Source organism: Bidens hawaiensis, unplaced genomic scaffold (assembly GCF_021521415.1).
Source record: "Bidens hawaiensis isolate Kalapana, Puna unplaced genomic scaffold, B.hawaiensis_p1.1 tig00004199_1, whole genome shotgun sequence".
NCBI classification, from domain to species: Eukaryota; Viridiplantae; Streptophyta; class Magnoliopsida; order Asterales; family Asteraceae; genus Bidens; species Bidens hawaiensis.
Genome location: NW_027491250.1, coordinates 1,521,633 through 1,665,811, shown reverse-complemented (window position 1 = coordinate 1,665,811; position 144,179 = coordinate 1,521,633). Strand labels below are relative to the sequence as shown.

At 38.6% G+C, this 144,179-nt stretch overlaps 1 pseudogene; it reads left to right on the top strand.

Moving 5' to 3' along the window:
- The first annotated feature begins 41,639 nt into the window (after window positions 1-41,639).
- LOC143625727 (small nucleolar RNA R71) lies at window positions 41,640-41,740 on the top strand (annotated as a pseudogene).
- Window positions 41,741-144,179: the final 102,439 nt, after the last annotated feature.

Here is a 144,179-nt window from a genome sequence, read left to right as displayed (position 1 = left end):
AGGCGTTGGTGAAGATGGTAAAGGACATGCAGATGAAGAGCAAGTTGTGTGAAATCTGCAGAGGGAGGCATGATACCATTCAGTGCCCAGTCAGTTCGCAGGAGGAGGCCGTAGACTTCGTAGGAAATCCAAACCGAAATCCAAATTCTTTCAATTCGTATAATTCGGGATGGAAGGGAAATCAAAACTCCAACTGGAGGAGCGGCAACCAGTCCGGTTTTCAGCAGCGTCAGAGCCTATTTCAGGATGCCGGTGAGGGAGCGAGCATTGGGGAGAAGAAGCCCACTTTGGAGGAGATGATGGCGCAACAAACACAGATGCTGTCACAGCTTATGTCACGAGAGGATTCCCGACACAAGGAGACGCAGGAGAAGCTTCGAGAGCACGAGCAGTTCATGAGGAATCAGGGAGCGTCGATTCAAAGTCTTGAGCGTCAGTTGGGAGAGATAGCGAGTAGGTTGAACGAGAGGCCGCAGGGTTCACTACCAAGTAACACCGAGCAGAACCCAAAGGGATTCGCTAAAGCTGTGACAACGAGGAGCGGTGCAGGGGCACGAGGGGAGCCCGGGATTCAGCAGAGAGGAGTAGTCGAGGAGCCTACAGTAGTTGTAGAGGAGCAGGTGGATGAGGAGATTCAGATGGAGTCTCCACCGGCCCAGGTGAATCGGAGAAGCAGCCCAGGGAGTTCAGCATAAGCCGAGAGATAGCAGCTACCGAGTGAGCCGCCGAGAGTCTACAAGCCCAGAGTACCATACCCCAGAAGACTCCGCCGAGACAGAGATGAGGAGCTTCACCTTAACATTCCTTTCCTTGAGGCACTGACTCAGATGCCTAAACACGCGAAATTCCTCAAGGATATCCTTTCGAATAAGGAGAAGCTTGCTGAGGTCGCTTCCATCCCATTGAGTGCTAGCTGTTCTGCTGTCTTACAACAGAAATTACCGGAAAAGATGGCCGATCCAGGGAGTTTCATGATTCCCTGCATCTTGAGTGATGATACGGTTATTCATGCGCTAGCCGATCTCGGTGCCAGCATTAATCTCATGCCGTATTCTGTGTATCGCAAGCTGGGTCTAGGCGAACCGAGGCCTACCAGGATGAGTATCCAGCTTGCTGATCGTTCTGTGAAATACCCTCAAGGGGTGGTCGAGAACATGCTGGTTCGTGTTGACAAGTTCATCTTCCCGGTGGACTTTGTCATTCTGGACATGAACGACGATGATAGCGTACCGCTTATTTTAGGCCGACCATTCCTTGCCACTGCACAGGCGTTGATTGACGTCTGCGAGGGTAAGTTGATTTTGAGAGTTGGGGATGAGAACGTCACCTTTGAAGTTCGACAATCACTGAAACACCCCAAGTCTGCTGATGACTCCCTGTACTTTATTGATACCATCATGGAGCATGTTGGTGAGTTTTTTAGTGAGATCTGTGGAGGATCTTCCTCCAACACTCAGATTCTCGATAGGGACATTCCGGAGATTGAGATGGTTGCCATGACCGACCAGTCAACCGAAGATGACGCCGAGTCATATCACCCTGAGTCTGAAGTGTCTGCTGAGATCGTACGTGACGATCCGATGGACCGACCTTCTGTCGAGAGCCCACCTCCTTCCTTAAAGCTTAAATTGTTACCTGCCCATCTGGAGTACGCGTTTTTGGATGAAGAGAGGAAGTTGCCGGTTATTGTCGCATCTGCTTTGACGGAGGACGAGAGAAAAAGATTGTTGAGGGTGCTTCGAGAGCACAAGGAGGCCATTGCATGGAAGATTATCGACAGCAAGGGTATCAACCCTTCATTTTGCACGCATAAAATCCTCATGGAGGATAATTATAGGACTGTCGTTCAGCCTCAGCGGCGGCTTAATCCGATGATGCAGGAGGTCGTGAAGAAGGAGATCATCAAACTCCTTGATGCGGGGATCATTTTCCCCATTTCCGATAGTTCATGGGTTAGTCCAGTCCAAGTGGTTCCCAAAAAGGGTGGCATGACTGTCGTCACCAATGAGAGGAACGAGCTCATTCCCACTAGGACTGTGACCGGTTGGAGAGTCTGCATCGACTACCGCAGACTGAATGCTGCCACGAGGAAAGACCACTTTCCTCTACCCTTCATTGATCAGATGTTGGAGCGTTTGGCAGGTCAGCAGTACTACTGCTTCTTAGATGGTTTCTCCGAGTACTTTCAGATTCCTATTGCTCCCGATGACCAGGAGAAAACCACGTTTACCTGCCCGTACGGTACATTTGCCTATCGACGTATGCCGTTCGAACTGTGTAACGCTCCAGCCACATTTCAGAGGTGCATGGTGGCTATATTTCATGACATGATCGAAGACTCTATGGAGGTGTTCATGGACGATTTTTCTGTGTTTGGGAGTTCTTTCGATCAGTGTCTCTCTAACCTTGAGAGGATGTTGGCCCGATGCATTGACACCAACCTAGTTCTTAACTGGGAGAAATGTCACTTCATGGTACGCGAGGGCATCGTTTTGGGGCATCGTATTTCGAGTGCGGGGATAGAGGTCGACCGAGCGAAGGTCGATACCATCTCTAATCTTCCCCCGCCCACTTCCGTGAGACCCATCCGGAGTTTTCTGGGTCATGCTGGGTTCTATCGCCGGTTCATTAAAGATTTTTCTAAGATTGCGAGACCCATGACCAAACTCTTGGAGAAGGATGCCCCATTCGTGTTTTCTGAGCAGTGTATCGAGGCGTTTGATCTTTTAAAAGACAAACTCGTTAACGCCCCGATCATGATTGCTCCCGACTGGTCGCTTCCCTTTGAGTTGATGTGTGATGCTAGCGATTTCGCAGTCGGAGCGGTTCTTGGACAGCGGAAGGATAAACACTTCCATCCGATTTACTATGCGAGCCGGACCCTGAATGGTGCACAGGAGAGTTACACCACCACCGAGAAAGAGCTTTTAGCTGTGGTGTTTGCATTCGACAAATTCAGGTCCTATCTTGTTCTGTCCAAGACGATTGTGTACACGGATCATTCTGCCATTCGTTATCTCTTTAGCAAACAGGATGCTAAACCACGCCCTATCCGATGGATCCTGTTGCTTCAAGAGTTTGATATTGAAATCCGTGATAAGAAGGGGGCCGAGAATGTGGCGGCCGATCATCTTTCGCGTCTTGAGGGAGCTGATTTAGGAGAGCCGGGGGTCAGGATTAATGACCACTTTCCGACAGAGAGTCTTATGTTTGTTTCGGCTCAGGATGAGGGTTTCCTATGGTTCGCCGACTTTACGAACTATCTTGCTGACGGGTACTACCAGAAGATGTCTTACCAGCAAAAGAAGAAATTCTTTGCTGATGTCAAGTTTTACCTGTGGGACGACCCGTATCTTTTTCGTATAGGTGCTGACAAGTTGATCAGGAGGTGTGTTGACGTTAAGGAGGGATGGCAGATTCTGAGCCATTGCCATGTTGGACCGACAGGAGGTCACCACGGTGCGAGTTTGATGGCAAAGAAGGTGTTTGATTGTGGATTCTATTGGCCTTCGATTTTTAGGGATGCGCACGCGTTTGTGAGGAGTTGTGATCGTTGCCAGCGGGTCGGCAACATTTCTTCGCGAAATGAAATGCCCCAGAATGCTATTCAGGTTTGTGAGGTTTTTGATGTGTGGGGAATTGATTTCATGGGACCGTTTCCATCTTCGCGTGGGAACAAGTATATACTCATGGCGGTTGATTATGTGTCGAAGTGGGTTGAGGCCAAGGCCTTACCCACTAATGATGCCCGAGTTGTACTACGTTTTCTCAAGAGCCTTTTTGCTCGTTTCGGTGTCCCGAAGGCGTTGATCAGTGATAGAGGAACTCACTTCTACAATGTGCAGATGGAGAAGGCGTTGCATCGCTATGGGGTCACCCATCGGCTTGCAACCGCCTACCACCCACAGGCTAGTGGGCAGGTAGAATTGAGTAACGAAGGGATCAAACGTATTCTTGAGAAAACGGTTGGTTCGAATCGTCGGGATTGGTTCGACAAGTTGGATGACGCGTTGTGGGCCTTCCGTACAACATACAAAACTCCGACCGGTTCCACACCGTTTCGGATGATTTATGGGAAGGCCTGCCACCTGCCTGTCGAGTTGGAGCACCGTGCTTTTTGGGTCCTACAGAGGGTCAACTTCGATATGTCTGCCGCAGAGAGCACTCGTTTCCACCAGTTGCACGAGTTAGAGGAGCTGAGAGATCACGCTTACGCGCAGTCATTTAGGTATAAGGAGCGAACGATAGGAAGTTGAAAGGTAGCAAGCAGTTCAAATGTGGGGATTTGGTTTTATTGTATAACTCCCGGTTGAGGTTATTCCCGGGAAAGTTGAGATCCCGATGGTCGGGACCGTTCACGGTCACTGAGGTCTTCCCGTACGGCACTGTTGAAATAGAGGATAAAGGTGGGAAGTTTAAGGTGAACGGTCATAGATTGAAGCACTACATAAGAGAGCCGGTGACTGATCAGACGGTCGAGGTATTCTACCTTGACGCGCTCTCCGAGACTTAGACGCGATGGATGCACACTCGGGAGACTGCCCGAGTTGTAGAGTTTGTATTTATGTATTTGTGTGATGCTATATGTGTTCTTTGTTTTTTTCTATTTCACGTTGTTCCAAGATGAAACCGCTCGTACTCAATCTCCATTCGAGTCGGTCGATTTAAGGAGTATCCTATTTATATATATATAAAAAAAAAACTATTTTTATTTCTTTAGTTTTTGTTTTCCGTATTGTATGCCGCTACATGCGAGCGATTTTGAGTTTTGCAGATTATATTATGCGCATGGTAGCTATGGTGGCGTTTTGGAACAGGTTCTCCCGAGGTTGCGGCCGCGAATGAAATGTTATACGGTCGTTTGGACAATACTTAGCTGTTAAAGATTCTGCACACAAACCATGGGAGTAACCCGTTCTTTGTTTTAGTCTTGTATACTTTATCTTTATTTTCTGTTTTATTTTTATTTTATTTTATTTCTTTTCCTTATACTCATCGAGGACGATTTCGTTCTAAGTGTGGGGATGGGGGTTTATTTTACTTAGTTGTAAGAAAATTTAAAAAAAAAGAAATAAAAAAATAAAAATAAAAATAAATAAATAAATAAATAAAATAAAATTTTGAAAATTTTTTTTTTTAAAAAAAATAGTCCCTTGAAATTTGTTTTCTCTACGTTAAACAGGAGATGATATTATTACCGAGTAGTGTTTGTTTCATAACTTCTTGGTGTTTTCATAATATATATATATATATATATATATATATATATATATATATATATATATATAATAAATAAGAATAGCGCCCATTAAACCCGCACGTAATGTATGGTAACCGAACGGTTTAGACTCAGTAATCGTGTGTCGGTAGGCTCAGCATTTAAGAATGAAAGGGCGGTTTGGTTGTTGACCTAATTGAACTCCTTAAATGGCCTGACTATAGTGGAAAACATCATAGGGGTTTTGTTTGTTTAACTAAGCTCCTGACAGAACTGGAATGAAAAGCCGGGTCATACTCAAGCCTCGAGTCGTATGATCGTCTGTATATTATAATCTTTTGTATATGTGTCTATTCCTGTGAAGTTCCGTACTTTATTGTTCGGTGGCGCAGACCTGAACGTTGATGCTAGCAGAAGACAGTTTTGCTCGGCCCTCTGTTGCGCGGTGGCGCAGATCTGAGCCTGATGCATTTATGTAGTTTCGTTCAACATGGTATAAAAAAAATGCAAAAAAGCCAAAGGCAGAAAAAAATTATTTTAAATCAAAACCACCATGAAGGAAACTATTGTCGGTCGATCTTGACCAAGCTAGAGTTTATAGGATTGTATTTGAGTCGAAATGTTTTAATCATGTGGCAAAAGGTTTAAGTCAAGTTGGGGTGGCTCGGCCCGGTAAAACCATAATGGAATTGGTGAAGTGGCAGCAAGGCTTTTAGGTGTGGGTTCCACTTAGTCATACAAATTAATAGAATCGTCACACCTTATTTGCCTCGGTAAGTATTAGGGGCATGGGTTTAAAGTGGACAGCAATACCGGCAATCGACCTGATCTAGCTTATTAGGTGAAAGGTGGAAGAAATATTTGGATAACGGGTCACTTGTTATAATATTTTAAAAAGAAAAAAAAATATTAATAATAATAGAAAATAAATAAAACCAAGAGTTGTCGGTTGAACTCGGATATGATCCTGTGTAGTAATCTTTTTCAGGGACGAAAAAGTCTTAAGTGTGGGGATATTTGATGTGTTGTAAAACACTCGTATTTTCCGCACGTTTTATCTACGTATTATATTATATTTTATATGTTTTAACTCGTTTTAGATAGGTTTTACATAAATTTATTAATCTTTTAGGTTTGGGGTAAAAGAAAGGAAGAAACCAGGACTTTTCGAGCATTCTACGAGCATTTTACGCATACGTTTCCAAGTAAACAACTCAAGGCCCAACCCGTATGCATCATGGAAGCCCAAGACCATATTATATTATATTATATAAAAAAATAAAAACCCTAGGGCTGTGAACAGGTTCCGATCGGCAGCAGGAGGAAAGAAAGAAAAAGAGAAAAAGTTTTTTGGAGCTAGGGTTTGATCGTGTAGCGGCTAGGGAAGGAAGAAGACACAAGAACCAAGCCTCGGGAAGGTTTTTCATCAGTTGTAGCAGCCAAGAACAGCCCGGAATTCATTCATATCCTTACATCTTTTTCATTGTTCATATACTTTGATTTAATTGTTCAATTGATTAGTAGTTTTGCAATTACTTGGGATATTGACTTGTTATTGATTAGTATTGGTTATTGAATGTTTGAATTGATGTTAAAGATGAGTTTAATGATGCTTTTATTTAATGTTCATGGCTGTCCAAAGATGATTATTGGCTAAACTTGTTAGTTCTACCTAGGAATGATGATTCTTGTTAGTGTTTGATGAGCATTTTGGATTGTTTAATTGATAGACTTGAATTGCTATTGTAAAGTTTGATTTAGACATGAAATAGGTTGTGTTTAAGGGCTGGAAATTTTGGTGATTCATTGCATAAACCTCGTGTGTTGATTGATTAGTTTTGTGTTGATTGATCGGTGCATTGTTTGATTCTAGACTTTGTGTTTAGGGTTTGTATGCGGTAGGAACAACCGTAGGGTTTTGTTGCGTGATTAATTGGATTAAGTACAGCGGTTAAACACCTTCCTTGAGACCGAGAGGTGATAGGAAGTTAGGGTTGTCTCATTGCCTTTGCATGCTAGAATAAGGATTGCGCGAGAGCGAGTTCGTTTCTCGTCAGGTTTAGGAATTTTGAGCGACTAGTTGATCTATTTTGGTTTAAGTTGAATTGTTCCTCTATCCTTGGTTGTGTAGTATTCATTACCATTAGGGTCGAGTGTTGGTGAGACCGAGAGGTGATCCTTCATTAGAACACGTTAGCAATTGTTTCCCGGTTTGGTCGTTTAGCCGATTTTGAGTAGTTAGGGTTTTTTGTGTGAGACCGAGAGGTAATCCAGTGAGCCCGAGCGATCCTTAATCGTGTCATCTTTAGGGACCGGTGTCTAGATATCATTCAATCCTTTAGCTTGTTAGGCCTACAATTTGATTCAGACCTAGGTAAATGTTTTTCTCCATTCCTAAGTTAACACATTTTGTTTCCCGTTAAGTTTTCTATTTTTGGTAAGTTTTGTTTGTCAGTCTAGTTAGTTCAGTTAAGTATTTAAAAATCAAAAATCAATATAATTATTATTCTAAGGTAGGTCTTGTCTAGGGTTAGTGATCTTTAGCGTTCTGACGTGTCCACGTGTTCGATACTCGGACTTCCTAAGTCTATACTACTTGCGATCGGTACACTTGCCGGTTGTGTGTGGTTTTAGGATTTTCGTTTTAATATTAAAGCTTAGTTGTGAGGGTCATATTTATAGGGTTATTAGACACACATCAGGAGCTAAGACCCACGATTTTCTTTTTTTTTTAGCCAATTCTAAGCCTTAGAACTTCAATTCAAGGTATGTACTACGATTCCCCAAGTCTTTTACATGTTAATTGATCCTTATATTGGGCGTATTGATCAAAAAACGTCTTGTTGTAGGCTAACCGGGTGGTTGGTGCTTCGTCAATCGAGTCGGCGGTGCCCGAATTTTCATTTAAATGTTAAAGTGAGAGTTGTAAAAAGGAACCGTCAACCCTATCAATTCGGGTGACATAATTATGATGAATGAAAAGGTTTAAAATGGGAATTTGGTCCATTTGGGGCTGATTCGTTTAACAAATGGTTTTAAGGTTTATTACGTGCATATTCGACTCGATTTGATTAGCCTTGGGCTAAGTTGTTGGGCCTTGGGCAAAGTGTTGGGCCTTGGGCAAAGTGTTGGGCCTTGGGCCAAGTTGTTGGGCCTTGGGCCAAGTGTTGGGCCTTAGGCCAAGTTGTTGGGCCTTGGGCCAAAGCGTTGGGCTTGAACGGCCCATTTGACAAGAGTGTTCTTACGGTCTAGTTTAGTAACGCGTTGGGTATAATTTACAGGCCCTTGCTTGTGATTGTGCACTTGGGCTAGTATGCACACCTAATTGTTTTCTTACTTGAAGAAATGTTTTAAACGATTTTATATAGGCTTGCTAGTATATGGTAGGCCTTGGGATGTTAAATATATATATATATATACATTATTTCTTGGCCTATATTTGGCGATGTTGTAGTCGTTTCGACTACTGATGTTGTGTATGCCTACTTTGTGTTTGCATGCACTGATGTTACGTGTTTGAGTTGTACGTTTGCTCGACCCTGATGTTATACGTGGATGTTATATATATATATACTGTTATATATATAGGGATGTAATTGAAAGGATGTTTACATATACATTTTGTATATGTATGTGTGAGAATGTTTAGCTTTCGGTAATGATGATTTGATGGATGCTCCATTTTACTTTTTAAACTTTTGGTATAACTATAATAATTATTACTACTGATATTATTTATTTAAAACTTGAACTCACTCAGCTCAAGCTGACTTTGTGTGCATGTTAGTGAGAGTTTCAGGTTAGGAAGAGGATGCCTTATCACTTGGACGTGCACGGAGTTACTTGGACGGTGAAGGGCATATTGGAATCAAGAATGATTTATGAACATTTTCTTTCAAAGGACTTATAAAAGTTATATTTAATTTGGTTTTGGGCAAAATTCCTGGGTTTCGGGAACTTGTTTCATTTTTCATGTTTTCCGCTAAATTGACACTCTGATATGTTCGTTTTAATGGAAGAAACCGTTTTCAAGTTTAATTATTTTCTTAAGTGTTTTGTATGAATACCAATTGTTAGGTTCCCGGGGTTCGGGTCCTTACAAGTTGGTATCAGAGCCATGGTTCGAGGGATCCGAGCATCCCCGAATGCTTGGACTCGAACTGTAAGAAAAGAGACCAGTATGCCCACCGCGAGTAGCTACACGCCAAGAGGTAACTTTAAATTATTAGTCATTCCTTTAAATTTAAAAGTTTCCAGTATGTGATTAACTGTCTAAGTGTTAGATAGAAGGCTAACGAGGTTAGGGGCAGGGGGTGCTTAGGACGGGCGGGTAAAGTAAACGAGTAATTACACTTGATCAACGTCATTAGCAGTTCACCATTACCTTACATGTTCTAAATGCCACCTGTACTTAATCGTGTTAAAATTCTGTCTTTGTAGGGATAAGTTATGGTTAATACTCGAGCAGCAAAGAGAGGTGGTCCTAGTGTTCGCGGCCGTGGGCGTAAGTCACGTGCCGAAGCCGAGAGTGATATTCCTACTCCCTAGCAGGAAACCCCGATTCATGAGGAAGGGGATAACCCCGCCTTAGATCCTGCTATGCGCACGACTATCGCGGATGAGGTATACCAGGTGCTCCATAGCGCCGTACCCGAGATCGTTGCTGAGGCCGTTATGGCCATGGAGGAGTCGCTGGTTGGTAAAGGTTCGGATAAGGAAAGGAAGAGTAAGGAGGTGCAGGTGGAAGAGGAAGAGGAAGTGTATGTGCCGAGTGGGGATGAAGATGAGGTGCAGACTATTAGTGTATCTACTCGGGGTTGCTCGTATGGTGACTTTAAGAAGTGTGCCCCCCTTCTTTCGATGGTACTAAAGATGCATTGGCAGCACTTCAGTGGGTGAGAGAGAGAGAGAGAGAGAGAGACGGGGGCAGTTCTGAGGGTTAGTTAGTGCAAAGGGGATGACATGGTGACTTATGCTACTGCCTCGTTTCGTTCCGAGGCACTATGTTGGTGGGATAACTTGGCGCAAGCTATGGGTGATCGTTCGATTAGGAGGATGACGTGGGATATGTTGAAGAAATTGGTTCTCGATCAGTTTTATCCTCCGCATGAATTGGATAAGATAGAACAGGAATTCTTGACCTTGGAGGCTGGTACTGTGTCGCATCGGGAGTATACCACCAAGTTTAACAAGATGGCTCGTTTATGTCCCGATTTGGTTACTCCCGAAACCAAGAGGATTAAAAAGTACGTGAAAAGGCTTCCAGTGGATATTCGTAGGGGATTGTTGACTACCGACATGAACTCTTTTCACTCGGTGGTCACTCTAGCAGGTACACTGTATGATCAGAGGGAGAAGTTACCACCGCCCGAGAATAGGAAGGCATGGAACTCAAATTCGTACGGTAAGCGGCCCGAGGGAAGCAATTTTAATCCATCGGAGAAAAGGGTAAAGACTGAGACTTCTGAGTTTAAAAGGGGTGCGACGTTCGATAATTGCAAGAAGTGAGGGAAGCCGCACAAGTGGGAATGTAGGATTGGGTCTGGCACTTGTTTTCGTTGTGATAAGGCAAGACACCCCCATTTCGAGTGTCCGACATTGACCTGTTTCCGCTGTAAGGGTTCGGGTCACTTGGCATCAAACTGTCCTTCCAGTAAGACGAGGGGGGGGGGGGGGGTCCGGGCAGGGGACTTCTTCCGGGGGGAAGATGGATGAGAAGCTGAAGGCCAGGGCGGCCTTCAACATCTCCAAGAAGAAAGCGAAGGAGGATGCGGATGTCGTTTCAGGTATTTTTCCTTATTTAGCTTTCATCCCACCATTATAAATTCTTATTCCTTTGAAATCGTATGTGTTGATCATGTAGGTACCTTTCTACTTGACGAATTACAGGTGTCAGTCTTATTTGATTCGGGCACCAATAGAAGTTTTGTGTCTAACGCTTTCTGTTCCTTGTTGAATAAATCACCCGAGCACGTAGTCGATGTGTTTGAGGTTGAGGTCGCCGTAGGAAAATCCGTGTCCGTGTCTAGGGCTATTCAGGGTTGTTCCATCGAGTTGTCTGGGTATAGATTTCCGGTGCGGTTGTATTTGATGCCGCTTGGCTGTTTCGATGTGGTGCTCGGGATGGATTGGCTCGCGAATGTTGATGCGCAGATCATTTGTGGTCAGAAACTCGTTCGTCTAAGGGCCCCGGATGGGACTCAAATCACGGTCTTCGGTAATCAGAATGTTGCGACGCCACATATTATATCCATGCTTAAGGCGGGAAAGTTGATGCAGCGGGGGTGCGGGGCGTATCTGGCGTATGCCATAAATGTAAATACCGAGGTGGCTACCGTCGGTGATGTTCCTATTGTTCGGGATTTCCCGGATGTATTTCCAGATGATTTGTCAGATGTGCCGCCGGAACGCGAGGTCGAGTTCCAGATAGACCTTGTACCGGGCGCCAAACCCGTTGCCCGAGCTCCCTACCGCCTAGCGCAGAATGAAATGAAGGAGCTTATGGCTTAGTTGGAAGACTTGCTCGATAAGGGATTTATTCGACCGAGCATCTCACCTTGGGGTGCCCCGGTCCTGTTCGTTAAAAAGAAGGACGGTAGCATGCGGATGTGCATTGACTATCATGAATTAAACAAGCTCACTGTTAAAAATCGGTACCCTCTCCCAATGATCGACGATTTATTTGATCAGCTCCAAGGAGCTAGTTGGTTCTCGAAGATCGACCTTAGGTCCGGGTATTATCAGTTAAAGATTCGGGAGGAAGATATTCCTAAGACTGCCTTTCGCACTTGTTATGGACATTATGAATTTCTGGTGATCTCTTTCGGTTTGACCAACGCACTGGCTGCGTTCATGGATCTTATGAACCTGGTGTGTAGACTGATGCTCGATCGTTCGGTTATTGTGTTCATCGACGACATTCTTGTGTACTCTAAAAGTGAATCCGATCACGCCGGTCATCTCAGGGAAGTGTTGGAAGCTCTGCGGAAGAACAAACTGTATGCGAAATTTTCTAAGTGTTCCTTCTGGTTGCGTGAGGTTCAATTCTTGGGTCATGTCATTAACCCGAGTGGTATTCTGGTTGACCCTGCAAAGGTGGAAGCTGTGAATGAATGGGAGTCTCCTAAGTCTCCAACTGAAATCCGTAGTTTTCTGGGTTTGGCGGGGTATTACCGCCGCTTTATTCCCGATTTTTCAAAAATTGCTTCTTCACTGACCAGGCTGACTAAAAAGAGTGTTAAGTTCGTTTGGGGTACAGAACAGGATGAGGCTTTTCTCGAATTGAAGAACCGATTAACGCATGCCCCGATCTTAGCTTTACCTGATGGCACCGATGATTTGGTAGTGTATTCTGATGCTTCTTATGAGGGGCTTGGGTGTGTTGTGATGCAGCGAGGTCGAGTCATCGCTTATGCCTCATGGCAGTTGAAGCCTCATGAGGCGAATTATCCTACCCATGATTTGGAGCTGGCAGCGGTGGTGTTTTCGCTTAAGTTGTGGAGACATTATTTTTACGGTGTTCCTTGCGTTATGTTGGGACTTATATTTTAGACCGACGCATCGAATTATTATTATTATGGGTGAAATTAATTAATATTTTTGGTCTCAACCAACGGTGGATGGCTTAAAGACCAAGACATGCTAGACTAGCATAAATAGATGTATTTGTTAATTGTTCTAGCATGAGTGTATTGTGTATTGTGTGAGATCTAGGGTTTGTCTCTTTGAGAGAGCCGCCGCCTCCAGGATGAGCTCTCCTGGAGGTGGCTGATCTGTATTGTATGTATGTGTGTATGTATGAGTGATTTGTAATGACAATATTTTGGTTAATAAAATCATACTGCCATCTCTTTATCTTTGTGAATCGATTGCATATGTTTGTTCATCCAGTCTATTGTTCATTGTAATCGATTCAGGCTCTCTCCCGAACACCACTCATCCGTCCAAAACCCCCTTTTCAAGAGCGAATACGATTCGATCCTTGCTCAGATCCGAGCTCCACCGATAATAACGATCATTATTCACGCTTCTGCACCAGGGCTCGGTTCTTGTGGTATCAGAGCTTGAGTAAGCTCACTGAAGACCACGGGACTGAAGGTTTGTGAGGAAAAGTGAAGATTAACTGTGCATTGCTATTGATAACATCAGATCTGATAAAATGGAAGATCAAGAAGTTTCAACCAATAAGATTCCAAGATTACTTGGACAAGAGAACTTCATAAAGTGGAAGGTGTTGTTTGAGGCTGCTGTGAACTACAACGATCTAGAACTTTGGATGGCTATTACTGAAGGGAATTACACTCCTTCAGCCGCTCTAAATAACAGTGCTGCGGTAGATCTAAGAATGAAAAAGAGGGATGACAAAGCACTGTCCATGCTGAAGTTGGGACTTTCATAGGAGATTCTAACCACTGTAAATCATCATAAGAATGCTAAGGATATGTATGATGCAGTGATTGAAATGTTTGAAGGTAATACTGAGTTAAGAGACATAAAGAAAGATCGACTGAAGCAGCAGTTGGACAGGTTCAAGTTTATGGAAGGAGAAAGTCTAAAGTCAGTGTTACAAAGGTTCATGACCATTGTAAATGAAATAAGGACCACTGAATTGCAGATTTCCGACTTTGAGCTTAACAAGAAGCTTTTATCATCTCTATCTGGGGAATGATATACTGCAAGCAAGTTCATAAAGGAAAAGGCAAGTTTTCCTACCTTCAAACTAGATGATGTGATTGCCTTCCTCAAGGCTGCTGAACATGAAACGATAGAGAATCACATGATTCGAGAGGACAAGCCAAGCTTCCAAATGAACAATGCACTTGTGGCACCCATGGGCAACCTCTATCTCAAGAATCAACAGCCTATTGTTGAGGAACCATCAGATGCACACTCCTCATGTAACAATCAGTCAAGATTCAATGTGCAACTGATTGAAGATGACCATCCATCTACTGGAAATGGTCAATCAAATTTTGCATATCACAAGCAGACTCAAGGAACAGACTATCAGGCCTTGTTCTCAATGTTCACTGAGTCTTATCATGCCTTTGTGGCCAAGAATATGATAAACACAATCATCGTGCAAGAAGACTTAGAACAAATTGATGCTGATGATTTAGAAGATATGGACATCAAATGGAAAGCGGCCATGTTGGCAATAAGAAGTAAAAGGTTGTATAACAGAACTGGCAGAAGTAGTTTCAATGGACCAAATGAAAGAATTGGATTTGACAAATCCAAGGCCATCTGTTATAACTGTCAACAACCTGGACACTTTGCAAGAGAGTGCAACATGCCAAGACAGTTTGGAAATCAACTCAATCAAAGTCAGTTCTATCAGAATCAGAATCAGAACTTTCTGCAGCAAAGGACTCAAATGCCCAATCAAAATCCCTATCAAAATCAGAATAGAACCCAGCAACAAACATTTCAACCTCAGAGAACTAATCAAATGCAGGTTCATACAAATCAAAGCAGACCATCTCAAAATGGTGTGAACCAGCAAAGAGATCAAGGGAATGTGGTCGTTGCAAGGGTGGCTCAGGATGGAGAGTTTGACTGGAGTAATCATGCTGCTGAGATGGAAAGAGCAAATGTTGCATTCATGGCCAAAATTAATGAGAAGACTGAATCTTCAAACACTCAGGTACATTCTGATACTTCTATTTCTGATCTTCTTGCTAAAATTGAAGAATTAAATCAGGAGGTTGGAAAATGGAAAACTGAATATGGTAGGAAGAATGTCTTTCTAAATGTGTATGCTGAAAGTGAGGCTACATATGAAAGTCAAATCAAAGGTTTGGAGGATGATTGCATGGTAGCATATCAAGCTCAATTCAGAATGAGAATTGAGATAGAGGGACTGAAGAAGATGTTTGCTGAAGAGAAACTCAAGAATGCTGATTTGTTGATTGAAATTGAGTTTTTAAAAAACCTAGTCTCTACTGGAAACATTGTTGGGCATGTTGAAAAGATGACTGAAGAAGAGAAGTACAAGAAGGTTCCACCCCCAATCTGTGATACTTACCCATTGAAAGTTGATAAAGAGAGCAGAAATGAATATCTCAAACAGTTCAAAAATGTGTTTGATGATAAGCCAGAATTTATCAAGCAATATGATGATCTGATGGTAGATCAGAATGGAGAATTTGTAATGAAAAAGGCTGACAAGCAAGAAACTGTGGTGGATGAACAACTTCAAGGAGAGAAAAAGAAGTGGAGTGAATACTCCAGTGAAGAAAGCAATTGTAGCTGTGGAAGCTCTCAGTCATCAAAGAGGAAGAAGAAGAAAGGAGCAAAGAAGAAGAAAGGTGACAAAATTCCTCTTCTGCCACCTATGATATCAAAGGTGAGAGAGCATCATGAGAAAATAAGAAAAGAGCATGTTCCATTTGATATATGTGCTAGATCACCACCAGCCACCAAGAAGAGAACAGAAACACAAAGCAAATTCTCTTATGATCAAAGTCGTCCACCTATCTACCCAGTTTTCTCTAATCATGAATTATTTGATGTGGGTGATGTGGACTATGCTCCAAGAAGAAGATGTTCAAAAGAACAAGAGGAAAGTTCTTCACAATTGCCATCTAAGCTGAATAAGATTGTTTTTGTTAAAGAAAAATGTTCCCAACCAATTGATCTCAGCAAGCCAATCAAGATTGACTTTTCCAACACTTTGTACTCAAAAACATCTTTAAGGTTTGATTTCCCTAAACCAAGTGACAAGATCAAGGACAAGAAACTTCTTGAGGATTTCGGAAACTTTGCTAAAGTGTTCTGCACAAAATGTGATGCATATGGGCATCACACTGACTCTTGCTGGATTCTTGAGGATAGTTTTGAAATTCCAGATGTGGTTAGTGGCTATGATATGAAATGCTACAAAGAAATGTATGAGAGATACTTGAAGGGAATAAAAAATCCATTTGAAGAGAAGAACTATTAGTCTGTGTTGGACCAAAGACTCAAAGCAAATTTGAAGCTTAAAAAAGATGATAGAATCCTGAAAACAACGGACAAGAACAGAAGATATCCAAATGAAGAAAAGACTAAGAAGAGATTAGGTGTTCTTAATGGTGATGAGAAGTTTCTGTTAAAACAAGGATTTGAACCAAGAGGATTTCAGTGGAAAGTAAAGAAGGAAGTAGAAGGTGGGATGGATAAGGTGATGGAGGAAGTTGATGGAAGCTTTACAGTGTCTGCAGTGCACATTGGATCAGAATTAGACACTGATGATGAGTGTGAAGTTGTGTATGAAGATCCACCACCAGTTCCAATTCCAACTTCTGATACATCCTCCACTTTCTCTGAATTACAAACTGATGGAGTTTGTAACTCAGAATCAAACTGATTTCTTTTGTGTGTGTGCAGGATCAGTCCATGAGCATAAATGATTTATGGTATTTGGACAGTGGATGTTCAAGGCATATGACATGTGACAAGTCTGCATTAATAGATTATGTGAAGAAGTATGAGGGACCAGTTGCATTTGGGAGTGATGAAAATGGAGGAAAAATTGTTGGCTAGGGAACACTCACGAATGGCAAAGTATCCTTTGAGAATGTTTTACATGTTGAAGGACTACAGTACAATCTGCTGAGCATTTCTCAAGTTTGTGACAAAGGATATAAGGTTGCCTTTAATGATGAACATTGCCTGATTTTGAAGCCTGAGTTTGTGATACCAACAGAAATGATTATGATGATGGCTCCAAGAAATGGCAATCTCTATGAACTGAGAATGAATACTGCAACTTCAAGAGGTGGTTCATGCTTTGTATCAAAGGCAACTGAGAATGAATCTGTTTTATGGCATAGGAAGATGTGTCATGTAAATTTGAAGAACATGAACAAGCTAGTGAAAGGTGAACATATTGTTGGTTTTCCCACAAGGGAGTTCAAGCTGGAAGATAAATGCACATCTTGCCTTAAAGGAAAACAACACAAATCTTCACACAAGAGCAAACTGCTGAACACAATTGATGAGGTTTTGGAACTACTTCACATAGACTTATTTGGTCCAGTGAGTGTTCCAAGTGTTGAAAAGAAGAGATACTGCCTAGTAATAACTGATGATTTTTCAAGGTTTACCTGGGTCTTTTTCATTGGAAGCAAGGATGAGACTCCAGAGTTACTCAAGGCTTATGTTTTGAAGATGGAAAATCAACTTGAGAAGAGAGTGAAAGTGATTAGAAGTGATAATGGGTTAGAATTCAAGAATGAGACTATGAGTGAATTCTGCACGTCTAAGGGTATTTTCCAGCAGTATAGTGCTCCTAGAACCCCTGAACAAAATGGTGTTGTAGAAAGAAGAAATAGAACTTTAATTGAAGCTGCAAGGACCATGATTGCTGATGCCAACATGCCTGTTACTTTATGTGCAGAACAGGGTTCTACTCAACAAGGCTCAAAACAAGACACCATATGAAATTCTCTACAAGAGAAAGCCTTATGTGAAGTTCTTGAAGCCTTTTGGATGCAAATGCTCACTCTTGAACACAAAGGATTACTTGAATAAATTCCAGTCCAAATCACTGGAATGTTTCTTTGTGGGCTACTCATCTCACTCAAAAGCTTATAGAGTTTATGTGAAAGAGCACATGGTGGTGATTGAATCGTCTGACATTATCTTCAATGAAAACCAGTTCAACAATACTGATGATCCTAAATGGTTATTTGATCTTGAGAAAATGATCAAATCATTTAAAATCTACAATGAAGACATGGATGATAGTATGTACAGACCCAGCTTTGAAGAAAAAGGAAAAGCAAAGCGAGTTGATCTGGACAAACTATGGACCTCAGTTGCATCTGAAGCAAATAGATTTACCTTTGGAGGTACTATCCAAGGAGAAGATGATCTAGAGAGAGTTGGACAAGAGGCTGAAGTTGAAATCTCAAATGAAGGTCCAAGTGTTATTGAAAGTGAACTCATTCAAAGTCAACAACATTCTCAAACTGAAGAAATGTATCAGTTATAATCCCTGTTTGACTCATTGCAGCTAGGAGGAAATGAGGCATCTACATCAGAACTCAATCTTGTTCAAACTTCTACTGAGACTCAAGTCACATCTAAAGATGAATCTGTTGAGTTAAATTTGTCAAATCTAGAAGCAGAAGTGTGTGTACCTCTAGTTGTACAAAGTACCTCAAATGAAATAAATCATCATACAGAGAACATTATTGGAGATCTACATGAAAGAGTTACCAGAAGTGCATTTGAAAAAGCAAATATCTGCCTGTATGCCTGTTTCCTATCCCAAGTTGAACCAAAGAACATCAATCAAGCTTTGAAGGACAATAGCTGGGTGGAAGCTATGTAGGAGGAATTAGCTCAATTCAGAGACTTACATGTGTGGGACTTGGTGCACAAGCCCAGAGGAAGGTATGCAATTGGTACAAAATGGGTCTTCAGAAACAAGAAGGATGAAAGGGGGATAGTGATAAAGAACAAAGCTAGATTGGTAGCTCTAGGATGTTTACAAGAAGAAGGAGTAGATTTTGAAGAGGTATTTGCTCTTGTTGCAAGACTAGAGGCTATTAGGATTTTTCTGGCATATGCAGCATAAATGAACATTAAAGTCTATCACATTGATGTAAAATCTGCATTTCTGAATGGAAAGATAGATGAAGAAGTGTATGTCACTCAACCTCCTGGATTTGAAGTTCCAATTCATCCAAATAAATTCTACAAGCTCAGCAAGGCATTGTATGGATTACATCAGGCACCAAGAGCCTGGTATGATGAGCTGTCTAACCATCTGTTAGAACATGGTTTCTGTAGAGGAGCCATAGACAAGACTTTTTTTTACAAAAGGAGAGGAAAGGATTTGCTGCTGCTGCAAGTATATGTGGATGATATCATTTTTGGGTCAACAAATGAACAAATGTGCAAAGAATTTGAGCAAGTAATGAATTCCAAATACCAAATGAGTTCAATGGGAGAAATGAATTTCTTCCTTGGATTGCAAGTGCAACAGAATCCAGATGGAATTTTCAATAATCAATCAAAATATGTTCAAGAGATTCTCACCAAGTTCAAGTGTCAAGACTTCAAGACAGTGTCAACACCAATGGACACACATGAGAAAATGGTACTTGATGAAAAGGGGGAGCCAGTTGATCAGCATGAATATAGGGCCAAGATAGGATCATTGATGTATCTTACAGCATCTAGGCCAGATATTATGTTTGCTATGTATGTTTGTGCAACATTTCAAGCTAATCCAAAGGTGTCACATATGCTAGTAGTGAAAAGAATATTAAGATACTTGAGAGGAAAACCAGACCTGGGAATTTGGTATCCAAAGAACTCTTCCTTTTATTTGATGGCTTACACTGACAGTGATTATGATGGATGCAACATGAGTCGAAAATCAACCTCAGGAGGATGTCAGTTTCTTGGAAACAGATTGGTGTCATGGCAATGCAAGAAGAAAACCACAGTGTCAATCTCTACTACTGAAGCAGAGTACGTTGCTACATCTGCCTGCTGTGCACAGGTTCTGTGGATTCAAAACCAACTGCTGGATTATGGTCTGAATTTCTTACTCACACCTATTTTAATTGATAATACGGCTGCTATGTTCATTGTTAAGAATCCAGTTCAACATTCTAAAACTAAGCACATTGAAATTAGACATCATTTCATTAAGGATTGTTAGGAAAAAGGACTTATAGAAATGAAGAGGGTAGATACATCTGAAATTTGGCTGATTTGTTCACCAAACCTTTAGATAAGACCAGATTTCATTTTCTGTAAAAATTTCTAGGAATGATTAATGGTGATGAAGTATGATTTAGGATGTGTGCTTAAGTGAGGTGCTTACTGATGATCCATGTTTCTCACTATGAATGTTTGCATGATTGATAGTTGTACTAATCTGAATTTTCTGTTTGCCTTCATCATATGTGTGACTGTTCTGGGTGTCATAATCATGTTTGTGAATGTGTGTATGTCGAATTTTTGTTAAATCTGATATTTACAGCTGTTAGTACTTTGATCTGTGCTTGCATGATAAATTTTTATGATTCTAAGTACTTCGAGCATGAATCTGTGCTCGATGTTGTGCTTATTGCTCTTCGAGCACAAGCATAGGCTTCTCAAAGACAATTCAAACTCATTCGAGCACAGATGTCAGTTGCTCAGTTGCTCGAGCACAGACTTGCTTTGGAAAACTTTTCTAAGTATTCCGAGCATGGTTCTGTACTTATGGTGTGTCTATTGTTCTTAGAGCACAAACAAACCATATTTCAAGCACAAATGATATGTTTTGATGTTCGAGCATGGACATGTACTATGGATAACTTTCTAAGTATTCCTAGCACAAGTTTTTTGCACGAACACAATGTACAACTCTGTCGAGCACAAACTCTGTAATGATACATCTTAAGGTTGCTACAGACTTCCGAGTATGCTCGATGGATTTCTATGCATGCTCCACTGTATTGTGTGCTTTGCTGATTGAAATGTGTGATGTGAGTATTATGTGTGTGACACTTGTGAAGTGTCTGCTTGTCAAATGTGACTACCAGACTATACGATTTTCAGAATCTAACCTTAAAAATAACCTATCAAATAAATGATTTTGAAAATGTAACATGTTTTATGATAAGCAACTTTTGGTGATCAAACAAGAGAGATGATAATATTATCCAAGTTCATATTCAGAAATGAATATTGTTATTCAGGTGGAGATTGAATCCAACTAATGTGGGAAATGATAGCATATTGTCTGATCACCTAACTCATGGATCATAGGCTTAAAAGATTTCAGTTCGGTAAACTGACAATTTGTGTAACTTTTTCCCATGAGTGCAGTGATTTTTGTGATACAAATACGATAATCATGCTAAGTTTGATGTGGTGATTCATTTGACAACTAAGGTATGTTTTCTTACACATCTCTCCGAATGATAGGCAGAAAGGCAATTATCCAATCATACACGAGCTTGTTGATGCTTTGGTCTACCAAAAACAGTTTATTAAATTATGAGCAGCAACTAAATATCTATATATAAATATTAAAAGGAAATAAAAAAAAAAAAAAAATAATAAATAAATAAATGATGAAAATCAAAATGAAATATGCTTCAAACTAATTTATGCTAAACAAATACATCTTGACCTAAAGAGACACTAAACGAACTACAAGAGTGGGGCATCCAAATAAGTCCTAAACACTCTGAATGAAAGGCATGTAAGTCTGGATGGCTTGTAAGTCCAACGTTCAACCTTATGGTCTGATAACTAAGTATCTTATTATTCAATAAACTGCTCGAAAAATTAAAATTTTTGACCAACGCATCAGGGGGTCGAAGTCAATTCAGTGTGATTAGGAGAAAGCTAAATAAGCTTTGAGAAGAGATAAGGAACAACTAAAGTCTAAAATGTGACCATTCTAACTCAAGCAACTAATTGAACCTTAAATATATCACAAACGTCATGAGAATCATGCTAAGAATTTACACATACTGTCAGCTTGATGTAAATCATAATAAGGCTGAAAATGAAGTGGTGTAACAGATATTGGACAATCTGATCCCATGTTGAGATCTTTCCAATGAAACGACATAAAATTTTAAACTGGATTTTGATCTCCTGTTCACCTCAAACCCAAGCTTGAGCAAAATGAATGATTTCATTAACTTGTAATCTTAATTCTTGCAATGTTTAAGTGTGATCTTTGTCTAAATTTCTAGGCAAAAGTGTTCTAGGTATTTTTGAGTATGATCTAGGAATTAGATTGTAATTCGAGCTTGTTGTTAATGTGTTTTTGTTATCTTTGATCTACGAGCATGAAGATATACTTAGTTATTTTACTAAGTGTCTTCTAGCATGATTGTGTGACTATGTATTTGGGTCTGCAAGCACAACAACTGAATGATAGGAACCATCTAAGTGTTTCGAGCAAGGTCTGTGCTAGGTGTCTTAGTGAGCATGTGGAGAATATTGTGTTAGAATTTCGAGATAGGGAAAGATGATTCTATTGCTAAGAAATTTTCAAGCACACTAGGGTACCAGTTTCTGTGCTCAAATGCAGGATTAGGAAAGATTTAGTTAAGGTTTTCGAGCACTGTACTTTGAGCCCACAGAAATGCATCTCGAGCATAGGGAACTGATGATATAGTTTTAAGTATACTCGAGCAAGAATTCTGCCATGTCTTTGTGTACAGGGGGAGCAAGATTTTATTTTGGCTGTATACTCGAGCAAGGGTGGTACATGTAAATTTGAAATTAAATGACAACTGTCGTGTGCTAAATGACAAACCAAGGTACTGTACCACCAAATCGTTAGGTATAAAAAGGAGACTTAGAAAGTTTTTCACACATCTTTCTCTAATTAACCCTAGACGAAAACCCTCTAGCTCGTACTATCTTCCGCTTGCTCGCTGTTCTATTATTCGTTAATTTCTCTTTGATTAGCGCTGTTTCGACTTCGGTAAGACATCGCTGTTCGATAATCGTCGCACCGATTTTGAAATTAGGGTTTCCAAAATTGAATAACTTGACTAACTGTTTACTTGTTTTGCAGGTAAGCATATTACTACGGAACAGATTAATTGAAGACGCCATTCATCATCTATTTTTTCTCATATATTAGTTCTGCAACTTTGTGTACTGACAACTCTTCTTATTCTTGCAGAACTGATGGCCTTCAAATTTGAAAAACGGCATAATATGTGTGCTCGGTTGGAGATAGATGATAACAACCGTGAGTTGGAGCCAATTATTAACTTTTTGAGAAACTCCAATCTAAGGGTGGCTTTAACTACCGACCCCACAATATACAGAAATCATATTTCGGATTTTGGGGTTCCGCAACACATGTCAATGACGTCAATGGGGAAAGAATTGAGGCATTGATACTAAATCATGACATTGAGATAACAGAAGCCTCAATCAGAGCTGCACTGAAACTTAATGACAATTTTGAGGATCAACCGTCCTACTCAGCCCCAAGGCTACCAAGAGTTTTTCAAGAGACTATGGGCTATCAGGGAGGTGTTAAGGAAGGACAGTTCCAAAAGGGAAGTTTTCCATTAATCTACAGATTTTTGATTCATCATGTAATCCAGTCCTTATCTCCTCGGAGAGGGACTTGGACCTTGTTGAGCAGAGAGCTTAGGACTCTCACAGTCGCTATTCTTTACCAGCAACCTTTTAATATTTCTAGACTTATTTTTCAAGGGATGATCTTCAATGCAGAGAAGAATGTTACTCAACGTTTTCAGATGTATCCAAGGTTTCTTCAAATCTTAATAAACAGAGCCTTACCAGACATTCAAAGGACAGGGCATATTTTGAAGTTGCAGGACTCAAACATATGAAAACGTATGAAGGATGCTCAGAGTAACTTCATTGAGAATGATGACCTGGATGTACTCCCATGGTTACTCGTACCTGCACTGGGTGCCATTGCTGTACCAAGGACTCCTGGAAACAGTGATGAGGAAGTTGATGATAGTGATGACAATGATAATGAGGATGATGATGGTGCCGATGGAGGAGATGCAATGGTTATTGACAATGCTGCTGATGCACAGGTTGTAATTGGAGAGTCTGTGTATGAAATTGGACAAGAAGCTCATGAGCCAACTGATAATGCTGAGATTCGTTCTTCACCTGTCACAATTGAGCCAACTGAACAAGACATACCTATCCATCACCAAACTGAACCTACTCTCCCAACCCAAATCCCAGAACCATACAAACATCCATCCCCTGAAACCGCAGAATCTGAACGATTCTCTGAACCAGCTCCAAAACCTACTGCTGAAACCCCACAATCAAGTCCAAACCTTTATGATGTTGTTTGTGAAAATGCCAAACTGGAGTTTGAGAACATACTGCTAAGAGAGAAGAATGCCATTTTGGCTGCAAAGAACTCAGCTTTATTGAAAATTCAAACTCTTGAGGGGCAGTCTGAGGTTGAGAAGACCTCAGATGCACCAAAACAGGGGGAGAATCTTGATGTTGAAGAGGAGGTTGGACCATCTGATGCACTGAACATGATCAATAAGATCTATAATGATGAGTCAGAAGTTGAGGGGGAGAAAACTGGAGAAGATGAATCTGAAAAGGAAAAGTTGAAGAGGAAAGAAAAGGGAAAAGGGATTGCCCACACATATGATGACTTACACCCTTTACCCAAGCATGCAGTTCAGTCTAATGATCTATTGTTTAAGGAAGATTTTATTGATAAAGACATGGCTGAAGCTGAATCTGTGAAAACTGCAATTAATCTAATGAATGAAGAGTTGGAGGCCCTTGAAATGGAAGAAAGAGTGGAAGAAGAGGAGGAAATCCCTCAAGAAGTAATAGAAGCTCTGATTGATATGAAAGAGAGGGAATATGAAGAACAGAGGAGATTAAGAGAAGCTGATGAAGCAATCAAGGCTACAATTGATGCACTGAAAGTAAATTTGAATGTTGATCAACAAAAACCTGAACAAAAAAGGCTGTAGAGCCTTTGATCACTGAGCCTGAAAAGCTTGAAGTGAATGAAGATGAACTGGGACTGGGTCCTGTAACAAATGAAGAAGATGAATAGTTGAGGTTTCAGCATTTACAATGGTCAAACTGGTGATAATGAAAGATATAACGCTCATACTGAACAACCCAGAAAAACATCACCCAGACATTGTAAAGGCAACAAAGAAAGCACAACAGGATTACATCAATATGGGCAGAGAAACGGAACTGAAAATGAAAGAACAAAATGACTTAAATGAGCCCATTATTGAAGAAGTTACTGAAAGACCTGTTGACACACACACAGTTGAAACTGAAAATGACGAATCTGAGTCTGTTGATGAAGAAATAATCCTAGAAGAACCAGAGGAAATACAACTCAAAAGAAAACCTTCATCTGAAATTGAGACACCAGAGTCCAAGAGACAAAAGTCAGTAAAGAAGATGGTATACAGGTTGAGGAGAGACAAGCTAGAAGAAAGAAGAAGAGCTCAATCCAAACAAAATGATGAACCAATGATTGAGGCTCTTCATAATCTTGAAGAAATGGTGGACTTGGATGGTGAAAGTGAAGATGAAGAAGAACTGAAGGAAGTTGAAAAGACAAATGAAGATGTTGAATATTTGATCAGTTTGGGTTATGATCCTCTGTATGTTCAAAGACTATCAAAAGAGGACGTGGCAAAAGAAGGTGATGGTTGGAGAGATAGGAAAGTAAAAGGGAAGTTTTGATAAAGGCTGGTCACAAGCCTGCTTTCCTGATCTTACAACCATTTGACAAGATTGATAGTTTGTACAAAAGGGCTCTCATGGAGAATCTATCTGACTATGTGAGAAAGGTGTCTGAAAGGAAGAAAGAGAAAGAAAAAGAATTCAAAGAATCAGACAGTAGCAGGAAAAGGACTCAAAGGAAATAAAAAGATGAAGAAGAATATGAGTCCTTAAAGTCAAAACACAATGATATCAAATTCCTTCAGCTGTATGGCTACAACTACAATTTCGTGATAAATCTCTCTCCTGAAGAACTGAAAAGAAGAATTCAACAAATTAAAGACTCTCACAAAGATCAAGAAAGTCGAGAAAAGTTTGAAAAAGAGCAAGAGTTAAAAATTAGATTACAGAAGGAAAAGGAGGAAAAAGAAAAGAAAGATCAAGAAGCAAAGAGGTGGTTTGAGGACCCTCAAAGGATGGAAATGTTAAAGAAAATTGTGATGGAGAAAGGGATATCAGAAGAACAGTTTCAGAACATGCCTCTTGTGAGCTAACGGAAATATACCACAGAGAGCAGAGGATGTATCTTGAAACACAGAGGAAATTGCAGGAAGACAGAAGGAAGGCAGAACAAGAAGTTCATGCAGAAATGATGAATGCCCTCCACAAAAAGGGAGTAAAAATGTCAAGACTGTTAATGCAATCAGAAGATACAATAAAGAGATGATATGTTGAAGAGGGTCTTGATAAGATTAAGAAAGTTGAAATGGGGAGCTCAGCAGAACCCAGAGGTCAGAGAATGTGAGGCTTGTGCAGCCAAGAAACTTGAATTTCCCCACACATCTCTATTTTGGCAGAAGATCGAAGACCTTAAGGGTTGTGACTGAAGATGAAGCAGAACATCTCATCATGTTCAGAGATGATTTGAGAAATTTACAACAGAACAACTGACCAAGATGGCTGAGCTGACTTTATATGACAATCAAGTAAGGAGTCAACCATTTGGTCAACTGAGGAATGATCTCTCAAAGTTTTTGAAGGAACAAGCTGAAAAGGGATTCCCATTTCTACAGCAGAAGAAGAGAGAGATCAGGAGCCAAGCAGAAAAGGAGAAGAGGAGGATGAGAATCAGTGAAGTTCACATATCTGAGCTTTCCCTCTCTGAATCAAAGAAACAAAGAACTCTAGCAAGCAGCTCTCATCAGAAAAGGAAAACCTTAAAAGAGTGCTTGGCTACGAGAGAAGTGATGAAGGAACCCAACTCAAGAGTGCAACAATTTGGAAGAATCACATACATAACGTACAATCATAATGATGATTCGACCACTTTGAGAAATGAGTCAGGGATACCAATTGCAGTCATAAGGGAGGATGGAGATCTGCATTATATGCATCCACAAGACTTACAAGATTTAATTAGTGCAAGATTTCCAAGTGATGCCTCTGACTCCTCAGAACTTGACATGCTGAAGCAAAGATCTGCATATGTGAAGAAACTAAAAGAAAGGGCTGAAGCCAAGAACAGAGGAAGAAGATAACAGAATGGAGCTAATGGATGATTGATTTTTATTTCTGTTTATCTTTGTATTTTGTTTGAGTTGTAAAAATTTAGTTTTTTTTAATGCTAATGTGGCAGAATTCCAATTATGTAATGAAATGACATGTTATTAAATGATTTATTTAGAAATCTGATACATGTGTTACTCTATGCAGGTATGTTTTGGGGGAGATTGTTGGGTCGGATTTCTTAATAAGGAAGATTGGAATCTTCTCAACCTCCTGAGAAACGGCTAAGTATGGAATACGAGCAAGCCCAGACGATCGAGCATGGTTTTTACTACTTCGAGCAAGGTTTTGAATCTCAAATGCTTGATTCTTCTAAGTGTTGAAGGCTTCGAGCAAGTTACACTTCAACGAGCAAGGGTATTCTTCTATCGAGCATGGATTGCCAATCGAGCAAACGGCTTGATCATACAAGTTCCAACCAAGTGTTACGAGCACAGGATGATCGAGCACATGGGGACGAGCATGGATGCAATAAGAGGATGTTACGTGAATCAAAGCAAAGACTTCGAGCACAGTTCAGTTACCGAGCAAGATTTACATCCGAGCATGATAAAGATTGCTGAGTAAGAAAAGCTGAAGACATCAAGAAGAACGAGCTTGCTCGATGGACTTATTCGAGCAAAGTTTGAACAAGTCAAGAGGAATGAAGCTTACTCGAAGAGAATATGAATTCTCCGAAAGAGAATATATTCTAAGTAAAGTATGCTCGAGGACACTCTCCGAGCACACCTTGTATAAGAAGCTTGCTCGAGCAAGGTATATACCTTGCTCGAGGTCTGAAACACTTGTATTAGATTTATCTTTCATTATGTAATGTCTAGGACGTATACATGGAATGTTAGGGTCTATATATAGACATCCTAGGGTACGACTAGGAGACGGTTTTTTGGCACGCATACTGACAATCTTTGCAGACAAATATCAAAAGCCGCCGTCACACAAAACCCTAGACATTCCATTCACTGTATCATTGACGTATCATTTAATATAGTGAATCTTTGTCGTTGAAATAGTCTTTACCGATTATCATTTATTGTTTTGTGTTTGATAATTCTCCACAAGCTTTCATTCTCAGTCATTAAATATCCTGATTCCGCCGGGATACTCAATCGATCTTTGAGTAATTAAGTCGGTGTGTTCTTGTCAAACATTTGCTAAGGTTGCACCCGAAACACGGTCCTGACACGTTATTTATACCGATCATAAGAGCTTGAAGTATTTCTTCGAGCAAAAGGAATTGAATATGCGACAGCGTCGATGGTTGGAGTTGATTAAGGACTACGATCTGGAGATCATGTACCATCCGGGTAAGGCTAACGTGGTGGCCGACGCGTTAAGCCGGAAGGAGAGACCAAACTCTATTCGTGTGAAATCCTACTAGCTTATTCTCAAACCCGACATTTTGAAACAATAGCCAATGTCCAAAATGAAGCTTTGCAAGTGGAATGGATTATGTCAGAGCGTATTTGGGGTCAGGAAAAGTTGTTGGAAGACGTCGGTGATGGGGTGAAGTATAAGGATGGGCGTTTATGGGTACCGAGGTATGGAGATTTCAGAGGTAAGATTTTAGATGAGGCGCATAAGTCGCGCTATTCCATTCATCCGGACGCGACCAAGATGTACCAAGACATGAAAAAGAATTATTGGTGGCCTGCGATGAAGTTTGAGGTGGCTCAGTATGTAAGTAAGTGTTTGACATGCCTGCAAGTTAAGGCCGAACATCAGAAGCCGTTTGGGAAACTTCAGCCGTTGGAAATACCTGAGTGGAAATGGGAGCATCTTACCATGGATTTTGTGACTAAACTGCCTCGTACTCCTAGGGGTAATTATGACACCATTTGGGTAATCGTGGATAGACTAACCAAGAGCGCTCACTTCTTGCTGATTTGAGAGACTTTTAATTCTGAGCAGCTGGCCGATGTGTTTATTCGTGAGATCGTCTCTAGGCACGGGGTTCCGGTATCTATTGTTTCGGATAGGGATACACGTTTCACCTCCATGTTTTGGAAAAGGTTTCACGAGGAGATGGGCACCAAACTCCTCATCAGTACTGCTTATCACCCGCAGACGGATGGTCAGTCTGAGAGGACCATTCAGACTCTCGAGGATATGTTGCGGGCTTGTGTTATCGACTTTGGTGGTAGTTGGGACCGTCACTTACCGCTGGTAAAGTTCTCGTATAATAACAGTCATCACGCCACGATCGGGATGCCACCGTTTGAGAGTATGGTAGGAGGTGTAGGACTCCAGTCTGTTGGGGTTCCATTGGTCAGAAGCAGTTGGGTAGTTTGGAGGTGGTCGAGGCTACCACTGAGAAACTCGATAAGATTAAAGCATTTATGAAGGCCGCGCAGGATCGTCAGAAGTCTTATGTAGATAAAAGGCGAAGGCCTATTGTGTTTGAGGCGGCGGATCAGGTTATGTTAAAAGTTTCTCCCTGGAAGGGCATTATTCGTGTTCGTAAGAGGGGGAAGCTCAGTCCGAGGTTTATTGGCCCGTTTCGTATATTGGCCCGAGTCGGTGAGGTAGCATATAGGCAGGAATTGCACGAGGAGCTCGCGGGGATTCATCCTACTTTTCACGTGTCCCATCTGAGGAAATGCCTAGCAGATGAAGAGGCCCATGTGCCTCTCGATGATATTGAACTCGATAGTAAGCTGAACTACATTGAGCAACCGTTTGCTATTCTTGACCGTCAGGAGAGGCGTTTGAGGAATAAGGTGGTTAGACAGGTGAAGGTGCAGTGGAAACACCAAAGAGGTTTCGAGGCTACTTGGGAGTCCGAAGACGAGATGATGAAGCATTATCCGCAATTGTTCCTGTCGCATCGGGATTCGGGGACGAATCCCATTATAAGGGGGTGGACTTGTAACGCCCGTTAATTCCAGTTTCAAGAATTAAAGATTGTAGAGTATGTATAATTCTCAGGATTTATCCGACGTTTCTCGGAAGCGTTTACGTCATCCCGGTACGTTAAAGAACCTAACTTTTCCTTCCATTTTGCCTTGCACTTCAATCTGGAGGGACTAGAGTGTAATATGTTATGTTATAACATAAACTAACCCTATCCCCCCCACCATAGCTGCGATCGGCAGGAAGAAGGGAGCCAAGACCCACGATTTTCTTTTTTTGCAGCCAATTCTAAGCCTTAGAACTTCAATTCAAGATATGTACTACGATTCCCCAAGTCTTTTACACGTTAATTGATCCTTATATTGCGCGTATTGATCGAAAAACGTCTTGTTGTAGGCTAACCGGGTGGCTGCCAAATTGAGCTCTTCCAAGGCTGTTTTGAGTGAGGTTTTCACATCAAAATCCCACTAGGTATGACATGTACATCATACTATAATTTCGTGACAAATGGAGGTTTTTAGGTCGGTCAATCGATTTTAGTTCGAAAACTAGGGCTTACCGGGTGTAGGATTGAAAATTGTTGAGTTTGATGCGTTAATTGATCGGATGACCGATCGAATCAGTTTGTACAGCCCTAGGGGGGTTTAAGGGCTGTGGAAAAATTAATTTTTTGATGCTCGGGGCTGTTTTGGTTAGTGCTTCGTCAATCGACTCGGCGGTGCGCGAATTTTCATTTAAATGTTAAAGTGAGAGTTGTAAAAAGGAACCGTCAACCCTATCAACTCGGGTGACATAATTATGACAATGAAAAGGTTTAAAATGGGAATTTGGTCCGCTTGGGGCTGATTCGTTTAACAAATGGCTTTAAGGTTTATTACGTGCGTATTCGACTCGATTTGATTAGCCTTGGGCCAAGTGTTGGGCCTTGGGCTAAGTTGTTGGGCCTTGGGCCAAGTGTTGCGCCTTGGGCCAAGTTGTTGGGCCTTGGGCCAAGTGTTGGGCCTTGGGCCAAAGCGTTGGGCTTGAACGGCCCACTAGACAAGAGTGTTCTTACGGTCTAGTTTAGTAACGCGTTGGGTATAATTTACAGGCCCTTGCTTGTGATTGTGTAGTTAGGGATTTCTTAGCTCGTTGCAGGTGTTCGATTGATTTCAGGTGAGTTCATGATGCCCCCTTTTTACTCTTTTTAAATTTTGGGTTAGCATGCACACCTAAGTGTTTTCTTACTTGAAGAAATGTTTTAAACGATTTTATATAGGCTTGCTAGTATATGGTAGGCCTTGGGATGTTATATATATATATATATATATACACACATTATTGCTTGGCCTATATTTGGCGATGTTGTAATCGTTTCGACTACTGATGTTGTGTATGCCTACTTTGTGTTTGCATGCACTGATGTTACGTGTTTGGGTTGTACGTTTGCTCGACCCTGATGTTATACGTGGATGTTATATATATATACTGTTATATATATAGGGATGTAATTGAAAGGATGTTTACATATACATTTTGTATATGTATGTATGAGAATGTTTAGCTTTCGGTAATGATGATTTGATGGATGCACCCTTTTACTTTTTAAACTTTTGGTATGACTATCATAATTATTACTACTGATATTATTTATTTAAAACTTGAACTCACTCAGATCAAGCTGACTTTGTGTGCATGTTAGTGTGAATTTCAGTTTAGAAAGAGGATGCCTTATCGCTTGGACATGCACGGAGTTACTTGGACGGTGATGGGCATAATAATAATGAAGAATGATTTATGAACATTTTATTTCAAAGGACTTATAAAAGTTATATTTAATTTGGTTTTGGGCAAAATTCCCAGGTTTCGGGAACTTGTTTCATTTTTCGTGTTTTCCGCTAAATTGACACTCTGATATGTTCGTTTTAATGGAAGAAACCGTTTTCAAGTTTAATTATTTTCTTAAGTGTTTTGTATGAATACCAACTGTGGGGTTCCCGGGGTTCGGGGCCTTACATGGTACCGGTCACTTGCTCGGTATTCCCAACCAACCACCAACTTTGTCACATCGAACGACTTATGTTTCTTCCCATCTCCAACATCATTATCTCCAATCACACAAAACCGCATCAACAACGCGATAATCAACCGACAATGTGGGAGAATCTTCCTACTCACATTATTCTGGCTTATCCAAATATTGTTAAGTACTAGATACCGGAACGAAACAACTGGTCCTCCATGCATCAAAGAGTATAGGATCGGGACATCGGGATACCAAACTTCTTGCATATTCCCTCTTCTTGGCATGGTATTGTGCAAACAAATGATGAGCAACATTTTGGCTCAATATTTAAATTCTTCCTCAATAACTTCCCATCATAAGTGCCGGGTAAAAAAAATGCTTCCAACATCATTCTCCAAGTTGGATGCCTGTCTGGTTGATAATACAAGTCATTCAAATCTGGATACACGTAGTTGCTTTGAGGCTTACTGTCAAATCGTGCAATTTGCCTCAATGTTTCAAATAACATAGTGACTTCAATGTTGTTAGCAGTTCCAATAAGCTTCATCCCCGAAGGTTTATTAAACGGACATCTCAAAGTTGCCATCCATTCTTCAATTTCATTGATGAAAAAATACTTCTCGTTTCGATCATAACACTTGAGGGCTACTTCCCAACCCAATGCCTTGAATCGATCAAAAACATCAAACGGACCAAACTCATGTTCCGGGACCACTTTATCACAAATAAATGAGTCGTACTTCTTTGTTAAAGTATTCATTTTCTTGTGAAACAACTTTGGTTGCCATCTCAAATCATGATCTATTAGTGGTCCATGAGTCCAATCCGGTTTAACATACTGCACCTCTTCTTCCCATTCTTGTTGTTGTTCTAACCTCCGTTTTTTTGCTTGTTCAGCAGCAGAGTTGCTAGATGAACCCGCAATCCCTTTTCCTTTATCCTTAGCAGAACGTCCCATCTAAACAATGACAAACATTTACCAAGTTAGTATTCATCTCTATATACATTCCCACACTTGCTTGTTTCTACAGTTGTGAATATATGAAAGTCATAAACCCCTTTTTTTCCACAAAATGTTGACAGCATTTCGGTTAAGCATAGAACATATTCTATTTTCAGCTTTTGTCAAACTATACTTTTCCATACCATATTCACAACCATAGAACATTTTCAAACTAACATCAAACTTCCTCATATTCAACAAGCACGTGTAAGCAATGTACAAACATATAATCTTAAACAATGAATTTTGTAGCAATCGAGTGAGAGAAACATACCTTTAAGCCGAATTAAACACTCTAATCACACTAATCACTAGTCACTTGCAAAACCCACTTGTTGTTCAAAATTTTCGGACCAAAAATGTCCAAAATCGAACCCTAAAAAGTTAAGATTGATGAAAACACAGCAAAGAATGTAATTCCTTGCGAAAATCTTGTAAAGTTAGACCCGAAAATCGTTGATTTTGTTTAAGATTTGAAGAAGTTATGAATTTGGGGATTAGGGTTTGGTAGAGAAGGATGGATAGAGAAGATGATAAGATAAAATGGAAATAAGAAAAAGATAGGTTTTATACAAGTCTTCAATTTCCACATCACCAAACTTACCCACTCTTGTTATAACATAAGGGCCCATCCATTCGCTTTTCAACTTTCCGGGAAAAAGCTTAAGCCGTGAATTATATAACCAAACCTTTTTCCCTTCTTCGAAAACTCGCTTCCTCAACTTGGCATCATGAACCTTTTTTAATTTATCTTTGTATGTCGATGCATACTCATAAGCTTCATCCCTTATCTCTTCCAATTCCGCCAACTTCAACTTTCTCAACCCACCAGCTTCATTGTAATCCATGTTCACTCTTAAGAGTCCACAATGCCCGGTGAGCCAACTCCATAGGCAAATGACATCCTTTCCCATAAACCAACTGGTAAGGAGTCGTTCTTATGGGCGTTTTTTAAGCGGTTCGATACGCCGATAGTGCATCATCCAATTTCACCGACCAATCCTTCCTATCAACCCGCACTGTCTTCATCCATATTTCTTTAATTTGTCGGTTGGATACTTCAACTTGTCCACTTTTTTGCGGGTGATACGGAGTAGGAATTCGATGATTCACATTATACTGACAAGACCCGAGCCCCGGTGCGGAAGCCTGAATAATGGTCGTTATTAACGGTGGAGCTCGGATCTGAGCTAGAATCCAATCATATTCACTCTTGAATGGTATTTTGGACGAATGAGTGGTGTTTAGGAGAGAGCCTGAATTGATTACAATGTACAATAGACTGGATGAACAAATATATGTAATCGAAACACAAATAAAGAAGTGGTAGTATGATTTCATTAGTCAAAAGACTGACATACAAAGCACTCATACATACACACATACATACAATAAAGATCAGCCACCTCCAGGAGAGCTCATCCTTGAGGCGGCGGCTCTCTCTAAGAGATAAAACCCTAGACCTCACACAATACACTCATACTGGACAAATTAACAAATACATCTATTTATACTAGTCTAGCATGACTTGGTCTTCAAGCCATCCACCCTTGGTTGAGACCAAAAATATTAATTATTTTTCACCCATAATAATAAAAATTCGATGCGTCGGTCTAAAATATAAGTCCCAACAATCTCCCCCTTAGACTGATGCCATCGAATTTCTTCCATGATCACCTCAAAAACTCTTTGTCTTTCATTGAAATTCTCCCCCTTACGTTAAGCTTCTCCCGTTGTTCATTTTAGATCATTTTTCCTATATCACATTCGGATACATTTGTATGGGCATATGAATGAGGCTTTGAACTTCAAAGATCAACTTCAAGTAACAAGGTCATCACAAAAAGAAATAAACTCAATGTGATCATCAAATAATCTTCCATTCTTCAAATCTGTTTCTTTCCTTGTAAATCATCTTCAAACCATTCCCTAAATCAAGATAGCATTCAAGTCAACCATAACCCGTTCTTGATTATCAAGTGACTGTTTTCATAGGAGGTTAAACTCTACTGATCATCCGTTCACCATGTTACTAGTGATGACTCTATCTTCTCAACCGTACTAGGAAATCAAAAGACTCACAAACAATGAAACATCTCTAAAGAATCTTGGATTATTGATCTTGATCAACTTTTCCTTAACTTGAGTCTTTTCACTTGATTTGAAGCAAGCAACTTGCAATGAAATTCAAGAATTTTTACTCCCCCAATTTCGTTGCAATTGTGTTTGAAAATGGTGTCTTCAAATCAAGTATGGGTGAAACAACCTTGACCATCCTTATCAAGATTGTTGATTCTGTAATAAACAAAGATAAACAAAACAATATGTTGGTTGACACTCATAAGGGATTAAATCCGTAAGCTTGGTCAACACTTGTTCTTGTAAAGCTCTTTGATGAAGTTTGTGAAAAATTGATAAGTCTTTGATTTCTTTTTGCTTGTTGATGATTGGATGAAATTTACCAAAATACCCCTGGTATATATCTTTCGTAAAGGTCAGCTTGGTCAAACGGTCGACGACACCAAAAATCTCAAGTGTAATTCATTTACGAGCATGGATTCAGTCCACGAGCACACATAAGTCAAAGTCCCTTCACGAGCATACTCAGTTTTTACTCAAGCATGCTTGAAAACACTTGTGTTTTTTTTTGTCTTTCATTGAGCATGCTGGGGAGCTTGCTCGAGGGCTTGCTCAAAAACACTTGTGTTTTTCTTTCATCCAGCATGCTGGAGAGCTTACTCGAGGGCTTGCTCAAAACCTTTCTCGAGAAAACACTTATTTTTCTGTCGTTATTCGATCATGCTTCTGTGTTTACTCGAGCATGCTCGAGACCATGCTCGAAAATACTTAGTCTTGTTCAGTCTGTCATAGAGTATGCTCGAGACCTTTCTCGAAAATACTTCTTTTTTTGTCTTTTCCTGATCATGCTCAAAAGCAAAAATGTGCTCGAAAACACTTGTATTTTTTTTTCTTCTCTTTTCATGGGCATGCTCAGGAACCAAAGTGTGCTCGAAGAAGATTCGCTCAAGTAGAACAAAGTGTGCTTGCCACCAAAAGATATTGTTGAGATAAACAAGGATGTGCTCAGGGTTCATGTGCTCAAATCCAAACTTGATGTGCTCGACCTTGCATGCTCGAGCAATCGATAAGCTACCTTTCGAGTAAACATATCAATGCTCGAACAGCAGAATCATTCCGTTGTGCTCGAAAGACATCAAGAAAGTTCAGGACTTGTCCACTGTGCTCGAGCAATAGATAAGATACCTTTCGGGTAAACATATCGACGCTCGAACAGCAGAAACATTTCCTTGTGATCGTAATACTTCATGACAGTTCAGGACTTGTCCACTGTGCTCGAGCCATAGATAAGATACCTATCGGGTAAACATATCGAAGCTCGAACAGCAGAAACATTTCCTGTTGCTCGTAATACTTCATGACAGTCTTGTCCATTATGCGAGAGCAATAGATAAGATACCTTTCGGGTACGTATATCGATGCTCGAACAACAGAACTTTCTTCTGCATCATCAATCAATGATTTTCATCAAAGAACCTGCTTGAATATTCCCTCTGCATTTTCCATCTGCTGCTACAAACAATGATTAGATTGCTCCTAGTACCTGTTCATTCTTAACTTCTACATATCAGATTGTACCAGCAGCAATGTTCTTCAATATTCCCTTTACTGTTCAAGCAGCACACTCACATCAGAAACAATTACAAGCACATAAAACCCTAATTTTCAGATCAAGAACCAAGCTTCTTCATCTAACATTAATCGTTGTAGCAATATCCCAGTCATCTCGATATCAACCATCTATCTTCAATCTATCTACAGCCGTTACAGATCTGATAATCATCTTCAATAACAGTTTTGCCCCAAAACGAGCTCAAAACACTGTTACATCAGATCTGGACCGATATGACCAAATAAACATGAAATTGATGTTGAATCTCTGAACGAGTCATCAACCCAAACATCAATCCACATAAATTTTACCCAAATCATCAAATAATTGCAAAACCCTAAAAAATTTTTAACAAACTTCATCGGTTTAACGTCCATAGTGGATTCAAGAGTGAGATGAATCAGATTCAGTGGTTAGTCTGAACGATTCGGCAACCCTGCTCTGATACCAACTGTCAATACCCGAGCCTCGGTGCGGAAGCATGAATAATGGACGTTATTAATGGCGTAGCTCGGATCTGAGCTAGGATCGAATCTTATTCACTCTTGAAAGGTGTTTTGGACGGATGAGTGGTGTTTGGGAGAGAGCCTGAATCGATTACAATGAACAATAGACTGGATGAACAAATATATATAATCAAAACACAAATAAAGAAGTGGTAGTATGATTTCATTAGTCAAAAGATTGTCATACAAAGCACTCATACATACACACATACATACAATAAAGATCAGCCACCTCCAGGAGAGCTCATCCTTGAGGCGGCGGCTCTCTCTAAGAGATAAAACCCTAGATTTCACACAATAATACACTCATACTGGACAAATTAACAAATACATCTATTTATACTAGTCTAGCATGACTTGGTCTTCAAGACATCCACCCTTGGTTGAGACAAAAAATATTAATTATTTTTCGCCCATAATAATAATAATTCAATGCGTCGGTCTAAAATATAAGTCCCAGCATATACCGCTTCAACAATTTCTTGAAATTGAAGTTCTTGAAGTGCGTTCCACCATCACTTATAATCACTGCTGGGATTCCAATCTTGCAAATTTATTGGATTGAATAAACTTATATACCACGGCGTGACCATTAGTCCTTGTTGCTACAGCCTCGACCCACTTTGAAACATAATCCACCGCCACCAAAATATATAAATACCCGCATGAATTTGGAAACGGGCCCATAAAGTCAATGCCTCATACATCAAAAATGTCAACCACTAAAATGGGTTGCAAGGCATCTCATACTGTTTTGAAATTCCACCCATCTTTTGACAATTGACACAATGGCGGGCATATTCACTTGCATCTTTAAAAATAGTGGGCTAATAAAACCCACTTGTAAGAACTCGATAACCTGTCTTTTGCCCACTAAAATGACCTCCACAAGCCGATGAATGAGCATGTGCCAAAATCTCTTAAACTTCCGACTCGGGAATGTAACGCCTAATGATTTGGTCGGCACCAATTTTGAACAAGTCGGGTTCATCCCAAATATATTGCTTGACTTGGGATAGAAATTGTTGCCTCCTTTTCTTGGCCCAATGTTTTGGCATCTCACCCGTGGCCTGATACTTAACAAAATGAGCATACCACGGTGTAGTGGAAATGGCTAACAATTGTTCATCTGGAAATCTTTCATTGATTTCATGTGAATCATCAGCCCCTTCCAAAGGAATTCTCGATAAATGATCCGCCACCACATTTTCACACCCCTTCTTCTCTCGGATCTCCAAATCGAACTCTTGTAACAATAAGACCCAATGAATCAAACGGGGTTTTGCATCTTTCTTCTCCATAAGGTAACAAACCGCACTATGATCAGAATAAACCACCACCTTACTTCCCCATATATATGACCGAAATTTATCCAAGGCATACACCACCGCAAGTAATTCTTTTTCGATAGTGGTATAGTTCAATTGTGCCTCGGATAACATTTTGCTTGCATAGTAAATCACCACCGACTTCTAATCAATTTTTTGACCCAAAACTACTCCAATCGTGGTTTCACTTGCATCACACATAATCTCATACGGCTTCGTCCAATCCGGCGGTTGCAAAATTGGTGCTTGCACTGACTTTTCCTTCAAAGCATCAAATGCTTGAAACAATCGCTAGTAAAATCAAATGCGACATCTTTTAGCAACAAATTGCATAAAGATTTAGTAATTACGCTAAAACCTTTAATAAACCACCAGTAAAACCTGGCATGCCCCAAAAACGACCTTACCCCTTTTACGTTTTTCGGTGGTGGTAATGAAGAAATAACCTTAATTTTTGCTTTATCCACCTCCATTCCCCGACTCGAAACTACATGACCCAACACTATACCCTCTTGTACCATGAAATGACTTTTCTCCCAACTTAAATCCAAATTAGTCTCGACACAACGTTTTAAAACTTTTTCCAATTCATCAAGACATCTTTCAAAAGTTGACCCAAAAATAGAAAAGTCATCCATAAATACCTCAAGTGAATCCCCAACCATGTCCGAGAAAATACTCATCATACATCGTTGAAATGTGGCCGGGGCATTACACAATCAAAATGGCATTCGCCTAAAGGCAAAAGTGCCATATGGACATGTGAATGTGGTTTTGTGTTGGTCGTCGGGATGGATAGCAATTTGATTATATCCCGAGTACCCATCCAAAAATCAATAAAATTTTTTACCCAATAATTTTTCAATAATTTGGTCAATAAAAGGTAATGGAAAATGGTCTTTTGAAGTAGCCGCATTTAACTTTCTATAATCAATGCACACTCGCCACCCGGTGACCGGTCGGGTAGCGATTTTTTCACCACTTTCATTTTAATTACCTTGGTGCCGACTTTCTTTGGAACTACCTGTGTTGGACTTACCCAAGCACTGTCTGAAATGGGATAGATAATTCCCGCATCCAACCATTTGATGACTTCATTTTTCACCACCTCTCGCAAATTAGGATTCAACCTTCTTTGAGTTTCCCGAGTAGGCTTTGCCTCATCCGTGGTGATGATTTTGTGCATGACTATAGACGGACTAATACCCTTCACATCGGCTATAGTCCACCCAATCACCGCCTTGTGAGCCTTTAACACTTCCAACAATCCTTCTTCTTGAGCCTCATTCAAGTTAGAGGCAATGATAACCGGCAACGTCTCACCTTCTCCCAAAATGCGTACTTGAGATGACTTGGCAATTCTTTCAATTCCACCTTGGGAGCACAAATCAATGAGGGTTTACTGTCCGAATTGATTTCTGTTGGTAGACTCTCAACCTGATGAGTCCACGGTGGTCTTCCTTCTTGCAATGCCAAGACATCTTGTTTCCTTTCCTCCAACTCCAATGCACAAATTTGAACCTGTTTAGATTCATCACAAACACAAACATCCAACATACATTCCTCATACTCGTGTGGTACACAACCATCTATAATATCTGCCATAAAACATTCTTCACTATCCAATGAATTAGAAACATTAGTGAACACATTTAACCACATTTTCCTATTTCCAAAGGCCATGTCAACAGTTCCAAATCTACAATCAATGATTGCGTGAGCAGTGTTCAAAAATGGACGACCCAAAATAACATTTTGTTGTTGTGTTGGGTCAACCGACGAGTAATCCAAAACCAAAAAGTCAACAGGATAATAAAATTCCTCTACTTTAACAATAACATCCCACACAATCCCCCAAGGAAGTTTGTGAGATAAATCAACCAATACAACTGTGGTCTCAACTCGTTTAAGTGGACCAAAATCGTATTGGTCACACAAACCCCCCGGTAAAATACTCACACCCGCTCCAAGATCCAATAACGCCCGTGACATTTGAAAGTCACCTACTTGAATGTTAATCAAGGGCGCTCTTGGGTCTTGAAGCTTAGGTGGGAGGTCACCCTTAAGAATTGCACTCACTCGCTCAGTTAAGTCAACTCGTTTAGGAACTTTTTGTTGTCTTTTTTGAGTACACAATTCATTTAAAATTTTTGCATATGCGTGTACTTGTTTTATTGCCTCAAGTAAAGGAAGATTAACTTTAACCTGTTTAAATACCTCCCACATCTCCTCCTTTTAAGGACCCTGTTTTAAAATCATGTTTTTCTTACCCGGATCACTCAAAGCCGAAGGAAATGGAATTAGAACCTCTCCCACTTCCTTGCGTTTATCATTTAAAAGTTTATTTTGACCCGAATCTTTGCTTGAAAACATGGATGGTTTAGGGGGTTGAATGGGTGAAGATTGTTCATCCTCACTTTCTACCCCCGTCACATCCTCTACTACACCTTCAACTAATTCCGGTGTAGTATTGATTTTAAATTCCTTACCACTTCTTAAAACACTTACTTGATTAATTGCACATTGTGAGAAGTAGTATAAGTAGGGTTCACCTTGGTGTCGCTTGGGAGTTGACCTGTATTCTTCTTCAAATTGGATACCTCGGTTGCAAGTTGACCCATTTGAGTTGTTAATGATTGGATGGCCTTGTTACGCATTTCATCCTTTTGTATATGAGCTTCATCCAACTGATTCCCCTTCTGCATCTCTTGTTGCATCATCTTTAGTATGTCCATCACTTCATTCTCACTTGATGAACTTTGGCCCGAAGACGCACCTTGATTACCACCCGTTCCTTGAAATTGACTTTGATTTTCTTGGTTGAAGTATTGTTGACGAGGAATAAACGTGGTTTGAGAAGTCCCTTGGAAATTCGGATTGATTTGAGTTGCTTGATTTCCATAAAGGAAATTTGGATGATTTCTCAACCCGGGGTGGTAAGTGTTTGAGTTCATGTTGAAATTCCCATTACCACCCCCTTGACCTTGAAGTGTATTTACCTCTTTAACTTGTGCTTGCCCTACCGTACACACATCAGCCCCGTGACCCAACTCGTTACAATTTGTACAAACATCAATTCTTTGATTAGTAGTTTGTACCCCCACATCTTCCACAGCATGAACTTACGGTCTTCCAATTGCCGGTGTGACCGACATTCGTTCCAAGAATGCCCAATCATCTTGTTCATAACTGGTACCGAATGTACCATTTGTGATTGACATCAAATCCTTTTCATTTTCCGCATTCAACCCTTCATGAAAAGCATTCAACAACTCCCAATGAGCTATACCATGATGAGGACAATTCTTGATCATCATGTTGAACCTCTCCAATTCTTCATGAAACATTTCACCCGATTGTTGTTGGAAAGATCTCAAACTTCGTCTCGCATCATTAGTCTTTTGGGCCATGTAAAACTCTTCCAAAAACTTTTGTTGTATTTCTGCCCAAGTGTAAATCGATGCGGATGGCTATGTGTAAAACCATCTCTTTGCCTTATCCTCCAACGAAAATTGAAATAAAACCAATTTCACCTCACCCGGTGAGAAACCTTGACCCCCGATCGTGTTACAAATAGAGTCATATGCCTCCAAATGAAAATAGGGTTCTTCCGTTGCTAAACCCTTATACTTCGGTAAAATTTGGAGCGCATTGGTTCTCACTTCAAATGTTCTTCCATGGTGGTTTTGAGGAATAACCACCGGAGATGGGTTATTGGTGATGATTGGTCGAAAATGAGCTTCAATTCCACTAACCATTTCCCTTGCATGTCTTCTTGGTACCCCCAATGGTACTCTTGGTTGACCCGTTTGTCGGTAAACGGGCCTTTGTTGCACATTTTGTTGAACTTGCTGTTGGGGATTTTGTTGTTGAAATTGAGGTTGTTGAAATTGTGGTTGTTGTGGAACTTGTTGCAATGGTTGTGGTTGTTGTATTTGATTGACATGTGGTCCACCCCATTGTTGCACTTCTTGTTGTGGTTGAAAGTCAGATCCATAACCAAACTGCCCTTGAATCCTCAACAGATTCCCATCAACCCCGCTTGAATATCCTTCTTCGAACTTTTCATACCCTTCATTGCCATCACCAACCGTGGCCCACCAAACAATTGCGGGCTCGATCTCGGACCCGATGGAATATGAGTTTTGGGTGGGTCTTGGGTAAATGTGTATGGTTGTTGATATGGTGGATTTTGTTGATATTGGAAAGAGGATTGTTGTGGTGAGTTTGATGATTGTCCTTGCATAGGCATGAAAGTGGTCAAGGATGGAAGGTTAGGTGGTGGTTGAAAACTAAACAGGGTTAAAGTCGGTACATTTGTAGAGATTGTGGTAGTAATGGGTTCAGTGGATGATGGGTTTTCAGAATTTATGGGTGGTGGCATTGGCGGTACAGTTTGTTCCAAAGCCATGATTGTGATTTTCAGTTGTTCGAATTTTTGTGCTTGGCGACCCTATAACCTTGTTCTCCCTTTGAAGAATCCTATTCTGACGAAAGGTTCTCTCGATGTCAGGATTAAACGCTAACGGTGAGGTAGACCGAGAGCGTCTTGTATGCATATAACTGTAAGTACCTGCACACTAGCAGAACCCGTGTAAAGCTGGCAGTAACAAGTAAACAAAAACTACCAAAATAACACACGTTGCGCACTACTCCCCGGCAATGGCGCCAAAATTTGACACGAGGTCAAAGACTCACGCAAAAAAAAACCAAATACAACTAATTAGATAGTGGTAAATGAGTGTCAAACACGAAGAGTTTGTGGAATATGTGTTACTGAGTAGCTTACAATTAAACTAATATAAATGTAAATGACAAAAAAGTTAGATTCAGGTTGGTTTGATTTGATTTTATAACCTAAATAAACTAAACGAAAGTTGTAAACAATTGCATAAATGAGCATTCCTCTTAGAGTTCGGTTATTACGCAACTCTTTTGTTTAAGTTCAATAGATAAATCATAATATCTTGATTTCGTGTTAGTGTAATTGTTCGTGATTAATCAAGAACTAAGTACTTGGATTCCTAGATCGCGAGGTTGTTACTTGGTTGATCAATCAATATAATCTTAACCCTAATTTCTTCTACTAAATCTCGATTGTCAACAACACCAAGAACGTATAGAACGAAATTAGGTTAAATGATATGGACAAATTACAAACACTCAAACAAACAACGTGATTATATTAATCTAAACGATTAAATAATCAATCCAAGTGCAAGAACGATAAACATAAAGAGAATTGTAACAACCTTACAACCAAGAGAAATATTGAAAGTTTTAGCCACACATCATTGCAATCATCATACCAAGTTTTAATCCAAAGGAATCCAAGATCGAGATGTTAATCTTCAATTCAAAAGCCTCAAAAACTTGTTCTCCATCCCCAAAATCACCCCAATAATTGTCTCAAAACGGAATAATTTGAAAAGAATCTCAAAAGCCAATTATAACATCAATATGGAGTTGTAACCGCCACCAGCGTGCAGGCCCCACCGTAAGCCACGGTGGCCACCGTAGCTTACGGTGTCTTCAAAAACTTTACGCCAGCTTTGTTCTGTTTACGTAGCTTACGGTGGCTCCAATATCATTCTTCTTTGTTTGACTTGTTGACTACTACCCCCACCAACCCTCAAGTCCTTTGCTCCTCTCCATCATAGTTCACTTGAATCACCTTTTCTCAGAACTTTTACCTACAAACACACGGCATAGTGTAGTAATCCAAATCTGTGAAATTAAACATAAACGCAAACATTTTAACGAGAATTACTACACTTAAGGGTGGTTCTACAATACACCCATCAGTGGACCAGAACATTCTTTTCTTGGTTTATCACATTCTTTGGGAAAGTGGCCAAAGTCCCCACAATTGTAACATTTCACCTTTAGTTTATCAAATCCAACCCTCTTATTCAAAGTAGGTATATCTTTCCCAGTTTGCTGCATGAATCTCTTAACTTTTCTGATAATCATAGCCATATTCCATTTAAGATCCATTAATTCAAGATCATCAGGGTCAATTTGATCATAGTCTTCATCGGTTGACTCACTTGTTGCAATCTTGCTACCAACCAGTTGTTTATATGAAGTCATCAATACACACACAAAAGCAAATTGTTGTTCAGCTTCTTGTCGATTTATTTTTGGTAAAGAACTTGATGCATTGGCAGTTGACTCAGACTTAGTACCTGTTGTCATAAAGCATACAATAGGTGAGTTGTTTACATTAGAGGTCTCATCTTGAGGTTGAGCAAAGAAAGCATTAATTGGAACAGAGCTTGAAGAATTGTTTGCTTGCATTGCTCCCCCATTAATTCAAGAATTGAAGAATTACATTAGAGGTCTCAACTTCACATGGATATGTTTGGTCTAGTGAGTGTTCCAAGTATCAAAAAAAAGAGATACTGGCTAGTGATCACAGATGATTACTCAAGATTTACTTGGATATATTTTATGGGCAGGAAAGATGAAGCCCCAGAATTGATCAGAACCTATGTGTTGAAGTAGGAAAATCAGCTTGAGAGGAAGGTCAAAGTCATTAGAAGTGACAATGGAACAGAATTCAAGAATGGAACAATGGAAGAATTCTGCACTTCTAAGGGGATATTTCAACAATACAGTGCACCTAGAACTCCTGAGCAAAATGGTCTTGCAGAAAGAAGAAACAGAACATTGATTGAAGCTGCAAGGACCATGATTGCTGATTCATCTGCCAGTCACTTTTTGGGCAGAAGTAATAAACACTGCATGTTATGTGCAGAACAGGGTTCTACTAAACAAGACTTAAAACAATACTCCATATGATGTTATCTTCAAAAGAAAGCCCTCTGAGAAGTTCTTAAAGCCTTTTGGATGCAGATGCTCACCATTGAATACAAAGGATTATCTGAACAAATTCCAATCAAAATCTCTGAAATGTTTCTTTGTGGGATACTCATCTCATTCAATCGCTTACAGAGTTTATGTGAAAAATCACATGGTGGTTATTGAGTCTTCAGATATAATATTCAATGAAAACCACTTTAACAATGCTGAAGGTCCCAAATGGCTTTTTGATTTGGAGAAGATGATCAAGTCTTTCAAAATTTATAATGAAGATATGGATGACAGCATGTATAGAACCAGCTTTGAAGACAAAGGAAAACAAAAACAAGTTGATCTGGACAAGCTGTGGTCATCTGTTGCTCCTAGTACAAATGGATTTAACTTTGAGAGAAGCAATCATGAAACTGCTGAAGTTGAGATGCATAGACAAAATACTGCAGTTGAAGTTTCTAATAAAGGTCCAAGTGATGTGGAAAGTGAACCCATTCAAAGTCAACAACCTGTTCAGCCTGGAGTGACAAATCAATTTGAAGACAAGTTTCAGTCTTTGTTTGACTCTCTACAAATTGGGTCAAATGAAGCATCATCATCAGAGATTAACCAAACTCAAGAAGCTGATGAAACTCAAGAGAGAAATGAAAGTGACACTGCTGAGTTAAATATGACCAATCTTGAGACAGAAGTGTCTGCACAACAATTTGTGCAGACTACCTCTGTTGAAAGAAATCACCTTGTAGAGAATATCATAGGAAAATTGCATGAAAGAGTGACAAGAAGTTCTTCTGAATAAGCAAACATCTGCCGGTATGCTTGCTTTCTATCCCAATTTGAACCAAAGAATATTAATCAAGCTTTAAAGGACAACAGCTAGGTAGAAGCTATGTAGGAAAAGTTGGCTCAATTCAGAGACTTACATGTATGGGACTTGGTTGACAAGCCCAGAGGCAAGTATAATATTGGAACAAAATGGGTGTTCAGGAACAAGAAAGATGAAAGGGGGATAGTGATCAAGAACAAAGCAAGATTGGTGGCTCTAGGATGCCTACAAGATGAAGGAGTGGACTTTGAAGAAGTTTTTGCTCCATTTGCACTCTCTAGATTGTCAGGATCTTTCTGGCATATGCAACATCAATGAATATTAAATTCTATCAACTTCATGTGAAGTCTACATTCCTAAATGGAAAGATAGATTATGTAATGCTCGTAAGTTTATGTTAAAATACATAAACCATGCAAAGTCTATATTTTAACTAAGACCCGATCTGGCATTCTTCGAGGGCCTCCTGGTCATTCTTGTAAGCCTACTTATTCAAAACTATATCCAAAATATCACATTTTGCTAGTAGAAGGGCCACTTTTGTAAATTTTTTAAAGACTAAAACCCCTAGGCCGCCCCCCCCCCCCTTGCTGTTTGCGATCGGAGCTAGGGCATGCCCCTCCCTCATGTTTTTTTTATTGTTCAGCCAATTCCAAGTATTATTCCGCCGATTCCAGGTTTGTTCTATGCCGGAGAGCATGTTTTAACCATTAATCTGTTTCTTATGCACGTTTATTGATCGAATTCTTACGGTTTAGGTCAAACCAGTGGCTGCCTAATTAGGCCACTTTCGGGGCTGGTTAATTGAGGGTTCTTGTTCTAATAACTCCCTAGGTATGTCATTTACATCATACTAAAATTTCATGGTCATTGGAATTGGTTAGGTCGGCCAATTGTTAATAGCTCCAAAAACTAGGATTCGGTTGTCTAGTTTGTGAGTTGTTGTGTTTAACACGTTGTTTGAGGGAATTGACAACCAATTCGAATGTTGTAGACTCGGAATGAATTGTTGGCTGTGAAAAACTTACTTTTTATGTTAATGGGGCTGAAGTGGTTGTCGGTTACTCAAACGGGTCGGTACAACGCAACTTCGCGTTTAATTGGTAGTTTATGCGTTGTACAAGTGATTTTCCAACCCATTCAACTCGTGTAGTGTCGTGTGGTCTTTTTAGCTGTAGTTATACTTAATTTGACACACACAGGGGTGAGTTGGTTGCTAAGTGCATAAACAACTCGTTAACGCGCGTATTCTATAAAATTAACAACTTTTGGGGGTAGTTTGGAAATCCTTTGTCTCCGGAATTAACTAAGGGTGGTTTTGGTAAATACATGACCTCGGGGGCTGATGTAATTGAATTTGGTAACGTCAAGGCTTTAGGTCAATCAAATCATGTTAGAACGTCTCGTATGATAAATGAGTCGGTACGGTTGGGTTTGTAATCTTTGTGTGCAATCCGACAGGCTTGTGATTTGTAGATTAACTTAGGGATTCTCTAGCTCGTTGTTGACTGTGTGCCTTGTATCAGGTGAGTTCCTGATGCCCCTTTTACCTTTTTATGTTTTGGACTAGCATACACACCCTATTACAATTTTACCCGATTTTACTCGTTTAAACTATTTGGATGGTATTATATGGCCTTATTCATGATCGTGCATTTAGAAAGCTATGTTTGAACTATATTCTATGCCTTAGGATATTTTAGACTCGTTGTTGTCGTATGTTCCTTAAGGTTATACATATTACTTGTGGACTAGGCTCGAGGTTGCTATTAGGCCTGGTATTAATTCTTAGATTATCCATTATTTATGGATTGAATGTGATGATATGGTTTGGTTGAATGTTTGAATTAGATGTTTGTAAGTGTGTATGCGAATGTGTATGCATTGGTAAACTGTTATCGGGTCAAATATATTACTTTGGGAAGACCCGGGGTGAGGAGGCCCGTGTTGCATGTTTATGTCCCGGCGGGTTAAATATATTACTTGTGGAAGACCCGAGGTGAGGAGTCCCGCCGTTCTGCTAAACCGTGGTCGGGTCAAATATATTACTTGGGGAAGACCCGTGGTGGGGAGGCCCGTATCACGTGTTTAGGTATGTTAAACCGTGACCGAGTCAAATATATTACTTGGGGATGACCCGGGGTGAGAAGGCCTGAGTTACGTGATTTTGGTTTTGTTAAACCGCGACCAGGGTAAATATATTACTTGGGGAAGACCCGGGGTGAGGAGGCCCGTGTTGCATGTTAGATCAAGAAAAGTTATCTAGTATTTTATTTACTTATGATTTGTTTAGGAAAAGTTATTCAGTATTTTATTTACTTATGATTTGACCAAGGTAAGTTATATATCTATTTACTTAAGGTTTTTCTCCTACATTTTATACCTATGGAATTAAATTGCTTAATGAGTGTTTCTTATTGAAAACTTGAACTCACTCAGCTCAAGCTGACTTTGTGTGTATGTTAGATTGATTTTCAGGTTGAGGATCGGAGATTACCGCCTGGACGTGCTAGAGACTACTCGGAGGGTTGAAGGTATTTCTAGTTGGGGACTTCCAATAAGACCATTGTTTTATTTTATAGTTTTGAAAATTTCAAATACTTAATGTTTTCTACTAATTAGGGATTGGTATTTTTCCCGGTTTGGGAACCGTGGTACTTGTTATTCCGCTGTCTATTTAACTCTGAAACAGTTTTAATGAACTAAATTTGTTTTTGACTTTAATGATTGTGACTGAACTCGTGACTTTTATGAATTTCCGCTGTTTATTTTCTCTGAAATTGTTTTAAATAAAACGACATGCATTGGTTTTAAATTATTGTGAAATTTTGAATGTGATTACCAACTGTAGGATTCTTGGGATTCGGGGTCTTACAAGTTGGTATCACAGCCATGGTTCGAGGGATCTGAGCATCCCCGAATGCTTGGACTCGAACTGTAAGCGAAGGGACTAGAAATGCCAACCGCGAGTAGCTGCACGCCAAGAGGTAAATTTTAATTGTTCGGTCATTCTTACAAATTTTAAAGGTTCCATTATATGATTAACTGCTTAAGTGTTAAATTGAATGCTAATGTGGTTAGGGACAGGGAGTGCTTAGGATGGGCGGGTACGGAAAACAATTAATAACACTTGATCAACGTTATTAGCAGTTTATCGTTACCTTCCATGTTCTAAATGCCACTTGTACCTGACCGTGTTAGAGTCCTGTCTTTGTAGGAATAGGACATTGCCAACACCTGTTCAACAAAGAGTGGTCGTCATGGCGGTCGTGGTCGTATACCAAGTGTCGAGACTGAGTGAGAGGACCCGACTCCACATCAGGAAGAGACCCCGATTCAGGAGGAGGGGGATAACCCCGCTTTAGATCATGCTATGTGCGCGGCCATCGCGAATGAGGTTTATCAAGTTCTTCATAGCATCATTCACGAGATTGTTGCCGAGGCTGTTAGGGCTGCGAAAGAGACAATGGTTGGTAAGAGTACGGGTAAGCAGGGAAACGGTAAAAAGACTTAGGTTGAAGATGAGGTGATAGTACCAAGTGACGACGAAGAAGAGGTTAGTGCGTTTAGCATCTCTGCTCAGGGTTGTTCGTATGGGGAATTCAAGAAGTGCGGCCCTCCCACGTTCGATGGTACTAAGGATGCATCGGCAGCACATCAATGGGTGAGAGAAATGGAAACGGTAACGAAGATCAGTAAGTGTCAAGGGGAGGATATGGTTACTTGTTCTACCGCCTCGTTTTGTTCCAAGGCGTTGTGTTGGTGGGATAATCTAGCTCAGGCGATGGGTGATCGGTCTATTAGGAGGATGACTTGGGAGGAATTGAAGCAATTGGTTCTCGATCAGTTTTGTCCTTCGCACGAATTGGATAAGATTGAACAGGATTTCTTAACCTTGGTAGCAGGAAATATGACCCACCGAGAGTATACTACAAAGTTTAATCAAATGGCCTGTTTATGTCCCGATCTAGTTACTCCCGAAGCTAAGAGGATTTAAAAGTATGTGAAGGGTCTTCCAGTGGATATCCGTAGGGGTTTGATAACCATGGACATGGGCTCTTTCCATTCAGTGGTTGCTCTGGCCGGCATCCTATATGATCAGAGAGATATGGTGAACCCGAATGAACCTAAAAAGAACTGGAAGCCGAACCCTAACTCCAATGGCAAGCGTTATGGGGACAATGATTCTGCGTCGGCAGGAAAGAAAGCGGGGCTGAAATGTCGAATTTCACGGGGGAACGTATAACAAAATATGCAAGAAGTGTGGGAAACCGCGTAGTGGAGAGTGTAGGTCTATGTCTATCAATTGTTTTCGATGTGCGAAAACCAGACACTTCCACTACGAGTGTCCGACGTTGACTTGCTGACGGTGTGAGGGGTCTGGGCATTTGGCATCTCGGTGTACTGAAAATAAGGCGGGAGATTCTGAGCGGGGAACACTTCTAGGGATAAGTTGGAAGACAAGCCAAAGACTAAGGCTAGGGTCTTCAATATCTCTACGAAGGAGGCGGGGGAGGACGGGACACAATTTCATGTAATCCTTTGTAATCATGTTATCGTTAAAATTTTTCCGTTTATTCCTCTTCCTCTCAATAGCCTCTGGGTAAAATAGTCTAGACAGTACGTAGTACGATACCATCCCGTAGAGGTTCTATTTATACCAGTTCTGCGTACGATTATGTATTTAGGAGTTGTCTCAATATGCACTCGTTCCCGTGTAGCGGGATTCGGGGACAAATCCCATTTTAAGGGGGGCAGACTTGTAACGCCCATAAATTTCCGTTAAAATACGAAAACCTTGCAAAGTCTATATTTTAACTAACACCCGATCTGGCATTCTTCGAGGGCCTCCTGGTCATTCTTGTAAGTCTACTTATTCAACACTTTGTCCAAAATATCACACTTTGCTAGTAGAAGGGCCACTTTTGTAAATTTCCTAAAGATTAAAACCCCTAGCCCCCCCCCCCCTTTGATGTTTGCGATAAGAGCTAGGGCATGCCCCTCCCTCATGTTTTTTTTTATTATTCAGCCAATTCCAAGTATTATTCAGCCAAGTCCAGGTTTGTTCTACGCCGGAGAGCATGTTTTTCACCATTAATCCGTTTCTTATACACGTTTATTGATCGAATTCTTTTGGTTTAGGTCAAACCGGTGGCTGCCCAATTAGGCCACTTTCAGGGCTGGTTAATTGAGGGTTCTTGTTCTAATAACTCCCTAGGTATGTCATTTACATCATACTAAAATTTCATGGTCATTGGAATTGGTTAGGTCGGTCAATTGTTAATAGTTCGAAAAACTAGGATTTGGTTGTCTAGTTTGTGAGTTGTTGTGTTTAACGCGTTGTTTGAGGGAATTGACAACCAATTCAAATGTTGTAAACTCGGAATGAATTGTTGGCTGTGAAAAACTTAAATTTTATGTTAATGGGGCTGAAGTGTTTGTCGGTTAGTCAAACGGGTCGGTACAACGCAACTTCACGTTTAATTGGTAGTTTGTGCGTTGTACAAGCGATTTGCCGACCCATTCAACTCGTGTAGTGTTGTGTGGTCTTGTTGGCTGTAGTTATACTTAATTTGGCCCACACGGTGCTGAGTTGGTTGCTAAGTGGATAAACAACTCGTTAACGCGCATATTTGATAAAATTAACAACTTTCGGGTGTAGTTTGGAAATCCTTTGTCTCCAGAATTAACTAAGGGTGATTTTGGTAAATACATGGCCTCGGGGGCTGATGTAATTGAATTTGGTAACGTCAAGGCTTTAAGTCAATCAAATCATGTTAGAACGTCTCATAGTATAAATGAGTCTGTACAGTTAGGTTAGTAATCTTTGTGTGCAATCCGACAGGCTTGTGATTTGTGGATTGACTTAGGGATTCTCTAGCTCGTTGTTGACTGTGTGCCTTGTATCAACTGAGTTCCTGATGCCCCTTTTTATCTTTTTATGTTTTGGACTAGCATACACACCTTATTACAATTTTACCCGATTTTACTCGTTTAAACTATTTGGATGGTATTATATGGCCTTATTCATGATCGTTCATTTAGAAAGCTATGTTTGAATTATATTCTATGCCTTAGGATATTTTAGACTCGTTGTCGTCGTATGTTCCTTAAGGTTATACATATTACTTGTGGAATAGGCTCGAGGTTGCTATTAGGCCTAGAATTAATTCCTAGATTTTCCATTATATTGAATGTGATGATATGGTTTGGTTCAATATTTGAATAAGATATTTGTAAGTGTGTATGTGAATGTGTATGTGTTGGTAAACTGTGACCAGATCAAATAAATTACTTGGGGAAGAACCGGGGTGAGGAGGCCCGTGCTGCATGTTTATGTCTCGGCGGGTCAAATATATTACTTGGGGAAGACCCGGGATGAGGAGGCCCGCCGTTCTGCTAAACCATGGTCGGGTCAAATATATTACTTGGGGAAGGCTCGGGGTGGGGAGGCCCATATCACGTGTTTAGGTATGTTAAACCGTGACCGAGTCAAATACATTACTTGGGGATGACCCGGGGTGAGGAGGCTTGAGTTGCGTGATTTTGGTTTTGTTAAACTGCGACCGGGCAAATATATTACTTGGGGAAGACCAGGGGTGAGGAGGCCCGTGTTGCGTGTTAGATTAAGAAAAGTTATTTAATATTTTAATTACTTATGATTTGTTTAGGAAAAGTTATTCAGTATTTTATTTACTTATGATTTGACCAAGGTAAGTTATATATCTATTTACTTAAGGTTTTTCTCTTACATTTTATACCTATGGAATTAAATTGCTTAATGAGTGTTGCTTACTGAAAACTTGAACTCACTCAGCTCAAGCTGACTTTGTGTGTATGTTAGTTTGACTTTCAGGTTGAGGATTGAAGATTACCGCTTGGACGTGCTAGAGACTACTCGGAGGGTTGAAGGCATTTCTAGTTGGGGACTTCCAATAAGACCATTGTTTTATTTTATAGTTTTGAAAATTTTCAAATACTTAATGTTTTCTACCAATTAGGGATTGGTATTTTTCCCGGTTTGGGAACCGTGGTACTTGTTATTCCGCTATCTATTTAACTCTGAAACAGTTTTAATAAACTAAATTTGTTTTTGACTTTAATGAATATTACTGAACTCGTGACGCTTATGAATTTTCGATGTCTATTTAATCTGAAATTGTTTTAAATAAAACGACATGCATTGTTTTAAATTATTGTGAAATTTTGAATGTGATTACCAACTGTAGGATTTGAAAATCCCGGGATTCGGGGTCTTACAGATGAAGAAGTTTATGTCACTCAACCTCCAGGATTTGAAGATCCAATTCACCCCAACAAGGTTTACAAACTCAGCAAAGCATTGTATGGACTGCATCAAGCACCAAGGGCATGGTATGATGAGTTGTCTAACCATCTGTTGGACAATGGCTTCTGCACAGGAGCTATTGACAAAACCTTGTTCTACAAAAATGGAACAAGGATCTGCTGCTATAGCAAGTGTATGTGGATGACATTATCTTTGACTCTACAAATGAACAAATGTGCAAGGAGTTTGAGAAAGTGATGAAATCCAAGTACAAGATGAGCTCAATGGGGGAAATGAATTTCTTCCTTGGACTTCAGGTGCAACAGAAAGCTGATGGAATTTTCATCAATCAATCAAAGTATGTACAAGAGATTCTTAACAGGTTCAAGTGCCAAGATTTCAAGACACTGTCTACACCAACGGACACACATGAGAAAATGGTACCTGATGAGAAGGGGGAGCCGGTGGACCAGCATGAATATAGGGCGAAAATAGGATCACTGATGTACCTTACAGTATCAAGGCCAGATATTATGTTTGTTGTGTGTGTCTGTGCTAGATTCCAAGCTAATCCCAAGGTCTCACATATGCTGGTAGTTAAGAGGATCTTCAGATATCTAAAGGGAAAACCAGATTTGGGGATTTGGTATCCAAAGAACCTTTCCTTTGATTTGATGAACTACATCGATAGTGACTATGATGGTTGTAACATGAGTAGAAAATCAACCTTTGGAGGATGCCAGTTTCTAGGGTACAGGTTGGTGTCTTGGCAATCCAAGAAGCAAACTACAGTGTCAATCTCTACTGTTGAAGCTGAGTACATGGCTGTTTTTGCCTACTGTGCACAGGTTCTATGGATTCAAAATCAACTACTGGATTATGGTCAAAATTTCTTACTTACCCCTATTTTAATTGATATTACTGCTACTATGTTCATTGTTAAGAATCAAGTTCAAAATTCTAAGACTAAGCACATTGAAATTAGACATCATTTCATTAGGGACTGTCAGGAAAAAGGATTAATAGAAATGAAAATGGTAGATACATCTGATAATTTGGCTGATTTATTCACCAAACCTTTAGATAAAACCAGGTTTAATTTTCTGTTAAAATGCCTAGGAATGATAAATGCTGATGAAGTTTGATTTAGGATGTGTTCTTAAGTGAGGTTCTTACTGATTATCTTTGTTACTCACTTTGAATGTTTGCATGATGATCTGCTAGGCTTGACTGATTGCTCTAATTGCATGAATCATGTATGTGACTGTCCTTGTGTGAAAATCCTGTTTAAAACTGTTAATTATAGCTTTTGGTACTTTGATCTGTGCTTGCATGATGTATTTATGTGATTCTAAATACTTTGAGCATGAATTTATGCTTGATATTGTGCTTGTTGCTCCTCGAGCACAAGCAAAGGTACTTGTAAGACTATTCTAAGTATTTCGAGCAAAGATGTCATAGCTCAGATGCTCGAGCATAGAATCTTGTCTTGAAAACTTTCCAAGTACATCCAAGAAAACTACCCCTAGAGTACGACTCAATACTCGAGCAAGTAATATGATCAAACATTTAGCTAAGGCATCGAGAACAAGTCTATTCGAGCACACTGTCTCGAGTATACTAGTGCTCAGCAGCATTATATTCCTAGTCCGTTGAGCAAGGGTTGTACTAGGTACTTAAGTATAGTGGGAGACAGCTGTTCATTTGGCTGTATGCTTGAGCAAGGCAGGTACATTAAATTTGAATTAAATGACAACTGTCGTGCACTAGACGACCAAAGGAGGTACTGTACCACCCAAACGTTAGGTATAAAAAGGGAACTTAGAAACTTTTTCTCATATTTCTTCCTCTCTTAAACCTAGACAAAACCCCTTCTTGCTCGTGCCTTCCCTGCTCACACGAATACTCATTTACTTGCTCGATTATACTTCAAATACAGCCATTAGCTCTGTTTCGACTTCTTTAAGACATCGTTATTCGATAATCATCACACCGATTTCAAAATTAGGGTTTCTAATTGATTTATGGACTAATTGTTTACATTTTTTGCAGGTACGCATATTACTACGGAACAGGTTATTGAAGAGATTATTATCATCTACATATCTTCGTATATTAGTTTTGCAACTCTGTATATTTTTTATTTTGCAGAACTTATAGCCTTAAAATTCGAGAAAAGGCATAATATGTGCGCTCAGTTAGAGATTGATGATGATAACAGAGAGTTGGAACACATGATAAATTTTCTAAGAAACTCCAAATTAAGAGTAGCCCTCACTGGGAACCCCACTATCTACAGGAACCATATTACAGATTTTTGGGGGTCAGATACTTATGTAAATAACATTAATGGGAAGAGGATTGAGGCCTCTGTCCTAAATCATGATGTTGAGATTTCAGAAGCCTCAATAAGAGCTGCATTGGACTTAAATGATAATTTTGATGCTCAGCCATCCTACTCGGTCCGAAAATTGTTAAGTGTCTTTCAAGAGACTATGGGCTACCAAGGAGGTGTAAAGGACGGACAGTTCCAGAAGGGAAGTCTTCCACTGATCTACCGTTTCCTGATCCATCACGTCATCCAGTCCTTATCTCAATGGAGAGGGACTTGGACATTATTGATCAGAGAGCTCGGGACTCTCACAATGGCCATATTATACCAACATCCCTTCAATATATCAAGATTTATCTTCGAAGGGTTGGTGTCAAATGCAGAAAAGGAAGTCAATCTAAGGTTTCTTATGTATCCAAGGTTCCTGCAGATTTTAATAAACCGTTTGTTGCCAGATCTTCAAAGATCAGGGGAGATTTTGAGATTACAAGATCCCAATATCTGCAAAAGAATGAAAGATGCAAAAAGCAAGTTTGCAGATAATGATGATTGGGATGTTCTCCTATGGTTTCTAGTGCCAGCTCTAGGTGCTATTGATGTACCTAGAACCCCTAGGAATAGTGATATGATGAAGAGGATGATGATGTAGATGATGATGGTGCAGATGATGACAATGATCAGAACGATGATAGGGACAATGGTCCAGAGGGTGAGAATGCCTATGGGTATTAATGATGATACACAAGAAGTTGTTGAGGGTAATGTGCCTATGATTGAAAAGTCTACTTAGGAAAGAGATGCTGTAGAATTGGAGGTGAATGAAGAAACTAATGAACCAGTTGAGGGTGAAGCTATAGGTGGAGCTACAGAGGCTATGGATGACGATGTATTTGTAGAAAATATTGTATCAAATGTTGCTGATACCATCAATAAGATAACTCCACCAGACTCACCACCACCTGAGGTTTACAATGATGACACAGACTCCATTGAACTTGTTGATGTGAATGACAATGTTCCTTCCTCACCTGCTACAACTGAACCTGCCTTATCTGATACTGAACCAATCAATGACACTCATGTCCCTTCACCACCAACATCACCACTTACCGTACCTATTATCACCACACATGTTTCCCAACCTGCCTAACCTGATGAAGATACACATCCTCAAACCCCACCATCCTCCCCATTACAAGAAACACATGCCACGACCACTACTCAACCAACACAATCGATTCTCACAGAACCTGAGCCATATAAAGTTCCATCTCTAGAAACAGCTGAGTCAGAACCCTTTTCTGTACCCGCATTAAAGCCAAATCAAGAAACCCCACCTTCAAGTCCAAATCTCTATGACATTGTTGTTGAAAACGCCAAACTTGAATTTGAGAATATCATGCTGAAAGAAAAGAATGCTATTTTGGTATCAAGGAACAAAGCATTGGAGGTTGCATTGAATGAAGCATTATTGAAAATTCGAACCCTAGAGGGGCATTCTGAGGTTGAGAATACCTCAGATGCACCAAAACAGGGGGAGAAAAATGAATGTGAAGAAGGATTAAGGGTAATTGGAGAGTTATATGCCAGCTCTGATGAAGAGGTTTTAGATGTTGGACCATCAGATGCACTAAACATGATAAATCAAGCATATGAAGATGGAGATTCTGATGTTGAGGGGGAGAATGACAGTGAAGATGAAACTGAAGTAGACAAGTTGAGAAGAAAGCAAAAAGGGAAAGGGATTGCTTATACAGATGATGATTTACATCCCAAGTCCCAACAAAAAGTTTAATCTAGGGAAAACATGCTTCTCAAAGAAAATGTAATTGATCCTGATGTGGCAGAAGTTGAATCAGTAAAGACTGCCATAAGATTGATGAATGAAGATTTGGAGTCCATGAATCAAGAAAATGAGGAGGAAATTCCTCAAGAAGTCCTCGAAACACTGATCAAAATGAAAGAAAAGGATGAGGAGAATGAGAGACTGACAAAGGAGGCAAATGAGGCAATCAAGACCACACAAGAGGTACTAAAAGCAAAACTAAATGTTGATGAACAAGAGCATGCACAAACTGAAGAAGCAGTGATAACTGAGCCTGAAGAGCCTATGCAAACTGAACATATTCAATCTGAACCTGAACCAACACAATCTTAGCCAATTATGACTGAACCAGTGATAACCAAAATTGATACTGAATCTGAACCCACAAATCTAGAGGTGGAGACTGATAAAGAACAAGAACTTGGATTAGGTTTAGTTAATCAAGAAGAAGATGAAACCATTGAAGTCTCTGAAAGTACAATGGTAAAACTGGTCATAATGAAGGATCTGATAGATATTCTGAACAAGCCAGAAGGGCATCATCCTGAAATAGTAATGGCTGCCAGAAAAGCTCAAAGAGACTTTGTTAATATGAGCAAAGAATGAGAACCAGTAGTTGAGGAGCCTGAAGACACTACTGAAGCAATCATCAATGAAGTTGCTGAAGAAGGTGAAGATATTCATGAAAAGGAGCCAATGAATGGAGAAATCTTTGTTTAAGAACCAAAAACTAATGAACTTGTTGTTGAAGAAATGGTAGATAAAGATCCAGAAATTGAAATGACACAACCTACCACGCCAATCCCATCCGAACCATCTGAATCTTCTAAATCCTCTGAAAAGTCTGAATCAGAACTTGAAGCAAAAGAATCACTGAAAAGAAAAGAAACAGCTGAGATTGAAACACCTAAGTCTAAAAGGCAGAAATTAGTGAAGGTGATGGTGTACAAGAGAAGATTGGATAAGCTTGTAGAAAGAAAAAGGGCTAAATCGATGAAGGTGGAAGAGCCAATGATTCGGGCACTCCACAACCTTGAAGGAACAATTGATATAGATGATGAAAGTGAAGGAGAGATGATAGATGTTGAGAAAGAAAATGAAGACAGAGATTACTTAATAAGCCTTGACTATGACTTGAAGTATCATCAAATATTATCCAAAAAAGACAGCCAAAGAAGCTGAAGGGTGGAGAATGAGGAAATCAAAAAGAGAACATTTGATTAAGGCTGGTCACAAGCTTGTATTCCTAAACTTGCAATCCTTTGACACAGTAGACAGACTTTACAAGAAGGCTCTTGTGGATAATGTTTCAGATTATGTGAAAAAGGTGCCTAAGAAGAAGGAACATGTAGAAAAAGTGTTAAAAGAATCTGACAGTAGAAGAAGGAGAACTGAAAAGAAAGCAATTGATGAAACAAAATATGAAACATTAAAGGCAAAACATAATGACATAAAGTTTCTTCAATTATATGGCTACAGCTAAGAGTCCTTGATAAAGCTTTCTCCTAAAGAACTAAAGAGAAAAATTCAGCTGGTAAAAGACTCTCATAAAGATCAGAAAAGTCAGGAAGAATATGTGAGAGAACATGAGTTAAGGATGAGATTGGAGAAGGAGAGACACGAGGCTAAAAATAAAGAAGATGATGTGAGAAAGTGGTTTGAAGACCCTCAAAGGGTACAAACATTGAAGAAGATTGTAATGGAGAAAGGAATGACAAAAGAACAATTTCAAAACATGCCTCATGAACACTTGATAGACATATACAATAGAAAGCAGAAATTGTATTTGAAAACCCAAAGAAGACTGCAAGAGGCCAAGCAGAGAGCAGAGGAAGAAGTCAGAGCTGAAATGATGAGTGCCTTGCACAAAAAGGGAGCGAAAATGTCAAGATTAATAGTACAAACTGATGATACAATTAGACAATGGGATGAGGAAGTTGGGCTACATAAAATAAAGACAAATACTCAAGGAAGCTAGAGCCGAGCCCCAAGGTCTGAGATTGTAAGGCCAGAACCAACACGAAATCTTATTCTGCCTACACATCTCAACTACGATAAAAAGATCAAAGACCTTGAGGGTTGTTACCAAAGACAAGGAAGAAACTCTTATCATCTTTAGAGATGATCTGAGAAAATTTTCAAAAGAACAATTAAAGAAAATGGCTGAAATGGATCTTCATGACAATTAAAACAGAAGTCAGATGGCAGGGCAACAAACAAAACGATCTCTCCAAGTTTATTAAAGAACAAGTAGAAAAGGGCTTCCCATTTCTAAATCAAAGGAGAAGAGAAATACACAGCCAAGCTGAGAGGGAGAGAGGGAGAAAAAGAATTAATGAAGTTCACACTCTTGAACTCTCTCTATTCGATGCTAACAGAAGGAAATCCCAATTAAGCAGCTCACATGGCAAACGAAAGACATTAAAGGAGTGTTTAGCTATGAGGGAGGAGATGAAAGAACCAAATTCTGTTGCGCTGTACAATGGAAAAATTACCTTCATTTCTTTCAACAAGCATAATGACTCAATCTCTTTAAGGAATGAATCAGGTATACCCATTGCAGTAATCAGGAACGATGGGGATCTTCAATTCATGCATCCTCAAGATCTCCAATTCTTTATTGATGCAAAATTCCCAATTGACTCCTCTGACGCTGTGGAGCTTGATATGATTAAACAGAAAGCAGCCCTTGTCAAACAAATGAAAGAAAAATCTGACACAAGGAGCAGGAGGAGAAGATAGCAGAATGGAGCTTAATGAAGATTAATTTTATTTCTATTTATCTTGTAATTTTTGTTTAAGTTGTATTTATGTGATGAAAGGACATGTTCTTGAATGATATATCTTTGATGTATAATACATGTGTAACTATATGCAGGTATGTTTTGGTGCATCTGAGCTTGTTCCAATCTAGGGGGAGATTGTTGGCTAGGATTTTTGATAAGGAATATTGGAATCTTCTCAACCTACTCAGAAAATGGCTAAGTATGGACTTCGAGCAAGCCTGGACGATCGAGCATGGTTTTACTACTTCGAGCAAGGTCTTGAGAACCATAAATGGTTGATTATTCTAAGTGTTAAGGCTTCGAGCAAGCTACACTTCAACGAGAAAGAGTATTCTTCTATCGAGCATGGATTGCCAATCAAGCAAACAACTTGATCATACATGTTTTAACCAAGTGTTACGAGCACATGGGGACAAGCATGGATGCAATAAAAGGATGTCACGTGATCAAAGCAAGGACTTCGAGCACAGTTCAGTTCCCCGAGCAAGATTTACATCTGAGCATGCTAAAGATTGCTGAATAAGTCCAAGGACAAGACTGAAGACGCCAAGAAGAATGAGCTTGTTCGATGGACTGATTCGAGCAAAGCAAGGACTGGTCAAGAGGAATGAAGTCTGCTGGAGGAGAATATCTTCACTGAAGATATTCTAAGTAAAGTATGCTTGAGGACATTCATCAAGCATATCTAGCGTAGTGAGTCTGCTCAAGCAAGATTGTTACCTTGCTCGAAGACTCAACACTTGTATTATTTTTTATTTAATTATGTAATGATTAGGAACTTCTAGAAGGAATGTTAGGGTCTAAAAATAGGGTCCTAGGTTTTCATTTAGGGCACGGAAAACGACACACGCAATACGAGAAACATTCCAAAAAGAATATTCTATTTGTTTCGTCGTACAACCGCCGCCGTCATACACGAAACCCTAGACATTCCTTTCACTGTTGTATTAAATGATATATTTAATGCAGTGAATCTTTGTCTTTGATTTGTGTTCTTATTGATTATTTATTCTCGTTTTGTGTCCGATATATCACACCTTCGTTCCCAATCGTTGGATATCCAGATTCCGCGCGGATATCCAATAGGCCTTTAGGTTAAAGAGTCATCGTGTTCTTGTCAACCTATTCTTTAGGTTTCACCCGACTCACGGTCCTGACAAGACCGAGCATAAATGCAAGGCCCAAAAAGGAACCGTGGAAGGTATTATATACGTACATCCATCTCATGGGAACATGACACTTCCCGATTTGGGCCTAATCTTTATCTCCTATACTAGTTTTCAGCAGTAAATTGAACTGTTTTCTAACAATCTCTCCACTTCCATTGTTTAAAAATAAACATTACTCCTAAGAAAATACTTAGGAAAGAGAATGGTTTATCAAATCATAAATATAACCGCGATCCTATTAAATTTTTAATAAAATAATAATCCATGACCACCTGCATATACCACACATCAACTATGAAAATAATAATTCCTCTATACACCACCAGTATCACCGACCTTGATGAACCCTCCTTAACTAATAAATTCATCAAATCATCTATGTATGAGTATCCCTAACCACTCCCATATTGTTGCCACTCCAATCGGTTTATCATAAAGGAGAACCCGCACGCTTGCAGACCGATGACGTGTCTTGGCTTGTAAAAAACATACTTACTCCCAATTAATAAATTATCACTTTTAGTAGACCTAGTAGCTTGCGATACTGAATGACCTGATGAAAGAATATTCTGTAATTATACTTGATAACACCCAAAGGTCAAGGGAAGTATACAAATTTCTCCCGACTATAACATACTGTTTAAACTCATAACGAGCAAATGTCTACTTACGGGAGAGACATGATAAACATTTACCGAATGGTGGGATTACATCTGCATAATTGTTGTACAAGTTGTGAACTATTCGTGATTATTATACAATGTGCCCGGGTAGACGAGGATAGTATGACACTGTTGTGTATAGTTTCGATACTCCCTACAAGCATTTGGTAGTGTGCTATGCTGATATGGGGGGCGATTTAGAGCCATTAGTACAAACATTGACCCTTACTGGGTTAAAATTACTTGTCACAAGATGATAATTTTTGATACATGAATGCAAACAATGGCCTTATTAGGCTAAATCTATGTACTATTTTGGGTATATAGATATATGATTCGATGTGTGTAATACATCTCTGCTATTTGAATTACCTGAATGTTAGCTAATGTGATTCTCTGCGCAATGAGTTATTGGGAAGATTACTGTTGGGAGAAGTTTAGTTGTTTATCATTATAGAATGGCCTTGAAGAAAACAAACACATGATTTGAGGCAGTTGTGGCCGAAATGATTGTTCGGCAACTGCATTTGGTAACTCTGACAATCGCAGCGCGATTCGCTGCCGGAATTAATACGACAATGGATACAAATTAAATGCCAAACACTAATACGGCCACGAATATTATTTCGTCTCCCAATACTAATACAGTTACAAATGTTATTTTCATGATAAATACGAACATTGTCACGAATAATACTCCCCCATTGAGCACTAATGCTACGACCGATAATGATAATTTCCCCCACTAAATGCCATTTACAACAAATCTTTTACCGAACATGAATACTAGTCGTAAACCGTGATCCTTCACAACGGGAATACTCGTTTAAACGTTTTAAATTGTGCAACCATGTAAATTTTAATGATACTAAAGAATCAAATGAGTTGGTAAAATGAATCGAAATGATAAAGCCTGTTATCCATACAACTAGTTTCCCATCAAATTGTATCGTTAATTATGTTACTATTACACTACTTGGCCACGACCTTATATGGTAGAAAACGATTGTACGAATTCGGGAACAAAAAGGTAATTATCCACGTGACTTGGGCAAAACTTAAAACCTCTATATTGAAACATTCTCACCCAAGGAATGAAATCTAGAAATTAAAAACACGAACCTGAGAAATCCAAAACGAAAGGGATGGGTCAACTGGAATGCACAAACCGTTTTAACAATTTGATTCGACTAATGCTATGGTTATTATTCCAGAAGTAGAGATCGTACTTAATCCAGTTAGTCACTTACATTTTGAGAACATTGTGACACTAGCCGGGGTGGTAGCTTTGAATTCGATCAGGAAAGATGTGTTGAGAATATCGGAGAATCATCTAGTACAAAACAAACTAATCACGAAACAGGGGTACAAGAGCTACAACAATATAAATGTGCGGACCCTACAATGAACCTTTGCCAAAGGGTATGTGGAAAAAAAAGGCATGTCATAAAAGCAGGAAAACTGGATACTATGCCTTTAACCGTGAAACCATTATGAACACTGCAAACCGATCATTCTAAACTCACCACTTAGAGTTATCCCAATCATAACTAATTCACTCACAACCTATGACAAACCCTTCTCCTTGCTATAAGTTTGGAAGTACGAAACGCTCCAAAAAGAAATGTCCCAAATTAAACCAAGAACGAACATCGACGTCTAACTTGGCTGGAGGCCGCGATTAGTGATCATAACCGATAAAGATACGATAAGACTTAAATATGAGGAAGAGACATCTGTAATTCATGACTAATATGCTTCAAATTCATTTGATATAAGTACCGATAGAGGTCTTATTTCCACTAACTTGTTACCCCGAGAAATGTATCGGTTAATGAACTAGTAGACCCCTATGCTATAGAATTCGCTAATAGAAAACCTATAACTATTAACCAAATACTCCAAAGCTGTTCTATTATCCTAACCACCCAACAAATTTAATTGCCCCACTCCAAGTCTAGTTAGGAAGCATCGATGTAATTGTCAGTATGGACTGGTTAGCTAAATACAAGGCGGAATCATGTGTGATGACAAAATAGTTAAAATTCCCCTCTTGGATAATGAATCAATTATGGTACAAGGAGAGGTTGGTGCAATATCACCTCTCATGTCTCATCTTAAAGTATTGCGCTTTCGCCAAGGGTGTATAGCATTTCTGGAAAATGTAACCATAAAAACCTTAACAAAACATATAGGAGATATCCCCATAGTACTCCAATACTTTAATGTCTTCCTAATGAACTACCTGGAATACCACTATCTGACAAGTTAAACTTTGAACTGACCTAGCCGTAGGCGCCACTCCTATTACCAAGGCACCTTATCGCCTGGCTTTCTTCGAAATGTAGAACTAATTACACAGCTACAAGAATTATTAGACAAGGGCCTTGAAACCTAACTATCATCATTGGGGAGCACCGGAGTTGTTGTTAAAGAAGAAAGATGAAAGCCTAGGATGTGCGTCGATTACTGGAGAACACACAAATTGTCATAAAAAATCAATATCCTCTCCCATAATTAGGCAACTGGCTCAACCAACTCCAAGGGGAGAATTACTTCTCGAAAAGTGATCTTTGATCTGGCTATCTTCAAGTTAAAATACAACCGGAAGATGTTTCTAAAACAGCGTTTCGAGCTCGGTATGATTACTATGAACCTTTAGTTATGCCTTCGGACAGATTAATACACCCGCAGTTTTCATGGATCACCCAAACCGAGTTGTAAACCATACCGCGACAAATTCATTATAACGTTAATAATAATCCCTTGATGTAATCAAAAACTGAAAAGGAACCTGAATAACAATTATGATCAATCTTGGAGGCGTTGAGGCAGGAGGAATTATCCAAGTATGAATTTTAGCTACACGGAATATGATTTTTTCGAACACGTTATTAGTTTACACGGAATTTACATACACCCGAGCAAAACTGATAAATGCCATAGTCAACAAAATAAATTCGCCAAATTTTAGAACTAGCTGAGTATTATTGGCGTTTCCTTGTACACTTTCCAGTTTAACCCCAACCTCTAACCCTTTCAACCCAAGAAAACCGAATTCATAATTGGGAAAGAGAACAAGAAATGACTTTTAATCGTTAATATAGAAACTTTGTCAAACCCCAAGCTAAATCTGCCAGAAGGGACTGATGATCTTGTAATCTATGTGATACATCTAAGAAGAATTAGAATGTGTACTAATGTAGAAAAAGAAGGTTATAACATACACTTCCTAACAATCAAAAATACACGAGAAAATTACACTTTCCTTGACTAGGAGTATGGAACAATTGTAAAAAAAAATGCCTTAAGATGAAGGAATAAAGTTAAACATCGGAAAGTACGGGTATTTAAAACATTTGGTTAGGGAAACATAATCAGGCCTATTCATATCGCCCAAAATAAAACTCTAAGAGTATAATATTTAGAAAACTAAATCCTGTACGGAGACGAGAAGAACTTTACAAAGAAAAACAGAAGAAATTCTATACCTCGAACAAATCGAGTTTAGATTCTAAATCTTGGTGACTTACAAGGCTTGGTCATGGATGTAGTACACAAGTATAGATATTCTAACTATTCAGGAACCGGTAAGATGTACAAGGAATTAAGTAATGTTAATGGTGACCGGTATGAAGAAAGTTGTAACTACACATATTGATAAATACCTGAATTGTGCGAGAACTAAAATAAAGTATCTAAAACCCTCAATAATGTTATAACAACCGGAAACTCCCAATAGAAGTGGGAATAGATTATAATAAGCCTCATAACACACTTGTGCATTCCGAAAACATAATATAGTCTGGGTACTAAATTTGCCGGCTAAATTAAATCGCATACTCTCCCCCGATCCATAACACCTACACAACTGAAAGACATGCCTACAATCATGTTAACAAATCATACCTCGACATGGTATGCCTATATCGATTATTCTGACTGTGATAGTCATTTCGCCTCTTATGTTCTTGCAAACTTAAGAAACTAAATCGGTTTAATCATGGCATGTCGTTCCCAAACAAACTATCGATTTGGAAAAACTATGCAAATACTGAAAGAATTACCAAACCTTAGAGAAATTTAGGACCAACGTTTTCACTGGTCTAATCCTCGAATACTAATAGTTATCATAAAATTATACGAGCAGCACTGTAACCGGTACAATATGAGCAAGAACATGAATTGATACTTTATTAGTTTAAAAATTGGCAACATTTAAATTGCAAAATCTGATTTGATTCCGTAAACCACCGATTAGGCTCGTAAGATTCAAAAACAAACTGAAAGCCGTATAAGACTTATAAAAGAACTATACTGATGTACGTAATGAATTGTTGACCTTTGAAAAGTGTTATTCGATTTTAGGAAACTGAAAAGTTGACATCAACATACATAGAACTGTACAAGGTTGTCTCAAAAATTAAACTCGTAACATAATGAATAAACTATCTCAAGAATCGAGTCCACTCTTGATTTTAATTCTACGGAAAATTTCTAATATGCCGAAAGAACCAAGTGCCTTATTAACGAGGCGAAGATAGTACCACTTGGAAACTCACACATAACTAAATTTTTTTAAGAACCCGTAAAAATAACATGCGGGAAAGTCAAACAGTTACGACTCAACAGAATTTCAATGATTAAATTTCAGTAAAATGCCTTAACGGGAAATAATATATATTTGAAAACGAAAACAAATACTCCTGGTTGTCCCTAAGGAGCGTAAAGTTAGCATAATCAAATTTCGGGGACGAAATTTTCTAACGGGGGGAGAATGTGACATTTGAGCCAAAACCATGTATACCCTAATATACAATTATCAATTTAATGATTAAACGCTTATTACGTAACGATCAAATGATTAACTGAACGGGTCTGGTTATGACCCAGATATCCCGGGGGGGCATCTATAAGTGATATACGATTAATATAAGCTAATATATTAGTATTATATCCTTAGTTCGTTAGCAAACAAGTTAAATGAAAATATACTCTTTTAACTACCTGCTATAGAATTAAACGCGAAAGATAATTACAAACCAAGCATTGTATCATCCATTAAGCCGAAAAAGACTTACCAAACACTTATTTGAAATGTTCTAAGCGATCCGTGAAAATATTTTCGCTTTTTACAATTGTATACTATGTTTTTATAAAGTTATACCAAAAGAGCCAAAAAAACATTCGTTTTCGTGTTGTTTGTCGCACCCTATATATTTTTCACGCCAAAAACAGAGCCCGAAATAAATTTGGAGTCGAGATTTCATGTCCGGGCACAAAAACCGAGAAAAATGGGCTAAAATGGGGCCCGGGGGGGAAAATAATCTCTGGAACTTCATCTTCTTCAGCAAGCTTTCTAAGCCCTAGGTAATTTCCATTAATTTCATCATGTTTAGCAAGTTTTAATCATGTTTAATATCATAAAAACATGGTTTAATTGTCAAAAATCATTTCTAACCATGTAAAAATCCTAAAAATGGTACATAAATATGTTTTGATCATACACATGGTAAGGAACCTGGTTTAATAATTTTTTTGGCCATAAACACGAATTAGAGAGTTGAAACGGCATTTTTACGGTTCAAAAGTTCGTTTTACACCCTAGCCGAAAACCTAAGTTAAAGGGGTGTTATATTGATTAAATTTGCATGGTTTGTGATATAGGACTTATATCTAGCATCCATATAGGTACAAGAGCTTGAAACCTTGATTAGAAAGGCGAAAACGAGCCAAACCCGCTAAGGTAATACCGAAACACGTGATTACGGGTTGTTTAGGTTAAGGTTGTGATGTGCATATTTTTAGGTCTTAAAATTTTGTAGGGACATCAGGGACCATATCATTGAGTCTCTATCCAAATTTGGTAATTTTTCGACCATCCGAGAATATTTGGCGAATTTATTACCGAATTGGGATGTTTAATTGGGAAAAATAGTTAAAATGCTTGAAAAATTATGAACTTTGGTGGGGAACTCAGAGGTGGTATATTTGGATCACATATGAAATTTGGAATAAATTGGAAAGGCCTAAGTTTTTTTTGTGCATATGCGTTCCTATGAATTTTTATAGTCGAATTTGGCCTGAAAAGAATATTTAACGAGGTTGTTACGTTTTGGAATTGATAAAGATGGTTTAGGGACATAATTTGAACATCCATGAATTTTTGTGGAATTTTTTGAAATTTTTTTGGATAAACAGACGATTTTCAGGCTAAATATAGCAGGAAAAATGAATTTTTATAAATTAATAAACCTGTAAATAATTCCAGAAATATTTTTATAAAAATCTACATATTTTAATTGATAAGTGAAAAAAATTTCATAACTTAATGATTAAAGGTTAATTAATTATGCTAATTTGAAAATTAAACAAATTCAATTTTAATAAAAACCGGCAAGTTCGTGATTAACGAACCTGCGGGAATATCAAAACACCAAGAGTGATCAAAATGCATATTTTTAGATTAATTAGGTAAAAGTGAACTTTTTTATTAGAAATCCGAACAATTTGGATAAATTGTGCGCGCTTTCTTTCAAAAACAAGCTGAATAAACGGAAAGGAGCCCCACAACGAATCCAGAAACCTGATGTGTGATCTTTCTGTATAACTTAATCATTTTATCGACCAACACATTTACCCAAACTTACATCCCCATAAATGTTTGCTGAACGCATAAATGAGCAACTTGGCCCAGCTGGAAAAACGGGGAAACTGAGCCAAGTTCGGTTTTAAGTATTAGACATTGAACACATCACAACCTAAGCCTATTGACACTTTCTAGGCATTCCAGCTATACCCATATTAGATATACAGCCCAATTTAGTATTCAAATTATAATAATATTAAAATATTAATATTATTATAATATTGATTATAGGAACTAGTGATAGTAAATCGAGCAAACCACGAGCTGAATCAGTACTGATTATCTACTAAACAGTGAGTTTCATAACCCCTCTCTTTAAACAGTTTTATGAACTTTTGGGGTGAAAATCATGTTTGATTACGTATACTTATCTGAAACTTATAATGATGTGAATTATCTAAGTGCTAACACTCGAAAGTCCCCACTAACACAGTAATTAACTTCGAGCCGGTGGCTTGTGAATAGTACTATTGCTTTGACAAAACCAAACGGAATTGGCCTGGTTGCCATGTCACATAGCGCCGCTTGCAGATGACCATATTTATACAAACAGGCCATGTAGTGTTAGACATAGCTACTGGGGCATGTTGTGGGCGGAAGGGGAGCCACAGTGGTTGATTGAGCATGGGAAATGGATGCACGCAGCACATACTGTCAAGGCTTCACTGTAGCTTAGCAAAATTACATCAGTTACATACATACATATTTATATCATAATTACAAGTGTTAACTTGTGAATATTCATAACTGTGTTCTTGAAACTCGTGAAACTCACAAACTCCAGTAGTTGACCCATTTTTAAACTGCTTTTCAGGATTACCAAAGTTGGAGTAAAGTGATTTTGTGCTATCTATCGTGGAACGTGCTTGATGCTATGTGAATAGACACAAGGTTATTAATACGAATAGAATAGTTTAACGAACATATTTTGTTGTAACACCTAGTTTGTAAACAAAGATAGATCAATGTAATATAATGTAAATTAGTTTGTAATATTTCTTTATAAACAATGTAATTGATACCAGAGGTGTCTGTTGCATTCCCGTTTACGCATCCGGATTGTGCTAGTCGGGGTGTGACATGCTGGTATAGATACAGGTGGAGTCAATCTGTAAGGTCCCGTCCCCGGTAACCCTACTTTGGTGTTGGATTTATTCAGAAACTCAGTTCTAAAATCAGAGTTAATTAAAATATTTTTCGCGGAATACTTAATATTAAACATTCTTATATAACATAAGTACTTGTCTTAACAAAATACATTAAGTCTTAAACAATAACATAAACGACACGTGAATCTTCCGTCTTCGATGCCAGTCTCCATCCATTTGCCACATGTCCCACCTCAAGCAACATGCATCATCCTACTCACCTGCGTGCATACTAAAAGTCAGCTACGCTGAGTGAGTTCTAGTTTAACAAATTACAGGTAATTCTTACATGTTCTTTTATTTACAAACAACATTTCTTGCACTATTCTTACATTATTTTTATACTTTCTTACGATCATACAATTATTCTTACATTCTTGCATAGATATTATAAGGGTCTTCCACCCAACCTCTTGCACGGATATTATAAGGGTCTGCCACCACACCTCTTGCACGGATATTATAAAGGTCTGCCACCCGACCTCTTGCACCGATATCATAGAGTCGGCCACTCTATTCTTGCCCAGGTATTATAAGAGTCTGTCACCCTGACTCTTACGTTAGACTCTTACTATTCTTGCCCAGGTATTAGAAGGCCCTGTCACCCTGACTCTTACATTATATTCTTTCTAGACTCTTACAATCATGTTAAGTTAGACAACTAACACATACAAGTTCTAACATTTTTCTTTCATTCTTGCATTAATTATTCTCATTAATCATATAAGTATATATGATACTAGTCTTACAAGTATGCACACAGCCTCGAAAACATTTCAAGAGAAATGGGGCTAGAACTCACATGAAGTCGGTTTCTCTCACCGTTAATGGTAATGCTCTTCCTTAGCTGTGCGCGGCTGACTGTGCAACACATAACGAGTGTCAATTATTTATCACTACTACCTCAAACATCTACATTACTAAACCCTCAACTAGCGGAGGTCCAGGGGCAGCGCCCCTGGTAGCAAGGTCTAGGGGCGGCGGCCCCTAGGAGGGTCCAAAGGCCAGAGCCCCTGGCTGGGGTTGAGCTGACCATGTCAGCTCGGAAATATTTTATTTTCGTTAACAGGTCCTTCATAAAAAACGCATCAGAAAATGGATTTCCAGAAATTTCGCATCGAATTTCGCATGAGAATTTCATATGAGAAATTCGCTTCGCATGCGGTTTCGCTTCGCATGCTGATTTCGCTTCGCAAGCGCTTTCGCTTCGCATGCGCTTTCGCTTCGCATGCTGATTCCGCTTCGCATGGCGTGCGATGCGAAATTCTTGGATTTTAAGGCCATTTTTCCTCCAAGATTCTTTCTTAGGACCCGATTCTACTCTTTTTTATGGGTTTTTGGGTTGTACCAACTTTGTATACCCGAGTTCTATGAGGTCCGAACATCAACTTTTGTTCTAAAACACACCCGTGGGGTTAAACTCACCACGTTTATGTTTTTCTTACATTTCACAACCCGATCTATCATTATATATGTTTGCATGTCGATTCTACCACAAAACTTAACCTTTTAAACCAAAACCCACCTTTTGCTTGCAGGGTTCGAGTTCAGATATGGACAATACGTAGATCTGGACGTATTCTTGCTATTTGAAGACTCTTGCACACAAAATCTTCCTTACTTTAACTCGAATTTGGGTTCGGGTCTTGAGAGATAGTATGTGTGTGTGTTCTAAGGTGTGCGTGTGTGTGTTGTGCGAAGGAAATAGTGAAAGGATGGGGGAAATGGCCTTATATAGAAGGCTATGGGCCCCACCATCCTCTTCCTTTACCAAACCCAATCCTTATCCAAATATAAACATACACACAATTAAACGAACGACACACACGTAACAATAAATTCTCTTTTATTTAGATATCTCAAAATACGGATGTTACACGATCTCTCAAATGGCTGGCTTGGTATCTCAATACTCGAACCTCGCCTGACACGTTGCTTCTTCGGCTTCTCACCCTTATCCACCATCGGCTCTTTACCCTTACGTTTGCGCTTTTGGGCATACATTAACTCAGCGCTCGGCCCTTAACCAACATCACCACCGACATCACCACCACCTTCACGCTCAGAATCAGAATCATCATGAGCCCAACGATCATTAGGTGGCGCTTCATAATTATTATTGGCAAGATGGCCAATCAAATGCTTATACCTTGGCTGATCTTGAACACTTTGACCATGGTAACAACGTAACTGCCTCATCGTCTCAACATTCATATGCTCCAGTCTCATCAGATCACCAAGATTATCTGGATCTTTAAATAACGTCGGCTGTAGATCATCAAATCAGCTGCAAAAATCTTGGATACGTTAAGAACTTGTGACGACTTGAGATATTCTCCTTCAGATAATAGAAAACCAGTTTAGAGAAATTGAACGGTTTGTTAAGCATGAGAGAAACGTGTAAGGCCCCGTTCCCGGTAACCCTACTTTGGTGTTGCATTTACTCATAAACACAGTTGTAAAATCAGAGTTAATTAAAACTTTTGAGGAATAATTAAAACTTCATGCATTACATTACAAAATATCGAATCTTGTCTTAACAAAATTTAACTTGTCTAAAAAACATAACATAAATAGCACGTCAATCTTCTTTCTTCGATGCCAGTCTTAACTCCATTGCCACGTGCCTCCCCTCAAGCAACCTGCCGCATTCTATCTACATGTGTGCATACTAAAAGTCAGCTACGCTGAGTGAGTTCTAGTTTAACAGTTACAGGATTATTCTTACATGTTCTTTCCTTACGTAAAAGTATTACTCAGTACTATTATTGCATTATTTTTACATAGCATACAATTATTCTTACATAGCATACAATATTTCTTGCATTATTCTTACATAGCATACAATATTTCTTACATTATTCTTACATAGCATACAATATTTCTTACATTCTTGCACAGATATTATAAGGGTCTGCCACCCGACTTCTTGCACAGATATTATGAGGGTCTACCACCCTAATTCTTGCACAGATATTATAAGGGTCTGCCACCCGAATTCTTGCACGGATATTATAAGTGCCTGCCACTCGAATTCTTGCACCGATATCAAAGAGTCAGCCACTCTATTCTTGCCCAGGTATTAGAAGGGCCTGTCACCCTGACTCTTACATTACATTCATATTCGTCTTTTACAATCATATTTAGTTATCAAACTAAAAAAAACACACAAATTCTTACCACATTCTTTCATTCTTGCGTTAGGTATTCACCTTCATCATATATGTATTCTTCTAGTCTTACAAGTATGCACACAGCCCTGAAAACATTTCAAAGAGAAATGGAGCTAGAACTCACCTGAAGACGATTCCTCTCTGAGTTTATCATAATTCCCTTCTTTAACTGAGCTCGGCTAACTATGTAACAATTTACGTGTATCAATTATCTGTTACTACTACCTCTTACATTAAATTAAAGAAACACCCAACTAACGGGGGTCTGGGGGTAGCGTCCCTGGAAGCGGGGTCTAGGGGCGGCAGACCCTAGCAAGGTCCAAGGGGCAGAGCCCCTGCCTGGAAATTCACATGGAAATTCGCTTCGCTTGGAAACTTCGCTTTGCATGGAAGTTCGCTTCACATGGAAGTTTTGCTTCGCATGGAAGTTTTGCTTCGCATGGGAAGTTTCGCTTTGCTTGGGAATTTTAGCTTCGCAAGGCTTGTGCGATGCGAATTCTTTTCCCTTCTTCGTTTTTTACCATTTTAAAGCCATTTTCCTCCGTGACTCTCCATTAGGGTCCGATTCTACCCTTTTTATGGGTTTTGGGTTGTACCAACTTTGTATACCCGTGTTTTATGAGGTCCGAACATCACCTTTTGTCCTATAACCTACCCATGAGGTTATAACTCACCAAGTGTATGTTTTTCTTACACCTTACAACCCGATCTATCGATCTATCAGTTTGCATGTCGAAAACAACCACAAAAACTTAACCTCATTGGCCAAGACTCACCTTTTGGTCTCAGTCGGGCTCAGATCTGGACAACCCGAGGATCTAGTGGTGTTTCTTGTTGTTTGATGGTGTTTACACACAAGATTCTTCCTTCCTTAGGTCGGATTTGGATCCGGGTGTTAGAGAGAAAATGTGTGTGTGTGTTCTTGAGTGTGTGTGTTGTGAAAGAAAAGAAAGGGAGTGGAGTTTAGGGTTTATATAGAGGTTCTATGGGCCCTGGGGCCCATAACCTTTTCCAAGCCCAACCCAACATAATCTAATCACTATCACACGATCAAACTAAGACACCCAATTTATAACAAAACTTTCTGTTATTTATTATTCTCAAAATACAGATGTTACATAACGAAAGCAGATTGCAGCATCACTCTGCATTCGTCATATCCACCCTTCCTACCACCAAGGCAATGAATAAGTGCATGCATCAAGTACTTGTACTGTTCGCACAAGTTCGCCTTGTTATACATAGATCGATCCAAATCTCCCTTGTGCTTAATCCTACCAAACAGTCCACAAATCAAACTCTTATCAAACTCACAACGGCCATCCACTGTATCAACAAACCCCAATACATCCCTAATCACTCCCACATCGATCACCACACGTTTATCCTGAATCACGGCTTCTATCTGATTCTCGGCTTCATTAAAACTAGCTCTATTCCAAAAGGCTCGTATGATACTTTGGTAAACCAAAGACTGTGTCGATATAGCCCTGTAGATCCGGGAACGTAGAAGGAAATTAATCATCCTCCGAACATAGGTGAATCTTCAAAATCAACGTGTGAAAAGGCACAAATGTTGTGCTTTTTATCCCATGGTAATAGCACTGGAGCTTGTTCGGGTTCAGCAGCTTATTGTTGAGCTTGAATCTCTGATTGTTTTTCTGGATTAACATCTTGTTGTTGCTCGGGAACTAGATTCTGAATGATCTCGTCAACCATTCTGTTGTATCAATAATAAGATATTAGTAAAATATTCAAGAATATTTAAGTGATTAACGAATGAGCATCTCATTCGTTATAATATATTATACGAATGAACACATTCGTACGAGAATACTATAACGAATCAGTCTTATTCGTTGTTACATTTAACGAATCAAATCATATTCGTTAATAATTCCAGTATCCTCATTCGTTATATCAGCGAATGAGATGGTCATTCGTTAACTGAATAACGAATCTGTTTTAAATTTAGCATTTGACTATCAAAAGTCAAAATGACAATCAATTTTGACTCAGTTCAGTCAATGACGAAGAACATCGTCAATAAACCCATTGAATTCATTCCAATTTCACAATCAAACTCTATGAATCTAATCAAAAACTCAGTTATTACATTTAATCATTGGTTAACAGTCATAAGTTTCATCAAAATTTGGGTTTTTAATTTGTTAACAGTTTGGTTTATAACTGATTATCAAACAATTAACTAACCCCTAAAAACCCACTGAAACATCAATATTTGGATATACTTGTGCTCGCTAATACTTGTTGAATACAGAAATGTTAATCAATCTATCTGAATCAAAGGTAAGGGTTTTTGAAAAAATTTGCGAGAGTTTCCTTGGGAAGACGATGAAATAGTAATATGGCGAATGACGATTCATTTGTTTGCCTAGGGATTATAAACCATCAATAATTTCACACGAATCAAGGTCATTCATTAAAATTTGAACTAACGAATGTCCTTATTCTTCAAGATTGGAACGAATTAGATCTACATTCATTAAGAAATCACCGAATGATACTTTAGAACATCATATTCGTTAAACATATAACGAATCTGAGTAACATTCGTTAAATTTTAACGAATGATACATTAACCTCCCATTCGTTAACTGTTCACACTATTGTCTACCATTCGTTAACTCAGCGAAAGCGAATGTGTCTTTCATAACGAATGAGTTCATTCGTTATGAATAAATGACGAATGACTTAACATTCGTTAACCATGTTAACGAATCACCAGTAAATTAACGAATGAGATAATATCTCATAAATGAATTAAATAATCATTCAAAACCAATTAGGGTTTTTGTAAAATTAATTAAATAATCAATCAAAACCAATTAGGGTTTCAATTGAATACAATAAAAACCCGATCAATCAAGGATCGGTAATGTTTAATTTAAACGAATTTTTTACTTCAAAAACCAACTGTTACTAGTTGAGAATACATTAATCATGAGTTAACTCAAACTTCGGGGTAACAAACTTTTCCTTTTGTTATGGATTATTCGCTAGCTCGGTAAATCGAAAATAAAGCAGAAAAATAAAATCTTTTTGGATTTTTGAAAATTTTAAAATACACACAATGTAAAGCAGTAAACAATTAAACTATCAATGCAGGTGAGTTCGAGCAGGGAATCATATTGATCAAGTTTTCCTTCCATCACAGTTTTATTTTCGGTTTTTATTATGACTGATGTTAAGTCGATTATTGGTATTGTTGTCCACTTAAATCTTCTAACAAGTGTTTCAAAACTTCCAGTGATGTGTTTAATTGATTCAATTAGGCGCGAATATCAGAAATTACCAGTTCCAAACTTGATTCAAGCTTAATTTGATTTTCTCCAAATCACCCCAACTTGACTTAAACCTAAGAATCAATTTGATTAAAATTGAATGATTTTAAGCAAACATAGTCCGTAATCTCCACTACAAGATATACTCCCGTTATCAAGCAATACCCTAAGGTCCTTCCCCATGGATGAGAATGCACAATTTCATCTGTCGGTTTACAGACATTGTGTCCCTTGTTGTCCGTTTCTTAATGGTAATGAGACGCGGGGGACAATGTAAGACTCACAGCGTGGTTTGATCAAGTCTGTAATTCATTTTGTACACAAAGTACATTTTGCGATCAAGTTTAGAGACTTAAGCAGTTATACTGCGGGTTCGCTTTTTCAAGAATTTTAAATATTCATCGAAATGAATACCATATGTAAAACCGCATAAAGACCCAATGGAGTCAGGAACCCTAAAGCATCCTATCAATACAGGATTTAAGACTATAAGACCATACATCATTGAAGCGCTAACCACCAACTAGTAGATTTTTCTTTAGAAAATATTTTTCAAATTGATTAGAAGTGAAAGACCCCGAATCCCGGAAATCCTACAGTTGGTGATCATGCCATAAATTTACAAAATTCTTAAACTCAAGACAGTTCATTTCATTTAAAAAATCAATTCAGAGTATAAATAAGCGGAAAAAACATAATTATTAAAACAAGTCCCCAAAAACCCGGGAATTATGCCCAAAACCAATTTTTCAATGTATTTAGTTATAATTGAAAAGAACAATGTTCATTAATAAAACTCTTCCGACTAGGTATGCCTCCTACCGTCCAAGTAGCCTCGAGCACGTCCAAGCGGTAATGCATCGTGCTCCTAACCTGAAACTCACACTAACATACACACAAAGTCAGCATGAGCTGAGTGAGTTCTGTTGGGTTTTAGTATCTATTTTAGAGTATTAGTTGAAACATTTTTACTAATCTAGCAACGGAAGCATGATAATATCAACAACCTATTGTTAATTTTATGAAACATACCAATATGTAACAAGGCTAAAACCCGAAATAGGATCAATCTACAAGAACAAAAGGCTTACAAAATTAATAATAACAATAACTCTTTTACCTCAAAAGAGTAGGATGATATGAAGAGGAAGATGGACTAGCCTCCAAGAGTAGGATGCCTCAAGAGGTGATACCCACGAGCAACACCGGATGAGTGTTAGGACAAGAACACTAGAAAACCGAGCACCCGAGCCCTCCTTCCTTGCTTGTTTCGGCCGAGAGGAAAAAGAGAGGGAGAGTGGGAGTTTTCTTGCACTTGAAAAATGAAATGAAAGGTACACCAATGCATGTGTAGGCTAGTGGGATTTTAACCAAAAATATAACCAAGAGACTTTGATCATATTGGCTTGTTGGGGTGGTGATGGGTCCCACCCAAAACCGGCCACCCATCTCCTTTTTTTTTTTTTTTTTTTTTTTGATTTATATATTTATATATATCACATATATAAAACTAGCCTACACTATTATAAAACTATTTTATAATCTTTTCTTAATTATTTAACCAATTAAATAATTAAATAAATAAATAAATAAATAATCCAAATTATTTATTTTAATCTTTCAAGTGCAATTTTAGAAAAACCGATTTCCTAAACTTTGTGTTCGGTATTCGTTTAAAGATCATATCTTAAACAAATACAATCCGGTGTCTATCTAGCTCGTTATTGGGTATGACCCGACTTGGATCAAGCACAGTTAGCCACATTAATCTAAATACGTGTCTCGGGCATACGTAATTCCAACAATCTCCCACTTGCACGAGATACATAGAAAATTAATGCAAGTGGTGAATACCGCCTAACAACAGTTCACCACCCCTAATGTGTTTGACGAAGTGCCATTCAATAACATCATCCCTTCAAGTCCCTTACTTGATATGATTTAGGTGAATCTATCATTATATCTCTTTGTTACTAGATGTCATGTTGGATCTAAGAGACATAGGTGATCATTCTCTTTTCAATTCAACTTTATCAGGCCTTAGACATCTAAACTCTCAACACATAAGAGGAACAAATTCCTTCTTGACTGTATACGCCTCTCACTATCACTTTTATACTCCACCTGAGCTCATCCTTATGTACCATCTTTTACGAATAGCAAAGGGGAGAGTCAAAGTGTAATACTTGGTGAAAATCAAGACCCAGTATACATCTCAGGTCTAAGGATAATATGAAATTCTCCTTTACTCAAAATTACTAATGATCAAGTCAATCGACTCCATGTAGTAATATTGAGAGCGGGTCAGTCCAATATTTGTATCCCACAAATATCTATGAACTTTGGCAGCAAACCTATGCTCCATATTCATTCCTTATGAATATCCACCAATCCTAGTTCATAATAGTCTTGCTTCATATTTGTTCCCACAAATGTGATCGACTACGGACTTTTAGAATAAGATAACTTATTCATGGATTAAACATGCAAAATTAGAATTTAACTCAAGATTCCATAATCATATAAAAGAGTTAAATTACAAAAGTCTTTTAAACTTTAATACAAAATAGATCAAATCCAATTACTAGAATATCGAAGTCCTAAGCCACTCGCATGACGCTCATGTTTCGGTCTTTCTAGGAGCTTCGTGAATGGATCCGCAAGATTTTGATCAGTTCCAACTTTGCGAATACATATCTTTCCTTTTTCAACTTCATCCCTTATGTAGTTGAATCTCCGCTCTATGTGCCTTGTCTTTTGGTGCGAACGAGGTTCCTTGATTTGTGCAATCGCACCCTCGTTGTCACAAAAGATTTCTAGGGGGTCTTGAATGGAAGAGACCACCCCTAGATCAGAAATGAACTTCTTCAACCATGCAGCTTCTTGAGCTGCCAATGAAGCGGCGATGTATTCTGATTCTGTAGTGGACAATGCTACCACTTCCTGTTTTGAGCTCTTCCAAGAGACAGCTCCTCCATTAAGAGTGAACACATACCCAGATTGTGATCGAGAATCATCTCGATCAGTTTGGAAGCTCGCATCTGTGTAACCTTTTATAGCGAGTTCCTCCTCACCAGATCCATATATCAGAAACATATCCTTAGTTCTCCTAAGGTATTTCAATATGCTCTTAACAGCCATCCAATGACTGTCTCCTGGATTCTGTTGGTATCTGCTTGTCATGCTCAAAGCGCATGACACATCCGGTCTAGTACATATCATCGCATACATGATGGATCCTATAGCAGAAGCATATGGGATTTGTTTCATCATGTCTTGCTCACCCTTTGAGCTTGGACATTGAGCTGAACTCAATATGGTCCCTCTTTGAATAGGTACAAAACCTTTCTTGGAGTTTTCCATCTTGAACCTTTTCAAGATTTTATCAATGTATGTACTTTGGTTCAAACCTATCAAGCGCCTTGACCTATCCCTATAGATCTTTATTCCCAAAATATAGGCAGCTTCACCTAGATCCTTGATGGAAAATCTACTTCCAAGCCAAGCCTTAACGCTTTCCATGGTTGGAATGTCATTTCCAAATAGTAGAATGTCATCGACATACAATACTAAGAAGGTAATTATACTCCCACTAGCTTTCTTATACACACAAGCCTCATCAGCGTTCTTGATGAATCCAAAACTTTTGATTTCTTCATCAAAACGATGATTCCAAGTTCTAGATGCTTGTTTCAATCCATAGATTGATTTCTTTAACTTGCATACTTTATTAGGATGTTTTGGATCGACAAAACCTTCAGGCTGAACCATATAGACATCTTCCTCAAGATATCCATTTAGGAAAGCGGTCTTGACATCCATTTGCCAGATTTCATAATCATAATGTGCAGCTATGGCAAATAATATCCTAATAGACTTTAGCATTGCCACAGGCGAAAAAGTTTCATCATAATCAACCCCTTGAGTTTGAGTGAAACCTTTAGCTACAAGTCTTGCTTTATAAGTATCCAAGTTTCCATGCATATCAGTTTTCCTTTTGAAAACCCACTTACTTCCAACAGCTTTGGAGTTGAGTGGTGGTTCAACCAATTCCCAAACTTGGTTGTCATACATGGATTGCATCTCAACGTTCATGGCTTCAAGCCATTTGTCACAATCATTCTTGGACATTGCATCACGGTATGTGGTCGGTTCATCCGAATCTACCACGTAGCAACCTTCTACAAAAAATCCATATTTTTCAGGTGGATTGCTAATTCTACCAGATCTGCGAACGTTTTGTGTGTTTTGATCAACCACTTGATCACTTTCAACAACCTCTTGTTGAGTGCTAGTATTAACCAATTGTGTATCATCTTGTGATTCTTGATCCTCATCAAATTTCACTGTTCTACTATTAGTTCCTTCCTCAAGGAACTTAGTTTCCAAGAACTTACCCTTTCGAGCAATAATAACATTTTGCTCACTAGGATCGTAAAAGTAATATCCTAAATCATCTTTAGGATAACCTATAAAGATACACTTAGTGGATCGGACTTCTAATTTGTTTGGGGTGTATTGCTTTACATAAGCTTCACAACCCCAAACTTTTAAGAATGATAGCGATGGAGCCTTTCCATGCCATACTTCAAAAGGTGTCTTCTCCACTTTCTTGGTTGGAGCCATATTCAATATGCGAACAGCGGAAAGTAAAGCATAGCCCCAAAATGATAGAGGTAAAGTGCTTCTAGCCATCATCGATCGAACCATATCTAATAGGGTACGATTTCTCCTTTCAGACACACCATTATGTTGTGGTGTTCCAGGTGGAGTAAGTTGTGAAATAATTCCACAACTCTTAAGATGATCTTGAAAAATACCACTTAGGTATTCACCTCCTCTATCACTACGAAGTACTTTGATTGTGGTCTTGAGTTGTCTTTCTACTTCAGCTTTGAAGTCTTTGAACATTTCAAAAGCTTCATCTTTGTGTTTCATTAAGTACACATAACCATATCGACTATAATCGTCAATAAAGGTAATGAAGTATCTTTCACCATTCCTAGTCATTGGTCTAAAAGGACCACATACATCCGAATGTATGATACCCAATAATTCTTTTGACCTTTCAAAAGTTTTATTAAAGGGTTGCTTTGTCATTTTGCCTTGTAAACAAGATTCACATACATCAAATGAATCAAACTCATTGGTTTCTAGAATACCACTCTTGCGAAGAGTTTGCATGCGATTCTTGTTTATATGTCCAAGGCGACAATGCCAAAGATAGGAATCACCCAAGTCCTTCTTGAGTTTTTTGGTGTTGACATTGTACATTGAACTACTATGTGACATACCACTTTGATCTATTTCATATATACCATTCATGGGTATAGCTTTAAAATAAAACATGCCATTCATCAAAACATGAATATCACAATTTATAAATTTAAGATCAAAGCCACATTGTTTTAAAAGAGACACGGAAATAATGTTTCTCCTTAACTTAGGAGCATACAAAACATTCTTCAAAATTACTTCCAAACCACTTGGAAGCTTTAACAAGTAGTCTCCTTGGGCTTGGACTTCAACTCTTGCTCCATTGCCCATAAAGAGACTAATGTCCCCTTTGTTGAGTTGTTTACTTCTTTTGAACCCCTGCAACAAATTGCAAATGTGAGTTCCACATCCGGTATCAAGTACCCATGTATTTGAAGAAATAACATTTAGTTCAATATGTATAGTAAAGATAATACCTGAGGTATGCCCCGCATCCCTCTTATCTTTTAACGCATTGAGATAGGTCGGACAATTCCTTTTCCAATGACCTATCTCTCCACACTCAAAGCATGGATCTTGCGCCGCAACCTTTTGCTTCTTTTCCTTCGGTTTGGTGGGCGTGATGGCTTTCCTCTTTCCCTTTCCTTGGACGTGGCCCTTGCCCTTAGCAACACTTGCTTTGGGGTTGGAGTTATGTCCCCTTTTTCCTTCATTGATTGTTAGAACGGGTAAAACCCTTTTACCCATTCCCGCTTCGGCCGTTCTTAGCATTGCGTGAAGCTCACCAATGCTTTTGTCCCACCCGTTCATGTTATAGTTCATGACAAAGGTTTCAAACCTTTTGGTCAAAGAGTTGAGGATCAAATCCGTAGCCAACTCATTTGAGACGGGACAATTCAACCTACGAAGCTTTTCAATGTAGCTTTTCATCTTTAGGACATAAGATGAGACGCTTTGGGTTTCCTCCATACGACATGCATGAAACGCTCGAACCGTTTCGAAACGTTCCGCTCTAGCTTGTTGAAGGAACATTTCCTTCAATTGAGTTATCATGTCGTATGCCCCATGATGCTCGAAATCCTTTTGAATTTCGGGAATCATAGTCGCTAACATGAGGCAAGAGGCTTGCACCGAATCTTTGGTGTAGTTGACCCAATCGTTATAAGCCTCCTCATCTTCCACGTTAGGCTCGTCGGGAATGGGATCGTCTAAGACATATGATATCTCTTCTTGCTTGAGAACTATTCTCAAGTTGCGATACCAATCCATAAAGTTATTATGGTTTAGACGATCCTTTTCAAGGATGGTTCTTAAGGATAGGTTACGGGTGTTATGGGTAGAGGTGTTTGCATTGTTAGCGGCCATCTACAAAATTTAACAAAGTTCCTTTTAGTATTATAAACAATTTAATTATTAATACCCTTTTATTCCAAATTTTAAAATAATAATTAAATTCTAGAATCCAACGATAAATCAAATTTCGGTTAGGTGACCTTTATCCCGTTATTTGATTTAACAAGGTAGTCAACCTTGACAATTGCAACCCTTTGCAACTTCTAGAGGTATGGGACCATTCGAAATCCTTATTTCGTGTTGGCATGTTTATCCCATCAACACCATTGGACCCCATGCTTAGGTGACCTTTATCACATGGTTTCCAATTCAAGTCATCCTACTTGTATAAACGTGTAAGATTAACATACAAGTGGTTAGGTGACCTTTATCCCACAAATATGTTAATATTACCTTAAGTATATTAGTTTGCTCTAAAATGGTTAGGTGACCTTTATCCCATTTAAAGTTTCCTAATACGTTAAGTGTCTTACAAAAGGATGGTGTTAGACTTGTTTCCTTGGTAATTATAAAAAAAAGGGATTTTAAGTTTTCCAATATTCTAGATTTAGGAAACTATTTACCATGTTCTAACATGCATTTAGTAACACGGTTATATGAAAACGATTTTCACCGGTTCTAATTATAATAAAACCATTTTTATTATAGGCGTGAGACGGCTATTTAATTATTTTATAAATACTACGTGTCACGTCAATTACCAATAATTATTAGAACCCATTTTATATGTTTGTTTTAAAAGATCTATGTGACGGATTGATATCCTATATCTACCATTCAAACACAATCAAACATAATCATACAAGCATACAAACATCATAAGGTCAACCATAAACACGAGCCTCTAAGCGGACCACACTTGTTGGCCGAAACAAGTGTGTGTCCTAGTCTTATCCTAAGGGACAAAACATGACACAAGGATGAGTGATATGCTCCCACTTGATCTTGCATCCAATGCTTCAAGTGTCTCCTCTTTAATTTGTTGTGATTTCAACTTGGGCTTCTTAGTGGGCCTTGGACTTCCATAAGCTTCCTTGAGCCCAAAATGTGAATTTGGGCTTTAATGGGCTTTGAATCCCAAATTGGGCTTGTGAGGCCCAATTAACCCAAATAAGCCCAATAGGCCCAATCCACCAAAACCTTGTAATTCTTCAATTTACAACAAATATATCCTAATACATTTGGTCTAAAAATAAAGAAAATTACAAACAACCTATTTACTATTACAACCATTTGTAAAAAATAAATACAAGCCCTAATTACTATTACATTCCAAATGAGTAATAATATAGATAAATCACAACACACAATCACAACATCCACATCGGTCTAGGCTCGGTTTAGGGACTAACTTACAAATAAATACATATCCAAATATATATTTAAAGACTAAAAAACCCCTCACGGTGGTTATTGGGCTTCGGCCCAACAAAAGTTATTGGGCTTCGGCCCAATTAAAAAAAACGGCCCAAAGGGCTTCGGCCCATTTTAACCTCACGGCCCAAATGGGTTTCGGCCCATTTGGCCAAAAACCAAATTTTTTTTTTTTGAACTTTAACATCCATATGTTAAGATCTTGGGTTTTATAAAATCTCATGCATGTTAATTTTATAAAACCAAAGGGGAAAAACTAAAAGTAAACCTATGTCCTTGTAACCGGCTCTTGATGCCAATTGTTGGGTTTTAGTATCTATTTTAGAGTATTAGTTGAAACATTTTTACTAATCTAGCAACGGAAGCATGATAATATCAACAACCTATTGTTAATTTTATGAAACATACCAATATGTAACAAGGCTAAAACCCGAAATAGGATCAATCTACAAGAACAAAAGGCTTACAAAATTAATAATAACAATAACTCTTTTACCTCAAAAGAGTAGGATGATATGAAGAGGAAGATGGACTAGCCTCCAAGAGTAGGATGCCTCAAGAGGTGATACCCACGAGCAACACCGGATGAGTGTTAGGACAAGAACACTAGAAAACCGAGCACCCGAGCCCTCCTTCCTTGCTTGTTTCGGCCGAGAGGAAAAAGAGAGGGAGAGTGGGAGTTTTCTTGCACTTGAAAAATGAAATGAAAGGTACACCAATGCATGTGTAGGCTAGTGGGATTTTAACCAAAAATATAACCAAGAGACTTTGATCATATTGGCTTGTTGGGGTGGTGATGGGTCCCACCCAAAACCGGCCACCCATCTCCTTTTTTTTTTTTTTTTTTTTTTGATTTATATATTTATATATATCACATATATAAAACTAGCCTACACTATTATAAAACTATTTTATAATCTTTTCTTAATTATTTAACCAATTAAATAATTAAATAAATAAATAAATAAATAATCCAAATTATTTATTTTAATCTTTCAAGTGCAATTTTAGAAAAACCGATTTCCTAAACTTTGTGTTCGGTATTCGTTTAAAGATCATATCTTAAACAAATACAATCCGGTGTCTATCTAGCTCGTTATTGGGTATGACCCGACTTGGATCAAGCACAGTTAGCCACATTAATCTAAATACGTGTCTCGGGCATACGTAATTCCAACAAGTTCAAGTTTTAATAATGGACATTTATAATAATCATTCCAAGAGTTTTAAATTAAAACGGGATACGAACAGTTAGGCCATCATCAACAATAAGTAGTCATACATATGTATATGTACATCTATATAATTATATACCTGTAAATATAATCCAAGTAATAACACCAAGGTCGAGCACACGTACAACCCAAACACGTAACATCTCATCCAACGTATGCAAACACAAAGTAGGCATACGCAAACATCCTTAGTCGATAACGACTAATTAACATCGCCAATTATTGGCCATACAATAATACATATATATAAACATACAATAATATCATCCCAAGGCCTACACTATACAAGTAAGCCCATGTAAAGTAATTTAAACTATTCATCAAGAAAAATCGCTTAAGTGTGTATACTAGCCCAAAACTTGAAAAGAGTAAAAAGGGGCATCATGAACTCACCTGACCCAAGGCACAAATTCACCACGAGCTAGATAATCCATAAGTATCCCCCCAACTCAAACGCTTGTCGGTTTACATACAATCATTACTATCGGCACCGAAAGGACTCGTTTATCCTACGAGATGTTCTAACATGGTTCGAGTTACCTAAAGCCTCGACCTCATCAAACTCAATCATAACAGCCCCCGGGGCCTTACATTTACCGACACGACCCATAGATACTCCCGGGAATAAAGAATTCCCAAATTACCCCCGGAAGCACTAGGTGAGACCAATATGCGCGTTTAAGAGTTGTTTAGATACATAACATCCAACTCAGCCCCGTGTGGACCCAATTAGATAAATTCACAGCCAACAAGTCCAAACGACTTTACATGAGTCGAATGGGTCGGTAACTTGCAAGCACAACGCACCAACTATTAAATAAACGCGAATACGCGTTGTACCGACCCATTTGAGTAACCGACAGCCAATTCAACCCCATTACTTATAAAAATAACTTTCCAACAGCCCTTACCTCAAACCGAGGTCATCCGAACTTAATTGGTCATCAATTACTTCAACCCTCGCGTTAAACGCAACAATCTACCATTCTAGCCAACCGAAAACAATCTTTCAAACTACAACTAGTTGACCAATCAAACGAACACCAATGCGTATAGTTTTGAAGTATGTGATACTAGACATACCTAGGAAGATGTTGGTGCAAAAACCTCCACCAACACAGCCCCGAAATTGCTCAATTGGACAGCCACTCAGTTAGCCTAGAACAAGCCGTTTATCGATCAATACACGAGATATAATTACCAATTAAGGTGTAAAAGACATGAGGGAACATGGGACTAACCTTCAATTGAAGTTTTATGCCCTAACCTTGGCTACAAAAAAGAAAAACGAGGGATGTGGCTGCTGCCCTTGCTGCCGATCAGACAAGGAAGAAAAGGAGGGGTTAGGGTTTAAGGTTTTATGTTATAATATAAAATGTTTCATGCTAGCCCCTCCAAGTTAAAGGATATGGCAACTTGAAAAAAAGTTAAATGATTTAACGTACTGGGATGATGAGAAGGTTTCCGAGGAATGTCGGTTAAATCCCGAGAAATATACATACTTTACAAGCCCTAAATCTTTGAACCGAAAATTAACGGGCGTTACAAGTCCACCCCCCTTACAATGGGATTCGACCCCAAATCCCGATGCGACAGGTATAACTGCGGATAGAGTTTCATCATCTCATCTTCGGACTCCCAAGTAGCCTTGGAACCCCTACGGTGCCTCCGCTGCACCTTCACCTTCCTAACCACTTTATTCCTCAAACGCCTTTCCTGACGGTCAAGAATAGCGATAGGTTCTTCAACGTAGTTCAGTTTACTATCGAGCTCAATATCACCCAGAGGCACATGGGCCTCCTCGTCTGCTAAAAATTTCCTCAAATGAGACACATGAAAAGTAGGATGAATCCCCATGAGCTCATCGGGCAATTCCAGTCTGTACGCTACTTCACCGACCCGTGACAAGATACCGAACGGACCAATTAACCTCAGACTAAGCTTCCTCCTCTTACGTAAACGAATAATACCCTTCCAAGGAGAAACTTTTAGCATAACTCTATCACCAGCCTCAAACACAATAGGCTTCTGCCTTTTGTCCGCATAGGACTTTTGACGATCCTGAGCGGCCTTCATAAAAGCCTTAATCTTATCAAGCTTCCCCGTCGTAGCCTCAACTACCTCCAAACTACCTAATTGCTTATGACCAATGGAGCCCCAACAGACTGGAGTCCTACACCTACGCCCATACAAAATCTCAAACGGTGGCATTCCAATAGTGGCGTGGTACCTGTTATTATAAGAAAACTCGACTAACAGTAAGTGACGATCCCAACTACCACCAAAATCAATTACGCAAGCATGCAACATATCCTCGATGGTCTGAATGGTCCTCTCGGATTGACCATCCGTCTGCGGGTGATAAGTGGTACTGATGAGAAGTTTGGTACCCATCTCCTCATGAAACTTCTTCCAAAACCTGGAGGTAAAACGCGTATCCCTTTACGAAACAATAGATACCGGCACCCCGTGCTTAGAAACGATCTCACAAATAAACACATCGGCTAGCTGCTCAGAATTAAAAGTTTCTCAAATCGGCAAGAAATGAGAGCTCTTGGTCAATCGATCAACGATTACCTAAATGGTGTCATAACTACCCCAGGAGTTTGAGGCAATTTAGTCACAAAATCCATCGTAAGATGCTCCCACTTCCACTAAGGTTTTTCCAGGGGTTGAAGTTTCCAGAAAGGCTTCTAGTGCTCGGCCTTAACTTGAAGACACGTCAAACACTTACTCACGTACTAACCCACCTCATACTTAGTCGCAAGCCACCAATAATTTTTCTTCAGGTCCTGGTACATCTTGGTCGCGCCCAGATGAATGGAATAGCGAGACTTGTGTTCTTCATCCAATATTTTACCCCTGAATCCCCTATACCTGGGTACCCATAAACGCCCATCCTTATACTTCACCCCATCACCGACGTCTTACAACATTTTTTCTTGACCCCAAATACGCTCTTACATAATCCATTCCACCTGTAAAGCTTCATTCTGAACGTTGGCTATCTGTTTCAAAATATCGGGTTTAAGAATAAGCTGGTAAGATTTCACACGAATAGGTTTCGGTCTCTCCTTCTGGCTCAACGCGTCGGCTACCACGTTAGCCATACCAGGGTGATACATAATTTCCAAATCATAATCCTTAATCAATTCCAGCCACCGACGCTGACGCATATTCAGTTCCTTTTGTTCGAAGAAGTACTTCAAGCTCTTATGATCGGTATAGATAACACAAGGGACACCGTACAAATAGTGCCTCCACAATTTAAGCGCAAACACAACTGTCGCCCGTTCCAAATCGTGACTAGGATAATTCGCCTCATGAGGCTTTAACTGCCGTGAGGCATAAGCGATGACTCGGTCTCGCTGCATCAGAACACACCAAAGCCCCTGATAAGAGGCATCAGAATAAACACCCAGATCGTCAGTGCCATCGGGTAAGGCAAACATCGGAGCATGCGTCAACCTGTTCTATAATTCGAGGAAAGCCTCCTCCTGCTCAGATCCCACACAAACTTAACACACTTCTTAGTCAACTTGGCCAATGACGAAGCGATTTTCGAAATGTCGGGAATGAAGCGGTGGTAATACCCCGCCAAGCCCAGAAAACTACGAATTTCAGAAGGAGACTTAGGAGATTCCCATTCGTTTACAGCTTCCACCTTTGCAGGGTAAACCTGAATACCACTCGGGTTAACAACATAACCCAAGAACTGAACCTCGCGTAACCAAAAAGAACACTTGGAAAACTTTGCGTACAACTTGTTCTTTCGCAGAGCTTCGAAAACTTCCGTGAGATGACCGGCGTGAACAGATTCGCTTTTGGAATACACAAGAATGTCATCGATAAACACAATAACAGAATGATCAAGCATCGGCCTACACACCCAGTTCATAAGATCCATGAACGCAGCCGGTGCGTTGGTCAAACCAAAAGACAACACGAGGAATTCATAATGCCCATAACGAGTGTGAAAGGCAGTCTTAGGGATATCTTCCTTATGAATTTTCAACTGATGATACCCGGACCTAAGGTCGATCTTCGAGAACCAACTAGCTCCTTGGAGCTGATCAAATAAGTCGTCGATCCTTGGTAGGGGGTACCGATTTTTCAAAGTGAGTTTATTCAATTCACGGCAGTCAATGCACATCTGCATGCTACCGTCCTTCTTCTTGATGAATAGGACCGGGCACCCCAAGGTGAGATGCTCGGTCGAATGAAGCCCTTGTCGAGCAAGTCTTCCAATTGAGCCATAATTTCTTTCATTTCATTTGGTGCTAGACGATAAGGGGCTCGAGCGACGGGTTTTGCACCCAGCACAAGGTCTATCTGGAACTCGACCTTGCGATCCAGCAGCACATCTGACAAATCATCTGGAAACACATCTGAGAAATCTCGAATAATAGGAACATCACTGACAGTAGCCACCTCGGTTTTCACGTTTATAGCATACACTAGATACGCCCAGCATCCCCGCTGCATCAGTTTTCCCGCCTTAAGCATGGATATGATATGTTGCGTCCCACCATTCCGATCACCGAAGACCGTAATTTGGGTCCCATCCTGTGCCCTCAGACGTACAAGTTTCTGACCACAAATGATCTGAGCATCAACACTCGTGAACCAGTCCATCCCAAGCACCACATCGAAAAAGCCAAGCGGTATTAAATACAGCCGCACCGGAAATCTATACCCAGACAACTCGATGGAACAACCCTGAATAGCCCTAGACACGGAAACGAACTTTCCTACGGCGACCTCCACCTCAAATACATCGATTACGCGCTCGGGTGATTTATTCAACGAGGAACAGAAAGTGATAGACACAAAACTTCTACTGGCACCCGAATTAAATAAGACCGATGCCTGTATTTCATCTAGTAAAAAGGTACCTGGAATAATATTACACTACTGCTTAGCTACACAGTAACACATACGATTCTGAAAGAATGAAAAATTATAAGGGTAGATTATAAAGATGAATAAGGAAAAAGTACCTGAAACAACGTCCACCTAATCCTTCGTCTCTCTCTTGGAGATGTTGAAGGCCCTTGCCTTGGCTTTAGGCTTCTCTTCCACTTTCCCCCTCGAGGAAGTCCCCTGACCGGACCCCCCCCCCCCTACCCGCCTTGCTGGTAGGAGAGTTTGATGCCAAGTGGCTAGCACCCTTACAGCGGAAACAAGTCAACGTCGGACACTCGAAGTGGTGGTTTCCAACCTTATCACATCGAAAACAGGAACCAGACCCAACCTTACATTCCTCCTTGTGCGGTTTCCCACACTTCTTGCAATTACCAAACGCCACATCCCTATTAAAATCCGAAGTCTTAGTCTTTACCCTCTCATCAGCTTTATTAAAGTTGTTTCCCCCTGGCCGTTTACCGTACGAATTTAAGTTCCAAGTCTTCCTAGTCTCGGTCGGCGGCAACTTCTCCCTCTGATCATACAATGTGCCCGCTAGGGTAACCACCGAGTGAAATGAGCTCATGTCGGTGGTCACCACACCCCTATGAATATCCACCGGAAGACCCTTCACATACTTCTTAATCCTCATAGCTTCGGGAGTAAACAGATCGGGACATAAACGAGCCATCTTATTAGACTTTATGGTATATTCCCGATGCGTCATACTACCCGCCTCCAAGGTCAAGAATTCTTGGTCAATCTTATCCAATTCATGCGGAAGAAAAAACTGATCAAGAACCAATTTCTTCAACTCATCCTAAGTCATCCTCCTAATAGAACGATCACCCATAGCCTGTGCTAGAATCTCCCACCAACACAGTGCCTCGGAACGAAACGAGGCAGTAGCATACGTCACCATGTCCTCCCCCTTACATTTACTATCCCTCAAAACGGCCTCCATCTCCTTCACCCACTGATGTGCTGCCAACGCATCCTTAGTACGATCAAAAGAAGGAGGGCCACACTTCTTAAAGTCTCCATATGAACAACCCCAGGTAGATACACTTTACTCTGTACATCGTCTTCATCCCCACTCGGCACATACACCTCCTCCTCTTTGACCTGCGTCTCCTTACCCTTCCTTTCCTTATCCGAACTCTTACCAACCAATGAATCCTCCATGGCCCTAATAGCCTCAACAACGATCTCGGGGCTATGGAGCACCTGGTAAACCTCGTCCGCGATTGTCGCGCGCATAGCAGGATATAAGGCGGGGTTATCCCCCTCTTCATGAATCGGGGTTTCTTCCTGCTGGGGAGATGGAATCTCATTCTCGGCCTCGGCACGTGGCTTACGACCACGACCACGAACACTATGATGGCCTCTCTTAGCTGCACGAGTATTAACCATGACTTATCCCTACAAAGACGTAATTTTAACATGGTCAAGTACAAGTGGCATTTAGAACATGTAAGGTAAGGGTAAACTGCTAATGATGTTGATCAAGTGTAATTAGTCGTTTACTTTACCCGCCCATCCTAAGCACCCCCTGCCCCTGACCACATTAGCATTCTATCTAACACTTAAACAATTAATAATATAATGGAACTTTAAGAACTCAAAAGAATGACTAAACATTTAAAGTTACCTCTTCGCGTGCGGCTACTCGCGGTTAGCATATCTAGTCCTTTCTTTTACAGTTCGAGTCCAAACATTCGACAATGCTCGGATCCCTTGAACCATGGCTCTGATACCAACTTGTAAGACCCCGAATCCCGGGAATCCTATAGTTGGTGATCATATCATAAACTTACAAACTTCTTAAACTCAAGACAGTTCATTTAATTTCAAAAATCAATTTATAGTATAAATCAGCGGAAAACTCATAATTATTAAAACAAGTCTCCAAAACCCGGGAATTATGCCCAAAATCAAGTTTTCAATGTATTTAGTTGTAATTGAAAAGAACAATGTTCATTAATAAAACTCTTCCGACTAGGTATGCCTCCCACCGTCGAAGTAGCCTCAAGCACGTCCAAAAGGTAATGCATCCTCCTCCTAACCTGAAACTCACACTAACATACACACAAATTCAGCTTGAGCTAAGTGAGTTCAAGTTTTAATAATTGACGTTTATAATAATCAATCCAAGAGTTTTAAATTAAAACGGGATACGAACAGTTAGGCCATCATCAACAATAAGTAGTCATACATATGTATATGTACATCTATATAATTATATCCCTATAAATATCATCTAAGTAATAACATCAGGGTCAAGCACACTTACAACCCAAACACGGAACATCTCATCCAACGTATGCAAACACAAAGTAGGCATACGCAAACATCCTTAGTCGATAACGACTAATTAACATCGCCAATTATTGGCCATACAATAATACATATATATAAACATACAATAATATCATCCCAAGGCCTACACTATACAAGTAAGCCCATGTAAAGTAATTTAAACTATTCATCAAGAAAAATCGCTTAAGTGTGTATACTAGCCCAAAACTTGAAAAGAGTAAAAAGGGGCATCATGAACTCACCGGACACAAGGCACAAATTCACCACGAGCTAGAGAATCCCTAAGTATCCCCCCAACTCAAACGCTTGCCGGTTTACATACAATCATTACTATCGGCACCGAAAGGACTCGTTTATCCTACGAGATGTTCTAACATGGTTCGAGTTACCTAAAGCCTCGACCTCATCAAACTCAATCATAACAGCCCCCGGGGCCTTACATTTACTGACACGACCCATAGATACTCCCGGGAATAAAGAATTCCCAAATTACCCCCGGAAGCACTAGGTGAGACCAATATGCGCGTTTAAGAGTTGTTTAGGTACATAACATCCAACTCAGCCCTGTGTGGACCCAATTAGATAAATTCACAGTCAACAAGTCCACACGATGCTACACGAGTCAAATGGGTCGGTAACTTGCAAGCACAACGCACCTACTATTCAATAAACGCGAATACGCGTTGTACCGACCCATTTGAGTAACCAACAACCAATTCAGCCCCATTACTTATAAAAATAACTTTCCAGCAGCCGGTACCTCAAACCGAGGTCACCCGAACTGAAGTGGTCATCAATTACATCAACCCTCGCGTTAAACGCAACAATCTACCATTCTAGCCAACCGAAAACAATCTTTCAAACTACAACTAGTTGACCAATCAAACGAACACCAATGCGTATAATTTTTAAGTATTTTAAACTAGACATACCTAAGAAGATTTTGGTGCAAAAACCTCCACCAAAACAGCCCCGAAATTGCTCAATTGGACAGCCACTCGGTTAGCCTAGAACAAGCTGTTTATCGATCAATACACGAGATATAATGACCAATTAATCTGTAAAAGACATGAGGGAACATGGGACTAACCTTCAATTGAAGTTTTATGCCCTAAACTTGGCTGTAAAAAAGAAAAACGAGGGGTGTGGCTGCTGCCCTTGCTGCCGATCGGACAAGGATGAAAAGGGGGGGGGGGTTAGGGTTTTAGGTTTTATGTTATAATATAAAATGTTTCATCCTAGCCCCTCCAAGTTGAAGGATATGGCAACTTGAAAGAAAAGTTAAATGATTTAACGTACCGGGATAAAGAGAAGGTTTCCGAGGAATGTCGGTTAAATCCCGAGAAATATACATACTTTATAAGCCTTAAATCTTTGAACCGAAAATTAACGGGCGTTACAAGAAGGCTTGAGTATGACTGGATTATTACATTTCTGCCATCCTAATCAAGACCTTTTCTAGAACCAATAATCTATGTTATTCGGCAATTTAGATTTATATCACTTTCTTGAACTTACTTATTTGTTAAAAGACCTGTCAATACATCAATGCAATTAAGCATACAATCTTTTATTAATTACTTTTTACTGGACTTGGGAACAAATGACCAATGTACTATCATTTTCCCTTTTAGCTCGAGAAATCATTTTGAGGAGCATTTTTCAATGTTTTTGTATTTTTTGATATTTGAATGTTTTTGGAGTTTTTTAATTTTCTCTGTACAAACTTAAAATCACAATATTTTTGGATTTTTCATTTTCTCCCCCTAAAAACGACAAACAAAACAAAAATAAGAGAAATGAAAATAAAATGATTCAACGGAGCTGTTGAATATCAGTTAATCTTTTTAACCCATTTATACCCAGCAAGTATAGAAAACGTGTTTTATCAAATACCTTGGTATAAAGGTCAGCCTTTTGAAAATCCGTATGTATGTTTTTAATATCAATAAGTTTCTTTTCAGAGCAATCACGTATAAAATGATAAAGGATTTCAATATGTTTAGTTTTTGAATGTTGAACCAGATTTTTGGTGATAGAAATAGCGGCCGAATCGTCAATGTAAATAGGAGTAGTAAGAAACGTCAAACCGTAATCCCGCAGATGCTGCTGGATCCAGAGAACTTGTGAACAGCAACTCGAGGTCGCCACATACTCCGCTTCGGCTATAGAAGTTGAGACCGTTGTCTGCTTGTTACGCAGCCAGGAAACAAGCCTGTTTCCTAAGAATTGATAACCCGTTGTTGTAGACTTGTAATTGATCTTGCATCCTCCATAGTCTGAATCAGTATAAGCCGTGAGATCAAACTTATCGTCCTTGGGGTACCACAACCCGATGTCGGGATTTCCCCTCAGATAATGTAAGATTCACTTAACTACTACCAGATGAGTCACTCGGGGACTCGATTGGTACCTGGCACATAAACAAACAGCAAACATAATATCAGGATGATATGCAGTCAAATACATAAGAGATCCGATCATAGCTCGATACAGGGTTGGATCAACGGTATCCTCTAATTCATCCAGTGATAAATTGTGACCCATGTGAAGAGGTGTCGAAGGGATTTTGCCGTCAGATATCTTGAATCGGCTCAAGACATCGTTCACATATTTGGTCTGATGGATAAAGACCCCAGAATCAGACTGGTGAACTTGCAATCCCAAGAAGAAGCTCATCTCCCCCATCGAACTCATCTCGAATTTGGTTTGCATTGTCGTTTTTCGAACCGAAAATAATGTTGTCCACGTAAATTTGGACGAGGATCAGAGTTTCAACAACATTCTTGTAGAATAGAGAACAATCCACTATCAATCAGATGGTCAGCCAAAATGTTGTACCACGCTCTCGGGGCCTGTGTAAACCATAAAGAGCTTTGTTTAATCAGTAAACATGCTCTGGGTAGTCTGGATCCTCAAAGCCGGGAGGCTGTTTCACGTACACTTCCTCATGAATCTCTCCTTTAAGAATGCCGATTTAACATCCATCTGATAAAATTTAAAGTTCTTGAAGGCTGCATAGGCAAGAAAGATACGTATAGCTTCCAGTCATGCAACAGGAGCATATACTTCAGTGTAGTCAATGCCTTCTTGTTGATTGTAACCCAATACGACCAATCGTGCCTTGTTTCTCACGATCACCCCATGGTCGTCCTTTTTGCACTTAAAAACTCATTTAGTCGGTATAGCTCTTTTGACTCGATCGGGTTTGTCACTCAGATCCCACACACCTAGTCTTACGAATTGTTGCAGCTCCTCCAGCATAGATTCAACCCAAGATGGTTCATTGAGTGCCATCGTGACACTTGTCGGTTTCAATCTATGATAAGAAGCATGTGTATCATGCGATATTAAGAATCCCCGATGAGTGCAAATCTGTAGGAGATAAGTTACATTCAACCACATTGTCACATATATTAGCCAATTGGTGTCTAGTGCGAACACCATTGTTTCGCATCCCCAATTATCAGTTCCTGCATGCAACGCAATGATCATTTAACTTGAAGTTCTTAAGGGTCACACCATCCACCAAATCATTTGAAATAAGAAAATTTATTTTACGTATGTGGATGTGTCCCATACGTTGATGCCATAGAATCAAGTCTTTCTCTTCAGCTTTAGATACAAAACAAATTTCAGAGGGTGAAACATTTACATTAACACTCATGTCGAGGACATAAATATCATTTGATCGAGGTGATCGCATGACAACCATTTCTTCAGGAATCGTGTATCCCGGTTGAAGGATAACACACTCCTTTATTTGTGAAACTCGTGGTATATTTCTTATCACATATCTGTGAGACACTCAACAGATTATGATCCACCTTTTCACAATAATTAACCTTCTCAAATGTAACTATTCCATTTGAGACTTCTCATTCTTTAGTAATCATCCCACCGTTATTACTAGCAAAAGCCACATAACCTCCCTGAATATCTTTGACGTTATTGAGAAGATCAAGGTTGCCGGTGATATGCCGAGAACATCCACTGTCCAATATCCACTTGTGACCTGATACAGACCTGGATGAACTCTGCACAAAACGTAAAATGATTAGTTCGAAAAGGCAGCCCAAGCCTCAGTCTTGGGCTCTCCTTTTGAGATTTTCGGAGAAAATTTTAAGTTAACACCATTGTTTGGTACTTGGGAATATGTGACTGGTTTATTGGTTTTCTTTTTCAGATAGCCATCACGAATTTTTCCGAGTCTGTATTTTTACAAATAGGTTGAGCACGGTCAACTAATTTGTTTAACACATTTGGAACTTCAACCCAAACCACTTTTCTCGGGTTGACGTTTGAATACATTATAAATGAATCATCAATTTGAGTTTCTATAAAATTATGATTCGTTTCAATCATTTGAGTTAGTGGCTTCGATGATGACTTGATATTTTCAACCTTGGCTTTACATTTATTCGATACATGACGAGGTTCACTACACTTAAAACACAACCGAGTGTCTAAGGATTTTTGTGGTGAAACACTTGTCTTGATGTTGTGTAAAGGTTGAGGAGTATCAATTTTTGGTTTTTCAATAGTTACTGACTTTGGAACCTCATGAATCAACCCTTTCTTATTTTCAAAAAATTCCAGATTGGTGGAATTCGATGAATCCTCCAAACCTGAAGATTTCACAAATTTAATCGGTTTAAACACATTGGAAATTGGTTCCTTTCGATCATTATTTGATTTAGATTGGTAAAATTTTCTTTTGAGTTTAGTAACTTTTGAAGTATCATCCTGAAAGACACTTTCAATCATTTTAGGTTTCAGAAGATTCAACGGAACTTCCTTATCCGAAAATAATTTAGACAACCCTTTTAACTTAAAGACATTCCTATTTGAAGATTTAGGTTGAGGATTGATAAACTTCATCAAATCCTCATCAGACACTGAAGGCTTGTTTAATTTCTTGACTTTTGAAGATACCTTAGACTTTTTAACAATCACCTCTGGCTTTGTTAATTCTTCAACTGATCCTTCCAATTCATTTTCAGTAAAAACTGATTTACTCTTAATATGAATTGGTTCCTGAATTGTTGATTTAGTTGTTTCGACATTTTCTGATTTAACTGAATCAACATCAGGCATTTCTGGACTAATAGATTGCTCTACGACAGGAATGCTACTGTAATCTCCTTTAAAAGGGCGGGGGGAATATCAACATAACCCAATCCTGCTATACCATTTTTCTTGTGATTAGTATTGACTTCAATAATCTCGTTTAGGAGAAATGAAGAATCACGGAATTTTCCAAGCTTATTTTTTAATTCCAAAATTTCATTTTCTAAGTTGGTAATGTAGGTTTGGAGTCTGAGAATCTCCTTGAAATGTTGTTCAACTACCACAATTTTGCAATTAACTTCAACTTTTAGGTCATGATTGCTAACAGACAAATTTTTAATTTTCAGGGTCAATTGCTCCAATAATTTGGATTTTTTTCTATAACATTCATTTACCATGAAAAGCTCTTTTGTGATATTAGTGTTCTGTTGTAATGTTCACCCAAACTTTGAGTTCTACACAATCAGTACACTCAGTAACAACTTGCGAAGTTACTGTCTCTTTTGATGTAAGGCCCCGTTCCCAGTAACCCAACTTTGGTGTTGGATTTACTCATAAACACAGTTCTAAAATCAGAGTTAATTAAAACTTTCGTGGAATAATTAAAACTTCATGCATTACATTACAAAACATCGAATATTGTTTGAACAAAAGTTAACTTGTCTTAAAACATAACATAATAATCCATAACATTTCTTCCCAAGATGCCAGTCTTCCAGTCTCTCCCACGTGCCATCCTCAAGCCAGCTCCTTCAATCTATTTACCTGCGTGCATACTAAAAGTCAGCTACGCTGAGTGAGTTCTAGTAAATCAGTTAACATACCATACATTCATAACCTTACTCATACGTGTCCGAAGATACATATTCGTAACTTACTTTCTATTACTTCTTTCATACATACTTTATATACATGCATACGTACTTACATACTTGCTTTCATAAGACCCTATGGTATACCATAAGCTATCTTAAACATCACAGATATTCTAAGGGTCTGGTCCCTAACATCACAGATATTATAAGGGGTCTGGTCCCTAACATCACAGATATTATAAGGGTCTAGGTCTGGTCCCTAACATCACATATATTATAAGGGTCTGGTCCCTAACATCACAGATATTATAAGGGTCTGGTCCCTTCTGCCTCGAATAACCATACAACCATACCTGTCTCGTAAATCTTCCATACATTTTATCACACGTGCATACTTTACTTGTCTTATGTATACAATACATATACATGCTCAGTCATATAATCATCACATAATAATAAATACATAGTCATACACGTATCATACACTTACCATTCAAGTAAATGTATTAACTATCACATAGGAGTATGCACACAGCTCCAAAAACATAACAGATAAAGGGGCTAGAAACTCACCTTGAGTCGGTTTTCTCTTCGAGTTAATGGTAATACCCTTCCTTAGATGTGCACGGCTAACTGTTGTAACACATTACGAGTGTCAATTATCTATTACTACTACTTCATACATCCATGTTAATGAAACCCTTAACTAATGGGGGTCCGGGGGCAGCACCCCTGGTAGCGGGGTCTAGGGGCGGTAGGCGCTAGTAGGGTCCAAGGGGCAGAGCCCCTGGCTAGGGTCGAGCTCCCAGGCCAGCTTGGAAAATTTTTATTTTCATTAATAGGCCCTTTATTACATATGCATCAGAAAATTGAATCGCACGGAAATTCGCATGAAAATTTCGCACGGAAATTCGCTTCGCATGGAAGTTGCGCTTCGCATGGAAGTTTCGCTTCGCATGGCTTGTGCGATACGAATTCTTTTCCCTTCTTCGTTTTTTACCATTTTAAAGCCATTTTCCTCTATGATTCTCCCTTAGGGCCCGATTCTACTCTTTATATGCGTTTTGGGTTGTACCAACTTTGTATACCCGTGTTTTTCATAGTCCAAACATCACCTTCTAATCCTATATCACACCCATTGGGCTACGGGCTACCAATTTTACATTTTCTAACTTCCTGCGGCCCGATCTACTAGTATATCAATTTGCATGTCGAAACCAACCATAAACCTAACCTTGTTGGCCAAGACTCACCTTTTGTTCTCGGTCGGGTTTGGATCTGGACAACCTGAGGATCTAATGGTGTTTCTTGTTGTTTGATGATGTTGAACACGAGATTCACCCTTCCTTTTTGCTCGGTTTAGGATCCAGGTGCTTGAGAGAAAGTGTGTGTGTGTTCTTGAGTGTATTTGTTGTGAAAGAAAAGAAATGGAATAGAGGATAGGGTATATATAGGGGGTACATGGGCCTTAGGGCCCATATCCTCTCCCAAGCCCAAACCCAACATGATCTAATCACTATCATACAATCAAATTAATGACACATATGAAATAATAAATTTTCTTTTATTTATTAATGTCAAAATACGGATGTTACAGGTCTACCTTCCTTAAAAGAGGTTTCGTCCCCAAAACCTAACTATTACTTAAACAAATCAGGGTAAAACTTGCGCATTTCTTCTTCAACTTCCCAAGTAGCATCTGATCCCTTGCGGTGCTTCCATATTACTTTAACTAACGGAATAACCTTATGACGAAGTTGTTTCTCCTTGCGGTCGACTATCTCCACTGGCTGCTCGACATAGTTCAATTGTTCGTCCACCTTGATGTCCAGCAGCGGCACATGGGATGTGTCATCGGCTAGACATTTTCTCAAGTGAGAGACATGAAAGGTGGAGTGAATTCCATTTAGCTCATCAGGTCGATCTAGCTTGTAAGCCACTTCGCCCACTCAGGCTAAGATTCTGAACGGTCCAATGTACCTTGGACTCAACTTTCCTCTCTTCCTGAAACGAATAATCCCCTTCCAAGGCGAGACTTTAACCATCACATGGTCTCCAACATTAAACTCAATCGACCGTCTCCGCTTATCGGCATATGACTTTTGGCGATCTTGAGCAGCTTTCATCCTTTCCATGATCTGATCAAATCTTGAAGAGGTTTCTTGCACAACTTCCAGACTACCAATCCTTCTGACCAATTTCTCCCCAACAAACAGGAGTTCTACAACGTCTACCGTATAACATCTCAAAAGGAGGCATACCAATATTCGAATGGTAGCTGTTGTTGTAGGAGAATTCTGCCAAGTATAGGTGATCATCCCAACTTCCTCCAAATTCTAACGCACATGCACGTAGCATATCCTTAAGGGTTTAGATAGTCTGCTCGGACTACCCATCTGTTTGAGGATGATACGCCGTGCTGATGTTCAGTCCTGTTCCCATGGCTTCATGGAACTTCTTCCAAAATCTTGAAGTAAAACGGGTATCTCTATCGGACACGATCGACAACGGTACCCCATGCTTTGCTACAACTTCCATGATGAACACGTTTGCCAACGTTTCTGACGAGATAGCCTCTCGTATAGGCAGAAAGTGAGCACTCTTAGTCAAACGGTCCACAATCACCCATATGGTATCATGATTTCTAGGGCTGTACGCGGTAGCTTAGTTATGAAATCCATGGTGATGCATTCCCATTTCCATTTCGATACCTCCAACGGCTGCATCTTTCCATACGGTTTCTGGTGTTCGGCCTTAACCCGTAAGCAAGTTAAACACTTACTGACATAATCTACTGCTTCATTCTTCTTACCTGGCCACCAGTAGTCTTTCTTCAAGTTTTGATACGTCTTGGTAGATCCTGGATGAATCGAGTACCAAGACTAATGGGCCTCGTCTAGGACCCGATCTCCAAGATTCCCATGGCGTGGAATCCACATCCGGTCAAACCTAGTCTTTAGACCATGAGTATTATCTATCAACTCGTTCTACTGCCCAAAGATCCTTTCTTTCTTCATCAACCCTTCGTCTACCAGCACCTCTGACTGCACCTTGCTGATTTATTCCAAGAAATCTGAATTTATGATCAACTTATAAGACTTGACCGTCGTGATAACTTCTGCGTTCTTTCGTGATGTGTTGTAAAACACTCGTATATTCCGCACGTTTTATCTACGTATTATATTATATTTTATATGTTTTAACTCGTTTTAGATAGGTTTTACATAATTTTATTCATATTGTAGGTTTTGGGTGAAAGGAAGAGAGAAACCGAGCTTTTGGAGTAGTTTACGAGCCTTTTACGCATACGTTTTCAAGTAAAAACTCAAGGCCCGGTCCGTTACATCATGGAAAAACCCAAGCCTCATATTATAACATAACATAAAAAAAGAAAAAAAAACCCTAAGGGGGCTGAGAAGCTGCGATCGGACCAGGGCAGGAGAAGAAAAAGAGAAAAAAGTTTTTTGCAAGCTAGGTCTTGGTGTCTTGGCGGCTAGGGAAGGAAGAACAAACAAGAACAAGCCTCGGTGATTGTTTACCATCATTTTACAGCAGCAAACAGCAGCCCGGAACACCCAATATCCTTTCTTTCATAACATTGTTCAACAACTTTAATTCTCTTGTTTAATTGTTAACTAGTTTTGCACTTGATTGAGAGATTGAATTGTTTATGATTAGTATTGATCATTGGATGATTATTATGATGATTGGTATAAGTTTAATGATGATTTTATTAAGTGTTTGCTGCTATCCAAAAAATATGCTCGGGTAAACTTGTTAGTTCTACCTAGGAGTGATGATTCTTGATAGTGTTTGATAGGTTTTATGGATTGTTTGATTGATAGACTTGAATTGTTATTGTAAAGTTTGATTTAGACATGAAATAGGTTGTATTTAAGGGCTGGAAATTTTGGTGAATTATTGCATAAACCCCGTGTGTTGATTGATTAGTTTTGTATTGATTGATTTGTGCATTGTTTGATTCTAGACTTTGTGTTTAGGGTTTGTTTGTGGTAGGTACCACCGTAGGGTTTTGTTGCATGATTTATTGGATTAAGTACAGCGGTTAGACACCTTCTTTGAGACCGAGAGGTGATAGGAAGTTAGGGTTGTCTCATTACCTTTGCATGCTAGAATAAGGATTGCGCGAGAGCGAGTTTGTTTCTTGTCTGGTTTAGGTGTTTTGAGCGATTAGTTGATCTATTTTAGTTTAAGTTGAATCGTTCCTCTATCCTTGGTTGTGTAGTATTCATTGCCATTAGGGTCGAGTGTTGGTGAGACCGAGAGGTGATCCTTCATTAGAACACGTTAGCAATTGTTTCCCGGTTTGGTCGTTTTAGGCGATTTTGAGTAGTTTAGGTTTGTTGAGTGAGACTGAGAGGTGATCCAGTGAGCCCGAGCGATCCTTAGTCGTGTCATCTTTAGGGACCGGTTTCTTGAAGTCATTCAATCTATTAGCTTGTTAGGCCTACAATTTGATTCAGACCTAGGTAGACGTTTTTCTCCACCCTAAGTTAACACAGTTAGTTCCTCGTTAAGTTTTCTATTTTTGGTAAGTTTTGTCAGTCAGTCTAGTTAGTTCAGTTAAGTAATTAAAAATCAAAAATCAATTAAATATTATTCTAAGTTAACTCAGTTAGTTCCCCTTACGTGTCCACGTGTTCGATACTCAGACTTCCGAGGTCTATACTACTTGCGATCGGTACACTTGCCGGTTGTGTGTGGTTTAGGATTTTCATTTTAATATTAAAGCTTAGTTGTGAGGCTCATTATTATAGGGTTATTAGACACACATCAAGTCTTTGGCGACGTTGCCGGGGACACGGTTTTAGGCGTTTCGAGAGCAATCCGAGTTAGGACTTACCTTTTGTGCTACTTGTAATTATTTTTGTTTTATTTTACTTGTTTGTTAGAATAGTTTAGATAATCTTATTTCTAATTATAGTTTTTATGCGACAGACTCGATCTCGTGGACCACCCGACACTGAAGCATTTCCCGAGCCAGAGAGAGAGTTTCGTGAGAGATATCGTCCCGTTTCACCCTCGTCCACTTCTTCATCCGTTGACACCAACGATAGGGATAGGATGTGACATTTGAGCCAAAACAAGGTACACCTCAGTATGTATTTACCGATTAAGCAAATAAACGCCTTTTGCATAACAAACGAACGATTAACCGAACGGGTCGGGTTATGACCCAGATATCTCGGGGGGCCATCTATAAGTGATATACGATCTATACAAGCTAAAATATTAGAAATATGGTCTTAGTTTGATAGCTAACAAGTTAAACGAAAACATGCTCGTTTAACTACCCGCTATAGATTTAAATGCGAAAGATAGTTACAAACCAAGCATTGTATCATCCGTTAAGCCGAAAAAGACTTACCAAACACTTACTTGAAATGTTTTGAGCGATCCGTGAAAATATTTTTGATTTTTTACAAACATATAGTATGTTTTTATAATTTTACACAAAACTAGCAGAAAAACACTCGTTTTCGCGCTGTTTAACGCACCCGATAAGTTTTTCGCGCCAAAAACCGAACCCGAACTAAATTTGGACCGGGCTTTTCATATTTGGGCTTGAGAAATCAGAAACTTGGGCCAAAATGGGCCCATGGGCTTCCGATCGGCCAGCAGCCACCCCCCCCCCTTTTTATTCTTTCACATTTAAACTAGATTCAAGATATTTTCAACATTATTTATTGAAAACTCTGACATAAACTCTTTTCCAGCCAGAAAACCTTCAAACCCTAAGGTAAGGGGCTTAAATAAGTAGCTTTTGTACTTGTTTAAACTTGTTTAATACCATAAAAACATGTCTTGGTTACTAAAAATCATTCCTAACCGTGTAAAAATCCTAAAAATGGAACATAAACATGTTTTGATCATACACATGGTAAGGAACCTGTTTTGATAGTTTTTTTGGCCATAAACACGAATTAAAGGGTTGAAACGGCGTTTTTACGGTTCAAAAGTTCGTTTTTGTGCACTAGCCGAAACCCTAAGTTAAGGGCTGTTATGTTGATGAACAATTGCTTGGTTTGTGATATAGGACTTGTACCTATCTTTATTAGAAGCACAAGAACCTAAAAACTTGATTAAAAAGTCGGAAACGAGTCAAACCCGCTAAGGTAATGCCGAAACACTCGCTTACGGGCTATTTAGTTTAAGGTTGTGATGTGCATATTTTTAGGACTTGAAATTTTTCAAGGATATTAGGGACCATGTCAATGAGTCCCTGTTCAAATTTTGTAAATTTTCGACCATCCGAGAATATTTGGCGAATTTATTACCGAATTAGGACGTTTATTTGGGAAAAATAGCTAAAATACTTCAAAAATTATGAAATTTTTCTGGGAACTCAGGTTTAATTTATTTTGATCACATATGTATTTTGGAATCATTTGAAGAAGTTTAAAGGTGTTTTGTTTATTTGCGTTCGTGTGAATTTTTATAGCCGAATTTGGCCAAAAAGAATATTTCATGAGCTTTTTACATTCTGAAATTGATACAGGTTGTTTTGAGTCATGATTTGAGTATTCAGGAATTTTTGTGGAATTTTTGGAAATTGTTTGGGGTAAACGGACGATTTTCAGGCGAAATATAGCTGATAAAATGAATTTTTATAAATTAATAAATCAGTAAATAAATTCCAGAAATATTTTTATTAAAATATACATATTTTAATTTATAAGTGGTTAAATTTTCATAATTTAATGATTAACGGTTAATTAATTATACTAATCTGAATATTAAACAAATTCAGTTTTTATAACAACCGGCAAGTTCGCGACTAACGAACCTGCGGGAATATCAAAACACCAAGAGTGATCAAAAATTATATTTTTGAACTATTTAAGTAAAAACAAACTTTTCTATGAAAACCTGGACAATCCGGATGGATTGTGCACGTTTCTATGAAAAACCTGGACATTCGTTACGGGGTAACGAATGTAACTTACAATAGAGCGAATGGAATTTTACATTATAACCCCTATATTATGAAACAATTACATTAATGTCCTAATAAAGACCGAGACGTACAAAACATGTATCAACAAACTCCCCCTCGTCTCGAGCTCTTTATCTTCATCTCTAGAAGATCTTTGTCTTCCAGTCCACACAACTGTGAATCTTGTATGCACAACATACACGAATTACTTTCTGGAATTACGTAGCAAGTTCATAGTCGCATACGTTAGCGAATATGATTTGACTTGTAAATAACGCATCGTTATCATACTCAGATAAGTTAGCCAACCACATTGGATCAATAACACGTATGGTCTTCGTGTTTGACCTAGATCCATATACAATAACCGCTTCACTTGTATGATTATCATAATACCAATAATTAAACAAGGTGAACAAACTCTAAGGGAATGTCTTTATTGGAGCCCTCTTCATTATCTTTGGCGGCTTCACTTGCAGAATCATCTTTCCCCAGCCAGTACGACGATCTATCTCATCAATGTACTTGTGAGTCGGCAGCTGCGGCTTGAAGAACTTGAAACCATAACGGGTTTCATGCAATAAATGAGTATAGAACCACCCAGCCCACTGATCATCTCCTCGATTCACGAACGGTCTGTTGGCTAGTGTTCTAACGTCCCACCCTGGCATGGATAAAATATCGTGTGGGCGTTTGAAGTAATAAATACCGTGCCCCCACTTTACGATAAATACTTTAAGCTCATAATCAAACTGCCAGGCGATCAAATCACCCTTCACGTCTTTTCCTAGTTTGTACTTTTTCATCTGGTATGCAGATGCTCGAGCCTTTACTATTTTTACTTCCTCCCGTTCATGATAACAAAAGGTCTTGATCATCTTGTTCATCTTTGTTACGTTATGCTCGAACATACCATCCAAAGCATGTTTTTCTCAGTCGCCGAGACGTGACTTGATTCAGCAGCGTTATTCCATCTTTCTCTCTCTTCTTGTAATCGACGTTCTGCTGCGTCAAAATGTTTAGTAGTGAAGAAAGGAATACCTGAATCATTGTTGTTTTTATTGGTGTAGAACTCAGGATACTCCTCAGCAGTAACGTCTTCTACTTCCACCTCATCAAAATTAGGTACATTCCCACGAGGAGTACCTGTATTCGTACTTTCTTCAATCTACATATCTACATCCACACTCTTACCAAACTCCTCAACCTCATCTTCGTTTAGATCCAGAAGCAAGGCTATTTGTTCTTTTGTTAACGAATGATCAACAAATTCACCTTCTTTGATCTCACCTACGTTTACCATACTGTACACAATCCCATCCATACCCACAAACAGAAGCATATTAGCCAGAATAACATCTATTGGCTTGGCTCTCGTGTAATCTTTGTATGGAACAATCTGTAGATTACTTGCTTCAGATCCACCACCAGTACCCGAATCAGTCTTATTACCCACCGACGGAGTAGAACTACCGCCCGGTTGCTGATCTACACCTCTCGATCCATCTTGGTCATCTTCATCATTCTTTAACTTCTTCCATTCATCATCTTTACAAGCGAGCTGGAGTATGATTTCATCTTGTTTGTCTAATCTCTCCCCTTGAGCAGCAATAAGGGCTTTAAGTTCCCTGTTTTCTCGTTGAGTGAACTGAATATGCCGTAACAAATTCCTTTGCGCTAGCTCATGGGCAGCTCTATCAACTTGCATTTGAGTCTGTTGAAGGTGCAGCAGATTCATCATATGAAACCATTGATTTTGAAGATTCATACCAAAGAAATTAAGATGAACGAGTTGCAAGGACCCTGAGGACGAGTAAATGTCATAAATGAGTGCTCAGGTCTCGAAAACTGTGTAGGAGTCACTGAGTATCTAGAGTAGTCGGCTGTGGTCTAGGCATACGAGCCAATACTGTTTGTAATACATCTCCAAAATAAGGATCAGACCTCACAGTAGTAACCAAGGTCATAGTCAGAGGCATTGGAGAAGTAGGCGTTTGCACAGGAGTCGGAGAACGAGGAAAATCTGTAACTTGAGTAGGAGTAAGAGATCGTGGAATACTCTGTGGTGCTGGAGAGGCAGTGGCAGGAATAACTGGAACTGAAACAGCAGTAGAAGGCACAAACGGCTGACTAGGTATCTCTATACCCGAACCTCTTCTAACCCATTGCTTCTTGAGTTTCTCCCCCTTTTCCACCATTGGTTTTTTATCTTTACGTTTACATTGCTGAGCATAAGTTAATTCAGCTTGTGGTCCTGGACCACCCTCACCACCATCATCTCCACCATTACCACCATCATGTTCAGAATCGGAATCGTCATGAGCCCAACGATCATTAGGTGACGCGACATAATCAATATTCGCTAGATGACCAATCAATCGTTTAAACTTTGGTCGATCTGCCAGACTCTGACCTCTATAAGATCTCAAATGTCTCATCATTTCTTCATTCATGTGCTCAAGCTTCATAACGTCATCTTGATCTTTATTCAAATCCGGCACCAGATCATTGATCATCATTTGAAGAAATCTGGGATACATTAAAAACTTATGACGGCTCGTGATGTTCTCTTTCAGATGATAATACACCAATTCTGAGAAGTTGAATGGTTTATTCAAGACAAGGACAAACAAAGGGGATTGGAGCATTACTCGGCACTCATCAAATCCACCCTTACGTCCACCGAGACAATGAATCAACACATGAAGAAAATACTTGTATTGTTCACACAAGTTTGCTTTGTTATACATAGATCTGCCCAAATCCCCATTATACTTTACACGTCCAAACAACCCTCGAATCAATTCTCTATCAAACTCACATCTATCGTCAACACTATCACAGAATCCCAACGAATCCCGGATTACCCCAACATCAATCACAACCCTTTTATCTTGAATAACTGCCTCAATTTGATTTTCTGCCTCGTTGAATCTAGCAGTATTCCAGAATGCTCGAATTATCTTCTCATATACAACCGTACGAGTCGAGATAGCCTTGTAAATTCTTGAGCGTGTCAGAAAACTAATCATACCCCCGATATCGGAGAATCTTCAAAGTTCGGCTCAAGATAGGCACAGATGTTGTGGCTTTTGTTCCATGATAGCATCAAAGGAGCTTGTTCTGGTTCAGGATTATCTGCAGGTTGTTGCTCAGGAACAGAATTTTGAATATTTTCGTCTGCCATTACTGTTAACACAATCAAACATTAGTAAAATATTCAAAAATATTATAATCTAATTAATGAATGAATATCTCATTCGTTATACTTGTTCAAACGAATAAGACATTCGTTATACATTAAATAGGTACATTCATTACAAGTAACAAATTAACCTTATACGTTAACTCATTCGTTACAAATAACGAATCAAACTCATATTCGTTATACTTATACGTTAACTTGAGTTAACCCATTCACTATCTTAGCGTATATGATAAGCATTCGTTACCAGATTTAACGAAACTGATTAAAATTTACCATTTGACTATCACAAGTCAAAATTACAATTAATTTTGACTCATTTACAGTCAATTATGATGAATGTTATCAATGAATCCGTCGATTTCCCAGTAATTTTCACAATTGAACTTAATGAAATTAATCGGAAACTCGATTAATACATTTAATCAACAATTATTGGTTCTAATTGTCAACAAGATATGAGTGTTTAAGTCTTTAAAAGTGTGGTTTATAACTGATTATCAAATCGATCAGTTAATCCTTAAAACCCAATGAAATACTACAAAACTGATGTCCATGGAATCGCCATTACCTATAGAATACAAATAGGTCAATCAAACGATCTGTTATACATGTATAAGATTCTAAAGAAATTTGGACAGAGTTTCGTTTAGAGAAGCAATGGTATAGGAAAGATGCGAATGACGATTCATTCGTCTACCTAGGTATTATAACTCCAATAATTTCACATAATTAGAGGTCATTCATTCAAAATTTGAACTAACGAATGGCCTCATTCGTTAAATTAAGATCCTGATTCGTTCAACTTTCTTTAAACGAATAAGTTGTCCATTCGTTAAAGTTTAACGAATCTTATAATTAATCCTCTTATTCCTTAACCTTTGAACGAATATAGGAGTCATTCGTTAACATTTTAACGAATGATAAGTTAAAACATTCCATTCGTTAAAGTGTATAAGCGAATGTCTTCCATTCGTTATGCACACCGTAAGCGAATGTCTTTATAACGAATGAGTACCTCATTCGTTATGTTTAAATAACGAATGGCTTTACATTCGTTAAATCAGTTAACGAATTACCATAACTCCTTAACGAATGAAAATCAGAATCAATCTCATTAAGGAATTATATATCCATTAAAACCAATTAGGGTTTTAATCAAACAATTAAATAATCAATTAAATCCAATTAGAGTTTTAATTGCATAATTAAAATACCCGATCAACCAAGAATCGGTAATGTTTAACTTAAACGGATTTTTACGTTAAAATTCAATTGATGCCAATTGAAAATTACGTTAAGCACGATTAATTTAAAATTCGGAGTAAAACTTCTTTTCTTTTTGTTTTGATTTATTCGCCAACTCAATAAATCGAAACTAAAGCAGAAAAAATAAAATCTTTATTTTTTTTGAAATATTTTTAAACTATGTAAAACTGTAAACAACTATACTAACAAAGAAGTACATATTTTTGTGAGTCGAGCAGGGAATCATATTGACCAAAATTTCCATCCATCACAGTTTTATTTTCAGTTTTTATTATAACTGGTGTTAAGTCGATTATTGGTATTGTTGTCCACTTAAATCTTCGAACAAATTTTTCAGAACTTTCAGTGATATTGCTAATTGGTTCAATTAAGCACAAATATCAAACATAATCAGTTCCAATCTTGATTCAGGCTTAATTTGATTTTCTCCAAATCACCCCAACTTGACTTAAATCTTAGAACCAATTTGATGAAAATGATTATTTTTAAGTGATCATAGTCCGTAATCCCCACTACAAGATATACCCCCGTTATCATGCAATACCCTAAGTTCCGTTCCCATGGATGAGTATGCACGATTTCATCTGTCAACTCACAGACATTATGTCCCTTGTGGTCTGTTTTTTAATGGTAATGAGACGCGAGCAAGGGGACAATGTATGACTCACAGCGTGGTTTGATCAAGTCTGTAATTCATTTTTGTACACAAAGTACTTTTTGCGATCAAGTTTAGAGACTTAAGCAGTTACGCTGCGGGTTCGCTTTTACAAGCATTTTTAATATTCATCGAAATGAATACCAGATGTAAAACCGCATAAAGACCCAATGAAATCCGGAACATTAAAGCATCCCATCAATACAGGATTTAAGGTAACAAGACCATACATCGTTGAAGCTTTAACCACCAACTAGATACTTTTGTTAAAATTGTTTTCAAATTGATTACAAGGCTTGAGTATGATCGGATTATTACATTTCTGCCATCATCATCAAGACCTTTTATAGAACCAATATCCCTTCTTATTCATCAATTTTATGTTTATATCACTTACTAGCTCATACTTGTTTGTTAAAAGACCTACCAATACATCAATGCAATTAAGCACACAGTCTTTTATTACTTACTTTTTACTGGACTTAGGAGCAAATGACCAGCGTACTATCATTTTCCCTTTTTGCTTCTAAACTCATTTTGAGGAGCATTATTCATTGATTTTGGATTTTTGTAGGTTCCCAGTTGGATCAACACAGGATTATCTCGTAACACGAGGGTACGGAATCACCTATGTATACGATACGAGTGTTTAGACGAGAGACACGTAACGTAACACGTAAGACAAAGGTTACTTTTCTATTAGATATGAATGCTAATCACATCGAAACGCTGCTTCGGCTTACAAGACGAATACCCCAAAAACCTTACAAACTGACGGCGGAAGTTAGGTTAATATAACACGACAACTTCGCCTAACACCCTAGGCGAAGTTGTCCCTAACTTCGCCAGAAGCTAAGTTCGCCAAAACCAAAAACAAAACTAACTAGTTTATCACGACAAACCAAACATCGTAATGATTACAGACACGATAAACTCGAGACAAATGAACTACTGGCATAATGCACCAACAGACTCCCCCTTGGCAGTAGCTTCATTTCTCTTACATCTTCGTCTCGTCATGTAATCCAAAAAGCTGTACCTTCCATCTTCAAGAACGTACACCTTGTCTCACACAAACTGAGACCACCCTTTGATATTTCTTCGCTTCATCTTTCCAAGCAGGAATATAAAAAATCTTCTTTTCGTTGAGTACCTGCAAATCAGCTTGAGACAAATTAACCAAGTGCATAGGATCATACACCCTTAAGATCTCATGTTCATCTTGATCTTCCATCACGGCTTCAGCAGTTTGGCAATCAACATACCACAATTTAAAATCTTTTAACACATCTTGAGGCATAGTCTTCATTGGAACTTCTTTCATACAACGAATCGGTTTGTACTTCATCACCATCCGGGGCTTGTCATCAGCCCGCATTCCTCGATCTGTATCTTCAACCAACTTCCCCTTTTGAGGCTTCAACAACTCAAACTTTTTCTCCTTAACAACCTCACTCCACACTATTTTACCAACCTAACTAGCAAAGTTGTCCCCACTCCTATTATTCAACCTTAAACGAGCCAAGTCCTTCACCTCACACTCTGGTAACGTATTGAATGATCTCAACTTCTTAGCAAAGTACTGAATCCCATCATATCTTTTCACCACAAATACTTTTAGCTGATCATCATACAACCAACAGATAATACCCTTTTTCGATTCAGCATATCCATTTATATTATAACTCTTTTTGAACATCGTTGGTACCACTGGCTTCTCTGTTTTGTTAAACCAATGAGCATATTCTTCTTTCCACCGTGGCTGTTCCTCCCACTCAGAATCACCCGACATATTATCATCTTGACCCACACGTTCTTAACTTGTAATATCATGTTCAACACTATCATCAGGTATCTCACCTTCCTCTAAGCCATTGTCAATCTCAATCTGTTCAACAAGCTTTTCAATCTCACTAAGAGGCAACACATCTTCATCCATATCTTCCTCATCATCCACCACAATAGTTTCACCACTTGTACTGCCAGATGGACCAGTAGCTTCATCATCCACCATAACCGTCTTACCACTTGCACTGCCAGATAGACCAGTAGACTCCCCCTGAGATGTGGAAGCTCCAAGAGTTTGTTCAGTTCTTGGCAGGTCACCACCACCTGCATCTTTCGAAGCATTGGGATCATCATCTCTGTCCTCTCTCCTCTTGGTTCTCAACTCATCCCCTTTGCAACTGGTCTCCCCCAGAGATGCTAAGAACTGTTTAAGCGTATCAAAAAGTTTACCATGTTCAATAAGAAGAGATGACTGAATTTGGTTCTCAGCCACTAGCCGTTGAAGAGTTTATGTTATTCACAGAAGACAAACGTATAAAATAATATAAAATAAACATAAGAAATATAGCATTGACGGGATCAAATTTCAGTCTGTAGAGAACCCAGCATGTTTAAGAAAAGATCCGAACATGGAATCATACTAATTAAGAGGCTGTCACAAAGATCCATGTTCAGCATTATTATGACATAGAGAAACAGGTTGAAGGCAGGTATAAAACTTAGCATGATTCTCATTGCTTCAGTGATACGGATTAGGTTCAATTAGGCTCAAAATTTAGATGGACATCGCTTAAGGAACTGTGATGCCTCCTATCTATTCTCAAGGCGTATTTGGCTTTCCCCATATCACCCCGAGTTGACTTCGACTTGTAATGTCTGATTTAAACAATGTACATCTTGGACAAGACTCAGTTGTTGCCTCATCCATGTTGTTTTAGACTTTGTGAATTTCAAAGGCAATAAGACATAATAATCCCCTTTTCTTTTTTTTTTTTTTTTGATTTTTTTTTGTGAGAACTATAACAAACACCTGCAAGTCCCGAATCTGGATCACTGCAAAAGGATAACACAATCTACGCGGGGATCAAGACACTAACGGCTCTTGTATGACTGGGTAATCACTTTTCTACCTATCATTCGGAGAGATATATGTGGAGACATGCACATTTCAAAATGACTCTCCACAGTAAATCGAGCAGTTTTAATTTGTATCACATTAACTTTTACGCACCATGGAAAGCTACCGTGCCAAACAATGACTGGTCTAAAGTCTTTTTAGCCTAATAACTTCACATGTTAGGCGCACAGAATCAGTTCATCTATCATTTTCCAAAGGTTGGATCAATTTTCAATTTAACATCAATTTTGAAGCTTCAAGAGAAGCTATAGACTAAAAAAGTATATCATTTCCTTTTAAGAAAAAGTTTTATATTCAGATGCCCCGATCACTTCTAAGTCTTTGGGTAAATGGCTATCCCAAAAATCCAGTGGATTAGCAGGACCAAACACATACACATATGTGTCCCTCCAACTTAGTGTAACTGACATAATTTTCAGCAAAGGAATAAAAACTCATCACAACCGCCCCAGTGGCTTTCAGTTATAAGGTTAATGGCTATCCTTTGAATCTACACGTAGATACGAGGACCAAACATATTCAAGAACATGTCCTTCAAACTTGAGCGACCGACATAATTTTCAGCGATAGTGAAATTTTTTTATTTATTTATTTATTTTTTTTAGGTTAAAGACAAAAGGAAAAACATGGTTACTCGGGATTGATCATCCCATTAAGCTCAATAAGGTTTTGAAAACGGGACCGGTCAAAAGCTTTTGTAAAAATATCGGCAAAATTATCCAGTGAATCAACCTTTTCAAGCACGATTAATTTCTTCTCAGCACAATCCCGTATGAAATGATGACGAATGTCAATATGTTTTGTTTTACTATATTTTACGGGATTGTTAGTTACTGAGATAGCAGCAGTGTTATCAATGCAAATAGGAGTTGTGCTTTAATCTTCCACAAAATCTGAGAGACGCTTAGAAGATTGTGCTTTAACTCTTCCACAAAATTAACCTTCTCCAACTTGATTTTCCCGTTAGTAACAATACCGACTCCAGAAATTCTTCCTCCACTTTCTCCTACAAAACTAACTCTTCCTCCTTGTATAGATTTCAAATCACGTAACATTTCTTGTTACCAGTCATGTGCTGGGAACAGCCAATGTCGACAACCCACATGTTGTTCACAGCCCTGTTCGACTATTCTTGCATAGTTAAAGAAACGAATTAAAAGCAGGGGACCCAAGCCCTTCTAGTCTTGGGTTGGTCAAACCTGTCAAACGGCATCCAACTCCTTGGTTGCCCAAAGTTCCCTTGAGGGAGGTTTTCATTTGATCTGAATGGAAGATTTCTAGAAAACTGATTATGAGGCCATCCATACATCCTTGATTTTCTAGCGTTAATGGATTCGAAGTTACCCATTCAATGATTAACTGGGAAAAAACGAGGTTGGTTTCTTTGAAATCTTAAATTTGTCCAACGATTAAAGTTGGATGCATTAGAATTTTTACCCGTACCAGTTTTAGTGTTCGTTCCATTTTCAGCTTTGGTTGGCCTCAAATTTTTAGATTTCTTCCTCTTCAGCGAACAGTTGCTGACAAAGTGACCTACCTTATTACATCGAAAACAGATTTTGTTCGGACAATTAATTTTCTTTAGACAATCTGTGTCTATCCGAACATTCTTTTCAGAAGTTGCAGTAGAGGATGAAGTTACTTCACTGACAGTTTGTTTCACATAAGGGGGAACGAATGGGTTTAGAGAAGATTTCGTTTTGCTAAAAGTATCACTCTCCCCCCTTCTGAGAAACACAACTTCATCATCCACTTTGCGAATGTTCACAGACTCCTTATGCATGGAGTCTTGATCCACAACTGACGATTCTGTCTGAACCGATCCGTTAACACCTTTATTGAGGTTCTCATGATTGCTCAATTTAACGTTGGTGTTGCTTGATTGAACTCTAACGGGTGAGTCGATGGAGCTGACATTTCCCGTTACTGTCTGATCAGGTTTAACAAAGACAGGTGGCTGATTACAAGGATTATAAGTGTAGTTATTGTTAAAAGGTGGTGGAACTTCATTGTATCCAATTCCTCCTTTATCATTAGGAGAACGTTGAACAACACTTAGGACATGATTAAGCATCATTGAAAAGTTCCTAAACTGTTCAAGTTTTCTGTTTAGTTCCACCACTTTCACTTGATAATCAGCTATCTGTTTGTCCTTTTCAGCAATAAGTTTGGTTTTTCCTTCCACAACTTCATAACTTAGATCGATTACTTGGATTTTCTCAGCTAATGTTGCCTTAAGGCATCTTATGTCTTTTTCACCAGCATTAATTTTGACTGAGTAACTGTTTTCCCTTTGTTTAGAGTAATGATGTTCTTCTTTTATAATTTTTAATTCTTTTTCCAAACTTACATACTGATAAGTTAAAGCATTTAATTGATCAGACAGTTTTTAACATTGTTCACAATGAGATTCAGAACATACCTCTGAGAGCAGATCATTCACTTCTGCCATGTATGCTTGATCTTCCATTGGTTCCTTGTCACTTCTTTCACTCACGATATTCACCAGATGGGCTTGCTCAATCACCTCCTCAACTTTGATGTTCCAATTATATCCACCATTCTGTTGAGAAACCATGGCTTTTATTTCACCTCCATTCCCATTCTGCTGAGTAGGCCTGTTCTGACCCAGTTCAACTCTCTCATTTGGGCACTCTCTCGCAAAGTGTCCATTCTGTTGACAGTTGTAGCAACGAACCTTTGACTTGTCAAATCCCGGTCTCTCTCCCACGAATTTTCGTCCAGTCTTCTTCATAAACCGTTTTACCCTTCTTACTATCATCGCCATTTCCCACTGCAGATCCATTTCTTCCATGTCATCAGCATCTATCTGATCATAGTCCTCATCGAAGGTTGCAGGGTCAACTATCTTTCCCTTGATGTAATTTTCATAAGACGCAATGAAAGAGGCATAAAGGGCAAATTGTTGTTCAGCAGATTTCACACTCATAGGCATCTTTGAGTAATTTACATTTGAAGCACTAGTAGAAGAATTACTGACTGAATATTGAGATTTTGAAGAACCACTTCCACTTGCTACAAAGCATATATCTCCATCCATATTCATCATCACATGACCATCTTGCATAGAATTTGGTTCCCCGCCTGAGTAATAGGCAGTCGAATCTGTTTTAGAGCTTGAGTTTGCAGAGCCTTTTGCACCATACAATCCCGGAACCTGAACCTGATCAGTAGGCGTCTCTTTTCGTAACATGTTAAGATCATAATTACGTAACTTGTTAACCACCTTCTCTAAATCAAAACTATCAAATTCTTTATCTTCTTTCATCATAACTGTGTACATCTCCCATCTTGATAGAAGAGCATCAAGAAGTTTTTCCACAATCTCACTCTCAGAATACCTTATGGAGTAGTTGTCCAATTCGGTCATCAAGTGATAGTATCTTGTAATGATGTCATCAAGCGATTCATTCTTAAAATACTTAAATACCGAAAACTAAGTTTTTAGTAACTTTATCTTGGAGTTTCGAATTCTCAAGTTACCTTCATAATGGCTCTCCAATGTTTCCCACAATTCTCTAGCCGTCTTGTACTTTCGGAAAGTATGACGAATTTCCTGAGGTAGTGCCATGGTGATTGCAGCTAGTGCCTTACTTTTTGCCTCGTACATCTTCTTCTCATCGTCCTCCATCTTATTATATTTTTTCAGTTGCTCACGTCCTTCAAACTCAGTTGTTGGAGGGATATAACCATCCTGAATGCATACCCACATCTTTGCATCTTGATATTTCACATACTGCTCAAATCTGTCTTTCCACGCAACAAAATCAGTGACTTTAAGTAACTTTGGAGCTTTAGTCGCTGACCCAGCTTCAACTTCCATTTTCACCAGTTCAGTGATGTTTATTGACGTCATATTAAACCGAAACAAGAGTTGGAACAAAATGAAACGATCTTTCATGAAGGTGAAGATAGTACAACTTCACCTCGTGTTAACTTCACCAGATTATAACTTCACCACATAACTTAGCCAACGCACAACTTCACCAAAGTATAACTTCGCCAAAGTATAACTTCGCCAATTAACTTCACCAACGTACAACTTCACCAAAGAATAACTTCGCCAAAGTATAACTTCGCCAAATAATAACTTCGCCAATTAACTTCACCAACGTACAACTTCGCCAGTTATAACTTCGCTGAAACCCTAACTTCAGGTGACGGCAACTTCGCAGGTCGCGAGATCTGATATTGAGCAGTGTTTTTCTTGTTTCGAATGAGTAAAAGATAGTATGGAGTGCGACAGGGACAATGTAATGTAGGAATGGACGGAACGAACGGTGTTTTACGTGAAATGATTCCGCGAAAAGTCTAGCGGAGTTCGTTTAACACAAGTGTGATAATCCCGAAATACACAATCACGAGCAAACGCTCTGATACCAATTGTAGGTTCCCAGCCGGATCAACACAGGATTATCTCGTAACACGAGGGTGCGGAGTCCCCTACGTGTACGATATGAGTGTTTAGACGAGAGACACGTAAAGGAACACGTAACACGTAAGACAAAGGTTACCTTTCTATTAGATATGAATGCTAATCACATCGAAACGCTGCTTCGGCTTACAAGACGAATACCCCAAAAACCTTACAAACTGACGGCGGAAGTTAGGTTAATATAACACGACAACTTCGCCTAACACCCTAGGCGAAGTTGTCCGTAACTTCGCCAGAAGCTAAGTTCGCCAAAACCAAAAACAAAACTAACTAATTTATCACGACAAACCAAACATCGTAATGATTACAGACACGATAAACTCGAGACAAATGAACTATTGGCATAATGCACCAACAATTTTTCAATATTTGAATGTTTTTGGAGTTTTTAATTTTCTCTGTACAAACTGAACACACAATATTTTTGGAGTTTTTTAATTTCTCCTCCTAAGAACAACAAAAATTGAACTAAAACAACAAAAGAAAAATGATTTAACCAAGTTTTTGAATATCTTTCAAAGTTTTTAAACCATTTATACCCAGCAAATATTGAAAACGTGTTTTGTCTAACGCTTTGGTATAAAGGTCAGCCTTTTGAAAATCTGTATGAATTTTATCAATTGAAATTAATTTCTTTTCAAAAAACTCACGTATAAAGTGATAACGGATTTCAATATGTTTGGTTTTCGAATGGTGAACTGGATTTTTGGTGATAGATATAGCGGCCGAATTATCAATAAAGATAGGAGTAGTAAGAAACTTCAAACCGTAATCCCGCAAATGTTGCTGGATCCAGAGAACTTGTGAACAGCAACTCGAGGCTACCACATACTCCGCTTCGGCTATAGAAGTTGAGACCATTGTCTACTTCTTACACTGCCAGGAAACAAGTCGGTTTCCTAAGAACTGACAACCCGCTGTTGTAGACTTGATATTGATTTTACATCCTCCATAGTTCGAATCAGTAAAAGCGGTGAGATCAAACTTATCATCCTTGGGGTACCACAACCCGATATCTAGATTTCCCCTCAGATAATTTAAAATACGCTTTACTGCCACCAGATGATTCACTCGGGAACTCGATTGGTACCTGGCACACAAACAAACAGCAAACATGATATTAGGTCGAGAAGCAGTCAAATACATAAGAGATCCGATCATAGCTCTATACAGGGTTGGATCTACGGTATCCTCCAATTCATCCAATGATAAATTGTGACCCACGGGAAGAAGTGTCGAAGGAATTTTGCCATCGGATATCTTGAATCGGCTCAAGACATCGTTCACATATTTGGTCTGACGGATAAAGATCCCGGAATCAGAATGGTGAACTTGCAATCCTAAGAAAAAGTTCATTTCCCCCATCGAGCTCATCTTGAATTTGGTTTGCATCGTCTTCTCGAAATCTTTACACAGGCTGTCGTTTGTCGAACCAAAAATTATGTTGTCCACATAAATTTGGATGAGGAGCAGATCATCACCCACGTTCTTATAAAATAAAGTACAATCCACAGTTCCCCTCGTGAATCCACTTTTAATCAGATGGTCAGCCAACGTGTTGTACCAGGCTCTCGAGGCCTGATGTAAACCATAAAGAGCCTTGTTAAATCGATAAACACGCTCTGGAAAGTCTGGATCTTCAAAACTGGGAGGCTGCTTCACGTGGACTTCTTCATGAATAGCTCCGTTTAAGAACGCCGAATTCACATCCATTTGATAAACCTTGAAATTTTTATAGGCTGCATAGGCAAGAAAAATACGTATAGCCTCCAGTCATGCCACAGGAGCATATACTTTAGTGTAATATATGCCTTCTTGTTGATTGTAACCAAGAACGACCAATCGTGCCTTATTTCTCACGATTACCCCGCGGTCGTCCTTTTTGCACTTGAAAACCCATTTAGTCGGAATTGCCTTTTTCACACGGTCGGGTTTATCAATTAAGTCCCATACACCCAGACGAATAAACTGTTGCAGCTCCTCCTGCATAGCTTCCACCCAAGATGGTTCCTTGAGTGCCATCGTAACACTTGTTGGTTCGATCTGTTATAGAAAGCAGGTGTATTGTGCAATACTAAGGATACCCGAAGAGTGCAAATCCGCATAAACACACATTATCGAATCCTCAGTAGGAGATAAATTACACTCAACTTGTTCGTCACCTACATTAGCTAATTGGTGTCATGTACGAACCCCGTCGTGTGCATCACCCAATTATCTGTTCCTGCGGATGATTAGTATGAATCCTTAAAGAAGGATTAGCAGGTACAGATACTTTATCACCCAGATTGGTGATATTTTCCTCTGCTGTGTCTAAAAAAACAGTTTGAGAATCATCATCAATTAGAATAGGCTCGTTTGTGTCTGTAGCTTCCTCTAATGGACCTGACGATGAATCAACAAAATCAGCTTCATCGGAAGACTCAGAAACATCGTTCGATGTCTCTGATACGTTAGGAAAGTCATTCACATCAACATACGAAGAACTAGGAATTGGACGACATTATTCCTCCAAATAAGATCGAATAAAATCTTCAGATATGTCTCCCTTTGATACCTTTGGAGAATCATTTAATTTAATACTGACATTCGGGACTTGAGAATAAGTGACAGGTTTCTTGGTTTTCTTCTTTAAGTACCCATCGCGAATTCTACCTGAATCAGTGTTTTACAAATAGGTTGAGCACGGTCAACCAATTTGTTAGATACATTATTAGAATCAACCCAAACAACCTTCTTCGGATTAATATTTGAATACATTATGACAGACTCATCAACTTGATTTTCTTTTAAGTTTTTAAACAAATCAGTTTTTCGAGTTAATGAGAGTTTGATATCATCTATCTTCGCTTTACATTTCTTAGAGACATGGCCAGGTTCACCACATTTGAAACATAAACGAGAGTCTAAAGATTTTGGTGGTGAAGTATAGGTCTATTTTTGGTAGCGAAGATTGATGAATATCAACTTTGGGTTTCTCAAATGTTACCGTCTTTGGAATTTCATGTTTTAAACCCTTTTTGGTCTTATAGAATTCAAGATTTGTTGAATTCGAAGAATTCTCCAATCCTGATGATTTTACAAATTTGATAGGTTTAAACACATTATTTCTTGGTTTTTCTTGAGCATTAACAGACTTTGATTGATAGAATTTTTGTTCAAGTTCGGTAACCTTTTAAGTGTCATCCTGATATAAACTTTCAATCATTTCGGGTTTAAGAAGGTTCAATGGAACTTCCTTGTCCGAAAAAACTTTGGATAAACCCTTTAACTTAAATACTTTCCCATTCGAAGAAACAGATTGGGGATTGACAAACTTCATCAACTCCTCATCAGTTACAGTCGGTTTATTTGTTTTCTTCGAGTTAGAAATTTCATTAGACTTTTTCGCTGAACTTCCCGAAGACTTTGAGCCATAAACAGCTTGCCCAAACTCTTCAGGTTCACACAGAATGTGATTGTCAACAGGTATATTCTTGTTTTTAACAATCTCATTTGGTTCAGACAACTCCTCGATAGAACCATCCAATTCATTTTGGTAAAAACAGTTTTACTTTTGATATGAATCGGTTCTCAAGTAGTTTTGGTTGAATCAACATACTCAGATTTAACAGTAGGCATATCTAAGCATTTTTCCACATCGGGAATGCTAATGTAATCTTCCTTAAAAGGAGGAGGAATCTCGACATATCCTAACCCTGCTTTTCCATTTTTCTTATGAGCATGGTTTACTTCAATAATTTTGTTTAGAAGAAACGAGGAATATTGAAATTTTCCAAGTTTGTTTTTAAGTTCCATTATTTCATTTTCAAGTTTTGAAATACAGGTTCTGAGTCAAAGAATCTTCTGAAAATGTTGATCAACAACGATAATCTTGCACTGAATCTCAGCTTTAAGATCATGATTGCTTTCAGACAAATTTTGAATTTTAAGTGTTGATTGCTCTAGTAATTTTGATTTCTGTCGATAGCATTCATTGATCATAAAATGATCTTTTGTGAGAGTAGTGTTCTGATTTAAAGCTGTTTGAAGTTTGGCTTTGAGCACAGCACGTTCAGTACACTCAATCACTTCAGTTGAGGATTCAGATACATTAATTTGAGGTTTAGGGCATACCTCATCAATCTTAGCCATACAAGCATAAGATTCAACTTGTTCAGGAATAGATTCTGTTTGAGATGACGAACCTCGATCAATATCAGTTTTAGAGTCAAATGAATCACTTTCCTCAGATACATTATCACTACTTGCATCTTTGAATTTTTCAACTGGTTCAACAATACCTACATTTGCTTGATTACCCAACAATCGTTGAGACCAGTCAACAACTTCATTTTCCACAAGAGCTTGAGTAGCTGGAGACTTTTCTTGTTCACCACCAGATGAAGTCGTTTTACTCTTATCTCCACAAGATGAATTCTTTCCTGTTAGTGCATAATGTCTATTGCTAGGGTCTTTGATGTATTAGATATGATTGTGTAAAACTGAAATGTCAAATGTATAGTTTATGTTTGGTAGTCAACGCTTAAGTCTTCAAGTCAACACATATCATATGCGGCGTATATGATATGCGCCGTATATCATATACGGACTTGATGAGATTGATCATGTGTCCTATAAATAGAGGACTTATGCGTTATTATATAGACTTTTGGTGAATGTTAGAGTGAGAGAGTAGAGAGAGAAAGTTGCTACAAAGTCATATCTTGTAATCTTTGAAGTTATCAATGAAGAATATACTTAATGTTTACTTGTTTTGTTCACTCTCAATGGATTCCGCACTTTGAGATACAAGCTGCAACATCTAGAGATCCTAATTGTTGTATACATCAGTATGGCAGCCCTCTTACAAGTGGTATCAGAGCTTTGGTGCTCGATATCGGAAGAAAATAACAAGATACACTCGTTTCACGTCAAGATCGATCTATTTCTCAACTCGTTAAAAAGTTCATTTTGAATTCATTAAAGTCAAAGCATATCCAAAAGCTCAGAGCCTTTCGGTGCTCGATTCTAAAACTAATCGTTGAATCTCGTGCTTAATCGTTACTTCTAACCTACTCGCTTTTGATTCTGTGTGTTCGTATTAATCGGTTTGATTTTCACTTGATTAGGATGATAAACAGTTGATGTTTTACGGTTAGAACAGTTTAGGATTCAGCTACGAATGTCTTTGGGATTGAATTTGTGTTCAAATTGATGTCCGGTGGAGGTTTTGACGATTCCGGTGAGTTTCCGGCCAAATAACAGCTTTTCCGGCATATTAACTGATTTTTCCGGTGAAGTTCTGACGACAACAGAATTTTCCGGCGGTCTTTAACAACTTTTTCCGGCGAGCTTTAACCGATTCATTCATTGAGTTTAATTCATTGGTAAACGAACTGAATAAAAACGATTACGGTGCTGAATTTGCTGCATAACGGACCAAAAACGAGCTGAACTTAGTGATTTTTAGTGCTGAACTGCTGTCAAAATGTGCTGAACTTACTGTTTAAGTGCTGAAACTGGCCAAAAACGCGCCAAAACGTGCTGATTTCGGTGCTGAAATTGCTGAAAACATACTTAAACGAGCTGTTTAACGTGTTGAACTGCTGTTAAACGAGCTGAAACGTGCTGAAATTGCTGAAAGTTGCTGAAATTGCTGAAAAGTTCTGATTTTGTTGCTGATTTTCTGAAAAACTGCTTAAAACGAGCTGATATTCGCGCTGAAATTGCTGAAACGAACTGTTTAAGTCCGAAAACAGGCTGAAACGAACCAAAAAGTTGCTGAAATTTGTTGAATTTAGATTACAAACATTTTTAAAATGGAATTTTCATGTTTGTTTAACGTTGAAGTTACATCGAGAAGAAACAGAATGAAGAAAGAATTTGATGATTTTGAGATGATGACTGGAGAATCGTTTGATCGTTTAATCGAAAGATATTGCAAGCTTGTGAGCAAAATGAAGCATATCGGGGTTGTGAGACGAGAGTTCAAATACATTGATAGGTTGGCTGATATACTCATTGAAAATTCACCTGAAGATTTGGGTATAATCATTTTGTCAATACAATCAAACCCCAACACATACACACTCTCCCGATTCATCGAGAAGCTAATGATGCATGTGGTTATTAAAGATTCTGAGAAGGTTGATGATAAGATTGAAGTTCAAAGTGACCAGTCTAAAAAGTTTGAAATTATTGATCAACTTGCTGAAAAGATTGTCAAATCTGAAGAACTATCACTGCCAGAAATTTTAGAACACTCCAAAGTTCGATAATGATAGTGATTCAGAATTTGATGAAGAATTGGTTTTGGAATCATGGTGTCAGTCTACTTGTGATCCTCTGAAGTTAAAATTGAGGAAAATTAAAGTTAAGGATGAAACTAAGGAAGCTGTTGTTAGAACTAAGGGAACTTAACCTATTCTCAAGCAAGTCAGAACAGAAAGTTCAGACATCCCGACTGTGAAAGTGGGTTAAGTTATTCGAGGTACACTCTGAACCTTCTGCTCATTATCATGTTAAAATCAAATCAAAGTCTAATAAGGAGTCGTTAAAGATTCATAACGTAAAGGCATGTGAAAAATGTGAGTTACTTCATAAAGAATGTTTAGAAAAAGATGTGGAGAATAACATGTTAAAAACTCACAACGAATCTTTACTAAATGAGCTTAAATGTATTAAGGAAGCTTATGCTAAGCTTCAAACATGTGAAAAGGCACTAGGGGAAAAGATTGATCAATATGAGAAAACAATTTTGATGTTAAAACAAACTGTTAATGAAAAGGTTGATTTGAAGCTTAACAGTTTCAAACAGCATCTTTCATCCTGGACAATATTCTCCCCAAACCGACAGGTAAAGATGAAATATCTGGGGAAGTTGTCTATGGTTATAATAATCATGGTTTGGGGTATAAACAAGTTCAAACCCCAATTTCCCCTGATCCAATAAAATTGGAAACAATTGTGCGTGATCGTGTTCAAGAACCTCCGGTTAGAAAGTTTGTTGACCGGAGATGATGTTTTAACTGTAACGAAGTGGGACATGTGTTCTTTGTGTCTCCTAATCATTATAAGCACAATCATGGTACCCACAAAAAATTTGTTAATAAGGTTGTATTCGTACATGGTACAACTTCTGAAAGTGAGAAAGAAATCCAGTCTCGAAATCAATCCAATAAGGATTTCTTTGTTCGAAAAGAAAAGTGCACACAAACTAAGGAACGTTCGAATAGTCCTAAGTTCGCGTACAATCCAAAATCAGATGTTGATAGATCTTATATCAACCAAGATGTTCTTAAATCAGAAAAACAAAAATTTCAAAATTCAAAATCTAAAAATACGAGCTCAAGTGTCAAATCAAATTTGAATTTAAACGTCAAACCTAAAATTGTTGAGGTTGTTGATTTGAAAGAGTGTGATGCAAAAAGGTTTGAAAGTTTGAAATTTTATGTGAAAAGATCCAAATCAAAGTTATATCATTGGATCATCAAGAAAAAAGAGTTTTGTTCTGAAAGTTCGAATAACACTGTCATATCTGTAAATCCGAAACTTCAGAAAATTCAAATGTTTTAAATGTTAACTCTAAGTGTTCAGACAGCAAGCATTCTGTTGTAACAAATTTGTCTGAAACTCCTGAAAGTGTTGAGAATTTTGAAAATGTCATGAGGTCCAAGACCAAGCGGGCTTGGATTTCTTTGTTTTCTTAAACTGTGTGTGCGGGGGCTCCCATAAGTCATAATGTCTATCATTGGAGCATGGTTATGCTAAACATTGCCAAATCAATGGAGTGCGGTGCAAACGCAGGAAATCTGGAAAGATAGAGCTCATTACGGTTTACTTTTCATTTCCATTTTGGATTGCTTAACTGTTTATTCTTGTTAATGAGGCTGCCATTGTGATTAACTAAAAGTGATCTAAAAATATTTGTAGACCACATCAAACAGTCATGTTTATTTTTGTTAATGTTTTTGATTTTAGGGGGAGTAAAAATTTTGAGAAAATTCAAAACCATTTAAGAGAGTAAAAAAAAGGAAATCAAAAATGAGTTTTTGAAGCAAAAAGGGAAGATGATAGTACATTGATCATCTGCTCCCAAATCTAGTAAAAAGTAGGCATAAAAGGCTGAGTGCTTAAATGTATTGGTGCATTGGTAGGCCTTTAAAACAAACAAGGGAAAGTAAGTGATATAAACCTAAATACAGTCGAATCTAGTGGATTAACATCTTGAAGCTTAGTTAATATCTAGTTTAAAGAAAATAAAAAGTTTAAAGATTGTTGTGTGTGCATGCTTTCATTTTTGAAGAAAATTCAATTTATTTTTTTTTTTTCATTTTGCAAAGAAATTCAGCTTATTTTTTTCTTTATTTTTATTCAAATCTTGGATCCTCTCCTGCGCGATAAGATTATCTGACCTGAGGGTTAAGATTTGAGTATTCTGCTTTATTTTCTTGGTGTTTCGTACAAGCCTTGGATCTCCTCCGCGTATACTATAAGCACAAACGTGTGAAAGTCATGTATCGAACTGGGGATTAAGGCCTGTACAACCTTAACTTATATTATCTTTTTATTTTGTTAAAATGGAACCTTATCTGCGTGTAGTAATACCGATCTTAAGGGAAAATTTTAACGTTCTGAGTTGTTTTGTTTTGTTATTTTGCATGAGTCACAGCTAATCAATTTAAGCAAGTGAAAAAAGTATACATGTGAAAATTCACTGTATAAAGATATACAAATTATGTCAGATAGATGGGGTCCACATAAGATTTGTGCTTAATTATATCAAATTAAATGTATCACAGAAATTCCTGAATCATTTGTTTGGAAGGTTTAGGTGGACAACAATACCAATGACTGACTTAACACCAATCATAATAAACGCTGAAAATAAAACTGTGATGGAAGGGCAATTTAGTCAATATGATTCCCTTCTCAAACTCACAAAAATATGTAATTGTTTACATGTTTGTAAATAGCTTTGAAGTTCTTTTGTTTACTGTCTTTATTGCTTTTTATTAAAAACCAAAAAGATTTTATTTTTTTCGTTTTATTTTCGACTGTTGATGTAGGAATACAAAATTTTATAAAATCAATTGGAAAAATACCTAAATGTTAATGTTTTTCAAGATCATTAATTTGGACTTGATAAACAACTTTTTGTTGATGTCTGTGGTGGTAAATTGTCAAACGGTTGAAAAATCCTTACAAGTTTTTGAGTATGCTTACATTGTTAATTAAGATTTTCAACTTACAATTATCATGAGTAACAGGTCCCATCAAGACATGAAGCTTGAGGTGGAGTCTATTAGATGATCAAGAATTGAGGGGGGGAATTATTGAAGATATGTGTTAAGAAGACAAGCGATACCCAGAGCTAAAATGTCGAAGAACTTAATTTGAATGGAAAGACTCGGCAATATCCGAGGGGGAGTCTGTTAGTGCATACGTCTATTGCTTTCGTCTTCAATTTGGCAGTTAATCAATGTTTACATGGTCCAAAAACAGATTATATATCAGATATGTCTAATCATTTTAGATCTGAACCAATAAACTTGTAATAGTCTAATTAAATGTAATCACAACTTTCGGAATTTCAATCTGAACGTTTAAATGATGATGAATTAGATCACAACATGATTATTCTAGTCAAATCTGACTTATACGTAACCACAGTTATTGTTCATCATGAAATCTGTAAAACAATAGATCCATTCTCACCTTCTTAATCTGGATTGATGTGCAAATCACCAAAACAGATATCAACAAGCAAAAATACGGCAAGAAGTAATTCAACCGTCAAAAGTTTTCAAGTTTGAACAACACAAGTTTTCAAGGTGTTTGTCTCTATCTACTAATTCAACCGTCAAAAGTCCTTCAATTTGTCACAGGACATTCCTTACCTATCCGTGACAAATCCTTCAAGTTTACACTCAATTTCTACATCATTTGAACCTCCAAATAGTCAAAATTCCAAAAAGATGTCTTTTAGCGGATATGTCATATCAACGCATATGTTATTCACGTATAACATATCCGGCTTTTAACATATACGTCGTATATGTTATAAGGTGAAAAACATACACATTTGTATACATATACGTTGACCACATCTTATACATTGACCTACACTTATCCGTTAACAAACATTTACATTCCATACTTATACGTTGACTTTCTTACATATCCGTGGACCAAGAGCAGAACTTATACGTTGACCTTCTTTGACCAAAATGGAAAACTTTAGTGAGTTTGTGTCACAGCCTTCTGCATTGCTTCAGAGTATTAATCTCGAGAACGAAATGGGAACTTCAAACAAGCCACCTAAGCTTCTTCGTATGGAAGATTATCCATCTTGGGCTGACAAGTTTGAAACATACGTACAAGCTTTAAACTATGAAACGTGGACGGCTGTTGAGGAAGAATACATTATCCCAAAGAATGAGAATGGGAGCAATTTCAGGTTGTCACAAATTGCTGAAGGTGACAAAGATCAGTTCTTAAGATAAAAGAAGATGTTGGATTTGTTTCAACAAGCCATTAAAGCTGAAATTTTTCAATTACTACAACACAATGGCTCGTGCTACTCAATTTGGCAAGCTCTACTAAACAAGGATAGAGGAAACCCTGATATGAGGAAAAGCAAGATGGCACTGCTGAAGAAAGAGTTTGATATTTTTACTCAAGTTAAAGGGGAAACTTTTGCACAATTGGTTGAGAGATATTGCCACTTGGTAAATGAAATGAAAAGATTAGGCATTGACAAGCCTGATTATGAGTACATTGATAAGCTGGCGGACGCACTTCTTGAAGAATGGGGCACTTTCATAATGATCCAACAGTCAAATCCTGTTGCATATGTCCGATTAAACCTTGCTAGATTTATTGAAAATCTTGAGGCACATGAATTAGAGCTTAGGAAAAAGCAGAAGATGAAATCAACAGCAGTTTCACAAGATGTTGGATTGTATTTCAAAGGTTTACAATCTGCTACTTCTTTAAATCCTAAAATTCCTACAGCTTTTTGTGCTGAGTCAACTGGACAAGCTTGTGTTTCCAATGTTAAGGATACTCCACATTTCAGTAGTAGTTATTTTGGAACGATTCTAGTATCTCAAGCTTCTATCAGACAAGAACCTTATATTGTACAGTGCAACATTGCCGTAAATTTGAAGAATACAGGAAACTTTATCACTGACACTGTAAAGGAACATATAGCATTCCTTGGATCAGTTTTAGAATCATACTTGTGTCTGGTTGCAGGATGTATTGGAAATTATAATATGACAATAGAAAACTACGACCAGATTGATCCAAAAGAAATGGAAATGATTGATATACGGTGGTGCATGGCAAGTGTGATTAGAACGGCTCAAAGGTTCAAGGAGATAACTGGTAGAAATGTGCTAGATGGATCAACATCAAAGTTGGGTTTTGATAAATCTAAGGTGAGATACTTTAGGTGCAAGGAAAAAGGACACTTCAAGAGGGAGTGTACAAGCAGAAGTGTGGATGACAATACAGCAAATCCCTTTGGTAGGGATTACTACAAACAGGCAATTTATCATCGAACTGAGGCAGAATCATCAAAAAGCAAGAAACCGACAGAAACGTCAACTTCACAACAAAAAGCTGCTATAGCTCAGATGGATGAGGGTTTCGATTGGAATTTGGTGTTCCAAGCAAATGTGGCAGAAATGGTGGATGAAAAGGTTATTGATAATGTTGAGATTGTGACTAAAGTGGTTGAGGACAAAGGGAATGTTTGTATTGAAAAAGAAAAGAGTATGAATAAGAATGATGAATGTGAAAAGGTTGATCAAGTGGATGATCAGAAGACTTCAGATGACGAACTTCCGCGAACATATGATAAAATTCATGAGGTTCCTTCTGACTATTTGATTTCATTATTTCCACCTGATATCATAGAAAGTTTTGCAGGTTGGTTTAACAGTGAAGAAGTACCTCATGGAAAGATTGACTTTGGAGATGAAGAAGACGAGGTGATTTCAAAAGTCAAAAGATCAGAGGATAATGAGGAATCAGTTGAGTTAAAAGAGGAGTTTGTTGAAAGTGTGGTTACAGATGAAGATTCTGAAACTTCAAGTGAAGATTGTTCTCCAATAGAACAGGCACTCATGGCACATCAGGTAACTCTAAACTCAAATGTATGTGAAAAGTGCGAATTACCATGTAATGAGTGTGATTTTAAAACTCTTGAAATTAAAGAGTTGAAAAAACATTGTGATCAAGCTTTGTTAGATCTTAATAGGGTTAATGAGGCCTATATGAAATTGCAAAAATATGAAAAGAATCTGTGGGCAAGTATTCAACAAAATCAAAAGACAATTTCAATGTTAAAATGTCACACCCCGACAAGCACAATGCGGAAGCGTAAAACGAAAATGTAACAGACACCTCTGGCATCAAAACATTGTTTATAAAGAAACATTACAAACTAATTTACAATATATTACATTTTCTTGTTCTATCATCATTTTACAGTCTAGGTGATACAAACCAAACTAGTTCGTTAACTATACGATCTTACTACTAACACCCTTGATTCTATTCACATAGCATCAACCACACACCTTGGGCAAGTAACAGATCACCAAATCATTCAGATTTAGGTACACCTGAAAAGCAGTTTAAAACGGGTCAACTACTAGAGTTGGTGAGTTTCACGAGTTTCAGGAAAACAGTTGTGAACATTCACAAGTTAACACTATTTGTGCTGCGTGCATCCATTTCACAAGTTAAAACAGTTGTGCAATCAGGATATAAGTATGTATGTATGTAAATGATGTAATTATGCTAAGCTACAGTGAAGCCTTGACTATTTGTGCTGCGTGCATCCATTTCCCACGCCCAATCAACCACTATGGCCCCCTTTCCGCCCACAATATGCCCCAAGTAGCTATGTCTAACACTACATAGCGTGTTGTATAATTATGGTCATGTGCAAACGGGGTAAAGTCTCAGCAACACATGCCGGCTCCGTTTGGGTTTGTCAAACCAATAGTACTATTCACAAGCCACCGGCTCGAAGTTAATCACTGTGTTAGTGGGGACTTTCGTGTCACATCAATACATGTTTCAGGTATGTATATGTAATCAAACATGCTTTTCACCCCAAAAGTTCGTAAAACAGTTTAGAAGTGGGGTCATGAAACTCACTGTTTAGTAGATAATCAGTAGCACGTCGGTTTGAGGTTTGTATAACTTGCAATCACGGTTTCCTATAACCAATATTATAATAATATTAATATTTTAATATTATTACAATCTCAATACTAAACTGGGTTGTATAACTAATCTGGGTATAGCTGAAACGCCCAGAAAGTGGCAATAAGCTTAAGTTGTGATGTTGTTCAACGTCTAATACTTAAAACCGAACTTGGCTCAGATTCCCGTTTTCCCAGCTGGGCCAAGTTGTTCGTTCACGCGTTCAGAAAACAGTTATAAGGAAATGAGCTTGGGTAAATGTATTTGTTAATAAAATGATTAAGTTATAAAGAAGGATCACATACTGGGGCCCCAGATTAGCTACGAGGCCCGTTTCCGTTTATTCAGTTTGATTTAAGAAGAAACGCGCACAATCTATCTGGATTGTCCAGGTTTTTCTTAGAAAAGTCCATTTTTACTTAATTAATCCAAAAATATGATTTTTGATCACTCTTGGTGTTTTGGATATTCCCGCAGGTTCGTTAGTCGCGAACTTGCCGGTTTTTATAAAAATTGAATTTGTTTAATCTTCAAATTAACATATTTAATAAACCGTTAATCATTAAATTATGAAAATTTAGCCACTTATCAATTAAAATATGTAGATTTTTATAAAAATATTTCTAGAATTATTTACTGAATTATTAATTTATAAAAATTCATTTTATCAACTATATTTTGCCTGAAAATCGTCCGTTTATCCCAAACAATTTCCAAAAATTCCACCAAAATTCTTGAATACTCAAATTATGTCCCAAAACAACTTGTATCAATTCCAGAATGCAAAAAGCTCGTGCAATATTCTTTTCGGCCCAAATTTGGCTATAAAAATTCACACGAACGCATATGCACAAAACACCTTTAGACTTCCCTAAATGATCCCAAAATTCATATGTGATCAACATACATTAAATCTGAGTTCCCAGAAAATTTCATAATTTTTGAAGCATTTTAACGATTTTTCCCCATTAAACGTCCCAATTCGGTAATAAATTCACCAAATATTCTCGGATGGTCGAAAAATTACCAAATTTGAATAGGGGCTCAATGATATGGTCCCTGATATCCTTCCAAAATTTCAAGACCTAAAAATATTCACATCACAACCTTAACCTAAACAGCCCGTAAGCGAGTGTTTCGGCATTACCTTAGCGGTTTTGGTTCGTTTCTGCCTTTCTAATCAACTTTTCAAGCTCTGGTGCTCCTATGTAGGCTAGATACAAGTCCTATATCATAAACCAAGCAATTTTTCATCAACATAACGGCCCTTAACTTAGGGTTTCGGCTAGTGCACAAAAACGAACTTTTGAACCGTAAAAATGCCGTTTCCACCCTTTAATCCATATTTATGGCCAAAAAAACTATCAAAACAGGTTCCTTACCATATGTATGATCAAAAAATGTTTATGGACCATTTTTAAGATTTTTACATGGTTAGGAATGATTTTTGACAATTATAACATGTTTATATGTTATTAACATAATCAAATCAAGTTAAAAATGATTAAGATACCTAGGGTTTTGAAGGGTTTGGATGCAGATAAGCTTGCAGCTGCTTTGGAGAATGTTTTAAGTGAAAATGATGTTTCAACCAAGCTTCTAAAATAAGTTATACAATTTTTGGGGTCCCCCCCCCCTCTTTGCGATCGGAACTCCTTACGGGCCAACTTTGGGCCCATTTTGGCCCAAGTTTCTGATTTTTCAAGCCCAAATACGAAAAGCCCGGTCCAAATTTAGTTCGGGTTCAGTTTTTGGCACGAAAAACTTATCGGGTGCGTCAAACAGTGCGAAAACGAGTGTTTTTCAACCAGTTTTGTGTAAAATTATAAAAACATACTATATGTTTGTAAAAATCGAAAATATTTTCACGGATCGCTTAAAAAATTTCAAAGAAGTGTTTGGTTAGTCTTTTTCGGCTTAACGGATGATACAATGCCTGGTTTGTAACTATCTTTCGCGTTTAAATCTATAGCGGGTAGTTAAACGAGCATGTTTTCGTTTAACTTGTTTGCTATCGAACTAAGGCCATATTACTAATATTTTAGCTTATATTAGACATATATCACTTATAGATGCCCCCCCCCCCCGGATATCTGGGTCATAACCCGACCCGTTCGGTTAATCATTCGTTTGTTACGCAAAATGCGTTTATTTGCTTAATCGATAAATACCTACTGAGGTGTACCTTGTTTTGGCTCAAATGTCACATTCCCCCCCGTTAGAAAATTTTGTCCCCGAAATTTGATTATTCAACTTTGTCTTTATTTGGAAACAGGTGCGGGTATTTCTTTTTGAATTCGGATTTCGCTCCCACGTGAATTCAGGTCCCCCTTCTGAATTCCACCGAACTTTGACCAGAGAGATTTTGTTGTGTTTTAATTGTTTTATTTTTCCCTCTAATATTTCCACCGGTTCTTCAACGAAATTCAGTTTTTCGTTTATGTTTAAGTCTTTTAATGGCACGATTTCGGTTTCGTCAGTAAGTCACTTTTTCAGGTTTGATACGTGAAAGACATCGTGAATAGAACTCAACTCCAAAGGTAACATCAGTCGGTAAGCTACAGGACCGATCTTAGAAATTACTTCATACGGTCCAATGTATCACGGAGCTAGTTTACCGGTTTTACCGAATCGAATGACGCGTTTCCACGGGGATACCTTGAGGAATACTTTATCACCTAATTCAAAAGACAACGGTTTCCAACGAACATCAAAGTAGCTTTTCTGTCGATCTCGGGCAATTTTTAATTTGTTTGTGATTTTACGGATTTTGTCAATGGTTTCTTGAATCAAGTCAGATTGAGTAATTTGGGCATCTCCAACCTCAGTCCAGAACAAGGGTGATCTACATTTCCGCCCATACAGTGCTTCATTTGGTGACGCTTGAATGCTACTATGATAGCTATTATTATACGAAAATTCAACCAATGGAAGATGTTGATCCCAGTTCCCACCGAAGTCTAGTACACAAGCGCGAAGCAAATCTTCTAAAGTTTGAATGGTTCGCTAGGATTGACCGTCGGTTTAGGGATGGTAGGCGGTGCTTAGGTCAATTCGGGTACCCAAATCTTCTTGTACGGCTTGCCAGAAACGAGAGGTGAAATGGCTATCACGATCAGAAATAATTGAAACGGGTACGCCGTGTCGGGATACGACTTCATTTATGTAAATGTGAGCAAGTTTTTCGATTGTGTAAGTGGTTCGGATTGGAAGGAAGTGTGCGGATTTGGTTAGTCGGTCAACTATCACCCATATTGCATCGTTTCCTCGGGAAGTTTTAAGGACGTGTGTTACAAAATCCATGGTAATTTGTTCCCATTTCCATTGTGGTATTTCCGGTTGGTGCAACATTCCCGAAGGTTTTTGATATTCATCCTTAACCCTCGCACAGGTTAAACATTTACTGACATACGTGGCTATATCCTTCCTCGTACCGGGCCACCAATAATACTCCTTCAAGTCCTTCTACATCTTATATGTTCCTGGTTGAATGGAGTATTTGGACTTATGGGCTTCGTCCATGATCAAGTCACGCAGATTGCTGAAAGTGGGAATCCAAACTCGGTTTTTGTAGTATAAAATTTTGTCGGTTCTTTCTTCAAAGTTTTGTTCGGTCCCATGTAAGTTTTCATCTTCCAAGTGATCTCCTTTCAGAGCTTCATTTTGAGCAATACGAATTTGTTCGGTGAGACTGGTTTGGACGATCATTCCAAGTGCTCGGACCAGTAGTGGTTTGATCCTGTCTTTTTTGCTCAAAGCATCTGCCACTATATTAGCCTTGCCCGGATGGCATCAAATCTCACATTCATAATCGTTCAACAGCTCTACCCATCTACTTTGCCTCATGTTTAGCTCTTTCTGGTCGAAAATATGTTGTAGGCTCTTGTGGTCGGTGTATACTGTACATTTGGTGCCATACAAATAGTGCCTCCAGATCTTAAGTGCGAAAATAACCGCATGGGTAGTATAATTATTCTCGTGCATCTTTCACTGCTGAGAAGCATATGCTATGACTTTATTTCTTTGCAATAGTACGCATCCCAACCCTTTCCGGGACGCGTCACAATAAACTACCAGATCGTCAGTTCCCTCTGGAAGACTCAGTCTCGGGGCTTGGCATAGTTTCCGTTTCAGTAATTGAAAAGCCGCTTCTTGTTCTTCTCCCCAGACATAAGCACGATCTTTTTGAGTCAAAAGAGTTAAAGGTTGGGCTATGCTGGAAAAATTAGCAATGAAGAGCCGGTAATACCCAGCTAATCCCAAAAATTGGCGGATCACTTTCTGTGACTTTGGGGCTTGCCAATTTTTAATGGCTTCAATTTTGCTCGGGTCTACATGAATTCCGTGTCGATTAACAACGTGCCCTAGAAATTGTACCTCTTGTAGCCAGAATTCACATTTTGACAGCTTGGGATACAACTTTTCCTGCCTCAACAGCTCCAAGATAGTTCGTAAATGCTGCTCGTGTTCCTCCTTGGTTTTTGAATACATCAAAATGTCATCAATAAACACGATAACGAATTTGTCGAGGTACGGTTTACAAACTCGATTCATAAGATCCATGAAAACTGCGGGAGCATTAGTCAGTCCGAACGGCATAAATAAGAATTCATAGTGACCATAACGAGTTCGGAACGCCGTTTTAGACACATCTTCCTCTTAAATTTTAACTTGGTGGTAACCGGATCGAAGGTCAATTTTCAAGAAATAGTTTGTCCTTTGAAGTTGGTCAAATAAATCGTCTATTCGTGGAAGAGGGTATCGGTTTTTTATGGTAACTTTGTTTAATTCCCCGGTAATCAATGCACATTCTAAAACTTCCATCTTTCTTCTTTACAAACAATACCAGTGCTCCCCAAGGAGAATAGCTAGGACGTATGAAGCCCTTATCTAACAACTCCTGTAATTGGTTAGATAATTCTTGCATTTCAAAGGGTGCAAGTCGATAAGGTGCCTTAGCAATGAGGCCTGATCCTGGGATTAAGTCAATACGGAATTCAACCTGTCGGTTCGGTGGTAATCCAGGTAAATCGTCGGAAAAGACATCGGGGTATTCACGTACAACGGGGATATCTTCTATGCGTTTCTCATCAGGGTTCTTTATAGTCACGTTTGCTAAAAATGCCATACAACCTTGACGAAAACATTTCAACACTTTAAGATGAGACACTAGAAGTAATATCGAACCAGACTTCTCTCCCTGTACCATAATCATTTCACCTTCCGGAAGGGGAATTTTAGCCATCTTGTCGTTACACACAATCTCCGCCTTATTCTTGGTTAACCAGTCCATGCCAACAATAACATCAAAACTTCTTAACTCTACCAGGAGTAGGTCAATAAGGAATGGGTGGTCATTAAGAATAATGGAACAGTTTTGGACTATTTGGTTGACAGTTATAGAGTTACCGTTAGCGAGTTCTGTAGTATAGGGATTTGTTAGTTCACTAACTGGCATATTTCCCAGGGATACAAAGCTAGTGGAAACGAAACTTCTATCGGCAACAGTATCAAATAATACAGAAGCATGTTGATCAGAAACAACAAATGTACCTGTTACTACATTCGGGTCTTGTCGTGCTTCTCCAGACCCGATAACGAACGCGCGTCCCCGAGGCGCTCCAGAGGTCGATGCTTGATTCCGACCGGTGACTGCTCCTTGATTCAGCTTGGGGCAGTCTTTTCTAAGATGCTCCGTGCTACCACATTCATAGCAAGGACGGCGGTTTGCTGGTGCTGTGATTGGTTGGATAGGTTGTTGACGAATCGGTTGCGGTCTAGGTGGTTGCGGACAACGAGGTTGAGTTGCTTGGTTTGGTCAGTTAACAATTCCCATACTGACTCTACAATTAGGGCCATTATGCCCCGTTCTCCCACACTTCTGACAAATTAACGGTCTGCACTCACCCACGTGATAAAAACTACATTTATCACATTTTGGCTATGGTCCCTTATACCTGTCTCGTTTCACCTCAGAACTGCTCATGACATAATTTTGTATTGTCGGGCGTGCACGTTTACTTGCTGGTCTTCCTTGTGACCCTGATCCATAATTGGTTCGCTTCATACCCGATGATTCCCCGGCCATTCTCAACACTCAACTTCTTACCAAGTCAAAAGTTACGATGCCGGCCTGAGTCACGTCATTCTCAAATGATGTATGGCCAAAAAAGTTCACCAAACTCCTCACTTCTGGGGCTAAACCCCAAATATAACGTTCAGCTCGTTTGTCCTCGGGAGTTACTAACCAGGGTACTAAGCGGGCCAATTCATTGAAGCGGTTCGTGTATTCCAAATGATCCGCTCCTTTCATTTCCAGACTCCAGAGTTCGTGTTCTAACCTTTGTATTTCATTCTTCGGACAGAAATGATCAAGCATAAATGTTTTGAGTTCAGCCCAAGTCATGCGGTTAATCGTATCTTGCCCTTTTATCTGAACTGTAGTGTTCCACCACATCAAAGCATGATCCGTAAAAGTAGAGGCAACATACTTGACAATGTGTTCGGGTGGACAATTGCTAATATTGAGAACAGATTCCGTCTTCTCTATCCATTTGATTAACCCGTTTGGCCCTTCAGTGCCCTTGAAATCAATCGGTTTACAGGCCATAAAGTTTTTAATCGAATATTCTCTTCGAGGGGGGTTATGGTTGTTATTGTTATTGTTTGGGTTTGGTGGAGGATTATTGTTGTTGACATTATTTGTATCCGGTGGGGGATTATTGGCATTGGTAAGGGCATTTGTATTAGGTAGGAGATTATTATTTATAACTGTTTCATTGTTGGTTGGGGGAGCATTATTGATTTGTTGCTGGTTTGTTTGTATATTGGCATTAACACCGGCAATTACTTGTGTTACAATAAGTGGTATTGCTGCCTGCATTTGCCAAGCAATCATCTCGGCTATTTCTGCTTCAGTCATGGGGGTTGCTTTCTTTGGGGCCATTCTATAATGATAAAAAAATATAAGCCAATTAATACTAATTCCAGTCTACGGCACTGTGTAATAATAATCACAATAAATGTTGTACAGGTAAACCAAATAACATACTGACATTTCACAAATTGTTCTGTACATTGATAATAAAAGGTACATAGACTTAGCCTGATAAAGGCCAGTGCTTGCATGTATATATCAAAACCTGTCACTAAATGACTGTTAGACTTAACCCTGTAAGGGTCAGTGCTTGTAATAATTTGTACAAAATTGTGCCCCATGTTAACATAGCATACTACTATATACATACATGGAGTATCAAAAGATCACGTACACATATCTGTAACATCCTGCCTCTATCTGTACAAATGATAGACTAACCACAAACATAAAAACAACAACACCGTAATCATCCAGTAACAGTTCCTTATTCGAACTGTCACCCTATCCAAACACCAACGGTGGTAGGCATCTGACTGCTGCAAGTTCAGTACTATCTGTTGTAACGTCGATAAGCATTGGGTCACGTCCCTCCTTTCCTGGTTAATATTAGCTATGGCTATCGAGTGGTATATCACACGGTCAGTCAGGACAGCCATCCAGGAGTTGTTTCTGGCGTTTGGGAGGTCAGGGCGAGGAGTAGGTATACTCAACGAATGGGAAGATGAAGTATCCGCCCTAGGACATGAAGGTCCTCCCCGGTAGTGGGTAGATCTGAATCTAATCGAGGTGGGGTCAATCGGGGTTACCCGAATCGGTAGCTGAAGTCGTCGGCAACAGGTGTATAGGTGGAGTGGGTAATCTGGCTATTCTAGCAGGTGAACGATACTGACTGTTAACTTCATTTTGATCCCTGCGTTGTGACCTGGGTGGATAACTATCGCATCTGTAGCCGGACAGATCAGGCACATTTCTGGGTAGCTCTCTACAAATAACCTCTTCTTCCACCTATTCCTCATCCTCCTCCGGTTCCTCTTCTGGGTCATCCTCCTCTGGATGCTCCTCTGATTCCTCCTCTGGATCCTCCTCCTCAGCCGAGATTACTGGTTCTTCTTCCGGTACGTAATCATTATTCCTTGACATGACTCTGCACAAAGGTTAGTTATAAGAATAATAACTATTGCTAGCGCTAACTATTGTTGAGAAGATTAATTAATTAAGCCAAATTTAATATTAATTATATTAGAATATAATATTAGTTTTATTAAAATTTTAATTTTAATTATTATTAAAATTAGTACAGAATATAAATGAATATAATATTCATAATAAAATTTACCGTTATCAACAGTATCGTACGTATACGTATTTATACACCTTGATTCAGATAAGCACGTATGAGTGTTACATATATATATATATATATATATATATATATATATATATGTAACACTCATACGTGCTTATCTGAATCAAGGTGTATAAATACGTATACGTACGATACTGTTGATAACGGTAAATTTTATTATGAATATTATATATACTTACACGTTACTTTTTATACACATATGTTGCCACTTTTACCTAACCACACGTTCCGCGACTTCTCCTCGAATTCCCTCGTACAAGCAAGTCTGGTATTATGTTCCGGACCACAATAACTCACTTGCCTAACAAGTTCATCCCGACTTCCATCAGTATATAATATTAAATTATTATTTAAAAATTTCCCAAAGATAATCGAGCCTACGGTTATATTTTAGGTACCCTAAGGGATAACCTAATCCTTTATAACCTGGCTCTGATACCAACTTATGTCACACCCCGACTAGCACAATGCGGAAGCGTAAAACAGGAATGTAACAGACACCTCTGGTATCAACACATTGTTTATAAAGAAACATTACAAACTAATTTACAATATATTACATTTTCATGTTCTATCATCGTTTTACAGTCTAGGTGATACAAACCAAACTAGTTCGTTAACTATACGATCTTACTACTAACACCCTTGCTTCTATTCACATAGCATCAACCACACACCTTGGGCAAGTAACAGATCACCAAATCATTCCGATTTAGGTACACCTGAAAAGCAGTTTAAAACGGGTCAACTACTAGAGTTGGTGAGTTTCACGAGTTTCAGGAAAACAGTTGTGAACATTCACAAGTTAACACTTGCAATCAGGATATAAGTATGTATGTATGTAAATGATGTAATTATGCTAAGCTACAGTGAAGCCTTGACTATTTGTGCTGCGTGCATCCATTTCCCACGCCCAATCAACCACTATGGCCCCCTTTCCGCCCACAATATGACCCAAGTAGCTATGTCTAACACTACATAGCGTGTTGTAAAATTATGGTCATGTGCAAACGGGGTAAAGTCTCAGCAACACATGCCGGCTCCGTTTGGGTTTGTCAAACCAATAGTACTATTTACAAGCCACCGGCTTCTCATAGAAAAAACCATTTTTACTTAAGAAGAAGCGCGCACAATCTATCCGGATTGTCCAGGTTTCTCATAGAAAAGGCCATTTTTACTTAAATAATCCAAAAATATGATTCTTGATCACTCTTGGTGTTTTGGATATTTCCGCAGGTTCGTTAGTCGCGAACTTGCCGGTTTTTATAAAAATTGAATTTGTTTAATCTTCAAATTAACATAATTAATTAACCTTTAATCATTAAATTATGAAATTTAGCCACTTATCAATTAAAATATGTGGATTTTTATAAAAAAATTTCTGGAATTATTTACTGATTTATTAATTTATAAAAATTCCTTTTATCAGCTATATTTTGCCTGAAAATCGTCCGTTTATCCCAAACAATTTCCAAAAATTCCACCAAAATTCCTGAATTCTCAAATTATATCCCAAAATAACCTGTATCAATTCCAGAATGTAAAAAGCTCGTGCAATATTCTTTTCGGCCCAAATTCGGCTATAAAAATTCACACGAACGCATATGCACAAAACACATTTAGACTTCTCCAAATGATCCCAAAATTCATATGTGATCAAAATACATTAAATCTGAGTTCCCAGAAAAATTTCATAATTTTTGAAGATTTAAACTATTTTTCCCCATTAAACGTCCGAATTCGGTAATAAATTCGCCAAATATTCTCGGATGGTCGAAAAATTACCAAATTTGAACAGGGACTCAATGATATGGTCCCTGATGTCCTCGCATAATGTCAAGACCTAAAAATATGCACATCACAACCTTAACCTAAACAGCCCGTAAGCGAGTGTTTCGGCAGTACCTTAGCGGTTTTGGTTCGTTTCCGCCTTGCTATTCAACTTTTCAAGCCCTGGTGCTCCTATGTAGGCTAGATACAAGTCCTATATCACAAACCAAGCAATTTTTCATCAACATAACAACCCTTAACTTAGGGTTTCGGCTAGTGCACAAAAACGAACTTTTGAACCGTAAAAATGTCGTTTCAACCCTTTAATCCGTGTTTATGGCCAAAAAAAACTATCAAAACAGGTTCCTTACCATGTGTATGATCAAAAAATGTTTATGGACCATTTGTAAGATTTTTACATGGTTAGGAATGATTTTTGGCAATTAAAACATGTTTATATGTTATAAACATAATCAAATCAAGTTAAAAATGATAAAAATGATTTAGATACCTAGGGTTTTGAAGGATTTGGATGCAGATCAGCTTGCAGCTGCTTTGGAGAATTTTTTGAGTGAAAATGATGTTTCAACCAAGCTTCTAAAACAAGTTATACAATTTTTGGTTCCCCCCCCCCCTCTTTGAGATCGGAACTTCTTATGGGCCCACTTTGGGCCCATTTTGGCCCAAGTATCTGATTTTCCAAGCCCAAATATGAAAATCCCGGTCCAAGTTTAGTTCGGGTTCAGTTTTTGGCGCGAAAAACTTATCGGGTGCGTCAAACAGTGCGAAAACGAGTGTTTTTCGACCAGTTTTGTATAAAATTATAAAAACATACTATATGTTTGTAAAAATCAAAAATATTTTCACGAATTGCTTAAAACATATCAAAGAAGTGTTTGGTAAGTCTTTTCGTCTTAACGGATGATACAATGCTTGGTTTGTAACTATCTTTCGCGTTTAAATCTATAGCGGGTAGTTAAACGAGCATGTTTTCGTTTAACTTGTTTGCTATCGAACTAAGACCATATTACTAATATTTTAGCTTATATTAGACGTATATCACTTATAGATGGCCCCCCTGGATATCTGGGTTATAAACCGACCCGTTCGGTTAATCGTTCGTTTGTTACGCAAAAAGCGTTTATTTGCTTAATCGATAAATACGTACTGAGGTGTACCTTGTTTTGGCTCAAATGTCACATAAAACATACTGTGGAAGATAAACACATTGCCATTAACAGACACATTGATGAGAATGCAGCTAACAAACTTGAGTTGCAAACACTCAAGATTGAAACAGAAAGAGTAAACTTGAAATTAGTGAGTTATGCTGCTTCATCTTATGTTCTTGATCACATTATGCCTGGAACTAAAATTAAGGATGACGTGAACAAGAATATAACATCATGTGTGATTATCATGTTGTGCCTCCACCAATGTGGAATGCTTATCTTCCAAACAAACCTAAGGGGTTGAAAAAGGCACTGAATGTGGAAATTGAAACCCCATTGCATGATAAAAATGTGTCTGATAATGATGAGTTTGTTGAAACTGAAAAGTTGGATAATCCTAGTTCTTATTGTGAGAGGACAATCGGAATCAAAGTTGCTGAATCAGTGTTAACTGAAGACAAAGTTGTTGAAAGGGAAAATCATGTTGATCTGAAGAGATTTGCTAAAACCAGTTTTTATTCAAAGAAATCTCATCAGGTCAAACCAATTAATAAAATTTTGTTTATGCATGGTAAGACCTCAGAATCTGACAAAGAAGCAATTTTTAGAAATCAATCTAACCGGGTGTTTTATCAACAAAAGGTAGAGCGTGAACAATCTGAAATGACATCTCAGGTTAACAAGTTTGTTGACCGGAGACGTTGTTTTTGCTATAATGAAATTGGGCATGTTTTCTATGCTTGTCCCAGTCGATTTAAGAATGATCATGCTCCATCTCAGAATACTATTACCAAGAAACCTGGTCTAGGTTATGTGAGTGAAAAGAAACTGGTGATTGTTCCTGAAAATGTAAAAATTTTGAAACGTGATGAGCTTGTTAAAACTAATGATGAAAAGAGTGTTAAAGTTGATGTCTCAAAGTCAAAGGTTTCAAAAATAACTCAAACATCTTTTTACAACAAGAAGCAAGCCATAGGTCAAAATTGGGTGGCTAAAACTGTTGTTAAACCAACAGAGGTTGTTGAAAAAATAAAAACTGAATCTGATTCAAAAGTAACTATTGAGGACTTGTTATCTTGTGATTCAGATATTGATGATATTAGGTTGTTATACAAAAACTTCAAACAACCCAAGACCAAAAAGGCTTGGGTTTCCTTGTTTCACTAAAACTGTTTACTGTATGTGCAGGGGCTTCCAAGATCTCACAATTCTCGTTGGATAATGGATAGTGGAGCCTCTAGGCACATGACATGTACTCTTCATCTTCTCAAAGATGTAAAATCTATTCATGGAGGGTATGTCAGTTTTGCAGGAAACCAAGGAGGTCAAATTGTTGGGGAAGGTACATTGACGAATGGAAAAGTTACTTTTGAGAATGTTAACTACATTTCAAAGCTGGAGAATAATTTGCTGAATATATCACAAATTTGTGATAAAATTTTCTCTACCCATTTCAATGATCAAGAATGTTTAATTTTGAAACCGGGTTTCAAAATACCTGAAGAATGGATTCTTATGCGTGCTCCTCGTGAGAATGATCTATATGTCATGAATATGAGTACCGCATCAGCATCTTTGGGATCTGGTCAATGCTTTATTTCTAGGGCATCAGAACGAGAATCAGTTTTATGGCATCGAAGAATGGGACATATCAGTGTGAGGAAGATGAATCATCTAATTCATAAGAACTTGGTT